Source organism: Stegodyphus dumicola, chromosome 2 (genome assembly GCF_044657685.1).
Source record: "Stegodyphus dumicola isolate Sdum_Otavi_A_Nest chromosome 2, ASM4465768v1".
Taxonomy (NCBI): Eukaryota; Metazoa; Arthropoda; class Arachnida; order Araneae; family Eresidae; genus Stegodyphus; species Stegodyphus dumicola.
The window spans coordinates 226,725,736-226,869,914 of NC_140769.1; the positions used below are offsets into that span (position 1 = coordinate 226,725,736).

Below are 144,179 nucleotides of genomic sequence, written 5' to 3' on the forward strand. Positions count from 1 at the left end.
GTAACTGTCAAATAGGAAGAAAAATATGCCAATGTACAACTTAAAATAGAGTCGTAGCTAGGGTTTTCAGCGCCCAGGGACAACTGAAGGTTTCGCACCCTCTACTGCTTGCCATGGATGGAAAACATTTAATTCTAAAATGTCGTAACATCAGTTTGGTGCCCCTTCGAATCTGCGCCCGGGGACAGATGCCCTCCTCTAGCTACGCCCCTGACTTAAAATTAGGCAACTTTATTTCAGTGTAGATTTTAAATAAAACTATCAGTTTTGAGAGCAATTAGACACAGGTCCCTCTTCTTGAAGAGAAAAAAAATTCTGCTAAAGTGACCAGTATCTATTTACAATCAGTGCCAAAATAAGATTTTGGTTAGTTTTAAATTAGTAATTTTGTTTTAAAGATTAACTAGTTCACAATTATAATGGGCTTTTATATTGTATGTAGGCTAATGTTTACCCTTCAAATTTAGATTTCTTACAATGGAAAATTGAGGAAGAACGAAGGGAAAAAATTTCTTACTTTTTGAGAAGTACAATAACTCTTAAAGAAGGTGGGAAAAAGAGTTACTTCCTTTGTAATTGATCTGGATTTTATAATTCTAAAAGTAAAGGTGTAAGAGCTATAAAATCACAAGGGGCACTGTCCATCTACTATTGAAGTTACCAGTAATGGCATTATTAAGATTTTATATTTCCAAACACACGTGGGACACACAGTAGATCTAGAACATTTGCCGTTAACAAAAGATTTGCGAGAAGTGATTGCAGGTAAGTTTCTTTATGAACTTGATTGTGAAATTCAATATAAAACAGACATTATTATACAACATTATCATATAAATGCAATATTTTCAGGTAAGTTAAAAGAAGGCATTCCACCACAGAAAATATTAGATTCCACAAGGAATAGTATTAAAGAAGACATTTACAGGGAGCATTTATTGACAAAAAAAGACATACATAACATTTCTAATTCTTACTGTATTGGTAATGATGAACAATATCATCCAACTGATGCTGTCAGTTTAAGGATCTGGATAGGAAAAAATGAAATGTTTAGATGATAATTCAGTTCTTTTTGTAAAATTCCAAGGAGAAGCAGCAGATCAGCACTTGGAAATTAGTGACTTCTGCATCATCATAATGACAAATGTTCAAAAGCATATGCTTTTAAAGTTTGGATCCGATAGCATATGCATCGATAGCACACATGGGACTAATGCTTACGATTTTCAATTATCAACAGTTTTAGTCATAGACGAGTTTAATTCAGGATTTCCTGCTGCTTTTTGCCTAAGCAATAGAGTAAATTTAGGTTCAATGCAAAAATTTTTTCAGTGTATTAGGGACAAAGTTGGACTGCTGTCTGTAAACTGCTTTATGAGTGATGATGCACCAGTATATTATACTGCATGGACATCAGTAATGTGTGATGCCAAATTTAAGATTCTATGCACCTGGCACGTTAAAAAGGCATGGCTGCAAGCAGCAAATTCAATTATCCCCTCAAAGCGAAAGGAAGTTTTGAAATTTTTAAATGTAGTATCTGAATGTCATGATATAAAAGAATTTGAAGCACTGATATCTGATTTCAGCAAACTCTTTGCTGATAGAGATACAGACAAGTTTGCTAATTATTTTGCTTCAAATTATGCAAACAGATGCGAGTTGTGGGCTAAATGTTATAGAAAAAGATGTAACATCACAACTAACAATCATCTTGAAGCACTGCATCGAGTTTTAAATTATTCTTATCTTGATGGATTGAAAAACAAGAGGGTTGATAGGTGCATTGCGAAGCTTATTAATATGGTGCAAGATAAACTGTTCCAGAGATTTATCAAAACAACAAAAGGGCCAAACACATCAAAGATCAACCAAACAAATTTACGACACAACAGAGCAATAAATTTTCCAGCTAATAATATCACAGAAATCAATGAGTTTTCTTGGCATGTGATTTCAGAAAGTGACCCTACTCTTGAATATACTGTTACTCAAATACATACACAATGCATTAATTGTAACATTGTTTGTAAATGGTGCAAAATTTGTAACGATGCATTTGTATGCACATGCACAGATGCCACGATTAAAGGAAGTGTCTGTAAACATATACATGCAATAATTTTAAAGACAAGATTACTTAATAGAGAACAGTCAGCTAAAACTAAAGAATCAAATGATGTAAAACTCTTTCTTGATCTATCAGCACAAAAATTAAAAAAATCAGGAACCAAGCACCATATTATAAATCAACTGAGTATCATATCAAAACTTGTAACATCAACAACAGTAAATAATATAACTTTGGGAGATATTGAAAACACACTGAATAAAGTGATTACAAAATTAAAGAACGAAAAGCCGAAATTGAAAATGGTGAACTATGAACCTACAAATAAAAAAGCAGGGAAACAAAAGAATTTCTTTTTTACGAGAAAGAAAAGAAAAAGTCCATGCAGTACTGAAAATATTGCAACAACTTCATACAAGAAAGCTGCTATAGATGCCATTGGAAATAATGAAACTCTTATAATTCATGATTCTTTTGATCATATATATTGATATCTCATCATGTAAATATATTGTATATAAAATAATCTCTAAATAGTTTATAAATTAAAATATGATGAATTAAAAACAGTATATAAATTTAAAATGCTCTTAATCTTGTCACTACTTCATCCTTGCTAGTTACACAAGTAATTTATTAATCAGTTTTTGATCTCATATTCTGTCGCAGTATTTCACTACTAAATTATTAGTGTAAAGTTCTCCAGTTGATGGTACACATACAGTACAGTTAGCAACATCATTTTACAAAACATCGACATATAATGTGTTTATTAGGACGTATCACAACAATATGTGCAAAAGAACTAAAAGTTTCAGCATGAAATATGCAGTTACAGATTCAGTCAAATATAGATAGTAACATCATATACAGATAGAGAACATAATAGGAATAACAATCGCACTTGATTATTACAAAGGAAAATCATAATTCAGTATCTGCTGACAAATCAGAGCATGCTGGTATTTCTTTAAATAAATGATTAAAAATGCCACAAAAATATAATAAGTGCTTTAAAATTCTTAAATTCATATAAGTGTAAATCTTAGTGTTTTTGAAAATGCTACTGTATTTTGTTATCGAGCATTTTTGAATCGCTAGTGATTACAATAACAATTTATGAATAGTGAAAACTTAAATTATTCCAAGAGAATTGATTAATAAATTTCATACAGTAAATAAATCATTGGGCTGCAAAAGTATGCAGATATATGACAACCAATAACAGAAATAAAAATAAAATCTTTAAAAATTTTATAAAGTGGCGAAGCATGCAAGAGCTATTTATTTATCTTGTAAACAATACATTTTCAGTAGAATCAGTACTTTAAAAAATTGATATACTTTGGAAACATGCTCTGCAATGTAGTTGTTTTGTGATGAAACTGTTGATAGTGATGCTTTGATAATGCTTTTGTTGATTTGCTCCACACAGTAAAACTGTAGAATTTATGTATACATAGCTCTTGCTTTTATGTATGGATGCAAATTATACAGCTTTTAATTTTTCATGAAACTTGCATACATATTAAAGTCAAGCGACTTTTCAGAATATTACAACATTATAAATCTCACACCTTGAGATTACTAAGGCTTATACACAGATTTCAAAGGAAAGAGTTTGTAAAGTTGTATAAGGGCCTTATTATTGTTGATATAGACACAAGTATATAGTTTTCATTAATTAACACATTGTTATTGATGAAGATCTCTTTAATGATTCTTACATAAAGCTATTTGGATTTTTTTCCAGAGGAAAAACAAAGTTTCATTTAACCTGCGAGCACACGCACCGATCCGACGAACACTAGAACACGCGCCGGGTATGTCATACCCGAATAAAATGTTTGTAATTAAAAATTTGCCGAATAAAATTAATCGATTTTTAAAAGAAATTAAAATGTAAAACCAAGTTAATACTTCATTTTAGACAAAATATGAAAGAATAAGGAGAGGTAAAATTATTTACTTACAATATTTTGAACATTGTTTACAAAATGAGGTCATATGTTCCATACATATACTCGTACTTTTGCTACAATTTTCACAAATGTATCTAGTCTTTCTATCTTTTTTCTTGGGGCACTCTGTACACCTCTTGTAATTTTAGGTTTTTTGGGGGGTGGTTCATTGTTAACATGTTCATCGGTGGTCAGTGTTTGTCTAGAATCAGGAACTACAGATGCTCGTCGTCGTTCATTTTGAACATTTTCTATTAACTGCATCCCTAAGGCTTTGAGAAAAGTACGCCTGGTATGGTATTCCGTTGGTAGTTCCTTCTTTGATAGTAGAATTATTCTTGCATTAATGGCAGCCACGTTTAACACTGAAAAGAAAATCACCATAGGCCATCGACGTGCTACTCTTGCTGTAGAATACGCAGCTGCCATCTCATCTACAACATCGACTGCTCCTTTTGTCATGTTATATAATGTAATGATTTCAGGCTTTTTAGATTCCCCAGTAGATTCATCGATTTGATCGCTGGAATGCATTGTGGATAACAGGATCACACTCTTATTTTTTTCGGCACATAAGATACAAGTGTTGCTTCTTTCTGAAAACCGAAAATTGAAGAATATACTTCTCTTTTCTCTGCCAGAAACTCAGGTGGGATTTCTCTCTCATTTTTACGCATTGTACCTACTATCGTAATTTTCTTCTTTAGGAGATCTTGAGATAATTCAAATCCCATATACCAATTATCAACTGTTAAATTTCGACCAGAGTTGTATAAGGGCCTTATTAAACGTTTGACAACTTCGCTTGCACCAAATTCAACTTGAAATGGCCCATCTGGTTGTTTACCAGCATAAATTTCCATACTCCAGGTATAAAATACCCTTGCGTCTACAAGAGCAAATATTTTTATGCCATACTTTGCTGGCTTGTTGGGCATATTTTGTTTGAAGGAACAACGACCTCTGAATGAATCCAACTTCTCATCAATGATCACATACTCTCCTAAAGTATAAGCCTTTTGGCAATTTGTGACAAAATTTCCAAAAAATTCTCTGATCGAAGCTAATTTATCAACGTCTCTTCTACTGGGACGATCTCTAATGTCATCAAAACGGAGGCATCGTAAAAGAAAGAGGAATCGGTTCATTGACATTTATTCCCGAACTATGTCCATTCCCGTTCTGCCTGTTGCCCACAAATCTCTTACGTTCGCATGGGATGATTTATAAACTCCACATAAATACAGCAATCCAATTAAAGCTTTGATTTCCAACTCATTTGTTGCTTTCGCATCCCGTTCATGAGTGAAATTTCCACGTACAATCAATATAAATATTTGTATTGTCGACTACATGTTTTAACATATCTTCATCGATAAGCAGTGACCAGGAATCTAAAGGTGTTGAGACGTCTTTAGAATACTTCGTATTTCTAGGGAGTTTAGTTATAATATTTTTGGCTCCAATTCTAACATTAGTCCGGAATTTATTTTTGTTCCATTTTACTCCATTTTTTCCAACATAAAACTCATTGCTACATTGCAAAATTTCCTTTTCTGTTTCTGTATCTGAATCACTACTCTCTATGGATGAATCATGATGACTATTATATTCTTCGTCATCAACATCTTCATCGTCTTCACTAAATGAATCCTCATCAGAAGAAACTGTTTTAAGAATATTTCTCAATCTTTTCATCTCTTCATCGTAAGGAATATACGGCGTCATGCTTACAACTCAAGAAAAACCTATACTTGAAAAAAAAAAGCTTGAAAACGAGAAGTGCGAAGTGACTCACTGAGAAACATGAGTACATGCGCGGGTATGAGATGCCCAAACAATGCTGTTCCTAAAAAACCGTTGCACCTGTCACCTTAGGAATTTCCCGCATTTAAGTATGTGGCCTTGAACTCAGCTACACCAAGTTTCGTCCTTTTATGAAAGAATAAGTGATAAATATACAAAAAGAAAAATGCCCATGGGTATGACAATACCCATTGCGTGTGCTCGCGGGTTAAGAAAATAAACCATAGAATATTCTTAATTTTATTATAAACTTTCATTACATCACATGAATCTGTAAACACTGAACTAATCGTTTTCAATTTAAATCACAAATGTATTCTTCATATTGATTTATTGACAGTATGAATAATGACCAAAACTTAATATTATCTGTATATAATAAGAAATCATTGATACATAGGGTAAAAATAAGCATGAAGTTAGACTATATTAGCATGCTAATGGATCAACTAATGGCAAAAGACTTAAAAAACTTTACCTAATCATTTGTACAAGATTATTTAATGAACACAAAATGTATAGGAGTTACTCCAACCCTTTTTTGACCGCAGACACATTCTAACATATATTTTGAGATCTTGTACCCTTATGACTCAACATTCAAGCAGATTTCAGGCATGATAGACTTTTAAGTGCTTCTTTGTCATGAAATTATCTTATGATCATTTCATTCAACTACTACAAATCAAGGAAAGGAGAATTAATTACCAGTGTTTTATACTTTTAGCCACTTGATAACATTACATAATATGGATTAACTCAAAGCAAATTCTACTGATTATAATCAGATAATTGCATATCTCTTCTGAGAATTTAGATTCTTCCGCATTCATTTCTTTGCAGATCTTGCTCTAAATGGATTTCAATACATATTTACCACTAATAATCGCAAATGATAATAAATAACAAATTAATTTTTATTCTAAACATGATTTGGGGTAGTTGCATAGGCGTTTTCGTGTTTTTCCTCATGTGTAATGTGTATATGAGCCAGTTTCCCTTAGAAAGTTCTCCAGGAAGCCATCCTTCCTTGTAGGCAGTTAGCTCTCGAGTGTTTTAATCAAATAAAAACATATTTTTAAACTACAATATCAAATTTTGTATTTTGTCCTTATTTATTTCACTAAATAATTAAACTCCTCTTTAGTACATACACATATCAGGCGCTATTTTATCTTCATTTACAAAATAAAACAGTTGAAGCAGTTTTAGGACTTTTCTCTCATGGGGAAAAAATATCTGCATTTAATCCATTTGCTTTATGAAAACTGAAGTTTTCATACCAAACAAACTTCTTACAATATAACCTTCCTTACGAACTCTCTTATTTACCATATAAACCTTTTCGGATCTTTGCTTTGGTAAATGGTCTAAGGCCTTTTACCAGTATATGGCTGTCATAATCCCTAAGGAAGCATATTAGAAAAACAAAACGGTCAGCTATACGCAGGGTTTAATTTCAAAAATTAGAAGTACCAGAGCCGTATAGAAGACCTTCAGGAAAGAGGAACAAGAATAAATAAGAGAATAAGATGACTAATCAAATCATTAACAATTAAAAAATTAAATAATTCATTATTAAAAAAATTAATGGTTAAAGTAATTAAATAATTAAAATTTAATAATATGCAAAGTGATAAATTAGAATTTAATAAGCAATTTTTAATATAATTTTATTATTAAAAATAAAGTTTCCAAGACCAGATTTCTACTGAAATTATTGTTCAGTTACATAAAAGAAGTGCTAAAGCCTTCTTATTTAGGGCTCCGGCTAAAATTATGAATTTTTCCTAAAACTAAGAAGTATCGGAGCCAGCCTCCGGTGGGCTCCGACGCAATTTAAGCCCTGGCTATACGGATATCTTGGTAAAGCAAGAGAAGAACCCATCTTTGGTCATGACCAAACATGGCGCATGATGTGTTTTGATTGTAAACCACATGAGAGGCGGAGTTTAAATACGTCAAAATGACGTCACCAAAGCCAACCAATCAAAATTTCCTGCCAAGTTGAAATTTAGTCTCACCCCTATACTTCATAGAGCTAGAGCAAACCGCATGTATTCGTTACTGAGTAACGGGTACATCGGTTGACTCGAAGTACCGATTCGGTACTCACAAATTCATTTCGTTACTCGCATCTCTTCGTTACTCGCATCTGTCGTACGATGCGGTTTGTTCGAGTACGAATGATGCGGTTTCTATGCGAATACGAAAGATGCGGTTGCTGTTCGAATACGAATGATACGGTTGCGTCACAATGCGCTCATATTTTTCATAGATAATTTTGAATTTTTTTTGGCATCGGGCAAACTCTTGTTTACATTATGTGTTTTAGTTGAAATACTATTTAGTTGTTGATATTTAAGAAAATGAGCAATTTTGATAGCGTGAAGCGTTATTTGGTTGATTTTTACAATATGGTAACTGGTAGTTTGGCGACATTTTGGAGGCGATAAAGGTTACTACCTCGCACTTTGGTAATAATGTGAGCAGTACTCAGTTCCGATTACGCATTATTTTGTGTGAGGGAAATGAGAGATCATGGGATATGTCATGTGATATTAATGGACGAATTACGGTTCTTTAATCGGAAAAGGGGGGAAATCGGGAAAAAATCTGGAAATTTTGTATTTGGCTTTATTCTGTGTTGTGTGAAACAGTGTTCGTGAATTTTTGGATCCCATGGCCGTAACTAAAGTGAATTCGAAATGGGTATTTATGTATGTATTAATCAAAGGCCTCATTCAATTGAAACAGCGATGATCGCTCAAACAGCGATCGTTGTATCCAGCATTAGCGATCACTTTTGAAAACGAGTGATTTTTGGTATTCATTTGAAACACTTCCCTACCAGTCGAACTCGTAGGGGTTGCCAGAGGTTACTTGATGCGCGATGCTGTTTGTCACGTGGTCGGAAGTTGCGTTTGTTTCGAAATAACCAATGAAAGAGCTACCAGATGGGCAGGTTGACTCCTCGTAACCATTCTTTAGGGTTGCAGTTCACGTTTGGTGTGCCATCTCTGGCTTTTCAGCGCTATTGTTTTAAAGTTTTTTCTATGAAAATTCTTCAAAGGTATTATTTTATTTTAATTCTTTTATGAAAACAGCTAACCTAAAAGACACATTCCATTCACATAAATCATATACATGTGAAAAATATAGGTCAAGTAATTTTTGCATACTGAAAAAAAAAAAAAAAAAAGTGATTCAAAAGACCTTTTAAAGCAAAAGAAAAGAAAAATGTACCTAGTTCTATTAACAACTCAAAAAATACAATGTAATATATTCTAAAAGGAAAATTATATAATACACAATGATGTAGATTACATATATTTAATAAATACATAAAACTCTATAATGACTCTAATGTTCATAAATATATAATAAACGCCAACACATATCACATCATGGTACATAACACTGCTATGAAAGGAAGAATTTTTAATTAGAAACATACCTTTTATATTTATTTGATAACATAGACGAATAAAATATAAAGATGACAAGAAGTTATGAAAACACGTTATGCAACTTAAGAAACAGTAAGAAGCCTTTTAAGTTATTGCAATATCATAAGGCACTGATTAGGAAGTAAATATCATTTTTTCATTCTTTTACATCAGTAATACTTTTTTCATTAAAAACTTTAGCAGTGAAAGCCAAAACAGATTTATCATTGGCGCCTCTGATGCAAGGTCACACAAAAATAAACTTGATTTAGCAAATTTCTAAAACATTAAAATCAAAAATAGTAAATTACAGTAACATATATTATTAAATTATTTTAATTACACATAAAAAATTGTCTGAATTAAATTAAGAATCACTGACTAAGCTTGTACAGCATTTTAAAACATATTTTATGTTGATACATTGGAAATAAATTGACAGCAATCGCAGTTAAATGAAAGAGGTGGAAGTACAGTCTACATGATGTATAAATACAGTCAAAATTATTCGTTAAATACCTAAATTGATGCATACCTTCTTCAAAATGAATATAAATACGATATATTAATGTTATTTAAGGGAAACATTATATAATGCATAATTTCAATCATATTATCCAATGTTTACATTTTTTTTTTTTTTACATTGGAGGCCGACTGACAGATTTGGCGACAATATAATAAGGTCAAAAAATAACATACGATTTTAAACCATGAATCTCGCATTAAAATTTAAATAAAAAGTGCACTTCGTAGTTATAATCACGCACAAAATTGAAATCAAATGTATAATATAATTATTTAAACTTTGTCCTTTCGCGATAATAACAATAAAGAAAATCACATCAGCATCTACTTATCGCCATCGGTATCTGTGTATTGACTATACACATTCTGATATTCATTTTGTACATATAAAATCAGTTTGTCATTAATTAGCAATACTTAAATGATAATACACATTCCGCTGAAACATGAACACTTATTTTTTTAACAATTATGAAAACATCTATTCCAATGGACAAGAATTAATTACCCATTTTCTTCGTATTTCTTCATTTCTCGGGGAATAGAACATACTAAAGTTATTTCTGGAACGATATGAATAATTTGATGCAGTGCATCCACGCATATTTCTCTGAATTAGGTAGCAATCCATCAACACAAATATAAACAACACAACGGTAAATCAAATGTCCACTAGCAACAAGTGCACTTAATTTGGATACAACACAGATGACGTGTCGGCTGCCCTTGCTAGGATCCTTATACACCCTATACTTTGATATAAGTTGATGCTCACTCAGCAGATCTAAAGCATTTTCTTTAGCACACTTGATTTCTGTTCTCGTGAAAGCACAAACAACACAGCCGCCATATTGATTCGATCGTTTTTCGCCGAGGAATGATGGGTTCCAAATGATAGCTATGAGAACGAGCGATCGCGAGCTCAGAGTGATCGTTGCGTTTCAATTGAATACCAAAACAGCAAAATCAATCGCAACTGATGACGTATGACGACTAACGATCACTAAATGTTTCAATTGAATGAGGTCTTTAATGTATGTGCTCATTTATATTTTAAGTAGTGTTTTTGAATTTAATTATATTTTAATTAAATGATAGTTATTTTGTGAATTTTATGTTTGTAGGAATTTGGTATACGTTTTAGTTGAAGTAAACGTGCATGGAAATAATTTAAATATCTGTATCTATTGTTACGAATTTTGTACATAGATAAATAATTTTAGTGCAATAACTGTTGTATATTTTTGTGTAATATAACATGAAAATCTGGAAAAGCAAAGTTTGCCAGAAAAGTAAGAATACATGACAAGTCTATTTAACATTGAGTAAATGGCCTATCTCGCTAGAATGGGTGAGATATCGCCAAGTTGGCAATGGTTTTTATCATTTTTTTGGTTAATTTAAAGTCATCCGGAAAGAAACTAAATTCATGGACTGTTTCAAGGACAACATCCTATATTTATATATAATAATTTTACTATTTATGATGAAGACAATACACTAGTACTTTACTTTTAGTGATTGAGTAAATAAATCTGACATGGCAATGGATGACATTAATTTTATTTTAAGCTTGTTTTTTGTAGTAGAGTTTGGGACAAAGAGTAGTACAGTAGAGCAAAGAAATTTCAAAATTGTCTTGACACTGCTCTATTACATTAATGTACTTCAGTTGAAATTACTATCCTAGGATTTCAGATATAATCACAATTGTATAAAACATTTTGATAAAAATGCGACCAATATCTGTTGTGCAGCCCACCAGCGGCGCCGAGTGGTGAAAGCCGCTGAACACTGTTAGTTCGGTCCGGGGTTCGAATCCTGGCGAACGGGCTGGCTGCATTTGTGTTTCCGTGGTTTTCCCCATGTGTAACCTGAATACTAGCAAGTTTCTCTTAAAAAGACCTCCACGGGGCATCCCTCCCTCTCTGTGTGGTGCCTAAGGGCGGAGCACGTAATAAGTAAAAAAAAAATATGTGTTGTGCAACTTTTAGAGAATAACTATCTTAATTTTTACAAGTTTTTCAACCGCATGTACACATATCTTTAAATTTCATTCAATCCTTTCTTAAAGACATTTTTGGTTTCAGAGATATAGAAAAACCTCATTCTTTTGTAGGGTTTATATTTATTTTAACTAACATTTATTTTAAGTTTAAACTATCTTTCCTGTAGTTTATTTATTTTAAGTTTAAGCCTTACTTTTCCCTGGAATTGCCAATGCCAGAGTATGTATATTTTAGTAGAACGCGCAAAGTATTCAAAAATGTCAGCGGAAGTAATCTGAGTTAAATAGAAGGGAAACGAGTTCGAAAGTGTGCTTTCTTGCTTCACGAGCGTGGAGGTGGCTAGTTAGAAATTGAAAAACCACGCGTTTCGGCCTGTGTGCTTGCCTCGGTAGATAGTTAAATCTTTCAACGTAATATTCAGAAGTTTGCTGAATTGTCAGCGGCATCTTAGAACGCGGTTAGGTTAGTTACGTTTTAGAGAGCCTCGTAGGTAGTCACTTGTTATTATTCATTTTTAGTTTCTTATTTTTATTTTACCGCCGGGTCGGCGTAGTTTGTGAGCGTCAAGAGCACGCATCTGTAATTTCTAAAGTTGAATAAAAAGGGATTTAAACCCTTCTCAAGACTTTGTGTAATTTCCAGTTCATAGCAGTCACCACTATTGTTGCGTGCAAGTTGGGAGCGCGCAACATTACACTGGCGCCCGAACACTTGTCGAACTGAAATGGACGAAAATTGGATGGAAGCTGCTGGAAAACAAGAAGAAATGGCAAGCCAATTGGAAGGATTTGGATACCTGGTCCAGACGATGAGAGCGTCAATCAAGCCAAACGTCAATTTCGACGGAAAAAATTCAGTGGCGATATTTCTAGAAGGCATCGAAAATCACTTCCAGCTCTACCCTGTGCCTGAAAGACAAAAAGTTGCCATCGCAACATCTGCACTAAGAGGACAGGCCTCGCTATGGTGGAAGAATATAGGCAAATTTTTATTAGGGGAATTCGGAGGCCAGACATATACATTTGAAAATTTCAAAAAATCTTTATTAAAGGCCTTCCCCATAGTAAAAGATCGAGCAAAGCTAGAAGCCGAACTGTATAGTTTTTATCAACGGAATATAGAAGAGTTGACGGACTTTATTCTGCGAAAAATTTAGCTGACGGATAGGCTGTATGGGAAGAAACCCGACGCGAAGATTATTGAAATAATCTTACCGAGATTACTACCTGCTGTTCAAGATTACTTCGAAATTAGAAACCCAAGCACATTGCAGGAGATCTTCGAATTGGCGGTCAAGTTCCAAAATCGCAGAATAGCGGAAAAAGCTAGAGGGGCATCGTATTCTCAAAGTATCCGAAGGCAATCTTCAAATGAGCAGACCAGAAATGCAAACCGCTCTTATGGGGGAAAGAGCTATCAAGCTAACTCATCGAAGGTCAAGACCCAAAGAGGAAATTTGAAAACAACCGTCCGCGTACCCAGAAGGCAGAAGTTGAAAGGAAAGCTTTAAACGAGTAGAGGGGCCTGTAAACGCGAGGGTCCAGACACCGGAAGTTTTGAAAAAACCCTCAAGAAGATACTTAAATACGGTCATCGTAAAAAACTCACAATTACCAATTATACAAGTCTTGGTTGGCGATGTACCAGTAGAAGCCCTCATCGATACAGGAGCAGAAGGATATTTTATGAGTGATATTTTTTAAGAAGAATTTTAATAGGTTACGATTATTTAAAAATAAAAACACAGAAATGATAGCAGCACAGGGCCAAACTTGTCAATGTATCAGAAAACTATCTTTAAAAATACAGGTTCAAAATGAAAGCCTTAAATTATTAATTTTTGTAGTAAAAAATTGCAAAGTCCACTTATTTTAGGTTTTTAAAAGCCGCGAAGGCCAAACTGAATTTTCAGGAAAGTTCTATCGTGCTGGAGATGGATCGGAGGGTGCTGGAACCAGTGGAACAACCGCAAGTCGACCTTAGCCATTTGAATGACCATGAAAGCCAAGTCATCCAGCAAGTGGTGAGTAATTTTTCTAACTTGTTTTCAGACAAGCCTGGTAGTTGTCAAATAGTTACACATCAGATACAGTTAACTGCCGGAAAACCTTGTAGGACTAAACCATATCGTTATGATAAACAAAACGATGTAATCATCGAAGAACATACTCACGAAATGTTAAAGAATAAAATAATAACACCCATAAATAGTGAGTACGCGAGTCCAGTCGTACTATTTAGGAAAAAGAACGAGTTTCCCCCTTCGGATAAAAGGGCTTGGAGGTTTGCTATCGATTACAGGAAACTTAATAGTGTTACTAAATTCCCAGTTTACCCTTTGCCGGTTATAGAGGAAATTATTAGAAAGATTAAATCTACAAGATACATGACTACGTTGGACTTAACGTCTGGCTACTATCAAACTTTCGGGCTATGAGACCCGAAGACATACATAAAACCGCATTTATAACAAAATCGGGCACTTACGTATTTTTACGCATGCCCTTTGGGTTGTGAGGGGCCCCGTCAACATTCCAGAGAGCTATGGACATTGTTCTAAAGCCTGTCCTAGGAAAATCGACTTTAATCTATCTAGATGATATAATTATAACGAGTAGTACGTTGGAACAACATATTAAAGACCTAGAAGGAGTTTTTAAATTATTAAAAGAGGCCGGTCTTACAATTAACGTCTCAAAATGCAAGTTCGCAACTAAAGAACTTAAATATCTGGGTTATAAAATTTCGCAAAAGGGTATAGAAACTCAAGATTCAAAAATAAGAGCCATCAAGAATTTCCCACCTCCCAACACCGCCAAGAAACTTTCTTCTTTCCTTGGGTTATGTTCTTATTATCGGTCATTCATAAAAGATTTTGCTAATATTGTTGAATCCTTGTTAGTAATTAAAAGAAAGAAAAGTAAATTGACGTGGACAGCGGAAGCAAATACCGCATTTGAAAGGTTAAAAGAAGCGCTCATCAATGCCCCTGTTCTGAAATTCCCGGAGGGGGACGAAAACCTGGAAATTGCAGCAGATGCGTCGGACTATGCTGTACGTGCTGTTCTCATGCAAAATGGCCATCCTTTGGCATTTTTTAGTAAAACGTTGAACCCTACACAAAGGAATTATACAGCTACAGAGAGAGAAACATTAGCCGTATTAATGGCTGTACACAAATTTCGAGTTTATTTCGGCAAAGCGCCAGTAACAGTCTTTTCGGTTCATGCGGCTGTTGGTAGACATTACTCAGGGAAAAACCTAACGCCGAGGTTAATAAGATGGGCTTTAAAACTTCAAGAATATAATCTCATAATTAAATATAAATCGGGTAAGGAAAACAATGTAGCTGACGCACTTTCTCGTATAAAACTGGACGATGAAGGAAATGAACTCAAATGCGCTGTGTTGACTTCAAAAATTTTAGATACTAGAGAAACAATTATTGCTGAATTGAAAGCTGATCCTGAATTTGGAAGTGTCTATGCATATTTGAAAGACCCCGAAAGCTTTGAGCACACAGATATCGATGCGATAAGAAATAGAGCAGAAAACTATGAAATAATAGATAATTTATTATTTTATACGAAAACAACAAACGAAAATCTCGAGTACAAACCAGTCATCCCAGCCTCGCTTCGATTAAGCATTTTGAAGGAATTACACGACGCGAAAACAGCGGGTCATTTAGCGGTCAGAAAGACTTTAAAAAGGGTACGTGAGGCGGTATATTTCCCGCAATTATACAAAATAGTAACTGCGTGTGTCAGGTCCTGCAATCAATGTCAGTTAATAAATGATATCAATTACAGCTCGGCCGGGTACTTAAAAATAGCATTCGCGCTACATTTCCGAATGAAATTTTAGGCATAGATCTTCTTGGTCCTTTCCCCCAGAGTGAGTTAAATAAAAATCGTTTTCTTTTAGTAATTGTAGATCATTTTACAAAATAGACAGAAATTGTTCCACTTAAACGCGCGTCAGCCAAAACAGTCGTAGATACACAGATACATTTTAAAATACGGTGCACCGATAAAAGTCATTAGCGATAACGGTAAACAATTCGTTAGCCAAATATTTGAAAACATTTGCATTTGACTTAACATACGCCATATCAAAATGGTTTCGTATAGACCACAGGCAAACACAGCAGAAAGAGTTAATAAAAATATTGTAAAAATAATTCGAAGTTATGTTAGCACACATCACAAGCGCTGGGATGGCTACATAAATGTGTTAGCTTATGCTTTAAGAACGGCACATCATGATACTACGGGAAAAACTCCAGCAGAATTATTTTTAGGACGGAAGTTAATTACGCCATTAGATAAATTATTCTTTGTGCAACAAAGAGAGCAAGAATTTAAACAAAAAGATGTGCAAAAACTCATTGACCAGGGGGTTAAAAGCTCGGATACGGCAAGAAATAGACAAAAATTATACTATGATAGAAAACGCCGTGAAGCAGATTTTAAAGTTGGGGATAAAGTGTTGAAGCGGAAATTTTCTTTATCAAGTGCCCCAGACAATTTTACTGCAAAGTTAGCTCCAAAATTTGAAGGCCCCTATGTAATTCAGGAAATCAAGGGAGTCGTATTGTACCTTAAGAACGAGAGAGGGGAAATCTGTAAAGAAAGTCCCGACCAGGTGAAAAAATATTATAATCAAAATGATTTTGAAATCCTTAAAAGTTTCTTGCAGGACTCAAGCGTAAAAGAAGTAGAAGGTCCAGAAGTAACGTCACCCGCTCCACCACCCAAGAAGCAGAGAAATGAAGAGAAACCTAGCCCTGCTACAAGTCATGCGACGGTACCGAAAAGAAGAAATGAAAACGTTCAGACTCCAGCATTTAAGAAATACAAGAAAGCAACGCCGCCGCGTAAAGAAGCTTTGGTAAAGAGGAAAACACTACTTACAACGTATCGCAGTAGAAATTCTGCATCGAGGAAAACGCTTCCAGGGCCAGAGTGTCAGGTGCAAACAAGGCCGCCGTTCCCGAGAACGAAAAGACAGCAGGAGGAACGAAAAGACCACCACCAACAGAAATTCAAGCATGATTCCAGACCGGAGGACGCCAAGACCAGCCGTCCAAGGGCAAAACGGAAAAGACAGCAACCCGACGACTACCACTCCAAGAGGCCAGCATGCAGAGGGCGAAAAAGAAATATCAACATGGACGACACTCGAAGGACACAAAGGAGACGACTAACGTCGATGAATTCCATATCGTGGGAGCAGTTCTGCCAGAAGAGGATGTCGGAGTTCCAATCATCGAAAACTCAAAGATAAGTTAAAATCTTCTATAAAATTTTTTTCTTTTGTTCCGAAATGTTATGCGTAAATACGAAGTTCTATGTTTTGACGGAAGTCAATTTGTCTCGGTTGAGACTTAGTTTTGTTTTACTTTATTTAGCTAAGGCAAAAGTATTATTTTCTTTAAGTATAAAATCTAAGAACAAGCAGTTTCTGTTGGTCGAAAGACTAATTCTGCTACGGTAAAGCCAAAATTTGGCCAAAGATAAAAATAACTTCGTATTCTTGTATTAATAAGAAATTTAGTTTCAGTGCCGCCAGCTTGGCGAAGAATGCGTAAAGTAAAAATTTATTTTTCTCTTATTCATTTTATGGCAAATGGTAAAAATCATATGGATTAGAATTTTGTAAATATACGTAAGTACTTGAAAGTTATGTAAAAGTAGAATTTAGTCTAGAAGCATAAAATTTTAGATGCTAAAAGTAAATGCTCAAAAGAAATGAATTCAAATTTAAGTATTAAACTGTAGATAAAATCATGCTTTAGAGCGAAAGCCTGCATGTCTAAAGATGAATGAGGAGGAATTTAGAATGAATGTGTTTTGTAGGGTTCTCCACCTACACTTGAATTTTAAGAATGTTAAAATAGCTCATCGAGTTTTACAATGTCGAGTAAGGTGTGTCTATTTGGTCGTTGAATTCTAACAAACCATTCTGGTTAGGGAAAGTGTTGCAATACTAAAACACGAATATTCCCGTTTGACACCACACATGGTGGAGAGCCAGGGTAAAGTTAAATTCATGTTTGAATACTTGAATGAATGTGAATTAAGCAGTAACTAAGGAAAATAAATCGATCAAAAACAAAAACTTATTCAGTGTCAAGAAAGTGTAAATTATAATGTATGTAGAAAGATACTGATACTTATTCCTTCCAGATGCTGGAAGGAAGCGAACAGATTGATTGCTGAAGTCCAGGAAAGGTTGCTGTAAGAAGAGAGGGTTAAATAAGTATCTACAGAAATTTATTCTACCTTTTGTGAGAAAACAGTTTTTTTTATGTAAACGAGACTCTTAAATTTTAGTTCAGAATTGTGGAAACTCTTCAACAGGTCGTTTTTAGGACCTGCTTCCAAGTTTACCAAATTCTGGCAGCGGCAAATGTAGGGTTTATATTTATTTTAACTAACATTTATTTTAAGTTTAAACTATCTTTCCTGTCAAGCCTTACTTTACCCTGGAATTGCCAATGCCAGAGTATGTAAATTTTAGTGGAGGTCCACGAGCGTGCATGTGGCTAGTTAGAAATTGAAGAACCACGCGTTTCGGTCTGTGTGCTTGCCTCGGTAGATAGTTAAATCTTTCAACGTAATATTCAGAAGTTTGCTGAATTGTCAGCGGTATCGTAGAACGCGGTTAGGTTAGTTACGTTTTAGAGAGCCTCGTAGGTAGTCACTTGTTATTATTCATTTTTAGTTTCTTATTTTTATTTTACCGCCGGGTCGGCGTAGTTAGTGAGCGTCAAGAGCACGCATCTGTAATTTCTTAAGTTGAATAAAAAGGGATTTAAACCCTTCTCAAGACTCTGTGTAATTTCCAGTTCATAGCAGTCACCACTATTGTTGCGTGCAGGTTGGGAGCACGCAACATTACACTTTATTAAACTGTTTTCTCTGTGACTTTACAGATAAATTCAGTTCTTCTTCAAGAGAATAATGGCATTACATCTAAATTATAGTAGTCAATGTTATTCAGAAAAATGTTTCTTAGATATATCGGATTTGTCCAGTTATATTTCTATTTATCAAGAAGATATAAAATCGTATTTTTGAGGAAATATCATAATAAAAACTGAATTTTTATAATGATATAGATGAGGGATGAATTAGCGCACACCTGTGTAACATTCACACTCATTCGACATGTTTGTTTAGTTACAGTCTTACAGCAGGTATAGGATGGGACTTTCGGGGAATTTCCCCAAGGCGCTGATGGTATTAATCATAATTGCGGGATTCATGCAACGAAAAGCAATAAAGTGTCTGAAAAAAAGATTTAATGAAGCTAAAATATTAAATCCAATAAATAAATCAATAAAAAAATTTTCATGTCCCGTAACCCCGATGATTTTATAAGGATGTTGACACATTTATGATAATAGACTACTATTTATTTAGATTTTCTCCTCTGAAGCATCTTGATGAAGGTTGAATTCTTCATTGTATAAACGAAATTTCAAAAAGGTGCTGAGCACACCTTGGTTTTAGCTAACAATGGGCAAGTTGCAAAAAAGCGTGCCGACACCTTTGTTCAAGACTACGACTGTTCACTTAGATCTTCACATGACTCCTGGTGTTGCATTCTTCATGGACTAAACTAAACTTCATAAGGTGACCAGGTACTCCGTGTGTTGGTGAGCAGCGGCCATCTTGCACAGAGGTGCCTACATCTTTGTGTAAATTGCACCGGTCAAACAGCTCCATCCGACCATGCCTAAGAGCCATCTTACATAGTAGGTAACAAATCATTTAATAGCAGTTTATACCCAAACTAAAAAATCTGAATCTCCTTGAAACCAGTTCGTAAAATCTGATTATGTACCCGAGAAAAACAACTGCAAAGTAAGATTAAAATACACATGAGTAAAAAAAGTAATAAAAATTTATTTACAAAATAATTCATTCATTTGAGCAAATAGCTGCTTCTCTGAAGCTAATAAACAATATTTTTCATCATACAGCAGTTTCTAGTGCAGTGGGGAAACTGCTGAAATCGTATTGGGGAGGATTCGGGATTCGGCACTTTTGACTAGGGTTGCAACGAAATCGAATATTTTGTTTCGATTTCTCATTAAGTGGGCCACAGCAGGTAAGTGCCCCACAGTTATTATTGGAAGAACATTGCAGAATACACTCCAGCTTCGTTTTTTCCGACCAGGTACTCTGGAAAAAACAAATTCTATTTAAAATTGAATTTTGAAATTGAGGAATAATATAAAAAACAATCACCAACAAGTTAACACAAAAATACAGGCGGTTGTTAAAGGTTACTCAGAAGACTGCAGTTAAAAGAGCTGGTTCTGTCAAATGAGCGGTTAAAATATTAAACCTCATTTCTAGCGAAAATTATGTAGTAAAATCTTTCCTCTTTTATGCTTGAGATATGTCTGGAATTCTGAGATTTATGTTCATCTATTTTCTAAAAGCAAGTAAGAACAAATTAATGTTAAATATACAAAAGTAATTAAATCACAGTTTAAAAGAATAGCAATGAATACAAATAGAAGTAGTATAGATTAGAAATGAATACAAACATCAATGCAATATTCAAAAAGAATAGTGTTGCGTTATTTTCTCTCTTTCGTTCGTTACGGGGTTCGTGAGGATTTGGAGTGAATAACGACGACACTACTAGATGAAGTATCGAAACACACTTTTATTTAGCCAATATTAATCAGGACAGCTCCAAAATCACGTTTACAGTCGTCGAAGAGCTACTATAAACACGCTGACACAATCAGCGACACAGCCTCCAGGTTATCAGGGTCTATAACGATGGAAACAGCTTCACTGCAAAGCATCAGAGTACAGCTCCCGACTCTGCTCGGCCGTTCTCGGAAATATACGCACTCTCGAGACTCTCCACGTTATAACTGGAGAGGCACTCGACAATACACTACAGTTCCCGACTCCTCAGTTCAGTCGTTCCCGAAGCTCAAGACACTCTCTCGATGATGCATTTACCGCAATACGCTAAGACACACTTTCGGTGCACTCGACGACCCACTCGGCACTCGCTGACCGACTGTCAACTCGATTGACTTCGCATGGACTGATTAACTCTCCACGCACCAGCAGGGTTTATATAGCTTCTGGCTTATGATCGAGAACATTCTGAGCTAAACCAGTAAGAAATTAGTTAACGATCCTAATTCCAATCCAAATTTGCCTTCGGCCTTTAAAGAAATTATGTTTTAGTTCTGGTTTTGCGAACAGATGGCGCCACTTGCTTATTCTTGTCCAGGCTTTCTTGTCTTGTCTAATCATTATTTCCTATCTTGTTCATTTGCGGTTTTGCAGCTGGGGATGGTGGTTCGGTAAAACCATCGAAACTAGTCCTGTGAAAACTTTGTAAATATAACGCTGATTTTTGTTGTTTGATTTCTGAATCAGTAAGAATTCGTTCCAGAAGATTCTCCATCCGTCTATGGCTATCGCAAATTTTGTCGCCAAATATCACCAACCGGCCGATTTATCGCCAAATGTGACAACCCTGCCTTTCCTTGCCATTTTATGGCAACCCTAACTTGCTTTGCGGGGAAGCTATCTTACTGCGCCTGGACATTTCGTAACATTGCCCCCTCCCAAGGACTGCAGGTCCCGGGCAGTACAACCCTTGGTCAGAAGCCAAATTCGATACAAACAAAAGGCAATAAAACAAACAAATAACATAACTAAAGAAACAAATATTTACACTCGGTACAAGTTATCACATAACAATTTCAAATTATGCAAGTTAAAGTTCAGAATGAATTTCAGTGTCAGTCTATTCATTAAGTTAAACCCCGGTCAAATATTTTTCCACTGCATTTCTCAGATGTATTCCGGTTGTGCATATCACAGTGTGGAGATTTAGTTCTTTCAGACTTTTTATCCACAGGAAGATCTAAAACAGTTCGTTCACCACTCTGTGGTTCATTCGCAGTATGCGTACAGTTCACCTCGGTATTTTTAGCAGATGCTACATGCTTATTTACCTATATTTCCTGAAAGTTAGTTCCGATGTTTGCACCAGGGTCATGAGTAGAATCCGTCCCTTTACAAGCAGAAGTATCCAGGTTTAGAATCAAGTCCTTGTCTGCAAAACGCCCACCAGCGGCCGAGCGGTAAAGTCGCTGAACACTGGTAGTTCGGTCCGAGGTTCGAATCCCGCGAACGGGCTGGCTGCATGGGCGTTATCGTGGTTTTCCCCATGCGTAACGTGTATACGAGCCAGTTTCCCTTAGAACGTCCTCCACAAAGGCATCCCCCTCCCTTAAGGCAGATAGCCCTCGAGTGCTTTGCCGTAATATAATAAAACCAAACCAAACCTTGTGTGCAAAACTTGCACTATGAGGCACACATCGAGTTTGTGGAAGAGGGTGAATTTTCCTGCAATACTGGAGCGAACTGCTTAAGCTGCACATCAGCTTCTCCCATCTCTGCATCACATGCACTTTCAGATGGTTCAACAGTTACTGTCTGCGACTTCGTAACTTCACTATCAGTTTCGACGAACTTAACAGTCGCATTTTAACTTTCTTCCACTTGAGGCACTTGAGAATCAAAAGCTTCTTTCCCGTCTTTTATTTCTTCATGTTTTCGTTAATTCCCGTTAGATGCTTCACCCATCATTGCTTGATATTTCTAAGGCAGTTTGTTAGCTACTTCCTTCAGTTCTTCATCCTTTGATTCTTTAGAAGCCACTTCTCTCATTTTCACATAGACTATTATGGCTCTAGTTTCTTCTGTAAGCTCCACTTTCAGCTGTTGGAGTTACTCTCACACCTTTTCTTTGGGGGACATTTATTTCTTCTGGCCGGGCTTCCTTCTCTTCCAGTCTGGCTTTCATCACTTTCAGTGCGGCTTTCATCTCAGCCGTATCTCTTCATAACCGGCTTTCATCTCTTCTCGCCAAGCTTCGATCTCGGCTAAGAAGTCCATCAATGTCTTCGTTTCCTCTACCATGGCTTTTCTCTGCAGGCGGGTCACTGGCATTCACTCGCAAATCCCACTTCTAACACCAGTTGTTGCGCTATTTTCTCTCTTTTAGTACGTTTGTTACGGGGTTCGTGAGGATTTGGAGCCGATAACGACAACACTATTTGATGAAGTATCGAAACACACTTTATTTAGCCAATATTAATCAGGACAGCTCCAAAATCATGTTTACAGTCGTCAAAGAGCTACTATAAACAGGTCGACACAATCAGCGACACAGCCTCCAGATTATTAGGCTATAACGGTGGAGACAGCTTCATCGCAAAGCTTTAGAGTACAGCTCCTGACTCTGCTCCGTCGTTTTCGGAACTCCACGTACTCTCGAGACTCTCCACGTTACAACTTGCGAGGCACTCGACAGAACACTATAGTTCCCGACTCCTCAGTTCAGTCGTTCTCGGAGCTCTACACACTTTCTTGACGATGCAATTACCGCGATACGCTAAGAGACTCTTTCAGTGCACTCAACGACCCACTCAGCACTCGCTGACCGACTGTCAACTCGATCGACTTCGCACAGACTGACTAACTCTCTGCGCGCCAGCAAAGTTTATATAGCTTCTGGCTTATGTTCGAAAACATTCTGGGCTAAACCAGTGAGAATTCGTTCCAGAAGTTTCTCCATCCGTCTATTGCATATCGCCAATTTTGTCGCCAAATATCACCAAATGGGCGATTTCTTCCCAAATGTGACAACCCTGCCTTCTCTTGACATTTTATGGCAACCCTAAACCTGCTTTGCGGGGAAGCTATCTTACTGTTCCTGGACATTTCGTAACAATAGTAATGAATACAAATAGAATTAGTATAGAATAGTAAGGAATACCAAATATCAGTACAATATAATGAAATAGAATAGTAATGAAAACAAATAGTAATAAATACAAAAGAATAGTAATGAAAATCTGAAATGTTTCAGATTTTAAATTACGTCCAAAGGGGCGTTTTTTTTAACGTTTTGTGTGTTATCTTTATTTATTAAATGTTAAGTTCTTCGCACTTAAACCATAAAATTTAGTTCATTAGCAATGTGGCAAAATAATTTTAAAATGAGCATATCTTTAGAATTTCCTATACACAGTTCCGCGCCCGCTGGAGATAAAAAGATCCCCCCCCCCTCCTCGCTGTAGAGTGTTGCTATTGGTCGCTTTTAAATCGTTGAGTTTGTTACTCAAAAATTCGTTAAAGTTTTAGAAAATATGAAATCGATAATAAAACAAGTTCCAAACTTCAAATTTGGCCTTCCACATGCCCATATTCGTAGGAGGATTACGTCATTGAAAATTCGATGGCTCTATGTACCGTTGTTTTATCACAATGCGAGAAATATACATACAATTATGTAGATTTTTCATTATTTAATTTCTTCAAATATAATGCAGGACTCCAACGTTCTGTAGCAACAGTTTGAAAAGTGAACCGACATTTATAGGAGTCCGAAGCAAAATGCCAAACAGAAAGTAATAGTCCTTCGGGACTCAAATCCCTTTAGATTAAATACAAATAAATCTCAAAATTTCATCATTTTAGAGCTACGGAGATATATGTTCAGATAAAAATTATATTATTTAGTTTTAATTGATTTAGTCTTATTAATCTGATTTTTTTTTTTTTTTTTGTATCTATCTGTTCATCATTGAGAGAATAATAATAGAAAAAAATCTGATGTGTACACCACATGACTTCCTTGTATTGGAATATTAAATTATACGCATTTTTCCTTGCATTTCGTTTAAACTTATTGGATTGAATTAAATCTACTTAGCCGGCAGCGCATAAACCACAATAGAATAAATGCATTCTTTAAAATTTACTCTAGTATTTGTTTACCATAGCGACACTCTGGCGCTAGATTCACTTAACAGTATTAATAATTATATAACAGTTAACTTAAATAATAATTATATAACGGAAACTAAGTTAACTGTTATATAATCCAATAATTATACAAAAGTTAACATATATATTTCGTTCATATTATAACTCATAATGCACAAAATTTATATCATTTAAAGAATAGAATTATCTAATCGTTGCCACATGTTCTATTCAAACACTATAATAAAGCTAGAATGATGTATAAAAGAAATTAAGCAAAGAAAACAAAAAAGAAACAGTTTTTCACAGACGATTTAGTATTTCTCATTTAATTAATTCAGTTCTCACTTCGCGAGAAGGCAAAAATACATAAAATCTCAAAATATCTATATTAAAAATTACGAAGTAAATTTCAAGAACTTATTTCGGCGAAAAAATTCCAGAAAGAATTGAGCATGATTTAATTGGCAATAATAAATGAATGCGTTATCTTTGTTGTTGCGAAGCTACGTTTCTCTAGATTGGCAACAAATTCACTACTCTGCTGTTTCAAATGTAAACAAGCAATGGCCGCCATAAAAAAAATTGTTAGGCTTAGCGGCACTTGAACAACTTTCAAATTGTTGATAATCCTAAAAATATTGTATACAGATTTAGTGAAGGCATAAAAACCTTAACCGGAAGATAAGAACAACATAATTCAATACTTTTTAAAGCAAAAAATGTACAATTTACAAACATATAAGAGTAAAGAAACTGAGATCACTGAGCCGGGTAACAGAGTGGATATATATATAAATATATTTATATACGTTTGGTGCGGCCGATTGCAACCAAAATACGAGGTGCACATCTACATGTTATAGCAGTCCTATATACAAAATTTCAAGGTTCTGAGGCTACTCGTTTTTGAGTTATGCGAGATACGTACGTACACTGCTCAAAAAAAAAAAAAAAAAAAAAAAGGACAGTGCTATATCTCCCGTTCTACTGGGGCGATTCACGAAATTCAAATTGCGTTCTTCATGTCTCAAAAGCGCGACTTAGGATATTTATTAGATTTATATATAGCACTATTCTAACATAGGTATTTTGACACAAAATCGGACTTTTTCTGAAATAACATACCAATTTTTTTACATATTTCGATTCTACGACTCAAATTATGTCAGAATACCAAGTTTTGTAAAAATCGTACGAGTAGTTTTTAAAATATTAGCTCTCAAAATTTTAGCTCCTCAATGTTAATTGAATTTGGCAAATATTTATTTATATCTCTTTTTTTATTAACCTTTTTTGATTTTTCTCTCACATTTCGAAATTTAGGTTCATTCCAAATAACATTTACCCATTTTTTGTGTTTTATTTTTTAAATTTCTATTTTTAAATAATTTTTATAAATTTTTCGAAAAAAATTTTGAATTATAACCTATAAAAGTTTTACCATCATCTTAAAGTCGGTATATTTTTAAGCATATCTGCAAAAAATTAGACTTTTTTATTCAAAATTTTCTAAGATATACACAAATTTACATATTTTCGCGTTTTGAAATTTGACATCTTTTTTTTTGAGCGATAATAACGCCACATGTGGTGTATGGATTTTTGTTACACTGTATTGAAACAGCTATTTTTAACCTTAAATTTCAAGTAAAATTTTACGGAGAATTAATTATGACATTTTTTCCCTCAATGATGCGTAATAAATATTTATTAATACTATATGAAAAGCTATTTTTTTAAATAAATTTTTTAATATATAATTTTTTTTAAATTTCTCTCTCTCTCTCTCTCTTTTTTTTTTTTTTTTTTTTTTTTTTTTAAATAATAGTAAATTTTTACCTTCGGCGTTTTATCGTCTGCTACTTTACTTCGTTTAAATCGAATTGTCTAAAACTGAGAATTTTCGTTTGATGTTTATTTGAATTTTATGACATTAACTGCACAATTTATTTCTAAACAAACTGATGCTTTTAAAATGGCTGAAAGAGCGGCTGGTACTATCATCCATATTTTTAAAGCACAGTATATCTTTATAGAAACATAAGATTTAGAATAATCATTTTTATAAAAGCCAAATTATGATATAAACATACAACACACTAGAAACTGAATTAATGGAAGTTCAATGGTTATGTAGAAATGATCTGCAGCTACTTAATCGCTGGATAAGTCAGCAGATTCTGTGGACAAGTAAGAATAATTATATAAACGACACCCAACATTCTGAATTCAATTAACAACGAGGATACGATGTTTATTAAATGAATTCAAGAAGTTTTAAAACATAAAAAATCAACTCATTTTTTTATCCTAAAATGTATTTTTTTGTGCGTAGCGTATTTTCATTATTCTAATTTAAAATTCTAATAATTCTTAAAATTCTAATTTAGAATGTAATTGTCAAGAACTAAATCTTAATCATCAGTAATATAATAAGTAATTATTACGGTTATTAATAAATCCTTCTTATAAGGTAATTGCAAATATTTCAAAAAACTTTCTGTCTGAATGCAAATATTTTTAATTTTATATTAATCAAGATTGCACACGATATTATTTATTTGCACTTCAATTCTTAACGTCAGTTCTAGTAGAAGTTACAAATTAAATATATTTAATTAAGGATTGGATTGGATTATTTAATTATGGCAAAGCACACGAGGGCTATCTGCCTAAAGGGAGGGATGCCTTCTTGGAGGACTTTCTAAGGGAAACTGACTCGTATACACGTTACACATCGGGAAAACCACGAAAACACCCATGCAACCAGCCCGTTTGCGGGATTCGAACCTCGGACCGAACTACCAGTGATCAGCGTCTTTACAGAACTACCAGTGAAATGGAAGGCGATAACTTTATTTAAAATGATTGTCAGAAATACCAAAATGTTTTGAAAAGTTGGATACTTTTTAATATACTTTCAGAATGCTTAAAGAAAAAGAGAAGAAAAATAAATTTTTTCGTAAAATTTAGTATTTGTATTTTTTTAAAAACTTTTCAATCTTATGATATTTGATTCTTGCTATTTCAAAGATAAAATATTTGACTAAAATATGAATAACATTTTAAAAAACCAAATGTAGGATAAAATTGTGTAAAGCAATGGGCACAATGATAAAACTGTTTAAAGCAGTGTATGCAAGTCATCCTAAGTTAAAATGTCGGTTATACATCTCTCTTATTTATATATATCTTTTTTGAACGGAACATTGAAAGGCGTGTTAAATTGTGCTTTACTGTATTTTCTCTTTTAATATAGTATGCAGTTTTCAAGCGCATCGTAGTCTGAGTTACAAAGTATTCTTCAGAAAGAAACGCAGTTCAAATAAATAAAATAAAATTCTAGAAAATTGATATTAATAAATATATTTAAAATGCTCAGTTCGAAGGAATAAATAGAAAATTTTAAAACAATATATCTGAGGAGACAATGCAACACAAACAATTAAAATAAAAGTATAAAAATTTAAAAATTACCTAAAATAATAAGTATGACGAAAAATATATATAAAGAAAACTATTTGAAAAAAAATAAATGCTGCACCTTTATTTACGCAGTTCGAATAGGTAAATAGAAATTTTTAAAACAGTTATTCGAAAAAAAAAAAAAAAAAAAAAACACGTGCAACTTAAACAATTAAAATGAAATTCGAAAAAGAAAAAATTACTTAAAATAATAAATCATAATTAAAAATAAAGAATATTATTTGGAAAAAAGGAACGATGGTGACTTTTTCCCCTCTCACGGGAAATGAAACTAGGTTGCCATATATTAAGAAGTTCGCCAAGTGAAGTATTCTTGGCGCAAACTGACAAAAAAGTGCCAACATGAATTTGTGAATTTCTCCATAAATTTCGCTCCAAATTTTACAAAATTTCATATTTAGGCGTAATTTGAGTGGTAGAATCGAAATATGTAAAAATATTGGTATGTTATTTCAGAAAACGTCCGATTTTGTGTCAAAATACCTATGTTAGAATAGTGCTATATATAAATCTAATATATATCCTAAGTCGCGCTTTCGAGGCATGAAGAACGCAATTTGAATTTCGTGAATCGCCCCAGTAGAACGGGAGATATAGCACTGTCCTTTTTTTTTTTTTTTTTTTTTTTTTTTAGCAGTGTACATACGTTCGTACAGACGCCACGAAAAATTCTCTTCAGAATTAATTTTAAAGCAGTTTTATAATTTTTTTGAAGGAAAAGAGTATTTTATTCTGTCCTTACGTACAGATATCACGCAAAAACATCCTTAAATTGCATTCGATAGCGGTCAAAATGGATATTTTCGTTGAAATATGCTGCCTGAAACTTTTACGATACTTCCTTTTTACTTCGTACAAGGAAGTAATAAAACTTAGTCGTGCAAATTCCTGCGTAATTGATGCCTATAAAAGCGACTGAATTTTAATGGAAGCGACGATTGTGAACTAACAAAAAAAAAAAAAAAAAAAAAAAAAGAGCAACTATAATGAAGCAAAAGCTTGGACACCAGCCCCGAAATTAAATGTTAAATTACAACATAAATAAAATAAATAATTAGTTGACAATCCTTTTCGTCTTTTTCGAGGAACAGCCAAGAGATTTCTGATTTACATCCGGATGAATTGCTCAAAAAAGCAAAAACTGAACATTGTGAAACAAAAGATTACACAAGAAATGCATATAGAATTAATTTAATTATTTACCTTGTAGGGATTTATATTTATTTTAAATAACCAATTTAATTTAAGTTTATTGTTATTTCCTATAAGCCTTCATTCCCCTAATTGTCAGTGGCAGAATGTTTAAATTTGGTAGTGCGCGTGAAGTAATGCAAATTTTTCCTTGAGGAGAAAAGGTTTATATATTGAGTTTAATAAAGGGTACTTTTAACCTTTCTTTTCTGTGTAGTTCCTACAGGTACAGTTGTCACTTAGAAAATAAGCAAGTAGATTTTACAACTTCAAGGGAAAAAAAATTAAAAATGTGAAAGAGTTTAGATTTTAACGATCACCGAAAAGCATTTGTTATTATTTTTTTTTCCCGTCCAAAGGGGCTTTGTCCCTGAAGGAGTATTGTTTTCATTTTGCGATTTTGCGTTGAATTACTACAAACGGCGAATAACTTTTCCAACTGTTGCCACCAAATGTTAGAGTCCTGCATTATATTTGAAGAAATTAAATAATGAAAAATCTGCATAAATGTATGTCTATTTCTCGCATTGTGATAAAACAACTGTACATAGAGCCATCAAATTTTGAATGACATAATCCTCCTACGAATATGGGCATGTGGAAGACCAAATTTGAAATTTGGAATTTGTTTTATTATCGATTTCGTATTTTCTAAAACTTTAACTAATTTTTGAGTAACAAACTCAACGATTTAAAAGCGAGCAATGGCAACACTCTACGGCTGGGGAAAAAATCTTTTTATCTCCAGCGGGCGCGGAACTGTGTATCGGAAATTCTAAAGATATGCTCATTTTAAAATTATTTTGCGACATTGCTATTGAACTAAATTTTATGGTTTAAGTGCGAAGAACATGACATTTAATAAATAAAGATAACACACAAAACGTTAAGAAAAAAAAAAAAAAAAAAAAAAAACTCTTTAGACTTCATTTAAAATCTGAAAATTTTCTTTTTTTTTTCTTTCTCTTTTTTCTTTTTTCCCCCCGCCGAGACGGTTGCGACCCAGAAGCTTGCCGCTCAGACGGTATAGTGGTTAGATGAGTCGACTGCGATACGAAAATGCCCGGGTTCGCATTCCGGCGAAGGAATGGCTTAAGTGTCCGTCATTTCATAGGACGCAAGGGTGGCCCACCTATTAGGTGCCTGCACAATAAAGTGACCACCACTTCTGGCCTTAGTAAAAGCCAAACCGATGTCGGCTGAGAGCCCGCCATTAGGAAAAAAAAGTTTTTTTGCGCTCTCGCTGAGCTTGCAATCTATCAGTCTGCTGTTGCACTTACTCCTGGTAGCTTTATTATTAAGCAACATTTTCTTCGCACCTAGGGCATATATGATTCAATAGCAAAATTACGAAAATTTTAACAGCAGCATAGCAGTTAATGTTTAGAATTCCCGATGCAGTGTTAAATGTTGGCACACGTTTCTCTATTTTTTTTTTTTTTTTTTTGTCTTCTCAGTTCATCATATCAATGTTCAGTTTTCTTAGTAACATGGCTTACAAAACATTTTTAGCGTCTTTTTACTGTTAACGTTTTGTGCGTTAACTTTATTTATTAGATAAACTTCGCCCTTACGGCACATACATAAACTTCAATTCAACAACAAATTTACAAAATCTTTAAAAACAGCATATCTGTAGAATTTCCGATTTACAGTATCGTTTGCTGGAGATAGAAATATTTTATTCCGCACAATGTTGTCACTGTTCGCTTTCAAATCGTCGAGTTTGTTAATCAAAAATTCATTTAAGTTTTATAAAATGGGATATATAAAATTCGAAATTTAAAATCAGGGCTTCCAGGTGCACACGTTCGGGTGGGGGACAAAGTTATTCAAAATTTATTGGTCCTAGGTACCGTCGTATTTTCACAACGCGAAGAATATATATACATATATATATGAGTGTGTAAGAAAAATAAAGAATATGTAAAAGATTAAATTAGCAGAGTAAATTAATTTCCCTTCCCTATTCTAAAAGTAGCAACATGTATTTGCACTGCGTCATTTCGAGAAAAATCTACGTCATATGACTCTTACGTAATTCTGGTATTGTAAACTTAACTAAAACTCAAGCAGCCAATAATAAATTTACAGCAATATTAACTATCCAATCAAAATGCTATGAGAACCAAAACTAACTCAGTTCGACTTAAGATTTCATCTGAACATAACGCACTTGCTTTCCACGCTTTGGCTTAGCTAGACTGCTTTCTTGCTACAAAGTTATCAAAAATGTAAGCCTTTTGGCATAGTCACATTTAATATGCCGATTTGTGTGTAGCCGCAACATGTTGCTGAAAATAAAACTGAAGATTTAATCTGCCTTTCCCTCCAATTTCCTAGTCATTATGGATCAACACTTCTACACCATCCAAATTCCTCCTCTTGCTCCTGGTCATTGTTTCTGAGTTTGAATATATTACACACACACACACACACACACACATATATATATATATACATGCAGATTGTTCATCATTTAATTTTGGTAAAGATAATACAGGGCGTAGTATTTGGTGGCAACAATTTGAAAAGTGATTCGCCGTTTATAGTGGATGACACAAAATCCCATTTCGAGACTAGTCCATCCAGGCTAACGCTCTTTTGGGCTAAAAGTACAATTCATACTGAAGAAAATCCAATTCAAATCAAAGCATTCATCAAGTTACAACTAAGAACGACGCCGTTAGTAAAAAAGATGAGTCATTTTCATATTACAATAAATTACGATTTAGTAAAGTATTGAAAAATGGGGAAATATTTGGAAAAGTAATTACGTCTAGAGGCACGTTTGCTTTAAATCAGTGAATATTCTATTAGCTTTCATTCCATATAATGGAATAAAAATTCTTAACAGTAAATTATTTTAAATAAAATTAAACAAATAAATAAAAAAAACTCTTTTAATTTCAGAAATTAACATAATAATACGAAACGCGGAAAAGCGAGGTATTTGTATTTTAACACAAAATAGCGCAACGTACCTTATGGTGCAAAGTGAGTATAAAAATTAAATCTTTAAATGCTTAATTAGAAAAAAATAATTTTTATGTTTAATAAAGTCCTTAACGATAAAAATAAAATGTTTAATAAAATAAATAATAATATGCTAATAAAATAATTAATAAAAATCCTTAATAATAAGGGACAAAGCAAAAAGACAATTTTTTGGTGAAATAGACAGTGGGAGTCTGTAAATTTATATAAACTTTTATAATAAACTTATTTGATAATAAAATTAGAAGTCTGTAAAATAAGTTTAAATAAACGTATTTTGCAGAAGGAGGCTGTAAAATAAGTTTAAAGAAAACTGTAAATGACAAAAAATATAATAAAATTGCGATTATTAATACTCTAATAAATAAAATTTTCTAATGACTTTTATTTATAAATTTTAGTTCTTGCTCTTTTTAGCAGTTCCAGAAACACCGCTAGGTTGTTAATTTTTTTGTCTACTGTTTGAAACGGACCAAATGGTTTCTCAGTTTAATTATATATACTGTTTATGCTGCAGTTTCTAGGATATCTGGAGCGGCATAGGCATTTTAGTGTATATATATATATATATATATATAAGATAAAAAATATGAAAGCAAACTTTTAAATTTAATTGGCCATAACCTCTTTTATTTTTCATTTAATTTGGGGACTTCATCTCTCTGTCTTAAACATAGCGCTATAAGTCTAAATTGCGTCATTAAAATTAATCATGCGATCTTAGGTAACCTTTAATGCAGATATCTCTTCACCAATCGAAGTAAATTGTAAAGCAAAACTTTTTTGATTCCTCCCTTTCTTCTAAACTGATGCATCACATTTGTTTGTGCTTTGCTCTTGGTCAGACGCTTTGCTGCAATCATATATATGCTGCTATGATCGTTTCTATCTCCATAGTAGCAAAATTGTAAATATTCTGGAAATAGGCACGATTGGAGTGCCAAGTGAATTGCGGCCACAAATGAGAATTTAAATAAATATGGAATTTAATAAGGCTCGACTGCTTCTTCATCAAAATGGATGGACGCTCTATGAATCACGTATCTATGCCGCTCCATGACAAGATATACGCATAATTTCATTCATTGTCAATTGCTTATTTTCATTTTTAACGTTATATACATTGTTAATAATGTTTCTGTTTCCTTCCTTGTTTTTATATGGATGTAAATTACGAAGAATATGTGGAATTTATTGGCTTGCTTTGGTGCGGTAAGCGGTTTTCGTTTCACTTTGTAAGCAATTACAATTTTCTAACAATTTCTTCTAATATGTACACACTTTTATCTTTTGCCAAACTGGTTGTGGATAAAAGGGGGAAAATATTAAATGTTTTCTTTCCCGTTTTCAGAGCAAGTTATGTGTATATTTACGCACACACACACGCATATATATAAATATATATTAGAAAGCCCGGCGGTCATACGAAATGACCGCTGTTCTAGATATTATAAATTGTAATTAAAATGATTTGTGCAAAGGTGTTTGCTTATTCAAACTGAATTATCCAGAGCAGGAGGCGAGGACGCCCCTTTGCTAACTGCCCGACGGGGTTTCTCCCTTATACTTCCTTAATTGCTTACCGCTGGCGGTACATTTCTTAAGAGCCACCACCAGATCAATCAATAAAGGTGTTTTAAATAATGAAATGTTAATTCACATGTCAAAGATCTCTTTGTACGCAACATTTCTTGTGTAGATCTTTCCATCATTTTTAAGCTCACCTTGCAGAGGACCATCTATTATTTTTAATTTTACTTCATTTCTTTTACGAATTCTTGAACAGGCAACATAAAGTTGACCGTGTCCAAACGCAGGCTCAGGTAAAAAAATGCCAACACGCTTTATCGTTTGGCCCTGAGACTTATTGATGGTCATAGCAAAGGCAAGTTTTACAGGAAATTGTCTACGTCTCAATTGAAACGGCAACCCTGTGCCGTGGCAACTTCACCCCATTGGCTAGTACAGTTACGCAAGCAACCAATAAACTATCGGCGACAAACAGACACTTAAGCCGCATATATATATATATATATATATATATATATATATATAGGGTAAGGTAACATCATCTCCTCCGAAAAGGCTGGCTCCCGGGCTTAGCGAAGCACACCGTTGGATTCCGCAGGTCCGAGGCACGCCATTTTGACCATTCGTGTCTTCGTGGAACTTTAATTAAAAACTAATTTTCCCCTACGTTTTCCCTACATTTTCCACTTTCTTTCTTGGGTTTCCCTGTTAGAGGGATTTGGGTACTTGCCAAATTCTTTTTTATCGAATATCTACGGAACGGCGCTGAGTTGAAATTCGAGACGCGTATCCTCGGATTCCAAAAAATTCTCCGAATCCATCGATACCGTTCTCATCTTCGTAAGACTTTAATCGGCCGAGATATAAATATATATAAAGATATATATATATAATTAAAAATTAATAATTAATTCAGGTAAAAGGGTAAAAATTCTAACAGGAAATACATCAAAACTGAAACGGAAAGGGAACATAAACTTCTTCATAACACCTATCGTTTGAACTGAGGATACAGGAAGCAGTTTCTTACTGTTATCTGTACGTACCAGTATTCTATATTTATATTTCTCAAATGCCTTTGCATTATAAAAGCAAGAAATAAAAGCATAGTTTAGATAATGACGAAATCGTGGAAAAATGAATCTAAATGATGGAAAAGTGTGAAACCCTCCTACATAAATATTTATTTTTAAATCAAATCATGAGATAGTGCCTAATTATTATGATCATGAAATGGTTGGTTGTTGTTGTCTTGTCCATACATATTACATGGAACAATGGTTGCCAGAGCCTACTCCAAAAAGAGGTTGGACTTTTTTTTTACCCCGATGGGGATCCGGGGGTCTTCCATTTCTCTCCCCTTTCACCAATCCACACGAGAGAACTTTCGGCTCTCCGCATATTTGGAGTGCCGCGATGCCGTAACGACACTATACACTTATGAACAACCATATCATTTCCGGGATTCGAACCCGGGCCCTTCGGTACCGTAATAGGCTCGGGCCCTTCCCTTCATACCTCTGCCACTTTGGCTTGAGAGAGAATGGTAACTGTGAATGTGGGGAGGAGGGTCATCCAGACCATTTTGTGTTCTCCTGCCCACACACAGCACTTAACAGCCTCAAGCAACCAGGAGTCAGATTCTGGCCAAATTGGTTCCAGAATCTACAAAGTAACAGAGTTGTCCAGCGGAAATTGAAAACAATAATTGACTACTGTACTAGCAATTACTCTTCTGACGCTGGAAGATAGTAGTCGCAAAAGTCTATATAAGCTAGTTCAATATGTTAGCAACAGAGTATGTGATATGTATGTTCAATATGTAATTTTGTATTTGTGCTGTGCCAGGATTTTATATATAAAGTTCGTACTGTATCTGAATGCTGTAATGTATCTGTACATGTTTATATCTTCTGTACCTTATTTATACTAAGGATCACGCGTACCTCATTGGCATGCTTCATGTAAACTTTAACTATCATGATAACATATATATATATCGATGTATATATGAATAATGAGTGAGAGTATGTATACTTTTATTTGTTTCGGAATATATATGTATGTAAGTGTGTATATATATGTATATGAGTTGGTATCTATATGTATAAACAAATATTTTGATTGTACTCTTCTTCAAGTGCCTTGTATGCACATGTATATTTCCTTGTACATTGTTGTATTCTTCTTCAAGTGCCTTGTATGCACGTGTATATTTCTTTTTTGCATTTTATAAATGTCGTCTGCTCAGCCGGGGCTGTGGCCTGGCAGCTAGTGGTTGACTCCCGCTGAGTTGGTAACCAATTCTGCAAATCTATACCTGGGTCGGAAGCCAACTCAGCGGTTTACTCCCCTAACCACTATACCGCCTGGGCGACTCATGAAATGGTGCCTAAAATCCTTAACTGTTTCTGAGATTCTAGCTTATTTTCTCTTGTCAACTACTAGTAAAATACATCCCTTGGGTTGACTTTTTTTTTTTTTTTCAAATGATTTAAATTTTGGTCTAATACAAGAATGAAACACAGCTTATTCCATTTAGAAATTGTATCAAACGGCCATAAAAACAGATAATTCTGAGACAGGAAGCAACGCCATAAAAATAATATAACAATATAATTGAAAAGCGCATTTACTTTTCAAAACCAAAGGTTATATGACTTCATTTGTTACGACAGTTCCAATTCTCTCTTCAACTTCTTAATTTTGAACACAATATTCTTAAATCCGTTTAAAATTGACAAATTTTAAAGATATTTACACATTTTTACAATATATTTTAAATGCTTTCTGCAGAATCTGATGCAATAACCAAATAAGTTACTGTTATTAAGATAATGCATATCTCAAGCTGCTTCATACAAGCATGCATTCACTGAACAATTCCCATATTGCATTCTGGTGGAATATAGCAAGCTTTGCAATCAAAGGCCCGTAATTATTTAAAGATGGGTGGGTATTCAATCACGGTGATATTTACTTGGTCTATATAGATGCTATTGAACTTTCTTGCTTGAATACCTATACCACTCTGTAATAGATAGCGAGGGCTCCAAATGGTACTAAGCGGGGTTAAAAAAAAAAAAAAAAAAAAAAAAAATAAGTTCTATATCTCCCGTTGTACTGGGCCGATTGACGAAATTCAAATTGTGGGTTTCATGTCTCGAAAGCGGGACTTAGGATATATATTAGATTTATATATGTAATTGTTCTAACATAGGTTTTTGACATAAAATCGGACTTTTTCTGAAATAACATGCCAATTTTTTTCCCATATTTCGATTCTACGATTCAAATTATGCCCAAATATTAAATTTTGTACAATTTGGAACGAAATTTAAGGAGAAATTCACAAATTTATCATGGCATATTTTTTTGAGTTTTCCGGCAAGAATAATTCATTTGGCGAACTTCTTAACCTTCCAACACGAGCGTATGTGCAAAATTTACGAAAAATTCAGTTTTTAATGCACATTTTTCGCATATCGAAGCTGAGACGTCTGAAGGTCATTTCTATTCCTCCTTTCTACCTTTCCCCACATCATGGAATGTGCCAACAGAAAGTCATTTGACTTTTTTTTTTTTTTTTTTTTTTTTTTACTGGGCTTTTGTCCTACGTGGCAGCCTTTTCGTAAAGTTTACGACACGCGCGTGCTTGTGGGTGAAAATTTGGAAAATATTTTTTTTCCTCAAATATTTTAATGTTATTAATTACCGTGTATTATTTTAATTTGAATACATTTGGATCTGTAAATTTTATATCGGTTTTCATGGCAAAAAAATATGTGCAACCAGCTGATTTTGCTAGCATTCTTCAAGAACTATCTGATGAAGAAAAGGAAGACAAGGAAACCTTTGGATGGGAAAACAATAGCGATTTCCATTCCTTATTTTCTTTTATTTTTATTTTTTAGAAATAAATAAAAATATTAAAGTTAGTTTAAAATACGTTTTTGTAACCAGTAAGAAGTAAATTTCCTTGCAAAAGTAGTAAATAATGCTAAAATTACTTTTTTTTTTTTCCTACCAAGGTGTTTTCCTTTTGTATTTGTCTATACTTACCTTTGATGAATATTAAAATTAGCTTCGATTTAAAAATATAATTATTAAATAATAAATTAAAAATTTTCTGTAATGAAATACATCATTGCATTTCCATCTCACTAACATAAGAACTTAAAAATAATTTACTTACATTTGAATGTGATATCATTTGTATTTTGCAATAATAAGATTAATATTTTATTTCTTAACAAATTTATTATCAATATTCATTCAGTTTTTCGGGCCTAAAACGGTAAAATAACGAATGTCGTAAAAAATACGACGCGCGCGTGCTCATGTAAAATTGCAAAGCGCGCATGCGGGAAGATTAGTATATGGCAACCCATTTTCTTTTCCCTTCCTTTGTGCAGCACGGGGGAAAAAAAAAAAAAAAAAACCATTCTTTACATTCTGCATAAGCGGAAACAAAAGTTACATCGAAAGAAGTTACATCCTTTCAAATAATTTTAACGAAGTGCCTAAAACACATTTGATGTTATTATCGCTTTCAACAAATATGCCAAATTTCAAAACGCGCCAATATTCACGTATATCTTCGGCAATTTTGAATAAAGAACTTAATTTTTTTGCAGGTATGCTTAGAAATACGTCTACTTTAAGATGATGGTAAAAATTGTATAGATCATAATTCAAAATGTTTTTCGAAATTTATAAAAATTATTTAAAAATACAGACTTAAAAATAAATCATAAAAAAATGGGCGAATTTTATTCGGAACGAACATAAATTTCGAAATGTGAAAGGAAGAATCAAATAAGTTTAATAAAAAAAGAGATATTACTAAATATATACCGAAATCAATTAACATTGAGGAGCTAAAATTTTGAGAGCTAATTTTTTAAAAACAACTCCTGTGATTTTTACAAAACATGACGATTTGGCGCAATTTGAGTGCTAGAATCTAAATATGGAAACAAACTGGCATGTCATATCAGAAAAAGTCCGAATTTGTGTCAAAATACCTATTTTAGAACAATGCTATGTATAAATCTAATATATATCCTAAGTCGCGCTTTCGAGATATGAAAAACGCAAGTTGAATTTCCTCAATTGGCCCAGTAGAACGGGAGATATAAAACTGTTGTTTTTAGTCCAAAGAGGCTTTGTCCCTGAAGGACTATTGTTTTCGTTTTGCGATTTTGCGCTGAATCCGAAAATGTCCGTTTCACTTTTCAAACTGTTGCGACCAAATGTTAGAGTCCTGCATTATATTTGAAGAAATTAAATAATGAAAAATCTGCATAAGTGTATGCATATTTCTCGCCTTGTGATAAAAAAACGGTACATAGAGCCATCAAATTTTGATTTGACGTAATCCTTCTACGAATATGGGCATGTGGAAGACCAAATTTGAAATTTGTTTTATTATCGATTTCATATTTTCTAAAACTTTAACAAATTTTTGAGTAACAAACTCACCGATTTGAAAGCAAGCAATGGCAACAATCTCCGGCGGGGGAAAAAAAAAAAAAAAAAAAAAAAAAAAAACTTTTTATCTCCAGCGCGCGGAAATGTGTATCGGAAATTCTAAAGATAGCCTCATTTTAAAATTATTTTGCGACATTGCTATTAAAGTGAATTTTATGGTTTAAGTGCGAAGAACATGATATTTAATCAATAAATGTAACACACTAAACGTTAAAAGAACGCCCCTTTGGACGTAATTTAAAATCTGAAACCTTTAAGATTTTTTTTTTTATTTTTTTAAATTGAATTTATGTTCATCTTTTTCCCGCAGTGTATAACATCACATCTGATAAGGAATCCATGAATACGCTTCAGCAAATGATTCCTGCTCATATAAATTTGAAAGCAAGAGAATTTCTGCGACTAGTACTGTGTCCAGACTTGTAAATACAGGCTACTTTCTCTGATATTATCTGAAAGGTCAAGACTACGTTAATAATTCTGGGAATACTGACGTACTCAGGATAACACTAAAGAAACTATTCTAGCTACGTCAATGAGCATGTTTCAAGAGCAACGGAAACTCGGTGTTAGAATACTGGAAAAAAAAGGGGGGGACAAGAACACTAGAAAAATGCTTTGTTAAAAATAAACAAATAAATAAAAATGAAAAACTGAAAGTAAGAATGACAGTTTTATAATAAACGATATAAGGTATTCTCTTAGTTTGTAAAATAAAGGTTTCATGGTGTTGGTTTCAAAATTAAAATCGTCCTATTCCAGTATCTTCCTCTCCAGTAAAAACGGTGTTTACATGAATGAGAGAAAGTTTATGAGTTTATGAGAAAAAGCTCACGTTAGGAAATTCCGGCTGTAAGGTCACCGAACAGATTCCTTCTTTTAAAAAGAAGTCTTTCAGCCTGCTTTCGATCTTTGAGTAGACATCTGGTGAGAAGAGAATCACGTGGAGAGTTGCTATTACATCGGATGTCGTCAACCGCCATATGTGCAGATCATGAACGTTAAGCACATCAGGGAACTAAAAGAGAAATGCACCTTTAGAGATTTACAAATGCGAACTATGAGAATTCAGTTAAAATTATTAATTTTAACAGAAAAAACAGTTTTCTGTTGGTTTAAATTTGTAATATTCAATTGCAATTAGGTTTTTAAGTTCTCTTTTAAATTTTAAAAATCTGCTGCAACAACAAAATGAAGTAAAATATCGGTTGAATCTACTTACAAACCTTAAAATTTAAATGAAAAAATAAATAAATAAATAAATAAAACGCACATATTTATTATCAGCAATTGTACACCAAAATCAAGGTTAGCAACTTTCTTTCCCGGTGGAATAAACTATGGAAAAATCTAATATTTTTAATCTGCTCATTAAAGGAAGATATGTGTCGACCGTTGTGACGTTCGACTAATATTGACGATATTTTGTTCTGATCCCTGCAAAACTGTAATTGGTGTGATCCTTATATGCAATTGTAACTGTATTCGGACCTATATGCAAATGTAACTATGCCTTCCAGCAGTTTTGAGAAATCAAGGGCACAGGAAATTTTTCAGCGGACAGTGGAAATATATATAAGGCCGGAGAGAAAATCAGTTATCAGTTTTTGGTTTAGAGTTGAGTTCGGAATATTGAGAGATCTCCGTACAAGCTTCGCTCATTAGATGCGCTTTGCATTCCATAGTATTTAACACTCTTAGTAGTTTGAAACTACTGATTGTGCTCCGTCATACTGAGAACAGCTGTCCGAATACTTTTGTGAAAAGTTTCAGAGCTGTACAGTATTTCTTTTGAAAAAATTTATTTGATCAAGTCATCATCTGTTCTGCGTGCATTCAATCCATTATGAGCTCGCACGCACGCAAGTACGCAATAATATTTATATTACTACGTCCGGCTGATGGTTGATAATGAACTTTCATAATTTTGAGGGTAAAAGAACAAGCTTCTTAACATAAATTAAGTTTAAACAAAATCCGCTTTAAACGCCGGCTACCCTTGACTAATTACTTCGAAAGAAAGCAAGCAAGTTTTGGCGAAAGATTAGTCCAAATAGCAGAAATACAGGGTAGAGAAAACTGTCAGCCTAAGCTGCCAGTCACTTTCCCATAAACTAATGAAACTAGATTCACATTTATATTTACGTTCAGGTGGAAGTTGACGAAAAGGAGAATTACAGGAGAGTCAATATAATAAAATAAAAGTTGAATTAAAATAAAATCTTACGTGTCTTGAGAATATTAATTTCGCGCAAATAATTATACTCGAACTGTATATAAAGTTATCCCATATGGCGCTAATTCATTATAATACCATTTATTATAACACTAATTTGTTAAATATGTTAAAGATATTTCAAAGAATTAGAATTATTTAAATTTCAAAATATAATAAAAAAATAACTCAAACCTCGCTTAGTAGCCTATTCGTCAGTCCTTCCACATCAATATGGTTAGGAATGCTTTGCAGAAGAATTAATCCTGATTCTCTAACTAAAGAAATAAATGAAAAATTTAGTTGAAAATTTTTATACAAAAATGCATATCGTATTAAAGTTTTTGTTTTTCTTTTTTGAACAGATTGATTACATTTATCATGCGCACACTGAAGAAACAACAAATTAGGTCCTTCCTTATTATAGCGACCCCCGAACTTGTTTGGTGACCTTAGGATTACGCCAAGATCATAGCTATGATTTCATTCCGCTCATGAAGGGAGAATGTAAAAATAAAAGACACAATATATATAATAACAATAATACTCCCCATATAAATTCTGAAAGGTGATGTCGAGCCTTGCTCTCCTTTTTACTGCCTTGTGCGAAGTAAAAAGGAAGTATTGTAATCGCAAAAAGTTTCAGGCAGCATATTTCAACGAAAATATCCATTTTGTCCGCTTTCGAATGCAGTTTACGATGTTTTTGCGTGATATCTGTACGTAAAGACAGAATAAAAGACTCTTTTCCTCCCAAAAAATTATAAAACTGCTTTAAAATGAATTCTGAAGAGAATTTTTCGTGGCGTCTGTACGAATGTATGTAGGTACGTACATACGTTCATACATAATTTCAAAATTATATATCTAATATAGGTATTTTGACGTATCTCGCATAACTCAAAAACCAGTAGCCTCAGAATGCTAAAAGTTTATATATAAAACTACTATAACATGTAGATGCGCATCTCGTATTTTGGTTGCAATCGGCCGCGCCAAACGTATATAAATATATTTATAAATATATCCACTCTGTTACCCGGCTCAGTGATCTCAGTTTCTTTACTCTTATATGTTTGTAAATTGTACAATTTTTGCTTTAAAAATGATTGAATTATGTTCTTATCTTCCGATTAAGGTTTTTATGCCTTTAGTAAATCTGTATGCAATATTTTTAGGATTATCAACAATTTGAAAGTTGTTCAAGTGCCGCTAATCCTAACAATTTTTTTTATGGCGGCCATTGCTTGTTTACATTTGAAACAGCAGAGTAGTGAATTTATTGCCAATCTAGAGAAACGTAGCTTCGCAACAACAAAGATACGCCTTCATTTATTATTGCGAATTAAATCATGCTTAATCCTTTCTGGAATTTTTTCGGGAAAATAAGTGTTTATGATTTACTTAATTTTTAATAATTTAATTTTTAATAATTAGTAATTTAATTTTTAATAATTAGTAATTTTTAATACAGATATTTTGAGTTTTTATGTATTTTTGCCTTGTCGCGAAGTGAGAACTGAATTAATTGAATCAGAAATACTCTGCGAAAAACTGTTTCTTTTTTGTTTTGTTTGCTTAATTTCTTTTATACATCGTTCTAGCTTTATTATAGTACTTGAATAGAACATATGGCAACGATTAGATAATTCTTTAAATGATATAAATTTTGTGCATTCTGAGTTATATTATGAACGAAATATACTGCTGTTAAGTGAACCTAGCGCCAAAGTGTCGCTATGGTAAATAAATAGAGTGAATTTTAAAGAATGCATTTATTCTATTGTGGTTTATGCGCTGCCAGCGAAGTAGATTTAAAGGAAATGCAAGAAAAAATGCGTATAATTTAATATTCCGTCTAAGGAAGTCATGTGGTGCACACATCAGATTTTTTATTAGTTTTATTTTTTGGCATGGTGCCTGAATTGCCTAAAAACTGCATTAAAAGTATGTCAGAATCTGAAAGATTTCAGAAACAACATCACTAAAATCTTATTTCAATCAGCATTCTGAACAAATTTAGATTAGAATTTACAGATCTGTATTAGACATACGAACTAAAGTGACACCGCTATGAAAGCATACGCAGTCCGTGACTAGGAATCGAATCAAGTAAGAAAGTACTGCTGTTCAAAAAATTTAATTCTTTAGCCACTACTTGTGCTTCAATAATTAAAGCTAACGGTTCATTAACTTAACGGTTCATTTACTTAACGGTTCATTTACTTAACGGTTCATTTTAAGTTCTCGGATACTTTTCACATGATATGCATGATAAGTTCGGGCCAAGAAAATGAATATTCATTAACAAAATAAGTGAATACTATAATGAAAAGAAAATGTATTTCATTTGATTAAACTTATACTACACATACCACATTTATATGATGCCTAATATGTTTTTTCACAAAAAGTCACTAAATATACTTCTTCATACTCGAATAGTGAATGTTTTTGTTCATACTCGAACAATTTACTTTTTAGCGAATAACAAAAATTCACTAAAAGGTGTTCGGCACAGGCACACTGCTAAAAAAAAGGTGGGACAGTTTTATATCTTCAGTTCTACTGAGCCGACTGACAAGATTCAGCTTGCGTTCATGTCTCGAAAGAACGACTTAGGATATGTATTATACATATATATATATAAAGCGTTGTTCTAATATAGGTATTTTGACATAAAAACGGACTTTTTCTGAAATGCCATGTCAATTTTTTTTCCATATCTCGATTCTATGACTCAAATTATGCCAAACTGCCAAGTTTTGTAAAAATCGCACGTATAGTTTTTAAAAATTAGCCGTCAAAATTTTAGCTCCTCAGTGTTAATTGAATTTGTATATTTATTAATATCTTTTTTTTTTTTTTTTTTTTTTTTTTTATTATTATTAAACTTACTTGATTCCTTTTTCCAAAATTCGAAATTTAGGCTTAATCCAAATATAATTCGGACATTTTTTATGATTTATTTTTTAAATTTGTATTTTAAATTGTTTTTTAGAAATTTTTTTAAAACGTTTTGTATTGTAACCTATAAAATTTTCACTATCATATTAAAGCAGCTGTACTTCTAAGTATGTCTGCAAAAAATTAGTGTTTTTTATTCAAAATTTCCTAAGATATACGTGAATTTATATATTGGCGCATTTTGAAATTTAGCATATTTGTTATAAGCGATAATAATGTCAAATGTGGTTTACGCACATTGTTAAAATTATTTGAAAGTATGAATGATGATGTATCGTATGATGTAAAGTATGAATGAATCGCCCCGCTCGTGTACAATGAAAAAAAAGGAAAGAAAACTAGATTGTTATAAATTGAGAAGTTCGCCAAGTGAATTATTCTTTGCACAAACCGAAAAAAATGCGCCAAGAAAGATTTTTAAATTTCTCACCAAAAATTACAAAACTTAATATTTAGGCATAATTTGACCGACAGAATCGAAATATGGAAAAAGATTGGCATGCCATTACAGAAAAAGGTCCGATTTTGTGTCACAATATCTATATTAGAACAATGCTATATATAAATCTAATTTATATGCTAAGTCGCGCTTTAGAGACATGGAAAACGTAATTTGAATTTCGTCAATCGGCCCAGTAGAACGGGAGCTATAGAACTGTCCTTCCCCCTTCCTGCAGTGCACTTTATAATCGGCCCAGGTTTCATGCTACTTGTTAGAGTACTGGTAAAATCTTCTTCAGTATTACAGATTTTTGAAGTATTATTGCCAACTTTATCTTCCATCGAATAAGCAATCTGGGGATCGCCAAGGAAATATGGAAAAAGATTTAAATAATAAGAGAAAAGCCGGGTCGAAAACAAATAAGGAGAGAGAATTAATATACGGTGGTGCTGAATATCAGAGAGGTCAGTCGTCCCAAGATACGAAGAAATTTTTCAATTGCACATGCTGAGATGTTTTGCATGTTTTCAGATGATTTTGTTTCAAAGCCGCCACGTTGTACACTTGTTGCACATGTTGATAAACAGTTGGCACAAAAGTAAAAATAACGTGAGCGGTACGTCGACTGATATTTTTTGTCGAAGAGTACTCTTTAAGGTTGCACTAAATTGTGGAACTATCGATATATTACCTCATACAGTTGCACGTATTTCAAGATGCACATATAGTCAAACATGAAAGGATGGATGTCTGCTGATAACACACTATATCGTTTACAAGCAAAGCCATGGGAGCATTTCCAAGGAATATTTTACACACAAAAGCTAAGGGGGTTATTTAAGAACTCCAGAAAAGGTGTATAATGTGTCCAAAGCGAAAAAAAAAGCATTGAAATACTTGGGAATGCAAGGAACGTCTTATGGCAATATATATTCCAGACAGCTTTGAAATATACCGTAGTTTACAAGATTATTAACAAATTCTTTGTAGTAGATTGAGTCTTCGCATTTCAAGTGATGCTTCACGGCGAGTTACAATGTAATGTTTTTTCATGCGCATTTGTGAATTAACTGCCAGCGCAAGTGGCTAAATACGATATTGTTAAAGAATGTGGAATAGCTCGCATATGTAGGTAGTGTTGCATAGAATTCATTCAGTCACCTTACTGGATAACAAGATACAGAATAATTTCTTGGAAAGTAAGTTCTTCACTACTTTTATGAGGGAAAATTCCAGGAAGCATAAGTTGTTTAAAGTTATGGGGTTGTTGTAATAAGTTGTAATGGCATAAGGTCAGTATTGTAAGTGCATGATGTTTAGTGTCAGCTAAAAGAATGAAAGGTATCCTGTTCTGTTTTACGATGTAAGGAATTTGAGGGCAAATATGGTAACTGGGTTGTATATTGGCTGCACGTATTGATTTTCAGGCAGATGATAGGATTACAGTGCAAGAGAAATCTGTATCATTACCAGCTCTAGATCTTCAAGACCTGTCGGTGGAAGAGAATGAAAACCTATGGAATCTAGCAAGCACTTTTACTAGGTTGTTTTGACATTGTGACGGTTACAATTCCCCTTGTAGAATAAAACCCTATCGATATAATGTTAAAGAGGAAATAACTGAGAATCATATTAGGAAGATGATTAAACGTAAAATTATAATTCCTACGAGTAGTTCCCATGCTAGTCCAGCGGTTTTATGATAAAAGAAGAAGAATTAAACCTCTATAGGATCATAAGCTCTAGACCTCCAAGACCTGTCAGTGTGGAAAATGGTTTGCGGCCGTAGGTTTCGCAGTTGTTCAACAGCCTTACCAAATATTCAGTTTACTTCCTACCAATTATAGAGGAAATAACCAGAAAAACTAGATCGACTTTAGCTAGATATACCACTTTAGATTTAACTTCTGAATGTTTTCAGGCAGGCATGAGATCTTAGGATATGCCAAAGACTCAACACAAAGTCAAGTCTGTATGCATTTCTAAGATTGCCGTTTATTTATGTGTTTCCATTGTATTAGTAGTAACCTCTAGCCGCTATGTCAGCCAGGCGCTCCGATGAATCGTAGTGAACCTATCTCAGGAGCGGATCGTAATTACGAATGAAGATACATTCTTAGGTCTTTTGAAGTAGTCCGAAGATTTTCCGACTGAAAAATTTTAAGTGTTTTATGATACGAACATGACAGGGCTCCAGCCAAATATAAACCCTGGCTAGCAAAATGTCGACCTTAAGGAATTGAGGTGCCTGTCTCTTTGGAAAGTCGTAATTACGGACAAAGATCCAGTTATTGTTCTGTTACGTGTTCTTTCCAAGTAGCATTAATGAAGGCAATAAAACTGCAGTGATTGGATCTTAATATTTATGCTTTGTAACTCATTTAGGTAGAGACTCATTCAAGAAAAAGAAAAGAAATTTGAGTCTTTAATAGTCCAGATAAAACTGAGGAAGGATAAAGAATTAAGTTTAAAGATATAGTTTGGCAAATTGGAGGAAATACGGCATGTTCTGCTATTAATAAAAAGAAATATTTCATTAGAAAACGAAATTAATTTTAAAAAATGAACACTAATAACACTCAACTCCTAACAACGTTTTTTTATAGGTAACTAAAAATAATAACTTATTTCCGCATCTAAAAAATTTCAATTTTGTTATCAAATTCTGATTTAATATTGCTAGAAAATAAGTACTGCATATAAAACAAGAGTTCTTTTATATTTTCAGCATAAAATATAAGTAAAAATATTTGAATAACGCTGTTTTGCGTAATTTTAAATTTGAATGGTGTTTGCCATAATGTATACGAGTATATAAAGATGAATGAAAATTTGTATCAAAAGCAGGAATAATGATCTAAAAATTAATACACCACCATATAAATGCTTACTAATAGTTATTTGTCAAAAACTAATTAGATTTTAACCTGAGTCGTGATTAATGTACAAACACATCTATGGCTGCTGTATTTATGCTCTAGGAGGAATGAAGGATATAGTAAGACAGACAATTAAAGAATTTGAACAGCATAATAAAACAGTAATGATCAATGATCTTAGAAATAATTTTTTTCCAAATGCTATTTTTTTTTCAAAATTATGATGCTACAAACTATCGCATATGGAATGACAGAAGTGCGCCACATCAAAATTTCAATTCCCGAATTTTTCATGTTCTTTTTCCTACAGATGGAAATTTTTTTGTAAAGACTGGAAGGTACACTAAAAGAAAGAAAGATGAATCTGTTAAATCACTTACTGAAAGGATATGTTGTGCAGAGAAGAACGATAACCGAAGCAAGAGCTAACATAGCGTCTGCATATTTGAGGATGAGTCCATCAAGAAGTAGGATGACACTACCGCAGGCAATGACAGTCAAGCATGAGGAAATATCTCGGGAGATATCCAATATTTGATGATCACCACACCAACGAGTCGCTGCAAGGGGTAAAAATATTCATCAGCTAGCTAAGAACTCAAAGAAAATAGCATAAAAATCATTTTCCTGGAATAATCTTAAAATGTATATTTAGAGGTGTATATCAACTAGTCTCTATCCCATTTTTCATGGCCATTTGTTCAACAACAATACATGAACATACGTATTGATAATGATGCTGTAAAAACAAAATCTAAAATGGCATTGATAAGACAGAAGTGAAGCAACTGAGAGAAGATGATGTAAATAAATAGATCGTTATTTTGGCATGATTTAATGAATGTTTCAAGATACCTTTCGCTCGTATACTTTTACGTGATCACTCCGCTAATCATACGTTGACAGTATGCTGATTTCATTAAAAATTTTAAATACTTCGATTTATCAAAAGTCCAAGCTGCTAAATTTTATCAAAAGTCCAAGCTGCTAAATTTAAGAGAACAAAATATATCGATTAAAAATTCCAGTCTGCGTTAGTTGAATATTTTAAACAAATCAAGGAGAATGTAAAAATTCTTAAATTTTTATTTCGATAAAATTGATTCAAGTTACACAGAGCAATACTCCAGTTAGATGGAGTAGAAGTGACTGCCCATTGAATCATTATTAAATGAAAAGCTTATTTAACCTTCAAATAAGAAGTAAGAGTTGCTTAATTAGAATGAAAATTAAAAATCATAATTTTAGCTCAGATTTTGATTCTTTTACTTTCGATATAGTTTGCTAGTTTGCGTACTCAAGAACACTAGTGCCTGAAAACATTATTATTATGCACTTTCTTTCTAAAGATCAAAATAATGTATTGCGAATTTCTATTCCTTATTAAGGATTAAATTAAGTAATTTAGGCTTCATATATTATGAGCAGTAGGAAGAGGAACAATATTACTTTAATTCTTATGCGAAACAGATATCTATAATCCATTTAAACCTAAAAAGAAAGGAATTCTAAATTACAAACTGCAAAGAAGGACAACTTCCATCTGAATTCCGTATTTCCATTACTTCGCACAGTATAAGGGTCGTATCGAAAAATAATGTAAAAATCGGCTTGATGTTTTTTTTTTATCAAATATGTTCGTTCAAACTCCATATTTGCTGGAGCGTCTCTTCGTCTGTACGAAGGTATTATTAAATATAATCTTCATTATAAGCAATGTTTTGTGGTGTTGTTGAATTCAATTCTAGAATTCAGGTAGGCACTAATTAACTGCTCCTCATAGCCATTTTCTTTCTTTTTCTTAGCAAATCGTTGCCCCGCTCATTGTCCTACATTAAAACAAAGAAGTCTAAGGCCACTGATAATATACGACGATTGAAAGATTACCATTCAGCTTAATTTGCTGATCGCATAAATTGTTTCCAAAAGATGTCTGATGGCATGTATTATCATGATCAATGTTGATTGTTTTCAGGTTCTTGTCTGGTCGTTTCTTCCTAATGGTTTTCCGAAACCTTTAAAATAATATCTGCATGTATCGCTTCTGGTCATAATACGATGATATTCAAAAACTTCAAGAAGAATGATGCTCCTGTTATCCTCAAAAATATTCACCACAAATCTCTTTGCTGAGTGTTGGTTCTTAAACAATTTAGGCCTTGCAGAAGAGGACTAACGCCATTCATTGCTAAGGTCAATCGTTTCTGTCTTATAAAAGTACACTTATGTTTAGTTCTTTTTAAAAAATTGGAAAAACTTCTTTATTGCCTTCAAAATTCCCAAATCAGATCAAATGACCACTCATTTCTTTTTCATATCAGCTGTAGGCAGTGCCGACGCTATTGCTTTTTGCCACCCGATACAATCACTTCAATTCCTAAAAACCATTCAGATTACAGGGAATTCACGCAGCTATATTCTTGACATCTCGCTTCTATCTTCCTCTACCCACGCATCAGCGGTGTAACCGTTTCTTTCCATCGTCGGAGTAACTCCGAATGTGCTATACGTAAGGCTCACCCTCGCTTCATCGAGAATCCTTTTCTGGAATTCTCTGTCAACTGTCATCTATGTAATGGTAGGAAAGCCATGTTTTTTTTCTCCATGCGTTACACGCAGGATGAGGCTTATTAGCCCAGGGGCCTGATTTCACGTGCTTACGCACCTGAGCCTTCGATTCCTAAAATCTGCCGCTCAGTAACTCCCTAAATTTTTAAAAATTTTGCCGCCTCTAAATTCCACCACCCGGTGCGGCTGCACCTGTTGCATATGCTTTGGCACCGGCCCTGGTTGTAAGAATCAAATTACATACTTTTACCATATCCGAAGTCTTCTCCCTCTTTCTTACTTTTGTATTGCATTGTGATCATCATTTACCCTTGTGCAAAAATTTCGTTCAGTGTCTTCCCCATCTTCCATCTTTTGAGAATTAGTGATCCTAACTGCAACTGACGGCCTCTTACTGAATGGTTTGCCTTCAAACCTGGTTCCCTCTTCTTTAAACTTCTTAATCGATCTGAGCGCATTGCTCTTGTCAGTGATACCCTTTTTATAAATATTCTGAAGCCTTCTGTGATGTTAGAATAGCTGCACCCTTCCTTTGTCAAGAACTCAATGACGGAACTTTGTTCTTATTGTATCCATTATTTACACGGAATGAAGAAAATTATGATTACATTCTTACGTAAAGTATAAGTCTCTCTATGTGTAGTTTGAACGTTCTGGGTCAATTAATAAAAGAATTAACCAATTTGTTTCATTATTTTACATATGATCCTCATATATTAAGCGTTAAATTAGAAATGAACATAATGAGATTGAAATTTAAACATCAAAAGGAAATTATATTTTTGGAGCCATTTTCTTTAGAATGCATAAAATGAATCATTTCTTTCAGAGTACAGCATTTCATTTCAATAATACCGTCTACAATTTATATCAGTAAGTTAATATTACATAGCAAAGAGCTCAAGCGCAAGAAATCTGCATTTCATAAAACAGCTTGCTGAAATACTTAAAAGAAACTCTGCTGAAAATAAACGCTTTCATGGCCTGAAAAGCTATTTAAAATCCAGCTTTCTCAAGTTAAGAACTAAATTACTTCTTTATGAGAGGCTTATAAGATCTGTCCTGACTTATGCATTGGAAGCCTGGGCGCTGACTTTGCGTGATGAGGAAGCTTTGGGGATTTTTAAAAGAAGGATTAAGTTGCATACTTAGTGGGGTCCGTGTGAATGGACTGTGAAGTATAGTATTTAATTTAGAGCTATACAAAATCTATAAACAACCTGATGTAGTAAAATTCTTCAAAATAAAGAGACTTAAAATGAGCTGGTCATCTGGCCAGAAAACATGATAACAGGTGTTGAAAGAAAATCTTTCTGGCAAAGCCCATGGGAAACAGGCCTCTGAATAGACCCCCGGTGAGACGAATTGATTGTGTTGAAAATGACCTAAGCATTCTAAAGGTCAAAAGCTAGAAAACAGTTGCCAAAAGCAGAGATGCGTGGAGACGACTTCTGGAGAAGCCAGGGTCCATCCCGGGATGTCGAACCAATGAAGAAGAAAACAGATTATTATGAAATGTGAAAAACTGAGTTATTACATACACATGAGAACATCATTTAAAATGCCCCTAAGAACGCAATGATCATTTCTCCTGGTCAGATCTCTCCTGTGACTTCAAATTAACAAGATGGAATCTAATTACCACGCGTTTGGCGCGTCATAATCCAGTGAGGCTGAGTCATCAAACCCACAATCTAACCCAATGCAATTCTATGAATGCAAATGTCTTCTCGCTAAATATCCTACATACGTTTAGCAAAGTGAATGCATTTGAAAGGGCATTAAACAGATGAAATCTGACCTATTCTCAGTTCCAAGCAATAAAGAGTATGGCACCTAGTGATGGTCATTACATAGTTCTAAAAATAAAGCGTAACATAACTTTCAGACACATCAAAGTGAAAGAGTTCTCTACAGTTATTAAAATAACTATATTTAGTAAAGCCATGTATCAGTCTGTGCTTAGTCAGTTTGGTAAAATTTATAATTTGTATGAAAGAAACTATGATTTGTATCTCTAACTTTATTTCATAAACGATAACATCTGAATTTCTGCCGAATTCATTCTTCTTGCAGCCAGAAATAATTGGTCTAATTAATAGAGAAATCTAGACTATGCTTAGAACTGATTTTCTTCATCATTTCATTCGACGGGATAAAGAAACACGTGCTAATACTTTTTATACTCAAAAATGAGTCTCTTTTGAAAGCCATGGGTAAATAATTTAGTGTAGCCTCAGCTGTCCGCTATTTCATTTCTTCTAATTTGAATATTCTGTGCTAGAGGAATGAAATCTTAATTTTAAGGAAGATCATTTAAGAACAGCCATTAGTATCCAGTTTCTTTAATTGGACAATAATGCCTAACTAACAGTGCTACCTACACCATTTCACAATTAGTTGATCAAGGTATTAAATTAACTTGATTAATCAATCAACCAATCATTCAGTTTGTTGATAAATTTTTCACAGCCATAACATAGTAAAAAGATGAACTTGATGTACAGGCAAATCTTTGGAAATAAAATATACGTTACTATATAATACTGAATATGAGCATGGGACTATAGTAGCAAACAACAGGTTGTTGAGCGAATTAAATTCGTTAAAATATATAATGTCAAGGAGAGGCTATAAGTGCAAGTGACTTGATTAAGTTTAAATATTACTTTTTTTATTTTTATATATTATTTTCACTACATTTGAGAATGTAGTGAAATTATTGTTACGTATTTGAGCCAGTATAAAATTTAATATATTTCTATCTCATAAAGTTTTATATAACGCAGAACATTACCTAAGAAAATTTAAGGACGATTAATTTTACATAAAATACGTAAAAATAAATGAACAATAGTTACTATTAGTGATGTACAGTGCAAAGGTAGATGAAAATGTAACTTATTATCATAACAATCTAATTACCAATTAACCACACGTTAATTATAATCTATTAACAATTTAATTCCATCTACCTTTGCTCTATAACTGAAATTTCTTTCGTTTCAGTGCATCAAAATAATGCATTGAAATTTGTAAACTTTTTAGTTTCCTCATATTTTGTGCTATTATTTCCTCTCAAGTTATATCTTTTTCTTACAAGTTAGTACAAGCTTTTATTAGTTTTCTCACAAGCAAAATATCAAAACTAAAGTAGCATTTCATATCTGGTTGCTTACTTTTAATTTTAAAAATATTGGTGTTCTCAGCTGGGGTTTCGAGGACACAGTTCACTTCCACTTCTGTTCCCCGGATGATCATTGAACAACCTTGATGATGAGTGTAACCTAAAAGAGAAAACACTGAAGTGAATAAACTGTCTCGGAAAAAGTTTTTAAAATCAATTTCCAGTTTTTCAGTTTTTTTGATGATGTAATTATTTGAATTTGCATACAAAATAATTTGACATCATAATCATAAATTTTATTTCATAAGTTTTTTTCACTTTTATCATAATTAAAAAAAACAAAAACAATTAAAGTTAATTAGAACTGCGTATGAAACAAGCCAAAATGGAGGTTCACAGCAATTTTTTTCATCGAAGAATTAATTATTTTTTAGCTATTCCTAAAGCTTGATTTCAATTGCCATAAAATCGCGTCCAACATAGACGTTATAACCAATAGACGGAGAATTTTTCTTTTATCATCTAAATATTTCGTTACTAAATACAGTGCTAAGCATTTAAAAAAATCCTTTTATCTGGATTTCTGACAATATTTTTGTAGCAATTTTATGTCATGACTACATTTTTCCCCCTGCTTCTTTATTGTCTGCAATGAAACCTTAAGGTTAGGATGAAACTTAAGTCTATATTCAGTAATATAGACTGCAGGCTTCTTTATACATTCATTTGTTATAATCTTGACCAAAACATATTGTTTTCATTTAACGTATAAATTTTTATCCAGGTGAAATAAAATCTGTAGCCGCAATCGTGTGTCAGGAACTGATGGAGGTTTGGTTGTTTAATGACAAAGCCTCGAGGGCTATCTGCCTAAGAGAAGGGATGCCTTCGTGGAGGACTTTCTAAGGGAAACTGGCTCGTATACATCGTACACATGGTAAAACCCACGAAAACGCCCATGCAGCCAGCCCGCTCGTGGTATTTGAACCTCGGACCGAACTACCACTGTTCGGCGATTTTACCACTCGGCCTCTGGTGGTCCTGAGCTGATGGAGGAGAAGAATGAAAAGAAACTAGAAGCAGTACTTGCATTTCATGAAACGCAAGACTTTTTTCTTCCACGCTTTCTCATACATAGTTGGTTCTCCGAGTGAGCCAAAGCATAAGATCTTTAATTCACCTCTCTATTTGAATCAATATATTATTAATAATATTAATAAGCAGACAGAGCTATTTAATATCAATAGAAATTACTTCTTAAATGTTTATCAGTTTTTTAATAATGTATCTATTTGATGTATGTTAAAATACATTTAATTTATGTTCACTAATATTTTAATAAACATTTACAGCTTTACTTGCAACTACTAAAAGATTTTTCTAATGCAACATATTACATAATGGTAAATATGTGGTATCTTTTAACTTTCATAATGTTTTACACTATTAAATTAGGAACATTTTTAATGGTAAAATCATTTTTTAAAATGCAAACAGTAAGCAACAGTTTTTCTAACGAATGGCATTAGAGCTAATATCGGAAGGTTTAGCAATGACTGCATTTTTCAGTTGGGGGGGGGAGGCGGGGAAGAATTTGCTGGGACATTAGCACTGAAAAACCCACATTAAAAAAAATAGATTTATGGATTTAATTTGCCATTTAAAATGCAGCTAAAGCAAAGTTCGGTAACCGATCAATATATAAAGTTTGTTTAGCTGATTAAATAGCAAAGCACACGACAGTTAATTGCTAGGAGGCAAATATGTTTATAGATAATGATTCTTCAAAGAAATCTGATTTGTATTTACATTGAACATCCTAAAACTAAAGCACAGTTGCCAATCTAGAGCTCACCAGCGGCCGAGAGTTAAATTTGCGAATATATTTAGTTCACAGACATTAAAAAAATAATACGACTGGGTTTGATTTCAGGCGAACGGGCTGGCTACATAGGCATTTCCATGGTCTTCCCCCTTGGGTAGCAGGAGTATGAGCCAGCCAGTGTCACTCAGAAAATTCTCCAGAAAGAAACCCTTTCCTTAGGCAGATAGGTTTCCAGTGCTTTGCTCTAAACTTATAAAGTTTAGTAATAATTTCCTTTGGTATTATAAAATGTAACTAAATTTTAAATAGACTGGCAGCGAATTATTACTAAGTCTAAAGTAACAATCGAAACTTGAGAAGGATGTAAAAGACTTTTTATTTAAAACTAAACAAGAACAGAAGGCACACTTGGTGCTTACAACTCAGCCTACCACTTGTGGAGTGATAACTTAAAGTAACAGTAAGTCAAACGTAAAATTTAATTTAAATAAGCTAGTACCCAAAGGCTACGCAGATTAATTAACGAGAAGTTGGCTCAAAATTTAATCGGCGTGGATATTTAATTATTCGCAATTATAAAGCGAGGCCAAAGATCTTATCTGATCTAGCAACCTAATAACGTGGCCTCGAGAGGCAGAATACGCTCTGTGTTACAATCTAAAATCCTCATCTTAAATAAGCTAGCTAATTTGCATTCTGGCGAAAAAAATGGAAGGAAGAATTGACGGTAAAGAACCGAAACACAAAATAACTGGTTAATGAACATAAAGCAGCCTTACAGTCTAATAAACCCAAACCATAGCTGCAACCTTAAAATATGAAAAAACAGGACATTTTCGCTCTGTTTGAAGCCATTGCAAAAGTACTCCAGTTTGACTTGAATTTATTTTATAATGAATGGTTCGGCTTATTGAACTTTTTATAATACGATTCTGAGGTAAAATATATTAATACTTAATCAGATCTTCTCAGATTAGGTAAATTCATCCTGCCCTTTTCTTACTCTTTTATTCTGAAAAAATCTTGAGTTTGGAAGAAAAGCTTTTATGTATCAAAATACTTTGAAATATGAAATAAAATATCGCACATTAGGAAACTCTCCAACTTTAATTCTATTCAGCTTTAACTAGCACAGTGCAATCCCTACCGTCTGTTTGCCAATCATCTCTAAACTCAGTCGTCTATTTTCTAAATGCTTCAAACAATATGTTTTCCTGATTTTCTTTAAACTTATCAATAAAATCAAATTCTTAGAAATAAAAGATATAAAAACAGACCTTTATTTGTGGGGAATTAAAATTCATTAAGAATGCATTTTTGCATACACATGACAAAGCTGCGCATCTTTAGAATTCAGGATTAAAGGAACACATTCGGTATGCCAAACAAAAGGAGAGAAAATGTCTTCAACAGCACCTCATTGTTGAGATAAAAATATGAAATAAAATTGATAGTTAATGTACATACATACTATTTGTGGATAAATTTAGTAATGTACCATATATTTATGTAGAGCAAAATTAAATACAGGTATTAATTGATTAAATATTTGATTACTGGTTGAATGTTATAAAATGTTCTACAGATGTCTACAGTAGATTAAGATAATTCAAATCAAATTAAAGTTAAGAAGAAAAATTATTCTGAAAATCATACGGGTGGGGGAATGTAATTAGCACAATTTAAGTTTCATTAATTGAATAAATTCCATTTACTGCTGGGAAGTATTTTCCTTAGTAGTTCTCCTATAAGTAAAAATTAAAAAGTAACTGGGAGATTCGGTGATTTACCGAAAGTTATGATGAAAAACCAGGAGAATTGGTAATTATGGGAACTTCATAATTGTGTTTTGTTGTCAGTATTGTAGACTCGCAGGTGAGATTTTTTTAGCTGCTGAGCAGATTATGTGTTCATGCTTGAAGGAAGATTATTTCCTATCTATTGAACGGTTCAAAGACCGAAATACTGTAATGATTGGGTTGATCATTTTTCAAGGATAAATGCGAAGAATTCGAAAGAAATTCTTTTTGCATCAAATAAATAAAAATTTACCCCGAATTAAAAAAAAAAAAAAAAAAAAAAAAAAAAAAAAGGTGTAAAATATTGTATTGTAATCACAAATAGATGCGAAATGGCAAGAAATTCCGCTTGTGAGAAGTGAGTAAACAAGTTATTTAAAGATTTGTCCCAGATACCGCGACTCAAATAAAACAGTAAGAAAAGAAAACTCAACACGCATAAAATAGTATAAAATATTGACCTTTAGCAGTGCCTGGCATTCATCTTATGAAAATGCTGCTTTTACAACACATTCCAAAAGATCCAGTAGTGTCAAAAATAATATCCAATTTGGTCCATTGGACCCTTCTTTAAGTTCAGTTGTCCGAAGAACATGTGATTTGTATATCGCATGTTCGAAAATATTCAATACATATCGAGTTTCATATAGAGATTTATTCGTACAATAATATGAGATCACATTAAAATGCCATAGAATCACATACCTCCAATGAGTATGAAACAGATGATATTGAGAGTGAAGTTGATGACTCCGAGAGTGACTATTAGCATGGGATATCGTGGTTCGGTGTCTTCGTGGGAGGCATGAACCATCGTTTGCACAGCTTCCACAGAAGCGGCGAAGCAAAGAGCAACCAAGAAGAGCATGTTGACCAGCAATCCTAGGACTTTAACTCGCGCCCAGCCAAAAGTATTCTTCAGAGTTTTTCCTTTCGACATCTGGAAAAATGCAGTATACGTAAAAATATAAAAATTTCACGGAAAAAAAGAAAAGAAAGAAAAATATAATAATAGAAAAAAATCTGAAAGCTTTCAGATTTTATGTTACGCCCAAAAGGGCGTTTTTTTAATGTTTTATATGCTACCTTTCTTTATTAAATATGTGTTCTTCGCACTTAAATTTTAAAACTCAGTTCAACAGCAATACCATAAAATATTTAAAAGAGCATATCTTTAGAATTTCCGATACACAGTCTCGCGCATTGGAGCTAAACGTTTTTTTCTCTTTTTTCTCTGTACACTGTTGCCATTGCTAGCTTTGAAATCGTCGAGTTTGTTAATTAAAAATTCGTTAAATTTTTATGAAATATAAAATAGATAATAAAACTAATTCCATATTCCAAATTTGGACTTCCAGATGTCAATATTCTAGTGGAGGACTACTTATTCAAAATTTAATGTCTTTAGGTACCGTTGTTTTTTCACATTTTTCACATACATTCATGCATATTTTTCATTATTTAATTTCTTTAAACATAACTCAGGGCTAATTCAGAAGTCAAACAACAAAAATCAGCGTTAATTTACAAAATTTTCACAGGACTAGTTTCGATGGTTTTACCGAACCATCATCTTCAGCTGCAAAACCGCAAATGAACAAGATAGGAAATAATGTTTAGATAAGATAAGAAAGCCTGGACAAGAATAAGCAAATGGCGCCATCTGTTGGCGAAACCAGAACTAAAACATAATTTCTCTAAAAGCCGAAGGCAGATTTGGATTGGAATTAGGATCGTTAACTAGAACAGAAAGATTTTTATGAATGTGAAATGCCTCTAGAAAATCCAGTTCTCCAATGGAAGATGTTTTTTGAATAATTTTGGCAGCAGAAAAATTGAAAGTGTGATTTTCGGACCAACAATGTTGAGCAACAGAAGACTTCTGTGTTTCCTTTTTTCTAACATATGCCTCATGTTCTTTGACGCGAAATTTTAAGGCTCTCTTAGTTTGGCCAATGTAAATTAAACCGCACTGGCAAGGAATCCTATAAATACCCCAGGAATTCATATCCGGAATGGGGTCCTTGAGTATAGAAGTTGGAATTTTATTGATGGGAGAGTAAACAACCCGAAAGTTAAATTTCTGCAAAATATGTGCAACTTTATAGCTAATTGATGGAAAGAAGGGAATGACAACAGAATTTTTATAATCTCCTAAAATAAGAGTGTGGCTTTTAGTGTGTTGAGATGAGAATTTTTTAACTGCTTGATTAATAATGTTGGGTGAAAAGCCCCTGTCAATAGCTATTGCTTTTAAATAATTTAGTTCTTCATCAAGGGCTAGTTTGGAGGAGCAAACTTGAAGAGCACGGAAGACATAGGAATAAAATGAAGCTAACTTTTGTTTAGTCGGATGACATGATTTAAAGTGTGGTGGAAGGCAAACCGATGAAGGTTTACGGTAAACTGTAGTACTGAAGTTGGATGTGTTACGTGTGACCAGAATGTCGAGAAACGGAAGAGAATTGCAAGTCTCAAGTTCAAAAGTGAACTGAATAGCAGGATCAATAGAATTCATTGTTGAAAAAACTTTATTTAAATCATCTTTATTACCTTCAAACAGGGTAAAAGTATCGTCTACGTAGCGGAACCATGCCGGGAAGTTTAAAGTTTCAAACAATTTTGATTCATAATAATGCATGTAGATATCAGCCAGGATGGGACTGAGGGGGCTTCCCATGGCTAATCCCTCAGTTTGCTTGTAATATTTATTTTGGAAAACAAAATGTGTTTGTTTCAAACAGAGTTGAGTGAGAGAAATTAGCTCATCAATTTCGATGCAAGAGAAATGAAATTCGCGAAGTCTGGTTTCTAGACATCTTAATGCACCCTCCACTGGGACATTGGTGAATAATGATTTTACATCAAAAGACACCATGAGTAAATTACGAGGAGAAATGTTTTTACCATCGAAAAAAACCATCGAAACCATCGAATGGTTTAAAACCATCGAAACTAGTCCTGTGAAAATTTTGTAAATTAACGCTGATTTTTGTTGTTTAACTTCTGAATTAGTATTTATTCGGCGTGTTATTGTGTCTTAATAACTCAGGGCTCTAATATTTGGTGGCTACAATTTGAAAACTGAAACGCCGTTTATCGTGAAACGCCTCAAAATGCCAAAATGAGATTAATAGCCCTTCTGGGCTAACGCTCTTTGAGCTAAAAATGCATACCAAAAATATTGAATAACATACCAAAAACATAAAACATATTTCAACAAGACATATTTTAAGACATAAAAAATAGGCGCTGATGTCTTGAAAAAGAGATCTCAACACTTCGTCCGGCAATGTTAATATTCATCTGTTGATGTGCATTTCGTGTGCGATCCGAAAGCCTGCTTGATTGAATAGCGTCGAACCCAAGAATTTTTTCCTATAAGTTATTTTTTTTTTGCTTATTAATTGTTAGTTGACGTTAGTTTATCAGAAAACTCTTTAACTTCGAGAAAGTCAAGCAGCATTTTTCCCAAGAAACATAAGTATTGTGCCAAAATGCATATTTCTTAAACGAGAGGGCCCACATTGTCTGACACTCTTAAAGTCAATAGAGTTTTTTCTTTCCTTCCTTGTACGAAGTAAAGTATTGTAATCGCGAAAATTTTTGGGTATCATATTTCAACGAAAATATCCATTTTGACAGCTATCGAATGCAATTTAAGGATGTTTTTGCGTGACATGTGCACGTAAGGATCTTTTTCCCAAAACGGGTTGCAAAAAGGATTTAAAACGGATTCAGAAGAGATTTTTTCGTGACGTCTGTACGCTAAGCTTATTTTTTTCCCATAAAAGCCACATTTGTTTACATTTGAAACTTAGCAGAATAGTGAATAAAGACAGTTTCTGCACCTTCAGTGCCTTTTTGCCGAATGGGACCAAAAGTAAACTTTCAGCTTTGTGCACCGAAAACTCTGCCTTTCTGTCCGCTGGCCGAATTTCTTGTTTTTGGGTAGAAACTCTAATTTTAATTGTAAAAATTAAAATTACAGCAAAAATTAAAATTAGCTTTTTTACAATTTTCATTGTAAAAAAATTAGAGTTGAAATTAAATTAATTTTTTTAATTGTTTAGTAGCTGTATTTGGTGTTTTATATTTTTCCATATTTTCCGATTTTTAGTAAAGATATTTTGAGGTTTTATGTACTTTTGCTTTACCGCGAAGTAGAACTAAATTAATTGAATGAGAAATATATCTCTAACGAAATTCGAGGAAATAAGTTTAAACGAAATGCAGGGAAAATTGCGTATAATTTAATATTCCGTATAAGGAAGTCATCGGAATTTTTTTACTACTAAATCGACTTCCAGCTGAGTTTTTGACTAATTTTACTTTTGATTTTGGATGTGTTTTTTCTTTGTATTAATAGAATAAATCTCTCATATATTAAATTTATTATATAATACTTCAATTTAATGAATGAATTAAAGCTTTTTTTTTTTAAATTTTAACTTTTCTTATAAGCATTAGTCTATGCTGGCTGTACTTTGGTATCTACTTGTATTATACATGCCTTACAATTCTAATGATAAACATTATATCAAAGATCTCCAGCTTCTCTGAAATTGTAAGCGATGAGATGCCAATAAATAAATAAAACCAGATTCTTAAGTGAGATAAATACAAAGTATAGTCCCACTGTGCATTTTGCCTTCGAGCAATGAAGTGTCTACACAGATCTCTGTTAATAATTTTCAAATCATGTGAGTTTATTGTTGAGTGTTAAACGAAGTAATTTTCTTCACGCATTTTTCCTTATTATGTGAAAAATCGCATGTTTTGCAAACTTTTCTGAAATAGTCTTAATTTCATACTGTATAGTTGTCATTATCAAGATTCAAAAAAATAATCAACAGTGCTGTCTTTAAAGGCTTGGTGTTTCAATAAATACTCAAGTAAATATATTTGGCTAGAATTTTACATCAATTTAAATCCAAAAGTTTCATTTACTAATGGAACCTGAATAGAAATTCCTTATTACATATTTACCTTATTGCATTACCTACAAGAACAGTGTTTTTAAACAGCACCCAAACTTTAGTTTTTTCAAGGCAGAAAGCACTTTCTTCATGAAGTTAAAATGGATAAGGATTTCTGATAGTGTTTAGATGATGCTTACAGATTTGAAGAATACAGATAATGTGGCTTTCAGTTGTAAACGAAGAGATTTGATAGCTAGTTTTGTACCATTTAAGTAAATATTGGGTTATCAAAACAGCAGAGATACGGCATTGCATTTTTATTAGGCGGCTAAAGCAAATAAGTATTAGTCAGCAAAGAAGGCATTTCTTGCGTTTAAACAGAAATATTTTTTTCCTTCTGAGAAAAATTATGTACGACATAAACTAATTTTTGTTTCATAATTCTGAATGTCGTTCAGATAAGCTGGCTAGATCGATATTTTTCAAGAGAAGCAACAGAAGTAATGAGCCACAGTGAAACGTTACAAAGTTCTTTACATGTAGGGCACTGCTTCTTGGAAGCACAGAAAAACAATAAAAAATCCGTAGATTTGGACTAGAAAATTTCTCTCTCGTAGCATTTAAAATGAATAACAGAAATTTTCCAGTCTTCTTTAAGAAACAATAATTATTAACTGGAAAATTGCAAGGAGAACATAAAACTTTGACACACTAGTTTCGGCCGAATTTTGTACAGTTATAGAGGTCGTAAACACAATATTTTAGTAGAGGCCTAGAGCGCTTCTGCATACACTAAGCAAGATAAACCAAGTGTAAAATTATAAATATATATATATACTATATATATATGTATGTCTATATATGAATTCTTTAAATCGATCTGCATCTCATAGAGCAATTATAATGCGCTAATGCTGCAGGTGATAAATTGTAATTCTAACCCTATAGGTGCTTAGGTTACTTTATTTCGAGGGAATATTTATTTACAATATGTACTTTTAATGAAATAAAGGAAAAAATTAAAATTACTTTCTGCATTTCTTTTTATTTTTAGATATGCCAAATTCTTTTTTAAATCAAAAATTAATTTACAGGAACTTCAAAATTTTTTATTGCTTGAAATTGAAAATCGTCTGAACAAATATAACCACCAAAATTTAATCTTTGATTCATTAACCAATCAGAATTCTTATTTGATTAAATGCTGAAATATGTGCAATTCTTATAAGGACTAGTATAACATATAAGAATGCACAACAAAAACCATTTATTTTTCCATCCTTGTATTAAAAAATTAAATAAATGAAGTTAGATTTGCAACAGGCTACTCGTATATTGTTCACAGTTATTTTTGAATTATTTTATCTGTAAAGTTTTTTCATGATAAATATTTTTCCTGTTATTATAAATAAATTTAAATATAAAGTGGAGGTCTGGAAAAAAGTAAATTAAATAGTTTACCTTCTAATAAACGTTCGGGTCTGATTTTTTTCCACGACATTCTTGTAAAAAAATGCTTATGAATTTTTGCTTTCTTAGAAGTGAAAAGGAAAATAAAATAATGTAAAAGGAATTAAAAAAGTTACAAAGCGCTCTGAACAAAACGCCGACTTAGTCTACAGTGTCCTCGCGTCATTACTGAGTCATCAGTGGCTTCGTTATTGCGACAAGTTTTCGTAAAATATACCATACTTATCGTAATAAAATATGTGTATTTAAGGTCGACTTTAGACTATACACGTCGTTTTAAGACTTTAGACTGCATTTTCTTACTTATTTCTGACAGGTATAAAGTAAGTTTTCACCGATGCCCCCCTTTTTTTTCCTTACTTCAGCTTGGAGATTGAGCAAAAATAATGATTTCAGTGTCATCTGTTTCTATTAGCAGAGAAGAAGCTAAATTTGTATCTCTTTCTAAATGAACTTATCTGCATAGCGGTAAGACTTTGTTACACCTTAAACGTTGATTTGCATTCTTTTTCCTTCATTAGTTAGCCTAAGAAATACAATTTATGTCATGTGTTTAACATTTATATGAATATTTGTTTACTTATTAGTTTAAATGAATTTTCACGAGAAGATCCTAGAGAAAATCTATATTTTACAACAATACGATAAAATTTTTAAATTACAACAACATTTTAAATTGAACTATGACAAAGCAAGTGAAAAAATGCCAGAAATTTGTTATCCGCACAAAACATAAAATAAATTAAAAAAAAAAAAAATGAAAATAAAAATTTTTCTTTTCGAGGTTCGAGTGCAGGACTGAATGTTCAAAATTAGGTGGCTCTGGATGCCACCGTTTTTTCACTATTTGACAAACTCACATATGCACTCTCAAATTCTTCATTTTATAAAGCTGAAGACAATTTTTAATCAGCATAAAAGAAAACTTGACGTTTCAAAGACTATTTATAAAGGCGATTTATAAACAGACAGATGTGACGTCGAGACCTTTTGCGCTGTTTTATTATGAATAAATTTTCGTCGAATGAAGGAACCTTCACAGAAATTTGATTACGTATTTTGCTGGAATAGATCAAAGATCAGGTGATGTGACACGCCCAGTGTAGGATTCATTAGCAAATTAAAAATGCCTATTTTTTATATTGTCTGTCACACGCCGTGTTATTCGTTAAGAATAAAATGAACTCGTTTTCTAAAAATAGGATTTCTGCAAACTATCCGTCTGTAACAGATTTTAGTAAATGTTAATTTCAGTGTTAATTTAAAATTAATTGATATGTTAATTTCTTTCTTTCTCTGTATAAAGGCGAAAATTATTCAATGTCTATATATCTACTCCAATATTTTGTAATTTCTTCTTCATGCGGGTAACCATGTTATTTCTTTACATACTTTTTAGTAGCAGAGTGGGAAACGTAACAAAGCCCTTGGAAATCTGTCAGATACGCCAATAAGATTAGACTTATCTACGTCGTATTTACATTATCCCAATCCGAAGGTCACTTTGAGCATATTTATCTTTAAATGGCATTGCAAGGCTGTTTAGAAAGCACCCGACAGACACAACATGATCGGATCGAAGTAATTAATTTACTGAATGAACAATTAACATAATCCTCGCAAGTGACGCATAAATAGCCTTACGAAATGGAGGACTTTGTGAAATCTTATTTCAGGAGAAAATTGAAACTTACGCATCTAAAGCGTTCTGTTTTCATTTGCGTTCATTGTCAGTATGTCTGTAAACGATTAGAAATAAAACTTTATAACAATGAGCTAGAATCCGTTATATTCCAATAGGGCGTTACCACAATTTAGGACTGAATGTTTTTTTACCGGTGTAAACAAAAGTGATTACACTTTTAACTTGTTAATGCACCCATAATTAGGAAATACCCAATTTTTATTCGATAGGGGTAGGGCCTGGGGCCTAGGTACTCGGATGTGTACACCATTCTCCAGTGAAGATGTCAGAACGAAAGCGAGAGAAACAATAATTGAATTGGAAGAGAAACATGCCAATGTAAAATTTAAAATTAGGCGAAAACGCTCTTAGGCTCTGAATAAAACTCTATCAGTTTCGACGGCGGTCAAACACAGGTCTCTCTTTTACAGAAATAAAAAAAAAATTTCAAAAAATATTTTTGCTCCTGCTTTGGGTCGTTCACTAGATACAACGCAAAATTGTTCCCGATGCCCAATTTATGTTGATGCTTTTTAAGTTCTTTTCAAAAAGCTCAAAGATTTTGCATGATCCATTACAACATCAACAAAATTAAATTACTCAGTCTTCCTCAAGGTAACTCCACACTGAGATTCCTCCACTACTATGCTTTCCCTCAAATAACAAGTTGTTTCAATTTAATTCTTCATTTGATGCTCGCCAGACGATAAGGTGACCATTAAAAAGTGTCAAAATTTATGTCATTCACAAGGTGACCTGATCCTAATAAGAAAAATATCTATCTGTCGTCCATTTCGCAAGTAGAAGCCAATGCTATTTATTTCTCTTGGCATGTCATCCAATTTACCTAACAGTTCTTCTGATTCTTTTAGGAGTAATTGATACATGAAATCTTTTATTAAATTCAGGAAAATGTTTCACAGTAACAGAAAAAAAGACTAGTCTCCTAAGAACTGTAATACAAATGTCCTTGTGGATGATCGTTTCTTTTCTCATTATAATTCGTTTTTCTTTTTAAAATTCTTTATAACATTGAAAAGAGTAGAGAGCGGCAAATTCAAATTTTTAGCAATGTTCCTAACAAATTCACGAATTTTTAAATACAAAATAACTATTTTTCTTATCTCATTTGATATTTATTTATTATATTAAGTTACGAGATCACAGAATATCCTTTCCTGGAATTTATTTGCATAATAAATTTAATAACTTCAAGTTAGACTATATTTAAATTACTGCCAGAATTTCAAAACAAAACTACAAGAAAACGATTTTTACAGATCCCAATTTCTTTGCAAAAATGGTGCCAAGACTGCTGCAGATTTCTGTTTTACTTTCTAAATCATTACTTGAATAAATTTCATATATAATTTTATAAGTAATAGAGTAAAGATATTATTCAAAATTACTATTAAAATTTACAGGTTAACCTGTATGTACTATTATTTTTATAGCGAAGTCGACTTCGATCGAAAATGTCTCTAAAGCCAAATTCAGCAATATGCACGAAAAAATGAGGTTAATGCAATGAACTGGAGAACGTTATTAATTAAGAGCAGATAAGCAAATTTATTTTTATAGAATTCTATTTAATTACAGAATCTTTCGGTAAAAGGATTACCTTTATAAAATTAACAACAATGGCTTAAGCCAATAATTATTTCTAATATTATTTACATTCGAAATTTCTCTCACAGGTGATATGTAGTTGCTTTACCTCATCAAAATTACTCTTTATTCTTCTTCCTGAGAAAAATCTAATAATTTAGATTATTAAAAACGGTCAGAATCATCAATGATATTATTAAATTTTCCTTATCCTTTTGTAGTAGTAAAATATTTGAATAACAGTAGAACATTTTAATATTAGAATTTTTATTTCAACTAAGCGCTGAATTTACCTTGGTTAACTAATATTGATAACTAGGTGAAGTAGCTTAGTAGTCTCAAACTGGTAACCCGCGAATACTTTACCCATAAATTAATTATTATTATTATTATGACATTAATTATTATGACAAGAATTTAAAGAAAAAGTTTACGATTTTAATCATTTGGAATCAAATTTTACATTATTTTCATTACTATTACAAACAAAAATTATAACGTCTCAGAGAAACTACTAATAGAGCTAATTAACTTACACTGTGATATAATTTTATTCCAAGATTTTTAAGATACAGATTTGATTAACTTCTTTACATGCTTGTCAAAAGATAAATACCCTCACTTACGCATTTTTGCACTATAAATAATCCCTTTACATTCATATGTGAACAGTTTTTTCCTTATTTGAAATTTAATAAGTCTGTATTGTTCTGTTACTGGACGCAATCACCATAGGTGGTACCTGTTTATATCGCGACATGAACAGCTGTGCAATGTTTAATGTGTACATTTTTAAAGCCACAAAACAAAATAAAATAAACTTACAATTTCACAGATGAATATACAAAAGAAAGAGAATTCCATTTTATCTTGAACAAATACATGAAGAAGGGGAGGAGATGTAATGCTCTCAGCATTTAACTTAAGAAATGAGTTCTTTCCGTCCTTCCGTAAGCTTTGAACAATAAAACAACAAATGTTCGACATTTTGCACTTCCACGAAGCTGCAGGAACACAAGGTCTGCATTAGATAACCCTAAATCACTTCAGATATGAGTTGAAATTAACATATCCAGTTAAAAATTTAGAAATTTCAAAATTGCAGAAAATTTTTATATTATTCAGTTTGTGAGGAATGGAAGGAAAGAAGTAATTTAGTAAAAGATGCAGTAGTAGAATTTCTTGTATAATTCGTTCCAATTTGAATGTTGTTTCATCCCTACTTTTTCTTGGAAAGTGAAGTATCATTGGAGTATTGACGTGAAGATTTGTAGCTTATTTTCGCCAACCAATTAGGCCTTTCATTGCCTAGATTGCCAGTGTGGCCACGTGTCAGTTTTTTTTTTTTTTTTTTTTTTATTATTATTATTATTATTTAAGATTGAAGTTAACACGAGCACAGTTTGTGCGTACAGTCAAAACTCCGCCAATTGCGGGTATTAAATAACACAAAATTGAATTACAATGTAAAAAGGGATGGTAGCCTGAGACTACCCAAATCTGGCTCAACTTTAATGACGCGGTTTAACTTCTGCTAGCAAATGGCTAATGCCGAAATATTAACTAGCAGAGTTCGACGATAGAAAGTAAAGCCGTTGTTGCCAAAAGCTCTATATCTAAAATATCGAAAATCCTCGCCTTGAATACTCTTCAACTAATTAGCATCCTGTTGAGGGTGGGAGGGGACTGTGGTTACGCTGCTGGGGCGACTCCATGTAAGGACTGGTAACTAACTAGTTTGCGATTTGTTTAGGTTGCGTATTACTTACCACATATAAAACTAAAACACATTTATTACAATTCTATAAGAAGCTCTGTTAACAACGCATAATGACATTAAAGGCATGTAAAAATTATTGTAAGTATTGTCCTCATTATGTGAGGTTGTAGCTAGCGGCAAAAGTCTCTATAATCGAGAGTTTAAGGACATTCTGACCTATTGCTCTGTCTGAAATAATCTTCAGACTGAATAAGTACGCCCTCTTAATTTTTTGGTTGTATTTTACGTCCTCTGATATCGTTTACGTTATAGTTTAAACGCTGTCAGAGGAGCAACAAGATCCGTCAGCCTCCCGGAAGTCGAAAGGCTTTGATGGCAGACACAGTGCAGATGGCTAAAATCTCTTGACACAGGTCGTGAAGTTTTGACTTTTGTAATATCAAATGGAGGCATTGCTTCTACAATGGCAGAGCATATCGTCTCACATCTCGTAATAGCTCGGAGACTGAGACTTATGGAGGATCGCACACATGATTTTCTTATGTTTGGGAGGTACCTACAAAAGCTAAAGAAAAGTTGTACTACAGATCCAAATCATAAAAAGTGGTTAATTAACACAAAATACTTTTTAAGGATAGATCAAGTAGAACCCGGTATATGAACAGCCTTAGTGACAGTAGATGTGACATTTTGGAACTTATCAGAAAACGCGTTTTCGAATCGTAAAAGCGATTTTTCCAGGAATCTTTCAGAACAGCCTTCACTTCCCCCCTTTCAACATATGTTAAAGTTCTTTTCTTCTTCATAATATTCGTAGTCATGAGTGTATAACTTAGTTTCTTTTCTGATTCTTCTTCGAATTTCTCGATTATTCTCATAATCTTGTTGGCTTCCATCTTTTTCTCTTTCAATTTCGATTCCTAGAAATGTTAACACTTCTCCAAGTTCTACAATGTCAAAATATTGTTTGAGAATTCGTTCAACTTCTTGAATTGACTTAAGCTTTCGCTCAAGACTAATATGTCGTCAACGTATATGATTATATAAATTCTGGTATTTTCCTTATTTAATGTGAAAGAACATTGATCAACCTTTCCTTGCACATATCATAATATGCACAGAGTTTTGGCTATTTTGTGATTCTAGTTTCTGGTTGCCTGTTTTAGTTTACAGATACTTTTGTTTAATTTATAGACTTTGTTTGCTTCTCTCTACGAAATGTAACCTTCTGGTTGCTTTATATGTATTTCTTCTCATAGCTTCTCATAGAAATGCTGTTTTTAGGTGGAAATGATTTACATACATGTTCTTTTGAGCTGCTGTTGTCAAGGTAGTTCTTGTTGTAGCGTCTATTACGACTGGTACAAATGTTTCATCGTAGTCATGCCCTGTTGGCAATATCCTTTAACTACCAGACGAGCTTTATATCTGATAACATTTCCTGCAATTTCAGATTTTATTCCCGAATGCCCATTTATTTCCAAATTTTCAATTCTTTTCTTTCCTTTTGGAAGAACAACTAGTTCCTTTTTTCTAATCATTCCATCACCTTTGTGGATTTCAACCACAGTTCCTTTTCTTTGGCTGGAAAAGTTTGTAAATCTTGGCAGTCCATAGGAATTTTGATTTCCTTTTTCTTTGCTATATATGAGAATCTATTTGGTGGGATTTCTTTAGTCGTTCTTTGGGATCTTCGCGGTACTAGGGGAATTTCTTCTGTTTCTATGCATCTGCACATGATCCTCACAATTAATTTTCTTTCCATTGTATTTCTTAATCCTGATAATTTATTTGACAAGGTATTGCTTCTTTTTTGTTTTCGTTGAATATTACAATTCTTTTGATGGCAATGTTTTTTGCATTCGACATGTAAATTCTGTACCATTTGGTACGATCATTATATCCACCGAGAATTCCCTTTTCTGTTCTTTCATTCAGTTTACTTCTTTTTTGTTTTGGAACTATGCAATGAGCTGTGCTGTTGAATGATATGGCTTAAGTTCGTTTTTTTATAATTCCAGAACTCGAACGGCCTTCTATGCCAGAGATCTACTATGCTGTTTTCACTTCTTTTTGTAACTGCACTTTTGGCTTTTTACTTTCGTGATTCGATTATCTTATATAATTTTTTTTCTGTTTTAGCAATTCCTATAGTTTTACTTTTTTTTCTTTATTGTGCATCTTCTATAAATTCAACTGTAAACCTTTTGTTTGCGATTTTTCCTTATTCGAGGTTTGGATGCTAGTCTGCGTTCAAGGTCAGGAACGCAAAAAAACATGTATGAGTTTTATTTCCAATTTCGTTATCTTCGTCGTCTACGAAGCATAAGTATCCTCCTTCGATGCCTTTGGACTTCTTGTGAGTAACATCAGCAATTGTTTTTTCGTTTCGCTTTGCTTCAACCTAGTTTAATTAAAACGTTTTTAATTATCTGTCATATGACATGTGGATTCTGAATCACTTGACCAATTTTGAGTTTAGGAAGTTTCTTTATTTCTTTGGAATTCAAACCTATATTTCTCAAGGCTTCTCAATTTTTTTTTATTTTCATATTCGTGTATATCATCGTTTACAGCACTTCCGTTTTTTTTCTTTGTTTTTGTTTATTTCCGCACTTTCCTTTATTCAATTGGAGCTTCCGTTTAATGTGACTTTTCTTTATTCTAGCGCCCATTCGTCGGTGCCTACATTCTTGTCACCATCGTGTTGTTATTTTCTTTGCCCATAGATTTTAGTCTCTGCATAAACGTTAGTGGTATTCAAGACCATGCAATCCTTAAACTTCAAAATTACGCAACCTCCGTTGAACACTGATGTAAGACTTGGAGCGTAAAAATTAATGCCAGTAAATCGCAATAGCTTGTTCTTTCCAAGACCAAAAAGAGACACACCAGTTATAGAAATTTAATCTTATTCAAAGATATTGTTCCCATTGTAGCCAAAGAAAAATATCTGGGTAATATTATTAATCAAAATCTTAAATGGCATGATCATGTACACAATATTCGTAGCAAAGCTATTGGTATCATAAATAGATTTCTTCTTGTCATTGTCAAGTACTCTAAACTGAGTCTCAAAACAAAAAGCATATTTACACTTATAAGATATTTTCTCCGTCCTTTTCTACATGCCTTCGTGGTGTAACGGTTTTAGCATACTCGACGCGTATTCGAGAGGACCAGGTTCGAGTCTCGGAGAGGTCATTTTTCATGTTTCCTGCTTCAAATAATCTAATGTCTCTACACACTGCCTATATTAGACCACTTCTGTGTTATGCGGCTCCTGCCTGGAATACTGCCCCAGATCACCAAATTCATCAATTATAAATTGCTCAAAATAAACTCCTTAGATTTAGAATAGACGTACATCACTTTGTTAAAAATGCTCTTCTCCATAAACATCTCAAAACTAAAGATCTTAAAACTTATATTCGAAGAACGAATGAACATTTCTTCAACGAAGCTATCACCAGTGACTATATTAACTACTCGCATATCTTTAATTATGAAATCTTATATAGATTTACCAGACCTCTGGTGGCTCACTGTATCATTGATAGTGATGATAATTTCAACATTTAAACATTTTACACAAGGGTTGAATTTTTGTATATAGTTATGCCTTGAATTGTACTTTTATATTCTGTGTCACTTTACGTGTTCTGTGTCACTTTACGTTTTAGTAGATACGTGCTGTTATGTATTGGATAGTCAGTGAAGGGAAATTTGTATATGACCTGCTAGTGATTATGTATATTGGTATCGACAGTTATGAAGAGGAAACTTAATTATGATTTTGGGAAACGATTCAGCTATGAATCAAGTGTATTTGCCATACAAAAATTGATATTCAATCTACCATAAAAAGGACTTCTGGCAATCAGGCTTTGACAGCTGCTTTGTGGCTACATAAATTAGTACAATATATTTATTATTTTTTATACATGTGACTCAACATTAGACGTATACATGTGACAAATTATCTTCAGATGGGCCTAGATGTACAATATTTATTGTTGAATTTGTTCGTCCTTTTTCGAATCATTATCTATACACGTGTAGTTTCCACTATTCACATGTGGCGAATGAACATCTGGAATGTAGTTGTTGAGCTAAAGGATATTTTTAATTTATTTAAAAATTACAAAATATTTTCATCATATACATTTGAAAACTTTGATGATTGCAAATTAATTTATCTTCACATCACACACAATCGTTTCTTCACGAACTAATTTCAACTTGGAGTTATGAAATCTCAAAGTTGCTTAAAAGGACTGAGGTTCTCGTCTCTTTTTTTTTCCACTTGTTTCAATAAATTACTTTCCCTTTGCGCTATTTGCAACACGAGCTTTTAATCAGCAGTGAACTCATCTACAAAACACAAGCTAAGCTCTTTGATGGGAATAAAAGATTCAACTTCCAGAAGACATCAAAACTGACAATCTGACAATCCATCTTTGTTATGGGAAGTGAGAAAAAGACATGGTCATCTTATCTTTTGTCCATAGCCATGATATTTTTAAGTTACAAATAACATGGCCACCATACTGGCCATCCCGAATTTAAAAAGATTCGTGTGTCGTAACCGAGTATTCGACCGCATGCATGAATGCATACTTTTTATCCAAAGCTTGTTTGATAATAAATTAATGGTCTTTCAATTGCTCATAAATTTATAATCAAATAAACGCTTGTGAGTCAATGAACTTTTTTTTATTGATTATTAACTTTTGTGATCATTTTAATTTTGTGGTTATTTCTTATGTAAAGTCAACCAATCTGTAAATTGCTGATGAATATTTCTATTAGAGTATGCGGATCTGTATAAAAGTTAAAATAACATTTTTTCACTTTTCGTTCCTTGAAAAATAGATTCATCAATCTAACTATATGTGCTCTAACGTGTTAGAAAACTTACCCTGTGACTGATAACAAGTAGAAGAAGAGAAAGTAGGTTGTACAGCATATGGTAGGCACTGATGAGGAGGACGAGTGACTGGGTGATATGGCTGGCGACGATCTCAGCGCCAAACACCATCCCAGACAAAGAGATCATGCCGTACAGAGATGAAGAACGCATCTTGGATAGGTACCTGTGAAGAAATGGAAAAATAAAATGTATAATATACGCAGGAGTTCAAGGACGTTATGAATTTAAATCTGAAAAGTATCTTAGAGCTCCTAGTTTTTCTTTCTCACAACATATCTCTCTCAGTATCTTCTATGTTACTCTCTCTATGAGAGATAGACTAACTGCATCCGTTAGACATACGTTCGTTAGATCTAACATAGAAGATACTGAGGAGTTCAATATACGCAGGAGTTCAAGGACGTTATGAATTTAAATCTGAAAAGTATATTAGAGCTCCTAGTTTTTCTTTCTCACAACATATCTCAAGAGAGATACGTTGTGAGAAAGAAAAACTCTTAGTATCTTCTATGTTACTCTCTCTATGAGAGATAGACTAATTGCATCCGTTGCATGCGTTCGTTAGATCTAACATAGAAGATACTGAGGAACTCTCAGTATCTTCTATGTAAACTTGCTTTCTCTACCAAATAAAAGCAAACCAAACAACAATATACTGGAGAGTCAGATTAATGAATCTTGTGAATTAATTTAGCATATACAAATCTGGAGCTTGTTGGTTGATAAAATGTGAGTGCTTTTGTGTGATTATATACAAAGCATTTTATGTATTCCTCAGTATCTTACGAAGATATGAACAGCAGAATGAATCTGCCCCTTTTGAAATCTTTTCTAATATTTTCTGACATGTTAATGTAAAGATTTGTAATGTCATACTACAACGTATTCCATCCTTCAGTTGTTTAATACCTCGAAAAAATGTTATAATTTTAATTACTGTCAATACTGTTACAAATAAAAATCAGAAAACCAAACACTCGATGAAGATGTATCAGATTCAAGTCTTTCGTTTAATAAAGCCTTGCATTTCCATTTCTTAACACGAGCGTCATAAACTAAATAGGTTTTTGAGTAAGTTTAATTAAACAGGAGAACCTATAATAGATTAAGAGAAAATTTCTTATTTATCCTACCGTTTGCATCAAAAATAAAATCGAACGGTGAAGATGAAGGTTTTAGTGATTACGAGACTAATTATATATATTTTCTTCACCCCCTTTTTACTTCCTTGTACGAAATAAAGGAAGTATTGTAATCGCGAAAAATTTTGGGTATCATATTTCAACGAAAAATATCCATTTCAACCCCTCTGCAAACCATTCGAACGATGTTTCTGCGTGATATCTGTACGTACGGACAGAATAAAGGACTGTTTTTGGCAAAAAGAATTGTAAAATGGATTCAGAAAAGATTTTTTCTTGATGTCTGTATGTACGTATGTATGTATTTCGAAGAACTCAAGAACGAGTAGCCGTAAAACATTGAAATTTTGTATATGGGACTGCTATAACATGTAATTGTGCGTCTTCCTTTTCCGTTGTAATGAACCGCACCAATCTTGTATAATTATGTATAAATATATATATTGTTACCTGGATCGGTTAGGTTCGTTTTTCATTCTTGCATGTTGGTAAATTATGCATTTTTTGCTTTAAAAGTTATTGAATTATGTTGTTCTTACATTCCGGTTAAGTTTTCACAGGTACTGTGAAAATTTTGTGAATTAACGCTGATTTTTGTTGTTTGACTTCTGAATCAGTATTTATTCGGCGTGTTATTGTGTCTTAATTATTCCGGTTAAGGTTAATATACCTTTAGTTAATCTGTATGCAATAGTTGTAGAATTATCAACAATTTAAAAAAAATGAAGTGACGAGGTAAGCCTAAAGAACAGCCATTTGTTTACATTTGAATCTCAGTACAATAGTGAATTAAGTTTTCTGCACCTTGAATGCCTTTTTGCCTAGTGGGACTAAAAGAAAATCTTCAGTTTTGAGCATCGAAAAATTCTGCCTTCTTGCCCACTGGCTGAATTGCTTGTTTTTGCGTAGAAATTCTAATTTTAATTGTAAAAATTGTTCTTTTTTTAACTGTTTTAACTGCATTTGGTGTTTTATGTTTTTCTGGAATTTGCAATTTTTAATGAATATGTTTTAAGTTTTAATGTATTTCTGCTTTACCGTGAAGTGAGAACTGAATTAATTGAATGAGAAATACATCTCTAATTAAATTCGAAGAAATAAGTCTAACGAATGCAGTAAAAAGTTGTATATAATTTAATAGGCTTTACAAGGAAGTCCTGTGGTGTTTGTATTAGATTTTTTTTAAAAATTTTATTCAATCAGAATATAATTTTTTTTACATTTTCATAGCTTCCTTTTCACGCCACTTAATATTAAAGAAAGAAATATATAATCAAATGCCGAAGTTTTAAACGGAAATTCTTCTTAAGTCGAATATTTATTATATTCAGATGTAAATATTTGTTTTTATCAGGTGTCAGTATTGATATAGTATGTATTTAAAAAATAGTAATAAATGAATATTATTTTTAATATTTTTTAATTAAATAAACTGTTTTAACTCTTCGTGGAAATGTTAGATTGTAATCTAGTGACTGCAGTTTTCTCTCACAGATATAAGAAATAATATAACCGATTTTAATCGCAGTATTACGTATCTGTGCATGTGGAACAGCAGCAGAAAGACATATATTTCTTTTATAATTACATATATATAAAAGAAATGTATGTCTTCCTGCTTCTTCAATATATATATATATAAGAATTATCTTGAACTTTTCGAAAGGACAAGAAGTCTCTTTAGAAAAGAAGATCAGTATTATTCTCAACTTCCGCATTCCTTGCCACGAAATGATCTCTTCTTCCGTTTTCTTACTTGAAATTATTTTACCATAAGACAAAAGCAATTAAAGCTCCGTCTGATTGCTAAGGCGCGTCAACGTCCAGTGAGTGAACAGACTATAATCAGTGGTGCCCAACAAGCGTGACACCTCAAGGTCCTTTTTCTTTTTGCAGACCAAGCACATCCCGTGAGTAGCTTCTTAATCATCAATCAGTGCTAAAAAGAAGTTCGGCCTTCTTATTCTCCACGCATATGGATAGCTGTGTGCTGACATATATCCTTACATTTACTTCCTATTTGTTTCTTGTATGTTAAAAAGATCTCTCATGAACGGATGCATATTAAGTCTTCTTTCACATACAAAGTTTCCTAAGAGAATTGTGAAGTTTTATGTTCATTAGCTAAGAGAATGCTTTTAGCAGCGGTCGCTCACTTTCTTCGTACTATTTTTACGCCAAGCTCTAGATTTGCCTGGATCGACTTTGGCCTTTTGCTAAGCGCATTTGCTCGCGTGATTAGAGGGTTTGAGTCAAAGCTTATGCGAATTTTACATTTTAATTGCTTAAGCTTTACGTTGACGTTTATACTCTGTGAACATCGCCGGCTGCGGTGAATTGCTCTGTTAATTACATAAGACGTATAATTTGTTAAGTACTAATAAGACGGTTTATTTTAAACCTTCCGAAATCACAGTTATCTATTTGGAAGACTAAGGCGGGGCGAAAAGTCGCTTTACTGTCTACACGGAGCCAATAAACAAGTTGAAGTATACAGATTTCGTAGAGGGTCCGTAGGTTCTTTTATTATTTAAATGGACTATCAATCTCGGGAAATTTAACATTTACCATCCTTATTATACGATTCCTTTCCTGAATACAGGCATACTCACGTACATACGTACATACGTATGTACGTCATTCAAATGCTATTCGTTTTTTACTTCTCCAAGATAATGCGTTTTCTTCATAAAGGAAAGTTTTATGGCAATCTTGCATCGATGTTGTCCCAGTGTCATTTTGACAAACGCATTTGTTCATTTTGCAAAGAACTAAAAGCATTGCCTACTAATGATCCTATTACCATTACTGCTAAAAGCGTAACAGTGATTAGTATATCTGATTAGAAACTGGAAAGTTGTAGAGATATCATTATGTTTCATTTTGAAGAAACATGAAAGTGCACTATTCCGTCTCCGGGATTGAAATCAAGGATCTCCAGATTCCTAGTCGGACGTACTACAAATTACACAATGAGAGCGCGCACGGGAGGCATATTTCATAAGTGCACATGTGTATTGCCACCGAGGGAGTGGTTTCTAGAATGGACCAATGGGCTTCCAAATAATATTTCTGTCATTTCACATGACATTTGCCGCGCTTTAAGCAAGATTGTCAATTTGCCACGCAATTTCCTGTACAAAATAATTAAAGCTTCGTCGATTTCTTGTGAAAATTTTCAGTGTGAAGTTAGGCCAAATATAAGCATAATTATATATGTAAATAGTAGAAGTCTTAGCATTTTTATTGCAGTATGTCTGAAAAAAATACCCTGTAATAGTATAAGCATAATTATAATAATATAATCCTCTAATAATATAAGCAAATATCATAATAATATAATCCTATAATAATATAGTTAAATATAAGCACAATTATATATGTAAGTAGTAGAAGTCTGAAAAAAATACCCTGTAATAGTATAAGCATAATTATAATAATATAATCCTCTAATAATATAAGCAAATATCATAATAATATAATCCTATAATAATATAGTTAAATATAAGCACAATTATATATGTAAGTAGTAGAAGTCTGAGCACTTTTTATTGTAGTCTATCTGAAAAATATATTCTATAATAATATAAGCATAATTATAATAATATGATCCTATAATAATATAAACCTATAATAATATAATTAAATATAAGCACAATTATACTTGTAGTAGAAGGTCTTAGCATTTTTTATTGCAATCTATCTGCAAAATATATCCTATAATAATAGCCAATGCACAGTTTCAAAGATTCAGCATCACAAGAGCAATAGAAGCTCATTGGTCTATTTATGAGACCCCTCCCTCAGTGGCGATATTGATGTGCACTTGTGAATTAAGCGCACAGGTGAGGGTGATAATTCCTTATATTCTCCCCCACTTCAAAGGCAACTGAGGAAAGAGGAACGACACTTAGTGGGACACCTAGTGGAACAAATTCAAGTGTCGATGAATTATCGCTCACAGTTCACTTGGACGCGACTGTTGAGCTATTAGGTTTTTACGGAACAAGAAATTCAAAAAAATCAGCTATGTCATCGGATTAGAATCATGAATATTTTACTTACTAGCTATCAGTTACGCTACAAGAGCATGCACGGGGAAATGTAATAGTTCCTTACATTCTCCCTCAGTTAAAGGACGACTCGATACCCTGTCGACTAAACCCAGGTCACAAATAATTATTCATTAAAGTTTCATATTCAAACTTTCGACAAAGATGCTGTTATTTATTACAAAAGCCTAATGAACCTGCAACTATGTGTCCCTTAGACCTTAAATTCACGAGTGGTATATCTCAATTTTTAAGAAATATTCAGCTTAAAAAATTACTTTTAAGCTATATTTTAATTGAAGTTTAAACAAGACAAGTTCTATCACTTTGCTGCACAACTGAATCGTAATGCTAGGAGGAAGTTCTATCAATACAGCATTTTTTAGCAGTTACTAAAACTGATATTACTACATTAGCCACTGAATCTACTTTATTTTCCACTAGAAGATAAAATACCCTGGAAAGTTTATTTGAGCAGCTGAAGAAGAGCACTATCCCATGTAGAAATGCAATAATTTCAGAAACAGTAATATTTGTAGGCTGTACCGATTCAATCAAAATCTTTAATGGATTAGAAGCCAAAACAAAAAATGCAGTTTTATCGGCTCGCATGCTATTGAAAATGTTTATCTTTCTTTTATATTCGATATCATGGTTTGCTATTCATTTGTTTCATTACAATGAATATTTATTATTTAAATTAAATTCATTATATTCTATTCAGCACTATTTAATATATTATTATTAGACATCATTATTAAAAACTTTTAGCTCAAAGGAGCGTTAATCCAGGAACCTTAAAACGGGATTTTCCATTGAATCCCTGTAAAAGTCTGAATCACTTTTTAAATTCCTGCCACCAAATATTATCGTCCTATATTATATTTAAAGAAATTAAATAATGAAGAATTTGCATGAATTTATGCATGATTTTCGCAATGAAAAAAAAAAAAAAAAATAGTACCTAGAACCATCAAATTTTTAATAACGTAGTCCACCGGAATATGGACACATGAAAGCCCGAACTTTGAATTTCGAGTTTGTTTTATTCTGTATTTCATATTCTGTAAAACTTAAAAGAATTTTTGATTAACAAACTAAATGATTTCAAATCGAGCAATGGCAACACTGTAGGGAAAACACATTTTCATCTCCAGCGCGCGAGGCTCTCCATCGGAAATTCTTAAGATGTGCTATTTTAAAACTGTTTATTGTGTATTTTAAATTTTGTAAAACTTGTTTTGATTAATAAACTTAACGGTTTCAAAGCGAGCAATGGCAACGCTGTACGGGAAAAAAAAATATCTTTAGTTCCAGTGCGCGAGATTGTCTATCGGAAATTCTAAAGAAAGGCTGTTTTTAGATATTTTTAGCCCAAAGGAACATAACATTAGCCTATATGCTCCCGAAAAGTGTATGTGTATGTAAATAAAAAAAAAGACCCCCTTTGCACATAGTTATAAAATCTTAAAGCTTTCAGATTTTAAAATTTAAATTAAATTTAATCGGTTATTATTTAGTATTATATTTATTATTCTGTTTGCCATTCATAATGCATTTCACAGAGCTCTAATGCTTTTAATTTTGGAAATTAAATCCGCGTCTACAAATCATTCTATGATAATTCTCGGAATATTTCAAATCCATTTTTTATCATTTTTATGTTAAATATAGGCAAAACTAGCTTCTAAATGTTTGGAGAATATTACTACATCTACATCTTGAAAATAAAATTTGCTTGATTTTGACCGTTTTTAAAGTAGTCCATCTCCCGAACTTCTAATTTTCAGCTCCGTAAATTGTATGTGAACTAAATGCAACACCGCATCATTTCCTAACGTAATAAACAAACTGTTACTTCTTGCAATTTCTGATATCTTTTCGCTGGAAGTAGTGAAAGTAGCATTAGTAGTGAAAGTAATAGTTTCTTAGGGAAAGTAGGACTATTAATAACAGAAAAATTGCTTCAAATTATTCAAATGAAAGAAAGCGTCCTATGATTTTGCTTTTAATTCAAAAGGCAAAAATGATAAATATTAGAGGGAAAGGCACATTGAATGGCGAGACAAGCCGAAAAAGTAGACATTATACAGCCAAAATGTTAAGTCAAAGAAAAAACTCTCAAATGAAATTTCTAATCGAGCAAAACCACGAATTATAATAAAGCGGAAGATCCTATTTTTAGATTATAGTGTGCGCTGTGCGCAATGTAAACATAACTGCACATGCAGCTGGGAAATTAAAAATTTAAATGACTTATTTTATTGCGACATTCATTTAGCCGCGGTGGTTTGGAATCGAAACCGCAGTTGTTTCAGATATTTAAACAAAGCCGTATTTTCGACTGGGATAACCGTCATTTATTTCTATGCACATACGATATTTTTAACACGAAAAAAAAAAAAAAAAAAAGAAAAAAGAAAAAAAAAAAGAAAAAAGAAAAGGGGAAAAAAAACTTTTACATAACTTCAAAATGGTTTATGTATTTTTGATTAACTAAAATAAACTAATTAATTTACTTTTGAAGTTAAATGTTAATTTAGTTATTTTGAAGAAATTTATCACGTCGCATTAAATGTACACACATTATTTTAACTTTTTAAAATCTAGTTTTAAATGCCATTTTATTGCAATCAACATTTCACCAATAATAACGCAATAATTTGCCTTGGCACTTATGAAGGTCGTTAAATTCAAGGTAAGCTGGACAAGTAGAGAATTTAAATAGAGTTACAAGGAATTAAGAAATAATACCACCTTAATACTGAAATGAAAGAACTGCCAGAGGAAATTAAATTTTTTCCTTAACTGATGACTACAGAAAACTTGTGCATTTTCTGAGAGTAAAGAAAATTTCCTTTTCTAATACATCCTTTAGAAGATAAGAACGGTCTGAAACCAATCATCAAATTTCTACATAACATTCAGCTGATATTTTAGAAGGCTAAGAACTAAATGTTCCTGTTTTGAAATTTAAGCAGTTTATCATAAATATCACCGCATATCAGTTAGTTTATTACCACTTTATTAATTTTCCTATTTGTTATTCTTTGAAAATGAAACCATTACACGATAAAAACAGACAGACTTTTTTACACCAGTTTGAAGTCAATGACATAATCGAAGTTTTTATAAATACTCTTCTTCCATACTATTTATAACTTAATTTTTTCCTTTCTAATGATCTTCCGTTACTTAGACATTTAGAGGACGTTCTTCTTTCTGTTCTGAATATTCATTTAATATGTATAAATAAATGAACATATACTCAAGATCAATTGATGTTTTGATTTTTTTCTGTTTGTATAATTTTATCTTCAAACAGGAAGTAAGGAAATAAACGCTGGAGCGTTTCAAATTAAAATTCTGTTTGAGTTATTCAGAAAAAAAGATTTAGTTTCATGAGTTGGCAACAGTAGGTATTATTTTTATTCAAGAAGGAAAATTAAATATGTATATAACCTTTTATGTTTTTAATTAATGAATTTTTAATGACAAAATCTTAAAAGTGCTAGAATGTAATCTGAAATTTTTAGACTGAAGTTTTTTTTTAACATTTTTATTTGGAACTGGTTTTAATCAAGTTAAAGAGCATTTCGAAATACCACGCTGTTGACGTCGACATGTTACGATAGTTACTCTTCGAATTTTAATCTACAGCCTTGAGAAGCTGAGTAGCACAGGAAGATAAATATAATTAAAATTAAATCAGTCGAATGCACACAGAGAGGGAAAAATAAACAAAATTTTGCGGCAACATCAGCAAAAGTTCCCTGAGGGAAGACATATTTAAACACGAAAATCAAAATAAAAATGCATTTCATGTAATACCCAAATGAATGTGGGTCTTTCACCTACAGTTCGATTATAGTTTTGAAATCACATAGATTTAAATCAGAGGTTTACCGAAAGAAAATCGGGGAAATTTTACTGTGGGAAAAACGAAAGAGAAGTATTGTTATCTCCTTCAGGCGTTGGATTAAGGTCACCTTCCAGAAGAGATAGAAAATAAGAGGACGGGGGAAAATGCACAACACGAATAGAAATAAATTTGCCACTAACTACCAGTTTTAATACAGGTGCTGCAATAATAATAATAAAATATACATAAAAAGGATTTTTAGGCTACATGCTTTAATTAACATTGTTCTACACACATTTTGTTACATAAGACGAAAATGCTCAATCATACATAATTTGAGGATGCTGATCACGGAAACGACATTAAAAAAATTTGATTCACTCTCGGTGAAATCAGAGAGGGTGGGGTGTTTAGTTGTCCCATTCTCACTGTGTACAAAATACTATTGAGCCTCTAGCAATGTAACACTAATAGAATACTTGTGGAAATATGCACAGGACAGAAATTAAGTGTAGGAAACACCAGGATCTTATCATATGGTGATGCAGGTATAATCCCGTGATGATACTGAACCAGCGGAGCATCCTACAGAGGCTCCTTGCTAACTTTCCAAATGATCTTTCATAAGATAATGGGGCATAAACAGCGCCTTTAGAAACTACTCAAAACCATCATTGAAACATGGAAAATTGAAGTGCAAAAGAACAAAAATATTACCTTATTCCAGGGTGGCACCTCTAGCTCATTTACGTTATTGATTTTAATCGTAGTTAAAAATAAAAACATACAAGTAACTTATCTTTATCAATGGAGTTGAAAACACCGGCTAAGGGTATGAAAGGTAAGACTAATCTACAAACTGGAAACAAAACTATAATTATGGATATTAAAATGTAACATGAGTTCTGTTGTAAGGTCTAAATAAAAGCCATTCTTAGAAATAAATTGCATATTCATGTTCAAGAAGTGAAATTTGGTAAGAAAAAGATTACTTTAGTTATGTTGAATCCTCAAAATATGAGCAGAACATTGCTAATTGGTGCTAAAAATGTTACATGAAATTTGTTGCAACTTTCAAACGAGAACCGATCTCATTAAATAAAATGTATATTCATGTTTAGAATGCGAAATTTAGTAAGTAAGATGCTATTTTTAGCTCTGTAGCAAATGAAAATACGAAGAATAGTGTAACCTTTTTACCTGTCTTAACATTCTTGATCATACGTGATTAAAAAATTGTAATACTGCTAATATTATCAGTTTTGAAACCAAATGCTTTCAGAGAGTTGAGTTAATTAATCCTATATAATCATTCTCATAAATGTCGCTTCTAGTTATCAGTTCTTTTTCAAAATTTCAAATACTATGCAGTGCTATTATAGATGCCACATGCTTTCATTGATATTTGGCCACGAAAGTTGTGGTAATTAAAAAAATTAAAGGGATAATTTTCCTCTTTGTAATGCATTAAATTAATGCCTTTCAAGTTAAAAAAGCATTTGTATATATATATTATATATATAATATATATATACATTAATTACAGACAAAAAGTATTAAATTTAAAACCAAAACAACAAAGACATGAAAGAAATGAAATATAAAACTAGTACAATTCCTAAATGTGCCCAAAAGAATTCTCTAATATTATATATATGGTTGGAACGAAAGTTTTCTGCTAAAAAATGTTTCTAATAAAGTAAGAAAAAAATAACAACATGAAAGTAGTACCTTTAGTACGGGTAGTAATCACCACACAAATCTATGATTTTTTGCCAACATTTTGGTAGTTTTTCAAAGTCTTCGGCCCAGACACTTGGTGGCCGCGAGTCCAAAAATAGGTCAACCTCATTTCGGACCGTCCTGTGCAGAATGGAAGGTAGCATCAGCAAGATGTAGCTGCAGGTGTGAGAAAAGATAGAAGTCCGAAGGAGCGATGTCGGCTCTATCTGATGGGTGTGGCAAAAAATCCCATTCGTGTCCGTACAGTGTCCAGCCGGGAAATGCAGACACTTGTGGTCTTGCATTATCTTGGAATGTTACCTTTTTGCGCCGGAACTCAGTTCGGCGTTTTTACTTCATAGTAGCGTTAGCACGGACTAGCATCTCGCTATACACCTGACTGTCCAAACTTTTTATTTCTTCCGGATACTCTTTGTGAATAATATCACGGCATTTCCACCAGCTACAAAGCTCGATCTTATTGTTAGTCAAATTGCGCTTTGCGATGCTGCCGACGAGCTCACCGGGCGCAGAATAACCTCCTTTCGGTCTCTGTTGTTGAAGTAAATTCACTTTTCGTTACAAGTAACGATTCGGTCCAGAATTTTGTTCTTGCGTTGATATTCGAGTAGATTAGTGCAGGTCCAAACTCGTTTGTCCTTATCTGCGTGAGTCGGCTCATGTGGCACCCAGCGACGTTAGCAAGCTCTCGAGTGGCTGCATACTGATCTGCCACAAGTTCTCGCAGGTGGGCCTCACCAACATCAATACGCCGGCCAGAGCGCTCTGCTTCTTGAATGTTATAGGTCTTGTTTTTGAACTTTCGGTAGCAAACCTTCACAGTGTCATGTGATACAACCTTAGTACCTAAAGCTGTGCACATGATTTAGTGACATTCTGTATCTGACTTTTTTGCAGCAGAAGTGGAAGTAAATGAGGGTTCTAATCTGGCAGTGTGATAGTTCCATTTCAGACACCTTGTACATAATGATAACGATCTTATTTTACAAATTTCACACAACACAGTTTTCTAAAGCAAGTCTCTTTCCTTCAAATGCCAAAAATCGTTTGATAAAATATGATTAAACATTTAAACGCGAACTGTTTCGCAGACAATATTTGCGGTAGGTAGCGGGAAACTTTCGTTAAAACACGATATTTAATATTTTGAGCTTCCCTCATCCAAAGACAGTTTGCCAAACATAACGAACATTGAAATACAAAAATAAAACAGTAACAAATTTTAAATAGGGAAATAAAAAGGAAAATATGTCAGAAAATGGAAAAATTTTTTATTTACTATTGTTAAAATTTTACATTTAAAAATCGTGTAAATATTCCAAATTTTCCTTGCATTTTCCTATTAAAAACTGTGAAAATATTCCCTTTTGGCTTGTATTATACGTTAAATTTTTTCCCACTTTGTCAGAATTTACTTTTTTATTCGCGTATTTAAATACTACTATTCCTTTTATTTTTATGTTTATATATTTTTAACTTCGTCAAGCTGACTATAAACAAGAGAGGCTCACATTATTAAATACTTCATTTACACTTATTTAAAACATTTTATATATCTTTGTATACATTATTTCATGCCTTTCAGTACAACGAAAAAAATTAAAAACAAAAAAAAAAAAAAAAAAAAAAAAAAAACTGAAATGTTTCAGATTTTAAATTACGTCCAAAGGGGCGTTTTTTAACATTTTGTGTGTTACCTTTCTTTATTAAATATCATGTTCCTCGCACTTAAACCATAAGATCCAGTGCAACAGCAATATCGCAAAATAGTTTTAAAACGAGCATATCTTTAGAATTTCCGATACAGAGACTCACGCGCTGGAGATAAAAATGTTTTTTCTGCACAACGTTGCCATTGCTCGCTTTGAAATCCTTGAGTTTGTTAATCAAAAATTCGTCAAAGTTTTAAAAAATAGGAAATCGATCATAAAACAAATTTCAAATTTCAAATTTGGTCTTCCACATGCTCATATTCGTTGGAGGATTACGTTATTCAAAATTCGATGACTCTATGTACCGTTGTTTTATCACAATACGAGAAATATACATACATTTATGCAGATTTTTCATTATTTAATTTCTTCAAATATAATGCAGGACTCTAACATTTTGTGGCAACAGTTTGAAAAGTGAACCGACATTTATGAGTCCGACGCAGAATGCCAAAACGAAACTAATAGTCCTTCGGGATTCAAATCCCTTTGGACTAAAAAAAACTCAAAGAAAAAAAAATTCTTTCTAATCAGCATAGCAAAAGAAGGACGTTGTAGGAATATATTCCTTCTAATCAGCATAGCAGCAAATAACGTGAAGGTACTTTTCTTACACGTGAGTGATTGGTCTTCCAATCTATTCAGTGATGTAAGATTACATTAAATATATTAAAATTTTGCTTTAATAATTATGATTTAAAATTCTGTTAGTGTAATTCATTCTGTTAGTGAATTTAGGAAAATCAATAAATTATGTTACGGATTCATATACAAATTTCATTTAAAAAATAATTTTCAGTCTAGTTGATAGCGCTAAGAGTAGTGTTCTGCGATAATTAGTTTGATCGTTAACATAGATAGAGAATATACATAAAAAAATCTTTCAACACTAAACTTCATATTGAAATTTTAAAACTTCTTTAAAAATATTGTATTACCATTATAAACAAAATTTTAGCTTCTTAAAAATGGCAAGAACTTATTTTAGAATTTGTTGACTCATAGAGAAACCTAACTTAAATAAAACTTTGTAAGAGAAAGAATTTGTATGAAATAAAAATTTTAATGTAACTGAAAGAGAAATATGCAGTGTTAAAATCTCTATAACTATTAACCTGATTACTTTTAGTCCAAAAATTATGTCGAGTATATTTCATGTTCTTGCTCAACCTAAAAATCTGATGCCTAAGCCAAGATTCAAGCCTATAAACTTAATTTCTAACTGTTCAGGCTAGTTTTAATTGCTGTCAAGTGTCGGAACTTACGTACGTTGGATATATCTATTTTAAAGTTTTCAAAAAGGAATTCTACCAGATTAACCTTTTGAGATTCTACCAGATTAACCTTTTGGAAAAAATTACATTCAACTAATATGAAATCTTCCACATATAATGTAATTACTGTAAATTATAACTTAATTTTTTTAATATATTCGAAATGGTATTAATCTAATTTCTAGAACCTTTTATTATAATGCAGATTATAACATACAGTGTCTCACAAAAGTGATGGGACACTTGTGTTTGACAAAAGGAAACTAGTAAAATAAATTAAGAAAAAATGTAAAATTTTTTGTGGGTGTGTTTCATATTTTAATTTAGTAACAATTATTACATAACATTACATTTTCTCAAAATATTAAAATATTAATTTAATAAAAATATAATTGTTTAGAACGGACCAAAAAATGGCTCACATAAGTGATGGGGCACTTACTTTTCCATCAAATATTTATCCAAAAATTTTACTTTTTAAAAGGTTTTAATATTTTGTTGAATTTCCTTTTACTTTTAAAACATGATTTAATCTTCTTGGAATGGATTTGACTAATTTGTTTTTGTGAATTCTGGAGGGATTTTACTCCATTCTTCTTGAAGCACCGATTTTAATTGTTGTTTTGAAGAATGGTGTGTTTGCGAATTCTTCATTCCAACTCTTGCCAAATATTCTCTATGGGATTTAAGTCTGGAGATTGTGGTGGTGTTTTTATTATTTCAGGATAGTTATTCAGCAGCCAGAGTCTAACGTTCAAAGCAATGTGCTTGGGGTCATTGTCCTGGTAGAATTTAAAATCGTTATGAAGGTTCAATTTTCGTGCTGAAGATTTCAAATTTTGATTTAAAATGTCAATATACTTGTACCGATCCATTATACTGTCAATAAAAACAAGATTACCAACTCCAGCGGACGACACACACCCCCATACCATAACTCCTCCTCCACCATGTTTTACTGTTGGCACCAAGTTCTGTTTACGAAATTCTTCCCTGGGTTTTCTCCACACCAAGATTCTACCGTCAGAACCAAATATATTAAATTTAATCCCATCAGCAAATATAACTTCATTCCAGTAATCAGAATTCTTATTTATGTTGGATTTTGCGAAAGCCAGTCTGAGTTTTCTATTCTTTTCACTTACGAAGAATTTTTTCTCGGCTGCTCTACCGTGATATCCAGCAGATCGAATTACTCTTCTAATAGTCTCAGGATTAACAATTACTCATTTTAATGCTTGTAAATCAGCAGCAACTTTAGCAGCCCTCATTCTTCGATTTTTTTTTTTTTTTATATTTCGAACGATAATTCGCTTTATTCCATTGATAGCTTTGATGGTCGGCCAGGTCTTCTTTTATCCTGAATCATATGATTCTTTTTACATCGTTTAATGATCTTAAAAACTGTTGAATGACTCAAGTTAACTATTTCAGCAGTTTTTCTTATAGATTTTCCACGTTCAATATGCAAATTAATAACTAATTTTCGAACTTCAGGCAAAGTTTCTTTTCGTTTAGCATTCATGGCTGCACAGAGCTAAAAAACACAAAAATTCCAAAACAAACTGGAGAGAAATACTGCAGACGATTTTATAAATTATTGCCGATTGCTTTTGAGTAAAAATAAAAACTCCCAAAAATATTTTTATTGTAGTACGTAGTAGTATCTAATGGGGTACCATCACTTATGTGAGCCATTTTTTGCTCCGTTCTAAACAATTGTATTTTTATTAAATTAATATTTTAATATTTTGAGAAAATGTATGTTATGTAATAATTGTTACTAAATTTAAGTATGAAACACACCCACAAAAAATTTTTACATGTTTTTTTAATTTATTTTATTACAGTTTCCTTTTGTAAAGCACAAGTGTCCCATCACTTTTGTGAGACACTGTAACAGTAGAAAAGAATTTAATCACAAGTAAGTACTTTTTATATTACCTGTGATATGCACAATTCTTTAAATTACGGATCGTTAGTTCCAGAAGTACACTCTGTTTTTAACTATAGTACACATTTTATATTTAGTTTGCCGATACGTTACATTGTGATAAAGAAATGGATGTTTTCCTTTACTTTTCAAATGAAATCTAAATTACGTAGGAAAGAATTATTATTTAAAAATCATTTACATTTAAAAATTATTACTCATACCAAACCAAGCTACATTTTTACAAGCCATACCATGAAGCCTTTTATTGATTTTCTTTGAAAGAGTGATTTTCTTAGCTTCGAATTTTGTGTTGCGCTGAACCATATATGAGAGAACGTTTCTTTCGCTTAAATATTTCTCTGGATTTTGATTAACATATAGAAACAATTCTTTAGTAATGAACCAATCATTAAAAGGTTCTAAGGAAAATCGCCATTACAGACAGGCAAATAAGACTGAATGATTAAGATATGATCAGTTTATGTTTAACATGCTTTAGTTATCATTCTGGAAAGTTAACCTTTAGAATCTGGTATATTAGAATAATTAAAACTCGTACTTATTAATATCTCTGAAAATATTTTTAATTTTACCATAACTATTTTCTCATATTCTCTGACTAGTGGAAATACGAGTGTAAAGCCGCTGGAAATTATAGACACAAGTAATAATAATATATTGCGTATTGTGCAATAAAACGTGATTCCAGCTAGAAAGTAGGCAACAGCCATAATAATGGCAAAAACACACTGACAATTATCGAAATTGTAATTTTTGTATTCAGAATAAACACTTTTGATCCAAATCTGAATGTCAGTGACACAGTAAACGTTTCTAAGGCCAATTTTCATGTTGAATCGTTAAAATTAAAATAAAGATACCTAAATGCAATATAAACTGCAATACGAATCAAAGCTTTTCTCGTCACTCTCATGGCTTATGCTACAAATCCTTTTTGGAATCAAAAAATATATGGAGAGATTAACGTGCTTCATCTATTAGTGTTACTATATCTATACCAAAATCATAAAACTGTTTCACGATTTCGAATATTTCGTTCTCCAGAAATTATATTTCACAGAAGAAAATTTTATCAAATTTCATTAAAACAATGAAAGTATGAAGCAGGATATTTCTTATTAAGAAATTAAAGAAATGTTAACCGTTAAGTTAAATAAAACTTCAACCCACGTTTCTGTGACTTTGAAAAAACCCTTGAGTAGTCACTACCATGACCAAGTGCATGCGTGTCGCATGTTTGGTTTCTGATAATACAACAATAAAACTAAAATGAAGCAAGAAAAACGCTCCACGACTTTCATCGTGTAGAAACAGCTGTATACGATATGAATATGAAATGAGTAACGGATAAGGACACCACAGAAGGTGACATCTACTGCAGATGAAGTAGGCCAGTAGAAACAAAATTTCGAGTGAGAATTTTCCGATTTTAGAACATTTGTGTGTGACGTTGGGTAACTGATATGGTTTTTGCAAGTTTTTATTTTAAATTAATTAAAATCGATAAAGTTATAAAGAAAAGTTCGACAATCGGTATGTTCGGGATATTAGCGATACCAGATTATCGTATAGGATTATCGCTATTAATATTACATAATACAGGAAAACGAGTTTTTTTGCGTTATAGAATGATACATACTGAAGAATGAAAAAAAAATGCAAATAGCAATTCCGTTAACATTAACGCGAAAAACATATTAGTAACTAAAATTTATTCATAGTTTAACTATAATTTAATCAGTTTTTATTTTAAGGTCATCAGTATTGCTAGTGCACAAAGGTCTTTCCAAATAAAGTTCGAAAATGTAGATTCCACTCTCTTAAGAGAAAAAAAAAAAAAAAAAACTGATAGGATTCAGATTTTAATGGTCGCCTAAAGGTTTTTTAAGGTTTTTTTATGCTCTCGCTGAACTCGTAGTCTACCCGTCTGCTGTTGCATTTACTCCAGCTAACCCTTTTCTTTTCGCATTTTTTAGTTTTATTATTAAGCATAATTTTTCTTCATCATCTTCGAAGATATGTTCCGTCCATCAAAATTTTCTCTACTGGATACAAGAGAAAAAATATAAAATTCTGAAATGGCACGCGATGACATTTATGATATTCATTAGAGAAGGAAATTAAAAATCTGAAATGGAGCAAATTTTGTTGCTAACTCCAGAAAGCATGAAGGGGAGAAAGGCAAAAATGAGACATCGTGTTCTATAAATGCTAATAACTATATCATTCTTTTCTCAATTTTATTCTAAATTAATTATGTTAAAGAAACTCATAATTTTATTAGCAATATAATTCAATATGAAAAAAAATGAAACTCCCTCCGAAAATTATAAAAAAAATCTGATATTTTTTTCCCATCTCCTTTTATTCTTTCTTTCTTTAACTGAATTTTAACACATGAAAGTGTTTTTGTTTTCATTTTTCAAAGGAAATTGCATTTGGGACAATAGAAACAGCTGCATAACATACTTCTTGTTTACAATGACACGACACTTGACATCGAAAATGGTGTCAAACATTTAAATGCCTTAAGCTGAAATCATAAAGCCCGGTTTTTTAAAATGCGTTTACCTAAACTTATTTTTTATTCTATCCAAATACTTTTTTCCAAAATAAAATATTAATCACAGAAATTAGTAACTTCTCCTTTTGAGAAGAAAATGTCTTACAGATGTTACCAGACGCTTGTTGTTGTACTAAATGAAAAAAAAATATATATATAATTCTTGAATTTTCTTCTAATATTTTGTTGGATTAGTTTTTAAAATACGAATTAATCTTTTTAACGTGGATTTAACAAGACTGTTGTTTTTTCTGAACTAATTTTTCTCAAGTCATCTTTAATCACTAATTCCAGTTGTTATTTTCAAGAATTTTTTTCGACCACCATATTCCATTTTACACTACATTTTCCACATTCTCAGTAATGTTAAATCTTGGGTATCAAAAAAGTGTTTTGAGTGCTTCAGGGAAATCAAACATCAGCGACATGACATATTCATAACAGCACGCTTAAGATCATTGCCTTTGATATGGATTTGGAACTATTATTTCTGTTAGGCTTTTGTGCTGATGATATCGAATTTTATTTTAAAGTACCAGTGTTTCCGTACTGATTAATTACACCGACAATAAATTAAAAATTAACGTTTAAAAGGGTAATATGCTATAAACGAGCATATATAATGTTTAACGCATACGTATGCTATGTTTCCGAGCATATGCTATGTTTAACGAACATGCGTAATATGTTGCCCATTTTTTCCGCCGTATAACTTAGAATTAGCTTTACCATCGATTATAGAAAAGCAAAATGAAGTTTTTTTTTTTATTTATAAGTTTTTCTTTGCCGCATGGCCCTTTATATTCAGCATAAAGAAATCCTCTCTTTGATAGCTGCTAAGGAACAGACATTTTTCGTCATAACAAATTATAGACATCGATGAAAGAAATGAGTCTTCGTTTATTCAGTAAATATGCAGATGTATCGCGAAATAGAAGAGGCATCGCTAGTATATGGCAGATCAAAAGCAAAAGAAATACTCTTTGCAACTATATTCGACAGTTAAGAAAAGTGCTCTTTCTGCTCAAAATAAGGACATATATGAGTTTGTCAATAATGTATTTTTTCAAGTGAACACTTCTCCGGCAATGGTTTGCTCGTAGCGGACTGGATGCAATAGGCTTCCTAACATACAAGCCGACATTATTTAACCGTCGAGGAATGGTTCTCGCAGGTATGCGAGCGTCGATAGCATTGTCAAATCTACGGTTATCTGACCAAGAGTGAAATTTCTATTTTCTTTTGGCCACTAGGCAGACATATCTGTTCTTATGAAGTTTGATGGCCCTTCTACGGTCTTCGCGCAGCATTTCAGCAGCTTTTTTCAATCACGAAATAATATTCTTCGAAGACCCATCATTTTGCTCGGTCTCGAAACATCCATCGGCTCAACCACAATCATAAATCCTTAGATCTCATCTTACAATATTCCCAACCGTAATATTTACAAAAATTAGCAAGTTGATTTTTCTTTCAAATGTTATTTTTTGAAATTACAAATAACGAAACAAAACCCATCGCCTTTCACATAGGTAATAGTTCTTATTTTACAACGTTGCTCTTGGGAACGAAAATTTGCATAAATCTGTTGTTCCTTACAAATTGTCAAGCAGCGTATTATTTTAACACTTTTTTAATTAGCGAATACTCTACATGATTAATAAAGTTATACGTTAAATTTGGGATATTCCAATTCCTTCTGGGTATTCTGTAGAACAGCCTTAATGGTCTTTCATTTTGAAAGTTCTTCTGTTTAACATTTTCACATGTGCTTAAAGGTAAACTAGTACGTATTTTAGCAACTTTTCTAACAGATTTTTCTTTTTATAGTAACAAATTAAGAATAAATTTCTTTTCTAACAGAAATGTATCGAATTAATGCATATTAAAAAAATAATAAAATGGGTAAAATGCATAACTTAAGCAAACAATTTTTTATTATTTTTTCGTATTGTTTCGATACAAAATAAAAACATAAATATGTACATTGTCATTTATTATAGATGATTTGGTTCGCAATGTTAATAGTGTCCGAAAACTTTTCTGGCATGATTTTCTCGCTTTAAAAAAAACAAACATATTAGTTTTCAATCTGAATTTTGTTTTTAGGAAAACTATTTAGTGCAAAAAGAAGACTAAGTAATTCCATACCTCAAAGAAAACCTCTAATTTCAATTCTACGCATTAAAAAATGTTAACGTTATTTTTGGAAACTGAAAATATCCAATCACCATTATGCTACACCGTATCTTTCAAGTCATGGTAATGCTTTGCCTTTTAGTATATAAGTATTTTTAACATTAACGAATGAAATTTATATTCCTATATATAAGTAAACAATTTATCTGTAATTCACCTTTACCGAAGCACTATATATCTCATCATTTATAAACACGAAACCATTGAATATTTCATACACTCGTGCTAAAAAAATAAGCAACAAACGCTAAAAGAAAAGGTACGAATGTAAAAGGAGAATTAAAACGTGCAATTTACATATGAGGTAGAGGTTGAAATACAAATGGGAATCAAAGTTAGCATAAAACGCAATCTTTCAGTCACACCACAACGTCTGAAAAAGGGGTATGCTGGACCTATGCGTCAGCTCGCAAGCAAACTGGATAGTTCCGTGTAATCCGAGTTAGCCAAAGCGAAACGCATGAGCCGAAGATACCATTTGCACTGAAATGAAATGCATTGGAGGACTATCGGGATGTTGCAAGTTGGTCCAAGACAAGCCGCTGCTGCAACAGAGCTGAATGTGCACCATCGTGTCATCAGCAAGCTGTGGAATCTTAATCAAAGGGATCAAAACCCCTGTAGAAAACGTGGGTCTGGACGCCGGAGGATTACCACAACAGCAGACGATCGCTTTCTATTGCTATGTGCAAGACGCCGTAGATCACTAAGAACACTACAGCTGGTGTCGGATCTCTTTACTGCTACAGGAAACTACTTCACATCGACTGCATGAAGGTAGATTGTACGTCCGACGACCTGTGATTAGTATTTCTTTGTCCCCCATCGCATGTCACAGAGCGGTTGAATTGGGTCCGTGAACATCACAGCTGGACACCAGAGCAGTGGGGCCGCGTACTGTTTACGGATGAGTTTCGATATAATACCTAGAACGATTCCCGAAGAGAATGATATGGCGAGAGCCAGGGACACGCTAATCGGGCGCCAAACATCGTCGAAAGAGATCATTACAGAGCAGGAGGTTTACTTGAATGGGTTTGGATAGCAACGAACGTGATTCCTCGTGGTTCCGTCACAGCTGTCCGATATCATGACGAAATTCTACACACTCTTGTGAGTCTTATTATAGTTGCAATGGGTACTGACGTGATATTTATGAATGATAACGCCCACACAGAACTCGAATAATGCGGAGTTATTAGTGGAATCCTTCCACATCTGCCGTGGCGTGCTAGATCACCGGTCATTGGACATGTTGGAACGACGGATAGCAGATCGCAGTATGCCACTAGGCAGCTTTCACGAGCTCCGACACTCATTGCTACAGGAATGGGTGCTACTGCCACAAGAAGTGATCAAAGACTATTGCCAACTTGCTCCGTCGTTGTCAAGCATGCATTTCAGCTGGAAGGTATCATACCCGTTATTAGCATGATGTGTCCATTGCACATTCTTTCGACCCATTTTGTCTTTCGCGATATGATGGTCGTAATAGATGTGCTTTTGTATATCTTTGCTTTATTGTTTGCTATGCGGTATAGTAATGCCACACCAACCTATTGAATCAATTAACCCATCCATTAAATAGTCTTTGTTTTATTTCGTGTCTACCTTTGTTGTGTATTTTTTTAGCAGAAGTTTAATATAAATGCCTTTCAGTTGTCAAATCAATATATTCTATCCATAATCATTTTTTTGCTTTACGAGAACTATTGTCACATGCTTGAAAACACTTATGTTATTTTATTAACCTAAAAAATTGTTTAATTGTCACTAGGATTGCACTTGATTATTTTCTTATTTGTTTAAGGAAGGAATGCTTTCATGAAGGGCTTCTAAGGAAAACGGACTTCTGCACACATTATACATAAGGAAAACCATAAAAAATGTCCGAGGTTAATTACTGTCTCAAATACTGTGGTTCACTTCATCTGAGACCACCCACAATCCACTGAATAACTTTTAATTTTTGGCAACAAATTCTGTATCTTTTGTTTTGATTGTTAAGAATGGAAAAAAAAAGACATTATTCGGAAGAAAATAGTTATGTTTGGTTTATTCCTTCCTTGTACAAAGTAAAGGAAGTATTGTAACCGCGAAAAATTTCGGGTATCATATTTCAGCGAAAATATCCTTTTTGACCACTCTCGAATCCATTTGAACGATGCTTTTCCGTGATGTCTGTAAGTACGGGCAGAATAAAGGATATTCTTTTTCAAAATGGATTGTAAAATGGGTTCAGGAGAGACTTTTTCGTGACGTCTATACGTATTTATGCATCTCGCATAACTCAAAACCCTGTACCCTCAGTTGAAATTTTGTACAGGGTGTCCCATAAGTCTGTAAATATTTTTAAAATTCATGAAACTTGAAGGAATTGGTAGAATTGTACGCGATTTGCGAAAACGTTATTCTCGTGAAGAGGGGAATTTATGGGGGTAAAAGAAAAAAATAGTTAAAATTATCATCGATAGAGGGTGCTGTACGAGAAAAAATGACACATTTATGTTCCAGTAATTTCTGCCATTTTCTCCTCTAGCTTGACAATTTTTAGTTTCTAAATGCATGTAACATTTTGTGCAATTTTTGGTGCAATATTGCTTATATAATACAAAAATTAAATTTTGCAAAAGCGTAAAATCTATTTTTACTTCCTTCTACGAAGTTCAGGTATCATGTTTCAACAGAAATATCCGATTTGACTGTTCCCGAATCCAATTGAACCATTTTCGTTCATAACATCTGTACGTACGGACAGAGTAAAGGACTCTTCTTTTTTTTTCCAGAGCGGATTGTTAAATGTATTTAAAATGTATTTAAAAGGGATTTTTTGTGACGTCTGTATATATGTATCTTGCTTAACAGCGATTAGCCGTAGAATGTTGAAATTTTATGTATGGATATATATGGATGTATATATATATATATATTTATGTATGGAAATTTTATGTATGGATATATATATATATATATATGTAATGAAACTGTGGTTAGATGACACGAGATGAAAGATTTGATTATGGATGCGGCACAAACTTGCATGAAAATCACACCATGATTCACATACCTTAGCAAACTCGTGCAGAATTTTTCATAATTAGAACTGGCCGAAGAATGTAATGGCAGAACAATTTTGGAGGCATTGAAATATGAACACTAAGACGTAAAGGCGTAGAAATACTAATTGCGTGGATACTTAATGCTTAGAGCGTCCATCCATTTTTGAAAAAGAAGCAGTCGAGCAGGATTAAATTTCTTATTTAAATTCTCATTTTGTGGCCACAAATCCCCTGGCACTCTACTCGTGCCTATTAAAGAACATTTACAATTTTGATATTATTGCCATAGAAGCGAATATAGCAGCACACACATGATTGCAGAAAGACGTCTGGCCAAGAGGAAAGCACAAGCAAAAGTATCGTATCAATTCATAGAAAGAAGGGAGGAAGTCAAAAGTTTCAATTTTCAATTTTGGTTTACAATTCGGTGATTGTTCAAGAGGCATCTGCATTAAGAGTTACGTAAGATCGCATGATTAATTTTAATGACGCAGTGCTATTTTAAGGCATTTATTATTTGACTTAAGTGCTATTTTTAAGGTAGATAGATGAAGTTTCCAAATGAAATAAAAAATACAAGAGGTTATAGTGAATTAAATTTAGAAAAAGGCTTTCATATTTTTTATCTTACACACACACACACATATATATATATATATATATATATATATATATATATTATGTATTACATTATATACATAATTTTCCGCAGCTTAAAGAGCAAAAATACATAAAATACTATTTGTTTAAAAAAATTGTTTTGTAATTATATATATATACACCCTATATAATCACCCGCTTACCTGCCTTAAATGTCCTTACTCGACCTTTATTTTTCGAATAGTTCGTCGTAGTCACATATTTCCTGCAACATAAGTGTTTTAAATGATAAATTTAATCTTTTGGCAATGTCAGATTTTCGAGAAATAATGAATACAGATAACAATTTAATAGCAGTTTATATGTAATTATTCTAAAATAAATATCAAGCAATACATAAAATTAGTTTATTGTTGTTCTAAAAAGAATAATTATTAGCCGTAAAAGGAAGTCACGTATCATTCATATCAGATTTTTAATTTCATATCAGATTTAATTTTTAATTGAATTTTTTCTATAGACTGTTTTGTAAAAACAGTTTCTATAGAATGTTTTTACAAAACATTCTATAGAAACTGTTGAAACAGGAAACAGTTTGAAATTCTTCAGAATTACGGCCGCATTTTCTATAACCTGGGTTTATTTTCAGTAGAATTCAACGTTGTATATAAAATTCTATACGTGCCGGAACTTTAGAAAATGTAAAAATTTTATAGAATCTCTCTCTGCACAAATCTTTATATATCTGTAGAATCTATATACACAACTCTAGAGAAGCTGTAACTATGTCAGATTCAATAGTAAATTTTCTGACTTAATTTATAGAAAACTGAGCTATAATTCTAAAGGATTCTACAGAAGTTTAACTCTGGATTTTTTTATAGAATTCTATACTAAATCTTCTTGAGGGTATACCGCATTAATGTGATTGATAAAAGATATTTATGACGCTGTAATTCATAAAAAATAACATTATGTATAATGTGTATACGATGCAGACATTTTTATTTTTTCCCAATGAAATATTTATTTATTTAATTAATGTTATTAAAGTCCAGTTAATTATTCTAGATAAATTTAAACGTGAGTTAAATCCTTTGTAGGAAATTGGTATTTCTATGACAGTTACATTTATCTTCTAATTGATTTCCCCCCAAAAAAATAAATAAAAAAAGAAGAAGAAGGAAAGTTATTCTTAAAAAAAATGCAGCAAAATTTTAACATAACCGAATTTGTTTGGAATTTATTTGCGCTGAAATAACTTTCAAGTAACTTATTATTTCATAGATGTCTTTTGTATTATGAATACTCTTTTTGTGATTTTTTACTAATTAGATAAAGAGCTAAAGTTTGAAAAGAAACCAACGAATTTAAAACAATAATTTCGTGTGATACGAATGATTATGAAAAACCCACTGAAGCGTAAATATTTACTTTTGTTTCAGTTGTTAACTTTGTGTTCCTAAGATAGAGAAGGAAGAAAAAGAAAAAGAATTAATAAAAGTAAAGAAGGAAATAAATTCGTCTAAAAAGTGTTATACTAGACAAAAAAAAGGGGGGGGGAAACCGTTTTGAGAAATCTACCGCAAAATTTCTCAGCACTCTTTTTGGATGACCATAGTTTTTGTTTAATACCACTAAGTATCAGGAAAATTTTAAAAAATTACATGTTTCTTCCACTATCTTAAATCACAGAGCAGAACGTTGCTATGAAACTTTTACAAACCAAAATGCTTAAAACGAAGAAACAATTACCATTAATATATATGGGAAAAAGTGAGCGTATGTAGGCTGGCAGTATAACTTATCAAATTTAACAAGCAAAGTGTAACACTTAAAATAGTAGTAACATATAACAAAAGCAAAGATGGTACAGTAAAAATATTTTGTAAAATGGGCCAGTAAAGTCTGATGGTTTTGAGACTGAAACAAATGTCATGAAATGTAGTTCAAATATTTATTTATTTTTCATAACAATACCATATATAATGTTATACTACGATAACAGTGTTTTTGTGCACTCAGCCCCCCCCCGGTTTTAATAGAAAGACTCTTCTAAATTCTAAATTGGAAAGCCCCAATCTGCAAGTAACATACAAATTATAATTTTCTATATATATATTTCTCTTTTTACTTTCATTAAAAGTCATTTACTTTTATAACATTTTGATATTTTTTCCTTCTGTTATTTTATGTTTAGAAACGCAATGCAATAAAAAAGGCCCAGCTTTTAAAATTAAAATTCTTTTTGAATTTTCTTTTTCTTTTTAAATTTGAAAATTCTTTTAAAATTTAGAATCTAAATTTCAGTTTTGTTGTTTTGGCAACAGTAGATGTTATTTGCATTTAAGGTAGAGCCAACCGTAAGAATGTTTTTTAAACCTTTTAAAAATGTTAACGTTAAGTTGTTCTAAGTGTTAAGAATATAACCTTAAATTTTCAAATTTCAGATTTTTTTTGGGGGGGAAGGGAGCCGAAATGATTCCGTGCAAGTTACTTAATACATGGCATTAGAAATATATTTTATGAATTGCAATAATGCTAGAAATACTCATAAAAATTATCAGTTACATATATTACAAGCTTTTAATTTATATCAGTTATGTATATTATTAAGAATATTTAATTATTATTTTATGTAATAATTAAATATTCTTAATAATATACGTAGTTGATAGAAACTATATCCTATACAAACTAGGTATACTATTAAGAATAAAATAAAAGTGTAAATTATTAAAAAAATGAGTTTCCTGTTTTTAAAATGCTCAATTAAGAAATTATGGATTAATTAAATTTTAAAGTTAATTTAAAGATTTTATGTGTTATCGGATCCGGACAACGACAATTTTTTTAATTGAATTTTCATGTTTAAAAAGGTTTCATAAATTCTACTAATTATCCAAGGTAAGTAGATTATGTGTACTTGGTAGGTAACATAACAGTTCAAAAATTTTAAAAACGCTATGTTAAAGCTCTGTTGTGAAGCCAACAAGAATTATTACAGTTGCAAAATATGATTCGATGTATTCATATCCGGTTACGTCATATCCGATGCAAGAGAAAAAAAAATTCGTTGGAAACATGAACATCAGTTTTGCATTTGTTTACACAGGAAGGTTTTCAAAATGTCCCTCGTGTATCGAGGCTTGCATGCGCGCGCCGCGGAATTATGTCAAGCCTTGGTTTGAATCATATTTGAAACTAAGGCTTAACAGCCTATCTCGTAGCTACAGCGCTTCCAAAAAATCCACTCGAGATCCGGATGTTGCAGAAATTTCTCAAAACAAAAAATTTTCGCCTTTAAACGGCAATAATAACATAGATACCACAAATGTCGACAATGACTCAGATTATAACCTAACAAAGTAGAGGGGAAGATCTCTCCCTATGTGATTACAGAACGCAAAGTAAAATAGTATACGCATAAAGAATAATTGCAAGGGCATGGAGAAGGTAAAATAGAAGACCAGCTCACAGCTAGCGAATTAAAAAATGAGCATTTGACTTAAACGACTATCGCAAAATCCAAAGCTTCTTTCTTGATAAAGGTGTTCCTTTTCATATGTATACGCTACAAAAGATAGAGGTGGTTGTGCCACTGATTTTATTATGGTGATTAAAAATCTCCCCATCGATACATCTATGAACGAGATAAAGCTGGAGCTGAGTGAAAAAGAAATTCCTGTAATCAAAGTTCGTCAAGTAACAAAACATGAAGAAGGCGAACTACCTTTTAACACTTTTCTTATTGAAACTAAACGAAATGATAAAAGCAAAGAAATCTACATGATTACTGATATTCAGTGGATCAAAATTAATGTGGAGCTGTATAAATAAAATAAATAGAAAATTGAAAATAAATAAATAAATAAATAAAATCTGAAAGGTTTCAGATTTTAAATTACATCCAAAGGGGCGGTTTTTTTTAACATTTTGTGTGTTACCTTTATTTATTAAATATCATGTTCTTCGCACTTTAAACCATAAAATTCAGTTCAAGAGCAATACGCAAAATAATTTTAAATTGAGCTTATCTTTAGAATTTCCGATACAGTCTCACGCGCTGAAGATAAAAATGTTTTTTTGTACAACGTTGCCATTGCTCACTTTGAAATCTTTGAGTTTGTTAATAAAAAATTCGTAAAGTTTTACAAAATATGAAATCGATAATAAAACAAATTCCAAATTTCAAATTTGGGCTTCCACATGCCCATATTCGCAGTAGGATTATGCCATTCAAAATTTGATGATTCTAGGTACAAGAGATCCAATATATCATTCTGATCAACGAGATAAAATAATAAGCAATATGGGAATTCAACCAGCTACAGTCTAGAAAATAGCTAAATCTCTTCACTCTGACAAAATGAATTTCATTGGACAGATACTACATAACAATTCGCTTGCCCACTCAGAATCCGAGTTTGCTAAAATTTTTGCAGATTCACTGACCTGTAACCAGGAGTAAAATGTTTAATTATTAATGTGGAATGTTTATGTACGTGCAACAACCTACGCATGTGCAAAACAAATATTATTGTAATAATTTTTTCACAGCGATTAAACCTAGGTGCACATAAAATTCACCACGGTAATGTTTAATTATTAATGTATAATATTTATGTAAAAGTTGCAGTGTGTGCGTCAGTATACAATAATTGTATTATAAATTATAATTATTGTAAAATGTTTAAATACCAGTTTAAAATGCTCAAATTTCAATATACAGCACCAACAAAAGTTTCTATTGAGCTCCTGACGCCGCGCTTCTGGGGCGCCAAAGAATTATCGCGTTGCACAGTTGCGGATTCCGGACGATACCCGAATAGTCCTAGTAAGTCGCCCGGGTATCCGGATACGAACTCACCTGTCACCTGTCAATTTCCAGGTATCGATTTATAAGCCTTTTACATTGTATTAACAAAGTATTTAAAACAGTTATTAAAAAATAATCGCAGAACGTTTAAAAATATGATATTATACAGAAGAACCAACTCGGCTTCCGTAAAGGGTACATGTCATCAAATTTTGAATCTTACTGAACTCCTCACAACATCTTTTTACAGAAAGGAGTATGTTGCGGCATACTTTCTCAACTTTGAGAAGACATTTGACCGCGTTTGGCGTCAAGATCTCATTTACAAGCTTGCAAAAGTTCATCTATCGCCCCATTTTGTAAAAAAATGATCCGTAGTTGTTTAAAACATCGGAATTTTCTAGTTCGTATTGGCGATACTCATTCCTCTAAAAACGTCATCACGGCTTGAGTTTCACAAGGCGCCGTGTTAGTTCCTCTACTTTTTAATATCTATATTAATGACATTCCGGAACCACTTGGTGCAAAAGTTCTTAATTCTGCAGATACACTGTAGTGTTTTCGAAAACTTTGAATATTCAAAATGTCATATTAAACTTACGACTTTTTGCTAACATTATTTCTCCTTAGTGTTCGGTTTAAAAAGTCAAGTTAAATGCAGCCAAATGTAGTGCCCTTATGTTCAGAATAAATTATAAAAATCGATTGATTGAGCCAAGAATTATTATTCATAGATTTGTTCTTCCAATCGTTCAGTTATATAAATATTTATGTGTTATATTTGATGGAAAACTTACCTTAAAAGACTAAGTAATTTATGCTGACAATAAAGCCAATACGCCTTTATGGCTATATACTGCCTAACAGGAAGAAAATCCAAACTGCATCTTTCTGTCAAGCGTAATCTTTAACTAATTCTCACTCGGCCAATTCTTACTCATGCAATTCATGCATGGGCAATTGCCCCCAAAACTCATGGGAAAAAAGCAGAAATTCTACAGAATAAAATCCTAACCACCATGGTCAGTATTCCTTGGTTTGTTAGAAATTCTTTAAAAATATCGACATACCAAAAATATTAGTTATTCTATTTATATGCATTCTCGCTACTTCTTTAATAATACGTCCGCTTTCATCTGTCCTAAAATCGTTGCAATTACTAATTATGATCCTACATTTGGTTCTAAAGCTAAGAGACCAAAAATGATACATTATGACGCCGATGGTAATTCTCCTTGTACTGATATCTGACATTTTCCAGACTCTTACTTTATTTATTTTATTTGCAAAGAAAGAACTTTGTTTCCTTTATTTTAGGATCTTGTTTTTAATTTTCGGTGAATATCTACACTCACTCAGCTTTCAACTCTTCCCTCTACGCCTATGGGCTGCGCGTCTTGCACTTCACTGTTAATATACCAATGGCCTTCGGCACTATTTCCAGACAAACGAGTGAAAACGCTCAGTGCGCTATAGGCTCGTTTTACCAACATGATCCAAGATCCATAATAGCTCCGAAGCATTTCAGCGCTCAATGTACGTGATTGGCTGGATATGGAATACACAAGCCACTGGATTGGACGTTGGGATCTGGTTTTATGGTCATCATAATCGCCAGATCTGAAACTTTTGGATTTCTTCCTATGAAGTTATCTGAAGGAATTGTTCTATCGAGATTTAGTTATTACATAAAGTGACTTAGCTGCTCATCGTCATGCTGTACGTACTTTGGTGGCAACCACGCTTCTGCAAAGTGTGCAGTCAGCCATTCCATGGCGTGCAAATGCATGCCTGTATGCGCAGTAGACATTTCGTAAATCTTCCTATGTAAATGTATGCAGATACAGATGTTAATATTTCCAATAAAGTTTTTTTCTTGAATCGGATATAATGTCATATCCGGTGCGTACCATAGTCGCTTTGGGTACTTTTTATCTATTCCAAGCAAAGAATCTGTCTGTGCAGACTTTCTCCCTGTATAATTAGTCTTCTAGCAGTAAGAATTAACTTAACGTGTGTACTAGCTTAGTCGTAGTTTTCTTGTTTCAACAATTCTATGAAGAACTAGGTCTAAAATAAAGAATTGATCAAATGGTGACATTACGCCAGACTCAAAGAGAAGGCAGAATAAAGTATTTAAAATACGGAGAATTTCGAAAGCAGCAGACAATTACCTATTCTTGTTCAAGAAAAAATCAGCAGCTATAATATCATGACCATCATTTATCTATGATAAAACTTCTAAAAATTTATTATTACTTGTAAGCAAAATTGTTAATAACTAACACCGTCTGATTCATAAAAACATGTGGAAAAAGGAAAACAAATAAAATACACCCAAATTCGACTAATATTTTACCAAAAGAAGTTATCATAATTAGATAAATACCGAGAGAAATAATGAAGATAAATTTACTAATAAAGCTAATGCGAAAAGTAATGAAGATAAATTTACTTCTGGATTCATTTGTTAGTTTTTTTAGATTTGAAATTCCAAAACAGGAAGTGCAGACATTCTAAAAATATTCGTAACGGTCTCCTGCAGTACGAAAGCTAGTTGAAAAATTTGTGTTTATTAAGAGTACCGAAAAAGCAGCTGTAAAAACATGAGTGTAATTATAATCTAAAAAAGAATTTCCCTGCTGTCGTTTTCAAAGAATATCCCCTCCACTTCCTCAAGAGGTTCATTTTCGTAAACAAATATTCTTTTCCTCAGTAATTCTAAAATAAAGAGTTTCAGTTTTTCATTCGGTCAAAATAGATCTCGTTACAACGAGATTTTCTTTCCTCTCCTCCCCCGCGAAGTAAGTTTATTGCATTCATATGATAAATGAACGGTAGTGTAATGTAACAACAGAAATATTTTGTAAAGTTTCTGCTAAAGATGTTTCTTATCTCACATATAAAATAAAGATTAAAATTATTAAGTATTGCGTTAATTGTTTTTTAACCATTCAAGCAATTATAGTTTTAAAAAAATCTTGCTTCACATTGAACTGAGAAACTTTGAAAACAGACTATTTCCTAAGCTGCGCGGAAGATAAATTTATTAGTAATTAAATCAATAAAGCATTAAATTAATAATTTAATCAAGGTCTGCCAGACACGAATAGCAGTATGAATCTATTTCTGATGTAGATAATGATTATGAAATAGCGACTGCTCCTGTGTCTACGGAAATTTGAATCTGCTTCGTTTGATGCTATTTACTAGCAGAATTCTCAGCCCAAGTTTTAAAAAAGGAATCTGGTTTCATGTCTTTAATATCTTCTTGAGCAGGAAATGTGTCAGCTGAATCTGGATAGCTATGAATCACAATGAAACTGCACTAAGCGATACATAACTGATATCTGCAAGACCATGTGCAAAATACTCGTAAAGGTCTTATGTTTCGCACAATAGCAATTCTTGTCAAGGCGAGTAGATGTAGATAGTTAATGCATGATAGTGTAACGTAACGAACATAATAGTACAAAAATTTCGAAAACTTCTTTAAGGCCATTTCTATTTTTAAAATTATTTAGATACATAAGAGAGAGGAAAACGTAGTTAAAATCAAGCAATCTAATGGCATGATATTGTATATAGCTCTAAAAAAACTTGATGGCATTTTTCATGAAAATAGTCATGAAAATAATGCAAATCAATAAAATATTTGCGTTTTGTCTGACAATACTTTTCTTTTATCATGAAAAGTATTTATTACCTAAAAACATTAATACAAAAAGCGGAATCTGAAATGACAAAATATTGCTAAGAAACTCATGAAAAGACTTTTCTAATTTCTTAAAAAAATTGTAATGAATGTTTTAGAATGTAAAATAATAGCGTAAAATAAGAAACAATTCAGATATGTTTCATCCGAAAAGAAAATATATTGATCGAAGAAAGAAAGGAACAGAACATATTCTCTCTTCATCGGAAGTAAACAGGTAAATGAATGTTTTTTATGGTTTAATTAAACGGTTACTTAGAGAAAACATAGCAAATGACGTAAAAGAAAACAGAAAAATGGAAACAAAATCTAAACTGAAAATTTATGCGGAAAAATCCTGATTTCGATTTAAATTTCTGTTTTTCTCTTTTATATTTTAAAGTTCTGATAAAGTAAAATAAATGATCGAAATTAGCTGCAACGTTGACATACAGTCAAAAAGGATAACAGATATCAACAGAAAATAATGAATAATTATAATCGATTAAAAAAAAGTAGCAAATAGGCTGTTAAATAGCATACAAATGATTATTTGCTAGCCGATATACGTTATATTGGCTTTTATAAGTTGCACTTAAACGTGCAAATGTTCACAAGTTAGATTTATTCTAAGATACATCACTTAAAATATAATCCCTTTAGCATATACAAATAATATCAATTATGTATTGTAAAGTTTTTTCCGTTTAGCATGTTGTTTTTTATATTAAATATTTCCCTCATTTCTACGGTTTTGTCCTTTTCACCAAAGTATACAAATTATGGAAGTTTTAAACAAGAAGAAAAAGTCTAAAATAAGCGGGATTCTCAACATTAACTTGTCGAGTTGATAATCCTCTATAATCTCCTCTCTTCTTTTATGTTGTTGCCATCACTGGGTAAATTTGTCTGTAACTGAAAATTAAATTAGTAAACGTAGGAAAGTGGAGCCAAGTTGTTAAGAGTTAAATTTTAAGTTCCATCTTCATGTCTGTTCAGCCACAAATAGTGAAAGAAATATTTTTTTTAATTATCTTAATTTCTGTATCTGGAAGCTGAGGTTCAAGTACATTCTTCGGTTGTTTTACGCTTTTATATTTTCTTAATATTTTAATGAAAAATGCTAGAAAGTTAAACTACAGTTTATATTAGGTCAAACTGTGATGTGATGATTTAAGCCGATTCAATATATCTTTATTCTTTTTGGTAAACATCTTAAAGCAAATGAATTGGCGAAATAAGCACCTGTTCTTCAAGAAGTACATCGGTACTAAAGTACATGCGAAGACAGACGACAGACCAGTAGATGTTAATAAGTTGGCAGAAACGAAACGAGATAGAGAATGTGACGTGTTCGAGATGAAAGCTGGGTTCGGAGTGATTTAGTTTTAGTTCATAATTCCCCCATTTCGAATAAAAATTTCAGTTTTCAAATTTAAATCATTATTGGCTGAAGCTTATTTTTGCACATGGATGCATCATTAGTATCATGCATGAATTATATGGCTTGCTAATTTTGAAATGACGTAGTTTAGGGTTAATACCTTAATTAAAGTAGAGAGTTAAAGTACTATTGCAAATATGAAAATAAATTATTAAGAAGTACAAACATTGTTTTCAAATCTGTCAGTCTGGAAGTTTGTAAACAATGTAGTCTTTTAATTTGAGTGATAAATTAAAAGAATACATGCAGCATAGAATAACAATAGCTCAAAGTGACCATTTGCAGGCCACATAGATGACTCATGCCTTGAAACATGAAAAGAATAAACTAGAAAACAAAAAGATACTGAAAAAAGCATTTTTATGAAACTTCAAAACGATAAAAGGTATTTCTACAAAATTATGAGCATACGATTGCGTCCTACTTTTTTTTTTTTTTTTTTATAATAGAGTTTAAAGGTCCACATTGCGCAGTATTATATATTCGCCACACTCCTCTTTCCACAAGATTTGTTAATCAATTAATATTATCCTTCCCTGCAGCCCTCTTGATTAAGACACTCACAAAGAATATTCCTTTTTAGGAAATCTAAGTTCCAGTAATGCGAACAAAACCTGAAATCCTGAAAATATAACCTAAGAAAAAAACGTTAATAAATTTCGTTAATTCAAAATGAGTGTGTTATGATCTCGAAGAATTCGAGGAAGCTTGGGAGTAAATTTTTTTTTTAGTCCAAAGGGGCTTTGTCCCTGAAAGACTATTGTTTTCGTTTTGCGATTTTGCGTTGAATCACTATAAATGTCCGTTTCATTTTTCAAACTGTTGCCACCAAATATTACAGTCCTGCATTATACTTAAAGAAATTAAATAATAAAGAATCTCCATAAATGTATGTATGTTTCTCGCACTGTGAAAAAACAACTATTCCTAGAGACATCCAGTTTTGAATAACTTAATCTTCCACCAAATATGGGCATGGGGGAGCCCTAATTTGGAATTTGGAATTCGTTTTATTATCGATTTCATATTTTGTAACTTTTTAGCAAATTTTTGACTCACCGATTTCGAAACGAGCAATGGCAACACTGTACAGAAAATGTATATATATATATATTTATCTCCAGCAACATAACTAACATAACTGTTGCCACCAAATGTTAGAGCCCTGCATTATATTTGAAGAAATTAAATAATGAGAAATCTGCATAAATGTATGTATATTTCTTGCATTGTGATAAAACAACGGAGCATAGAGACATCGAATTTTTAATGACGTAATCCTCCTACGAATATGGGCATGTGGAAGACCAAATTTGACATTTGGAATTTGTTTTATTATCGATTTCATATTTTGTAAAACTTTAATGAATTTTTGATTAACAAACTCAAGGATTTCAAAGCGAGCAATGGCAAAACTCTACAATGGGGGGGGGGGAACCCTTTTTATTTCCAGCACGTGAGACTGTGTATCGGAAATTCTAAAGATATGCGCATTTAAAAATTATTTTGCGACATTGCTATTGAACTGAAATTTATGGTTAAGTGCGAAGAACATGAAATTTAGTAAATAAAGGTAACACACAAAACGTTAAAAAAACGCCCCTTTAAAATTTGAAAACTTTCATATTTTTTTTAAATATTATCTCGAAGAGAAATGCTGAGGTTGTCATATATTTCCCGCCGAAACAAAACCATTGTCTCTCGAGAAGTTTGTCACAAGTTTTCTCATGCAAGTGATTTAATTTTAAAAAAATATAGTTATATCTTGAATAACTAAGGCTTTTCTCTGTTAAACAATTGCAAATGCCCTTGTGTATAGTTATGTTAGGGTGGAATAATTCACCTACAGTTTGTCATCGTTGTTTTGAACATACACTTTGTTTTGAACACTTTGTTTGAACTTTGTTTGTTTGTTTTGAACGTTGTTCTGAACATACACTGAACTTCCAGTCTATCAGTTTTTAAATTTCTTAGGTCTATAGTAGCTGTTTAATTTGAAAGTTTCAAATGTTAAACTAATAAACCTAACTGAATATGAAGGTCATATTGCAAACCCCCTCCTCTAAGATAAAAATGCTATAACCATTCAGTACAAAATTTCACGGTAGAATCTGCATGAAGTATCCTACAAAAATCTTCTATCCAGAGCATATGGGAGGGACACACTAGTTGTTTTCAAACAACCATAATACTGTATAATTACCCGCTAGCAAGAGTGCAGGCCTAGCAAAGTGACCTTGAACTATATAATTATGGTTTTGGGACAACAAGGGGCTTTCTTTACACCAATCACATTTGACTCAAAAAGATGAGCTTTGTGTGCTTTGTAAAGCATAGCGTTCTTTGACCTCTGGAAGAAGTTATCAACAATTTTATATTGAAGTTAGCAAAAGTTTTCTATGCCAGCTACTGTATTTTCTGTAACAAGATGTAAACCTAAATTCGTCGAAGATAGTTCTTGCAGACAAACTGTCAGAGAAAATTGAATGAAAGAGTATTTAGAAGAGGCAGGGGATAACTTATTATAGAAAATACTTACAAAAGCTTAATTTTTAATTACTCTAATTTGCATCAACAGCATTTAGTTTTACTTTCACTATTAATACATCTCTTACTATTACTTATATCTGTGTATAAACAATGTTGTCACTGATAGCACAAACTAGAGTAGAAGAGAAACACGCTAATGGGACAAACAAAATCGTAAAAACAACCTTGTATTTAGCATAAATATATTGAAACACTCGATCGATTTCGAGGGCAGCTAAAGGTCTTTCCTCATCAGGAGAAAGAAATATGATGATGAATATGAAAGAAGAATGATGAGGAATGACCTTTAGCTGCCCTCGAAATCGATTGAGTGTTTCAATATATTTACGCTAAATACAAGGTTGTTTTTACGATTTTGACTGTCGCATTAATGTTGTCACTCTTTAAACATTGAATAATCTTTCAGTAAGTATACACGATACGCAAATTCTATAATTTTTTGTTAAAAGGCAAAGATTAAAAATCCTTAAAATTTCATTTGATATGGAGAAGCGGACTATTCATTAATTTAACGCACACATCCAAGCGGTTTCCAAGGAATTTTCTGGAAACTCAGACAAGAAGTGTTCTGCGAGTTCTCCCATCCCCTACCCCAAAAACAGTTTACGTTCTTTACATAATTTTTAATTTATCGAAAAGACTCAGACATTAGATTAAAAATAAATTGGTTTAATATAAAATTGTTTAAAAATAGCTTGAAAGGTCCTGTAACTAACTGCTAAATAGTAAAACTTCAGGACTCATATTTTAGATCTTGTACTAAATTTTGAAATATAAGTTTCAATTTCTATCCAATATGATATTCTTTATCTCTTTGTTTGTTTGTTACAAAATAAATATCATCAAAAAAGTCCTTGCAATAAGGTATTTTATTCAATAGGCGTTAATCAGTAACTTACATCGAAAATTTTGTTGAGATATTTTGGCAAACGATGCTTTCTTGTCATAACCTTTAGTTTTAAGTGAAAATACATCCCAAGAATCAACGTCTTAGAAATTATTACTAGTTTAGAAAAATATATTAACAGTTTCGTAAATGAAGTGTGCATAGCAAAATGCTACTAGTTAACAAGTTCTGTTAGAAGTTCACTTATTCATAATTTAAAAGTAGGTAAAAATATTCGAAATATGCAAAACCTTCTTTGATATAAATTGTTCAACTATCTTTGTATTAAAACGATGGAAATTAATGTGGAACCTTTGGAAACGCTGTGTTGTCTAGAGCATATTCCAAGCTAAAACCAAGAAATCGAAAATTTATTCTGCGAAAAATTAAACAACACCCAAAAATTAGTGCCATATACTTGAAGCGAATTTAGGGGAACAGCTTGCAATAAAATTTAACACTGAAGCTGCTAGAAAATTCGTTATGGCATATGGATACAATGGGCAATCAGCAAGAAGTAAATTCATTGCCGACAAGAAAGAAGGAAAATACGTTTGTTAGTTCGAAAAATCCATGGTAAGCAAAGATTTATCACATTAGAACAATGTTATAATAACATACGAATCAAAATTTAATATACTCGTACATAAGTCTCGATGGTCGGCAAAGTTATATAGATTGAGTTGGAGGAAAGAATAAGAACATATGATATTTCTTTCGAAGTTCTTTTAAAAGTAATTCCTACGGGGGAATGGAATAAAACAGTACATTCTTACACGAAACAAATTAGTTAATTCCACGCCAAAGCGCATGAAAAATGTAATTTTAAAGGATATCCAAAGCAATATTGAACGTCTCGCTGTTAGCACTTTTTTACTGAATATAAACTCTTTATTCAAAGTGTCTGAATATATATATATATATATATATTCACTTTCAGAATATTTTGAATATATATTTTGCCAAAATTGTTTTGAATAGCTTTTAAAAAAGTATTAGTAGTATACGTGAAAAAAAATAAAGTCATTTAGTTAACACTAAACAAAGGATATTTGCAAATGAAACAGAAAAACACGAGTCCGAAAACAAATATGAGCCACAGCATTTGCGATATCTATAACCCATTTTTAGATTCTTGGGAAAATCATGACCACGTGCTATCGAACCGCATTCGTTATCTCTTCAGCTCGCTTTATCAATCAAAGTGCAAATGTCAAGAATGTAAATGAATTAGAGAGCAAAATTTTGAAGATAGTGTTTCTACTGTAAAATGTTTCGCTTAGAGTAAATCTGCAATAATTAGCTTGGAATAAACGCAGAATGAATATACGTACATCGTAATGTAGAACTTTGGTGTACAAAGTCTGACTTAATTTACTAGTCTACTAAGAGTTTCAAATGTAAACAAATGGCGGCTTCATTAGGCTTAGTAGCACTTAAGCAACTTTTAAATTGCTGATAATTCTATAACTATAGTATGCAGATTAGCTAACAGTATAAACCCTTAACCGGCACATAAGAACAACATAATTCAATCACTTTTAAAGCAACAAATACTCAGTTGACCAATATATAAGAATGAAAAACTGAGCTCCCCGAGCCGCATTCCAGTGTGGATGTTTATAGATAGATAGATAGATAGAAATACTTTTGGTGCAGCTGATTGCAACTAAAACGGAAGGTGCACAATTATATGTTATAGTAATCCCATATACACAATTTCAACGTTCTCAGGCTACACGTTTTTGAGTTATGCCAGATACATACATACGTAGGTACAGAATTTACAAAAAAAAAAAAAAAAAAAAAAAAAAAAAAAAAAAAAAAAAACTCTTTTAACCCATGTTAAATAAATTTTTCAATCCGTTTTTGGAAAAAGACTCTTCTATTCTGCCCGTACGTAGAGATGTTCCTCAAAAACATCGTTCAAATGGATTCGAGAGCGATCAAACTGGGTATTTTCTTTGAAATATAATACCCGAAATTTTTCGCGATTTCAGTACTTCTTTTACTTCTTACAAGAAAGTCATTAGAGCGGGTTCAGATTTTAACGTTCGCCCAAAAGGACTCGTTTAAAGTTTAATATAATTTATCAGCATGCATAATCAATAGAAACGGCTCACGTAGAATTGCGAAACATCTTATAGGATACCAGATATATAAATATACATTTAGACTAATATGAGAATATTATATATCTTCTGTACATTTAAAAAGTGAAAAATATATAACGTAATTGTATAAAAAATGTTTAATGTTTCTGATTAGCTATGTCATGAATTAAATGCATTTTTATTTAACTAAATTTAAAGTTAAAAATAATAATAATAATGTTCTTTAGAACTGCATCTATTGCTTTTAAATAGCTTAATTTGTTCATCAGTAGCAGACACATCAAATTTGAAAAATAAATATCTTGCATTTTGCTGAATGGAAACAGAGTCGAAGAAAAAATGAAACAACGCAAAATCGCGTTTCAAGGCAAACAACCTTTTTGGGGCTAAAAAGAATACTGTTATTTCTATTTTTCATCAGTTGAGTAGGGAATTTCACTTATTGCATGCAAACGAACACATTAAAAAAAAAAAAAAAAAAAAATTAAAAAAAGCCATAAATAAAAAATGCCTTCTAGACCAAAAAAAAAAAAAATCAATAGCTCTCCTTTGATAAATCTATGTCTCATTTCACATCCTAAACAATTTAATGAACATAACTACTTCTGCATCCTTTCAGTTGCAGATGAAGTAATATAATACCACGAACGAGTACTTAAGTAGCATTAAAATAAGCGTAAAGCGGCAAAACCCACTCACCTTAAATCGATTAGAATTCCAAACTGATTTTCGAACACATAATTAGAAGCACTTCTCTAAACAGTCACTTTTTCAAACACACTTTAAAACTGAGACCTGCAGAACAATTTCTCCTTTGATCGCAGCACAGCGTATTAGTAATCCAGTGATGTACTACGATCATCTGTCAATAGAACTACTCAGCCACTGTAGTTAAGTGGACATCCTTATCAAAGCGCAGTCCTCGAGAACTAACATCCCGTATCGCTTTTGAAACGATAAGCGCGCGAGAGTGTAAACATAGTCGGTCTATTGACTACTTTCGAAACTTCTGTTTTCCTCCCGAGTAGCATCGCTTTAAAAATTAAGTGCAGCCTTGCACTTTCTTGCCTTTTACAGGTAGGAACCAGTTCCGCTCGGTTGAGTTTCGAGTGGATTCTGTACGTTGAGTGGAGTTTCGGAAGCGCGTTTGCTTCGAATTGCTTTGGAGTGATTTAAGAGTTTGTTCTTCCTCATAACGGTTATTTTTTGAAATCACTTTTCTGCTTACTTTCAGAATAGCAGTCGAACATGACTTTCGCGTACGTATGATTTATACAAATAAAACTAAATGTTTTTATCCATTTTGCAACATATTATGTGTAAGAGAGGCATTAAAATACCTGAAAAGTACTTTAATAAGTAAACAACAGTCTAATCTTATCTAATTTACGATTTCATTAATACAAGTGAACCCCTTTGAAAGCTGTTATTGCTGTTTCAAATGGCCGGACACTTATAGCTTAATGCATCCATGAGGAATGGCCAATATTCTCCAGTTATTTATCCGTCTCATTACCAAGAACGTTACCGAAAGCGCGCCATGAGGGCCAACCGACTTTAGTTCCGCAAGGACGGAAAATTTCCGTCCCTATTTTGACAGAATCCGAGAATCTCCCACCTCTCTTCCCCTACCACCAAGCCTTTGAGAGGGCGTTTTGTTCGCGGGTATTTAAAGTACCCCATGCCGCACAGATAGTACAAACATCTGAGCTTCTGCTAGATTCGAACCTGGGCCTAACGATACAGCACCCAACAGCACTAACCACTATACCGACGAGGGTGACCCTTTGAATATGATCTAGTATTTCTCAGAGCATATAAATAAACATTAGTCATTTCTGTAAGACGACCATCTTCACAAAATATGTAAAGCGGCTGAAATCATGGATGGTCATCTTAGGGAGGTTCCATTATAATTATTTTTTGTCTTTAGTGTTTATATGATTCATTTCAAAAGATTCTTGAATGTTTAAAATTTTTTACTGTACTTACATATATAAATTGATTAGTTGCGTTCTTTGCGTGATATTATGCGGTTAACTCCGAATTTTTCATTTCCTCATCAAGTAATTTATTATTTTTAATTTTTATCCATATTGTCCCAATTATTTCTTTTTTTCATTATGTGCAAATATGGCGACTCTTTCCGCTACCCGTCTGTAAACTTCCATGGTAGAATTTTTTCAGCTCTAATTTTTATCTTTGTTTCTGTCATAGTTACAAGCGAATAGGGCTTCGAAATCGTTCGCTTTCCAGTAATGCATTTTTTAAATTGCCTAACGTAGAGATAATCAACTTGGTCCCTACGGCCCACTAGTGGGAGATTTGGGCTGTTGGACGATAGAGGCTTTTGTCCATCCGATGATGAAAGTCCGTTGTCTTACGCGCAGCTCTCTCCTATTTCCATATATTTATAAGGCTTTGCCACTGCTCTTAGGTTTTGTTCTGTGACTAAAGCGCGCATAATAGGATCATCATATCTTAACAAAGTGTGAGGCTAGGAGAAATTTTTTCGAGTAACGGACTTCTCCTTTTCCTACCACTGAAGGTTTCTTAGCCGGAACAGGTACGCTGGAACTGATGTCCTAGGTAACTAGGCGGGACATTAATTTTCTGTCTCTTATAAATATAAGCAAAGTATAAATAATATAGTTTATAAGTATAAGCAATAATATAGTAATAATAAGCACCCGGCGTTATATAGAAGCAAAGTATAAATAACTGGATATATTTAGCAATATGTATTTTTAGCTATATATATTTTATATATTTTTTATATTTATATATAACACGGAGACATCTCAGTACTCCGAACTCACAACAGCAACAACTGAGAACAGATGCTCTCTCCGGCGTTAAATAGTTTTCACCCGAGTGCCAAAATATCTCTAATACTTTCTGCTTCTCGAACTTACTGGAAGGCAATATGAGGGTCGAATTACGATTACAGCTAATATAGTGATCAATTACAGTAACTATTACGGCGATAATGGGACTGGACCAAAATGTCTCCAAATGGTCACCAAATTTGGCGACAACAATTAGTCGCAAAGCTGGTTGGCTGCCAATCTGCCAAAATTAGTTGCCAAGCTGGCAACGGTTTTGTAAGAATGCAGAGCAAGTCCAACCCTGTATTCTTACTTTTCCGGCATAAGTCTTTCCCTCTAAATTTTTTGCATGTAGCTTTAAATTCCAACCACCTTATGTTTCGGCTAGGAGAGACTGGACATCGAGAGGGACAATTCTCATAACCTGCACATTTCCAGGAAACCCACGTAGCTAGGTTACTACAAAGACTACAAACACTTACAACAAAGACTTCAACTTCAATCAGTAATCGATTATCGCTCAGACAGGAATCACGTGATCCTTCAGAAGGAGAACTTTCGTCTGATTAGTTGATCTCTACACGGAACAGAGCTCCAGGTGAAACATTTTCGGCGAGGTGCAAAAATATCCTGCATAGTAGGTGCATCGTTTCCGTATCTAGGCGGGACTTCGCTTCCAGTGGAGTTGTTTTTTTCTAGGAATCCTCCCGTTTAAATCAGTGCTACCAGAATCTCGTTTCTCAGAAAAGTCCCGTCTAGCAGGGACCATAGCTAGATGTGATAACTCTTTACGCAGAGAAATACAACAATTTCCCATATAATTACATTAAAATCATCTATATAAGCACAATATTGTAGCTGCCAAGGCCTGCGCCAGAGACGGTGCGACTGCAGCGGGCGACAAAACTTAGCGGCGGCAAAATTTTAAAATTTAGAGAAGCACTAAGAAGCAAAATTTAGGATGGCAAAATTTTTGCAATTTAGAGGAGAAACTGGAAGTAGTATTTAGAATCGGCAAATTTTTTAGAATTTACAGAAACAGCAAAAGAAGAATTTAGTACTCGCAGAGATAGCACCGCTTACAGAATACCTAACGCTAGTCCTGATATCAGTTTATGTATTAATTTTCCATTGTAAAATCAGTATAAAATTCTATTTTCTAGTTAGCCTTGCCATCTTTAAAACTCAAATTGTCTATAATATGTACATGTATTTATATTGCTACAATTTATGTAAATATATGTGTTTATTTGATTATATGGCTGCATTTAGGTTTTATATTAATTTCGGAATATTTTGTATTATTGTGATTGATTTCGTTTGGTTTATTAGATTATGATGCAAAAGACTAGTACTATCCGCTTAAGAAGAGGAGGAATGCTTTCGTGGAGGATTTTCTTAGATACACTGGCTCATATCTGTATTATACATGGGGAAAAACACGAAAACACCGATGTAGCCATCCCATTCGCCTGAAAGCGAAGCCAGGTTGAATTACATATGTTTAACGACTTTACCACTCTGTCGCTCGTGTGCTTGTATTATTGTGTAATCAGTTTTAAGATTTATTTATTTATTTTCTAACCAGAGGTATGTTATTTTAATTAACATTTTTAATTCTATGTACACAGTCGGTATAGGGGTTAGGGGAACCGAAGGGCTCCGGGTTCGAATCCCGGAGAAGACATGAATGTTTGTAAATGTATAGCATCGATGCTGCATGGCGGCACTCTAAATATGCGACGAGCCGAAAGCCCTCTCGTGTTGATTGGTGGAAGGGAAAAGGAATGAGAGACACCCAGATCCCCCGGGGTGCTCTTCCTCAAAATTGGGACGGAAAATAGAAGTCCAACCTCTCTTTGGCGTAGGCTTTGGCAGCCATTGTTTCGTGTAATAGGGACAAGACAACAACAGCAATTCTATGTACAGGTATACATCGGTATTGTGTAAATAAATTAGGTAAATGGAGATCACGCAGCCTAGGCCTTCGTATCAATTTTTTGACCCCCCCCCCAGTTTTTTACATCTGACGATTTTTCTTAAAAATAGTAGCATTTTGGAAGTTTTTAAGAAATACATTTTCGAAAGTCTAGCACCGACTTTTGCAGAATGTTCTGGCAAGGCCATTCGTTTTCTTGTGGCTATTGTGTAAATAGGAGGCTGCGAGAAGCATTCATTTAATTGAAATTTTAGTGTAGCATGTTTTTTTATAGTGAAGAGTGTTTGAGTTTATTATTTCGTAATTTTAATCTTCATTCTTCATTTCATTTAAATCTGAGCTTGTAATGCTGATAATGCAATGCATAGCGAATTGACTCGGAAAATGGAAGCATGTATCTTAAGCTCAAAATGGCAGAGATAAAAATTATTATTATTATTATTATGCTAAAAGTAAAATTTTTTATACCTTTTTAAATAGTTGAAAGTACATCGGGATCGCAAGGGGTGAACTAAAATGCTTTATGAGTTCCGAAGTTTTCTTTTAAATTGAAAGTTCTATTATGATTATGCAAGGAAAAAGAAAGATGTTTTAGTTTTTGAGGGTTTTAAGTGAATTAATAAGTTATCTTATTCCTTCTGCATTTTCACTACTACTTTCATCGTTTGACACCTATATGCAAATGAGTTTATGTACTCACTCGCAGAATTCTTGAATCCGAGAGAGAGTTTTCAGCAGCTATCGTTTACTAACTGGCTTCAGCTTTTCTAATCATAAGTACTCGCGAAAAGCGAAAATCTGGAAACCTGAGACAAAGCCTGCAGGTTTGCTTTACCTTGTAATTTCATATAGCATTTGTTTCAGAATTTTCACAAGCTAAGGAGTTTTGATTTTATGTGACTGCATAGGTTGTGTCCGTCAGGCAGGTGAGTAAATAAAAGATTTAGTTAGAATTCTTCATCTGAGTTGGCGTTATTCTACTTAGAGGTTAAGACAGGGCGAAAACTCGTCTGACTGTATGGTCCAGAAATTAACATTTAGTGTATTTTGAATCTGTAGAAATTGTGTAGAATTTCGAAGGACCGAAGAAATTGATTTTTTCAGTCTTTTTACTGTTACTTTATTATTTCATACAGGGTGTTTCAACAATATGTGGCAAAAATGTAAAGGCTAAGTAAAGAGGACCGAAATGAGCAGATTTTATCATAGACTTTGTATTCTCAAATAGCGCTTTGAGGTGGTATAGGGTGCCATTGAGTGGTGGGTGAAAGCGTTCTGCTGGCGTAAATCGTCGTTGCGCGAGCGGAAGTCGAGTGATGTTCATCGTTCAATGAAAGCGGAGCTCACCGATATGCATTTCATCTATGAAAACGAAAAGGGCTGCTTGAAGAAGGAGTGAGGGAATCATTCTCTGAAACTCATTTAAGAAACTGCCCGTTGCTTTCGTATAACGATCGAAATTCACAAGAGGAATGACGACGATTTACGTCAGTAGAAAACTTGCATCTACTGCTCAACAACATTCTATATGATTTGAAAGTTCCAATTCGGCACACACATTCCATTATAAAATTCGCTTACTTCAGTCTTATGTAATTAGCCTTTATATTTTTGCCAAATATTTCTTAATTACCCTGTGTATTTTGCAAATTAAGCCGAAGGGCCTTTGTTTTTATAAAGACGCCGCAGCTTTTATTTGAAAATCGAAACAGACTCTGAAAAGCAACTTTATTTATAGTCCCCTCTTCATAGCAAACTTACGTCTAAAAGCTAAGCACTCGCTTCATCTTTGAGAATACTTTCAAAAATCAGAAGAGAATGGAATTTAGTAGTACACTTGCTTAAACTGCCGAAGAAAATGCGATAAAATAAATAAACAGCAAAATCTGGTAAGTAATAATCTTTAAAAATCCAAATAGAAAACAAAAAATTTTGGGAAAGGTGTGAAAATACGCTACTTGCATTAAAAATGAATAACTACGAGGTCACATTAAGGAAAATCCTCTGCGGTGAAATGCAAGCGAAATTAGGAAATCAATAAAGAGAGATTAACTAACCTTCCCTTTCTTTGCTGTAAAACTGGAGAATAATCAAACAAATTTAAAGATTGTTACTGATGTTAGAATAAATGATGTGTAAAGGAACTGCTGAATTCCTCTCTGCACACTTTTGGGATGTAAGTAGTGAGTACTTTCAACTAGCATTCGGAAGATTAAATCCCAAATAAAGAATACTTGATTTTCCAGCTTACATTCAGAAAATCGACATTAGCCAGACCCAATACTGTACGGATCGGGACGACATAAAATTTACATGATACCTTTCTTTCTTTTCAATTGTAACAGCGGTTCGGCTATCTCTGCGAAGTCCTTTATAAATGTTGAACGCAAGCCTAAGAAAAATGAGATTTTTTTTCGCAGTATTGGGGCGGTGGATAATTCTTTATTGCAATTACTTTCTAGTCCTCAGTTTCAATTTCCCTTTTCGAAATCTTATAGCCCAAGTACCTGAGTTCTTCTGCCGCGAATTTACACTTACTAGCATTTATTTTTAGGCCTGCGTGTCTTATAATGTAAAAAGTTCGTTTAAATCTTTTATGTGTTCCTCAATATTTTCGCTTGAGACAATGGTGTCATCGAAATAAATAAACATGGATTTACCGAGGACAGGTTTTAATATAATGTCCATAGTTCGTTGGAAAGTCGCCGGGGCTCCACATAAGTCGAAAGGCATTCTAAGAAAAGCATAAGTGCCTGATTTCGTGATGAATCCTGTTTTTGGCACATCTTCCGGTTTCATCGATATCTGAAAATACCCTGAAATGAGGTCTATCGTGATTATGTTTTTGGTTCACCTAATGTTTCGTATAACTTCTTCAATGATAGCCGGGGGTAAACGGAATACTTAGTTAAACTGTTTAATTTTCTGTTGTTGATCGCTAGCCTCCAGAATTTAAAATTTGAGGGAGGTATATATATATATATTTTTTTTTCTGCAAAGCACTACTGGGCTAGCATACGGGCTGCTTATAGGTTTGATAATTTTATTTTTCAGCATGTGCTGAATATGATCTTCTATATTTTTTTTCTTTAACGCGATCATAGCGATATGGCCTGGTTTTCAAACGCTCCTCATTTTTAAAATTAATTTCATGATGTGCAATCACGGTGAGGCCTGGTGTTTCGGAAAATAAATCAGAATACTTTCTTACCAGCTCTTGCAATTTTCTTCGGTGTTCTCATGTGCCAAATTCAAGTCGGGTGGTTCCACAGCTTCCGCTTCCATCGGTTTCATATGCAATTGTAAGGTCTCTTCCTGAAAATTAATTTGGGCTCCCGCTGTTTTTAAGAAATCGGTACCTAATTACTGAAGCTTGTAAATTTCGAACTTAAAAAAATATAGATTTTTGCGCCTCGTTCATTATCTCCAGATTAAGTATTAGCTTTACCTATACATGAACAATGTTTGCCCTAACTCTAGTGTATTGAACTTTGAATAATCTATAATTTTTAAAATTGTTTCGGAAAAAATTTTCCGAAAGGAAATTTGCTTGCCTTCTTGTATCCACTACGGCCTTTGTTGGGATCTTATTTAGTCGAATGTGTACAACAGGTAGCGAGAATTGTTTTTAATTATCATCGTGCTCAACTGTACTTTTGAGGGATTTTTATTCGAGTGGGGTGACTGTACCCTCCTTTCAGCCACTCGTCCTAGTTTAACTCCTTTTTTACTGCCCCTTTTTAGAATCTTGCGGCCTATTTTGGCGATCGCCTTTCTTTTTATTTTGAAATTTATTCCCGGTATTAAATTTCTTTGATTGTTCCGCATACGGCCTAGAAAAATGTCCGCTTGGTCTCTGGACAAAACTTTTCATACGCGTACTTTCTGCTACCCTTCTACTCTCGAATTTCACCGACAGCTCAAACAATTGTTTAAGTGCTGGGGTTTTTCACCTCCATATAATCCTGGATTTGCGGCAGTAGCAGAGGCAAGATAATTTGAATTAACTCTGCATCGGGCTTTTCCCCATATAACTAATGAACAACTTGGACCTTGCGTAAAATGGAGTCTGACAACTCTTAAACTTTAAATTGGTACTTGCCGTACAATTCGACTTCAAGATTTGCTCTATCTTTGACCACAGGGAAGGCTTTTACCAGAGCAGCTTTAAAATTTTCAAATGTATCTCTGAAGCTGCCTATCTCCCTGCCTTACAAAATTTTCCGATGTCTTTGAACCAACTTAAAGCCTGTCCTGTAAGGCGGTGGTTGCTATCGCAATGTTGTGAGCTTCGGGAACGGGATAAAGCAAAAAAATGATTATCTAACTTTTCTAGAAAGCTAGTGACCGACGTTCTTCCGTCGAATGTCACTGCGGGTTTCATGGAGGCCCGCATTGTTTAAATGAGGTAGCCAAAACCTTCCATTATGTTACCAAGAGCCGATGGAGTTTGCGATGTCGATGGGGTTAGCTCAACTGAGCGTCGTTATCACTCATGAGTTCGGAAAAATTCGGGCGCAACTGGTAAGATCTTTGTCTTCTATTCCACATAAACTAAGATATTTCCTACAATGAACCTGGCGAATTCTCGCACTGGAGTAAATGAATTAACAACACAGCTATTGCGAAAGGTGGTTCTAATTCTAAATGAAGTGAAATATTTCAACAATCTATAAAAATAATCATTTTATTTACAAAGCAACTTTCGTTGCATCGAAGGTTCACTGCTAACTACGTCGCAAACTAAAAACTAACATTCCTTTTCAGAAGCGAAGCGCCCTCTAACGGCGATACATAAATCATTTAGGGGATTTTTCCACACTCCCCACCTGATAATTTCTGCAAAAATTATCACTATTTCAGCATACAAATAATAAAATATAAGAAAGCAACTTACATATCAAATACATTCAACTGATGTAAATATAAACTGCAAAAGGAAATTCTATAAAATAAACAAATATAGTTAACTGCATCAACTCAAATGTTACTCAATACGTAAATATTAATTCAAATTACAAACAGTAAATTATTAGTAATAACTAAACTAATTATCTAAAATTAATGTTAGTGAATATGAAATACAAGAAGTAAAATTAAAAGGTTACAAATTTAGTTCATTTTCAGTCTGATAGTTCAAGGGGGTATATCAATTGTACAGGTCTCTTAAAGTCCCCTTTTTTAGTTTTTACCGCACATGATCGTACAAGACCATCACGTCCTTTGAAGACTTGAATTACTCGACCTAAATCCCAGAGGAACTTAGATTTAGTTGTTCCTTCAAGTAAAACTATATCACCAATTTTAAGATTTTTCTTGGCTTCTGGTGTACCGAAGAAGTGAGCATTTCTCAACTCAAGGAGATACTGATTTTTCCATTTTTTCCAGAACTGTTTTATAAGTGTTGTCTGATATTCTTTTCGTTTTATTAGACTCTTTCTTGTTGGAGAGTTATTCAGGATCTCAGCAAAGTTGTATGGATATTCATCCTTATGTCCGATCAATAGAAAATCAGCCGGTGCAAGCGGTTCAGGTTCATGTAAATCGTTGTAAACGTAGGTCAAAGGACGTCTATTCACAATATTTTCGACCTCTGTCAACACAGTCATAAATTCTTCAAAATTCAGTTGAGCTCTGCCTAATATCTTTTTCAATGGTTCCTTTATGGTTTTCATAAGGCGTTCATAAAAAGCTCCCCACCATGGAGCAAGCTTGACGATAAATTTCCAAGTCAAGCCTTCATTTGCTAGAAATTTTTGAAAGTCTGTACCTTTAATTATGCTGTAAAAATACTGTAAATCTTTGGCAGCATATTTGAAAGTTTTCGCGTTATCTGAATAAAAGGTGCGACAGTTTCCTCTTCTCGAAATGAAACGTCTGAGAGCCAAAATGAATTTGTTTGCAGACATGTTGGAAATGAGTTCTAGATGTAACGCTCGTGTAACAGCGCACGTAAACAATACGATGTATGATTTCTGAATGTCGTTTCCAGACCTGATGTAAACTGGACCTGTGAAATCCACGCCTGTAACATAGAAAGGTGGAGTTTCAACAATTCGATCTTTAGGTAACTGAGCTGTCATTTGTTTCGCTGGTTTTACTGCGTATTTCCGACAAATTAAACAGTTCCCTAAAACTTTCTTTACCAACTGACGGCCTTTAGGAATCCAAAATTTCTGTCTTAATTTGGCTAAAGTTGCTGCAACTCCCGCATGCAGAACGTTATTATGTTCCCTTTTTACAATTAATTCAGTAAATTTGGAATCTTTAGGAAGAAGAACTGGATGCTTCTCGTCAACTGTATATTCGGTTTCTTCTAATCTTCCCTTAATTCGAAGAATTTTATTTTCATCAAGAAACGGTGCCAAGCTGAATATATCAGAGCTTGGAGAAATTGACTTGTTAGATTGAAGAGCCTTAATTTCAGGTGTGAAGAAATCCATCTGGGCTTTACGAACACAAAAAATTTCAGTGTCCTGAATTTCAGAAGCACTTAATGTTCCACTATTAGCAGGCAGTTTTCTTGCCTTAGCAACGAAACGTCTAACCCATGCCATAATTCTGAGATATTTCAGCACATTACTGAATTTTGTTATATCCAATAGTTGATCATCTCTTTTCACAACAACGTCATAAACAGATATCTTACTACGGAGTTCTAGTTGCTTATCGTTTCCCACGTCAAACTTCGGTTGAACTGGCCAGTCTATATGTTTGTTTTGCAACCATTCTGGTCCAAACCACCAAAGTGAACAATTTCTTAAATTAGCAACAGTAGTTCCTCGTGATATGATGTCGGAGGGGTTATCTTTCCCACGGCAATAATGCCAATTATTGCTTTCAGTTAGTTTCTGAATTTCATAAACTCTGTTTTTGATGAAAGATTTAAATCTTTCGGGAGATCCCTGAATCCAAAAATACGTTATTTGAGAATCAGTCCAGTGGAAGGGGTTTACTTCGTATTTTAAAGATTTTGCTATTTTATCACTCAATCTAGCGGATAAAAGCGCACCTAAAAGCTCCAATCTAGGAAGTGTTAGGGATTTCAGAGGTGCAACTCTACTCTTGGAAGCAACAAAAACTGTTTGAAAAGTTCCATTGTTCAAAACTATTCTCAGATATACCACGCATCCATAAGCTTTCAAACTAGCATCAGAAAAGCTATGGAGTTCTATTTGTTTCACATCTGCATCTAATATTCCTTCTAAATAGTAGCGGGGAATTCTGAGGTGGTTCAGTTCTTCAATTTCTTCGTACCAAGCTTTCCATTTATAACTAAGATCACGTGGCAGTTCATCGTCCCAATCAATTTTGGCAGACCAAATTTCCTGAATCAGACACTTTATTCTTATAGTGAAAGGGCCATAAAATCCGACAGGATCAAAAATACGGCCTGCGGTTTGCAATAGAAAACGTTTTGAGTTGATTGACGAGGAAATGAAATTTGTCAAGTGCTGAGTGTCAAAATAAAAATTATCATTATCCGTATCCCAGTTAATTCCTAACACTTTGATCGGGACAACTTCAGGAGATTCTTGCATCGAAAATTCTTTGCGATGCCAAATATCTTTGAGTTCTTTGGAATTAGTATGCCACTTATGTAGTGACATGCTAGCTTCATTAAAAATGTTCACAATTTCTAAACTTGTTTTCAGGGCTTGTTCTAAATTTTGGTGACCACCAATAATGTCATCAACATACAGGTAGTTGTTTAAGAGTTCTACTGTTTCAGGATATATTTCTGAATATTTTTTAAGGTGATGCTTAATAGTAGCAGCTAGGAGAAAGGGAGTAGATTTTACTCCAAACAAAACTCTTGTAAATCTAAAGATTTTCAAACTTTCATTGTTATCATTAGGATCATCTTTCCAAAAGAATCGTGTAACGTCCCTGTCTTCTTCATTTAACTCTATCTGTAAGAATGCTTGTGTAATGTCCGCTGTAAAGGCTACCGAATTTTGTCTAAATTTTATCAATAAATCAAAAATATCAGGATATAGGTTCGGACCAGTGTATAAACAGTCATTTAGAGAGAGTGTTTTTGGTTTATGGGCTGAAGCATCATAAACTATTCTTAGTTTGCTTGTTGCTCTATCATTTCTGATGACTGCTCTATGAGGTAAATAAAATAGGGTTTTATCATTTTGATTGTCTTCTTGAACTGGTTCAATAATATGTTTTAACTCGTAATCCTTTAAAACCTCTGTGTATTGAACAAACAAAGAGTTATCAATTTTAAATTTGTTACTCAATTTCTTAAATCTTTCAAGTGCTATATCCCTATTATCTTCCATTAAATGTTTTGAATTCGGTTTCCAAGGTAATTTTACTTGGTATCTGTAGTTCTTATACCTGATATCAGATTCGAAAGATTTCATAATTTCTAAATCAACAGTTTTGTCGTTTTGAGTATCACTTTCCAAACCCAAGTTTTCTAGCTTCCAAAACTGTTGTAAGTGGTCTGATATCAAGTTTTCATTTACAATTACTTTCATAGTTAATAATTCACTATGATCATTATTTACTTTACCCTGCAAACACCACCCAAATAAAGATTCTGTGGCTACTACATTTCTTGAAATTCTTTTAATTTTACCAGTAATTATAGAATAGTAGAAATCTACCCCTATGAGAATATCAATTTTGTCACTTTTTCTACAACAATCTGCTAATTGTAGATTTTGTAAAATTTTATTTTTCTTAGCAAAGTTCAAATCTGGAGGAGAGATAACAGTATTGGATATATTTTCGGTTTCAAGAAGCTCAATATATATATTAAGATTAGGATCGTTTACATTTTCTAGTTTTGCTCTAACAACATTAAAGGTTTTTTCTAACGCACTTTTATCACCAAAGGAATAAATAGAAAGTGATTCTTTTCTAACAATCGGAAGTTCCATTTTAGTAGATACATCTTTGGTTATGAAAGATCTCATTGAGCCATTATCAAAAAGAATTCTGACATTTTCAGATTTATCATTATTTCGAATCAATGCAGAAGCCGTTTGTAATAATATTTTATTAGATCTATTTTCATCGGAATTATATGACGAAACAGCGGAAATAACGCTCGAATCCGACGTTTTCTTTTTAGGTTTTTCATTATCTTTTTTCTGATGGAATGAATAACAAATGGCTTTCGAGTGTTTATTAAAGCAGAAGGCACAGTTTATTTTTTGTTTACAATTTTGGATCCGGTGATACCGACCTAAACATAAAAAACACCGCGATTCACTTTTTAAGATCTCCTTTTTCTTTTCTACACTTAAAACTTCGCAATCCGCAGATTAATGATTTGTGTTCCCGCAGAACAGACACTGCGATTCGGATGACGCCGCTAATAACTCAACTGTAGACGGCTTGCTCGTTATGGCTGGAGAATGTTTATGTTTGAAGGGCAAATGCTTTTCCAATCGCGAATATTTTTCTCTAGAATTATAATTAACAGAAGCCGCGCGTTCTCTACTGAATACTTCGTTCCTCAAAAAGGCTAACAAACCTTTTAAATCCCAATTTTCGTCTTTAATTTTTCGGCTATAATCAAGAACGAATTCATTAGGAAGTAATTTCAAAGTTAAAGGCGTTAAGAGATTTCCGTAGGTATCAGAGTCTATTTTTAATGCTTCAAGATTTCTTATCTGTACTTCGGCGTGATCTAAAAGTTTTCTTAATCCGTTTATATCATTAGGATTTCTAACAGGTGAAGTACTTAAGAGTTGTCCTAAATGCAAATTAATTAAGATGTTCTTTTGACCAAATCTGGAACGTAACAGTTCAAGAGCAGCTTCGTAATTATTTTCGATGAGAGCGAAACCAGAAATAGCTTTGGCGGCTGAGCCACCAAGAAAGCTTTTTAAGTAAATTAATTTTTCTATTTTTGATAAATTCGGATTTTTCTCAATCGCATTTTCGAACTGACCTATGAATTCTAACCAATCCGAAGAATCACCATAAAATTTAGAGATCGTTAATTTTGGAAGACGAGTGAATTTGTTACTTTCGTTTTGGGATTCTGTAACGGTTTCATTAGAAATGTCTCTATTTGCATTGTCCGAATTTTCCAACTTATTCAACTCTTTCAACTTTTTCTTTCCTCTAAACTGCCACACTTGAATTTTCTCTTCATATTCCAAAGCGGATGAGATTTCAAGTTCAAATTCGTCTTCTTCGACTTTTAATTCTCGTTCTATTTCAGCGTCTAAATTACTCAAGGATTTTGATTTTTCGTTTAACTGGTCTAAAATTTCTTCTAATACATTTACATTTATACTACTATCATCTTTATTCAGTTCGGTTTCAATTTTCTTTAATATCTTGGACACTCCGGTCCTCAATACCTTTCGTTTCGATTTCAGTTTAGCAATAAGATCTTCCATATTATATAAAAATAGAAAATACAGGCTTACCTTGGCTGTCTTCGCATAAAATGATATCCAAAATTAAAAAACACAAACTTCTAAATTGGCCAAAGGTTCTCGGCACCGATGCGCCATATTGCGAAAGGTGGTTCTAATTCTAAATGAAGTGAAATATTTCAACAATCTATAAAAATAATCATTTTATTTACAAAGCAACTTTCGTTGCATCGAAGGTTCACTGCTAACTAACTACGTCGCAAACTAAAAACTAACATTCCTTTTCAGAAGCGAAGCGCCCTCTAACGGCCATACATAAATCATTTGGGGGATTTTTCCACAACAGCAGAAGGTTGAAAATAACCCTTTATTAATTCAAATGAGAACAGAAAGGCACAATCTTCGTGCTTTACAAAAACACCGTCAACTAGCGGTGAAACTTAAACGTGGAATATAAACCAATTCAAGCCTAAGATAGAATAGTGCTGGATTAGCAAGTTAAGTGACATATAACAGGTTGACTCAACAAAAACCTAACAGGCATAACGATAATCCGAAATGGCCAAGAAGCGTACAAGCGTAACAGCGAGATAGCAACGAAACGTGCGCTGGCTAGCAAAAACACTCCCTGATTAAACTCAGAGATTCACCTATTTAAATACTCACTTCACTTAACTTTAAATTTACATCCTGGCGAGAAAATACGAGGGAAAGTTGAGGAGTTCAGGAAAGGTATCAAGTTTAAAATAAATTTGTTATGCAAAATAAGGGAAACCCTACAAGATTTATTCTTTGTCTTCTAGTTAGTACTGCATCTGTTGAAAGAATACTTTCTGTTGTGCAGAATACGATAGAATAAATCTAGGCTACAAGCTGAGGCAACAGAATAATGTGTTAGTAAGGAGACAAAACTACGTTATGGAATATGACAGGTTAAAAGACCGAAACTTGCCATTAAGATAACTTCACCAGAAAACCATTTAGAGTATGATTCTGGAGAAATACAGTTTTTTGACTGCAAGTTCTGTACTTAAAGAATAATCCTTAAGTTCAATATGATTATGAAAAAAAAAAAAAAAAAAAAATTCTGTCATCTTTGTTTTTCAAAATTTATCTCTGCTCCGTTTCCGTTTGAGCGAGCTGGATATATTGTTATTATTCACGCTAATATTTTCCACCTGTATGTAACAGTATGATTTTACATCGAATTTATTTGTAGACTAATGCAGCAAGATATTACAATCCTATTTTTTTATGATGCTCATTGTATAAAAAGACACTCTCAAAATATTGTTAAGAAGTCCAGATAAAATAACTTTGCATAGGATTTTCTCTTTCTTCTCAAACTTTGTAAATGATTCTTTGCAATGATTGGAATTGGGGAAATGCACTTTTAAAATACCGAAACTAAATTAAAAATTATACTTATCGTCGATCGCAATAATGTCTATTTTGAATGGGCAGGGTTTTATTATTGACCACTTCTAGGTATTATAAGAAATGGAATAGAAATTCAGTTTCAATCATATTGTTACGAATTTTTTATATATGTTAATAATTCTAAGGAAATTATATCTGGAATTGTAGTCTCTTTTGTATAATGTAGAGGAAAATCTGAAGAAACGAAACGCTGCAGAAAAATAAGGTTACAGAGGCCAGTCTATTTAACATTAAAGATAAATGGCCATCTCGTTAAACTGGTGAGATATCACCAAGCTAGCTATGGTTTCGGCGACTAATTTTATCGCCAAAAGTTGCCAACCTTGGAGACCACTTCGCGATATATTGGTCCAATCTCTGTATAACTGTAACTGGTTTGGTGCTGTAACTGAATAATTGCAATTGATCCCTATATGTAACTGTAAACGTATCCGGCCCTTATCTTAAACGTATCCTTATCTAATGTTTCGAGTAATTTCGTAATTTCGAGAAAGGGAAGGTACTAGAGATTTTTGGCCGCCCGAGGTTAAACAGTATGAGACCGGAGAGATCAACAGCTCATAATTGTTTCAGTTCAGTTCAGAGTCAACTTCAGAGTATTGAGATATCTTCTTGTGAGCTTCGCTCTTTAGATGCCCTTTGCATTGCGTTGTGTTTAACGTTCTTGGTAGTTTTACGTATAACTACTGATTGGGCTCTGTGATACTGAGAAGGGCTGCGCGAGTATTTTTTGTAGAAAGTTTCAGAACTGTAAAGTGTTTCTTTTGGTAAAAATAAATTTTATCAAGATGTCATCGGTTCTGTGTTCATTCAATTTGTTAACGAACCCGTACGCATGCAACAGTATTTTTTAATATAATAAGTAGTACGCTTTAGATCACTTTTATATACTTTTGTACGTGCGCATCGTTGTATATACGATAATTTTTCAAAATAATAAACAGTCCGCTTTAGATTATTTTGTATTTTCAAGCTCGTGCTTCTTATAGCGATTAGCTGAAAAAAAATAATTAGCTGCTTATCATATTGTTTTTTCATAAACTTGTTGACATATTTTCATTTTATTACTTAATAATATTATAGCTCGATATCTAAAATTTGTATAGTTTTTCATTCTCAAAATCATTGCAGGAAAAAATATACATTTAGAAATAGGCAATAAACATAACAATAGACAAGCAGACATGTGGCCTTCAGCAGTCGGAACACTCTCTGATCAAACAATCTAAAACTTCTCTTTAAATACTATCTCTTTCTACCTCATTTGAATATGCGCGAACTAAAATTAGTATTTTGGCAGGAAAAAGAAAAGGGAGAATAAATAAATCCTTAGAAAGTCATATGACAAAGAATTTTCCCCTTATTACCAAGAATATTATTACAGTTAATGTTTTTTCCTACTTCTTAGTACATATAACTAAAACCTACTTAGGCTATAAAATGCCGAAAAAAAATAACAAAGAAAGAAAATCATTCGCTTTGCTTGCGGAAAATTAATCAGCGTATCAAACGTCCTCAAAAGACTAAAAAAGAATATACATATCTGACTAAAAATAAAGCGAAATTTTTTTTAATAAGAGCCATATGTTTTGCGTAAATTTTTTTAGAAATTCCAAATGTTTTTCGCTTGGAAGATTATTTTTTGAGCTACCCTTAAAACTGGCATTAAATCATAGATGTGCGAGTATAATTCAACTCTAAATAAATAAATGAAATTTTAAATTATAAAAAATTCTATTGTATATCACATTGTAATCGCAAATACGTATGTGTGAAAAATTCAAGAAAAATGAGGTCGGTGAAAGGGTGTCAAAAATTTATTTAAGGAATTGATCCGTATAAGTAAACAGAGAAACCAAATTAAACAAAAAAAGTTTACAAAGTTTCTGACAGTACCACATTTGAACAAGTTATTTAAAAAAAAATTCTCTCTCTACAGAAGTAATATATATTACTTTTACTTGGAAAGCGGTTATCATAAGTTCCGTTAAAGAGTATGCAAGTATTTTAAGTTTTACTAACGTTTATTTTATTTTAAAACTTTACTATCCTCTCTTATTTGACATTTCCGGCCAGAACAAACGCGAACATACGAGTTATGCAAATTGAGCTTGCAAACTGCTAAGCATTTAAGTTGTGGGTTTTAGCCAAGAAAGAGAGACAGACTTCTCGCTGCCATACCTCGCGCGTGCTTTTCAGTCAGTTCTTGTCTGCCTTTGAGGCCAGAACTTAGTTCTCTTCGATACTTGCAGAGGTATTGTAGTTTCCGCATTCTGCTTACTACATACGTAAAGTTTAAAGGGCCAGTCTTCGCGTTACTGGTTTCGTAAAGTATTTGAGTTTAGTTCTTATTTAATTTAGTTAGTTTGTAGTTCTTATTTTTACGTTTCAGACGATAAGTACTGGTCTTTCTTTGTATGCCGAAGTGCGAGAACAGCTGTAAAACTGTGTAGAAGTACTGGTCTTTGTATGCCGAAGTGTGAGAACAGCTGTAAAACTGTGTAGAAGTACTGGTCTTTGTATGCCGAAGTGTGAGAACAGCTGTAAAACTGTGTAGAAGTACTGATCTTTGTATGCCGAAGTGCGAGAACAGCTGTAAACTGTGTAGAATAAAAGTTAATTAAACCCTTCCCATTTGTGTCGTATCTTCTACACTTGCACGAACATAGTTTAAAGTAAACTCCCTGTTCCTACTCAGGACTCCAGTATGTTTGAAAAAGCAATTAAAAAAAATAGTAGTCCTGATAAGTAACATTTCAAAAGTTTCGGATTTCTGACTTAAACAGCATTGACATTTGCGATATTTTTTGAGCGATATTTCTTGACTTGAAACTTCTGAAATAGACGTATAGTTGTGTCTCCTTAATCTCATATAGTACGAATAACTTACTGTTCAACATATTTTTCTTCAACAAGATAATATACAGTAATTAGAACAGTAATGTAAAATATAATGAAAGATAACAAAATAATATTGAAAAACATAGTGTTTCCAAGAAATGCTGGTTATATCATCAACAGAGTCGTTAAATTCAGTACAAGAAAGATATTGTTGAACATTTTCTATTATTAGTATTTTTCAAAGAAATTAATCATAAAAAATTTAAATTTAAGGTAAATTTTTTAGAGATAAGGTTAATTGATTTAAAGACAAAATTAATTGGTTAAGTGATTTTAGAAAACCACGTTTAAGGTAGGCATATCAAACTCAGTATCTCGAGGGAGCTAATTAGTCAACAGTGCGCAAAAGTACGAGCCGCACGATTCCATCTTCGTATTTGATGATGCAATTATTAAATGGAAACGGCATAAAGGAATCCTAGTAGTAGATAGGTAGTCCTCATTATTTATTTCCAGATATTTAACATCGTTTTCCTGCAATCAGTTTTCGAATGCCTGGGGACAAACACCTTGCACTAACGATTTCAGAAAAAGATCAGATGAATGTCTGTTAACCTGATCTCTGGGTGGAGACTTATTCCTTAAGTGAAAAAAATCTCTTCACATTGATACGTGCTACTGAATATGAAAATTACATGCAAATTTGCGGCTTTCTCTGAACCACACTCTCAAGTACTTGTAAAATTCAAGGATACTCACTTCACTGAAATTTGCTTTAGAGCTGACTCGCAATGGATTTCTTTGCGCAATGAAAAATTGTTAAAATTGAAATGGAAAATTGTTAATTTCACTTTTGAAAGTGTAAGGAATTTCGCCCTCTTACTTACGGATCACTTTCCAGAAGAGATTTCCGGCTGATAGTAGGAAGATCAGTAGTTCAAATCCAAGCGATGGCAGTGGTGACTTTTTTTTCTTACTTCGAAACAAACCTAATGACTCTACAAATGGGCTAGCACTGTCTTAATATCGGTTGAGAAAACACTTTTTGTAAAGAGACCGTTCTGAGTGTCAGCCGAGGTAGTACATACTCCTCGATATTCGATAGAATTCCATATTGTATTAATATTTATTACTATACATCCCCCCTTTGAGTAAAACGAAGGCCGCAGAGAAATGAGTCAGCTACATGATGCTTGCGGGCAACGAGTTTGAAGCGCCTGAATATAAAACAGGTATCACATCTACTTACCTACCCTCAACAGCGCATTGAAAGTAACATTTTCCAGAATTTTCATCTGATTGGTTTTACTCACGCTAAAATCAGTTCTTGGGGGGGGGGGATTACGAGGACACAGTTTTAAACGAAATATTTTTATCTCGATTGTAAAATGTCCTACTACGTAACCAGGACATCGGTTCTAGTGAAATATGTTTTGGGCTAGGGATCTTTCAGTGGTAAAAAAAGGAGAAGCTCATTTCTCGAAAAACTTATTTCTGCTAGCCTCACGCGTCGTTAGATATGATAACCTTATAAAGTACATATGTCTTAGGAGGAATGCCATCATGGAAAAATGTTGCCATCATGGAAAATCAGTTAGTTTTTATCCCAAAAATCAGTTAATAATCCCACTTAAAAAGTGTGTGTGTATTGAGAATACGGCAAAGCACACTAGGGCTATCTGCCTAAGGGGAGGGATGCCTTCGTGGAGGACTTTCTAAGGTAAACTGGCTCGTATACACGTTACACATGGTGAAAACCACGAAAACACCCATGCAGCCAGCCCGTTCGCGGGATTCGAACCTCAGACCGAACTACCAGTGTTTAGCGATTTTACCGCTCGGCCGCCGGTGGGCCCCACTTAAAAAGAAGAGGTATTTTTATTTTATTTTATTTTTAGCCTTGTAGGCGTTTTGGTGACAATCAGAATAGATTCAAAGTAATTGTTCCTTTTAACGGTTTTGCGGTAAAAAACTGGTACCACAAGTTCTTCGATTTAAGTAAATCTCACATGTATATATTTCAAAAATAATTTTAAGACAAAAGAAGTGTTCACGATTTGTCGATGAAAATCTTTGGAACTTGAAATATAGAAAAGTAAACGATTGCAGAATATAGAATAGTAAACATTGCTTTTAAACCTAAAGAACTCTTATGTGCGTGGTCGCCAGAGTTTGGATAAGTCTGAAAATTTGGTGACCTAGGTTGTTGGCCTAATAAGTACCGACTTAAGTAAGTACCATTAACTTTGTATTCTTGTCATACACGAGCAAAATCAACCGATTTGCCAACCAGCAAGTTCTGAGTGAACTACCAGGGCTCAGTTGTATAATTCATCCTGAATCACTGGAGCCTGCCCATTAAATGGAATTTTTTCATTAAGTATTAATAATGTACTTTAATTTTTGAAAAGTTGCGCAAGTATGTTAATATTTTTTTTTCTATTTTTGTACACAACTACACGGTACATCATATGTTTTTAAAAATTAAACATTTCATTTGTATGTATCCTTATTTCACCAATCCAAATGTTATAGTCTACTTTTACAATCAAATTATTATTTTTTATTTTATATATACATTTCTTTATTTTAGATACATTTCCAAGATGTATTTTATTTGCAAAAATTAGTTTTTATCTCACACTTCTGAGTTGCATTGTATACCAATCAGATGAAATAAGAGAAGAATAATGACACTACCTTTAATGTGAAAGATTTCAGTTATTAGAAGCTTTTCATTGCTATGAACTTTAAATAAACGTTAATATATTGTTACTTGCGTACAAGCTCGTAATAGATAGGGCCCACCAGCGGCCGAGCGGTAACGTCGCTGAACACTGGTAGTTCGGTCCGAAGTTCGAATCCCGCGAATGGGCTGGCTGAGAATACGGCAAAGCACACTAGGGCTATCTGCCTAAGGGGAGGGATGCCTTCGTGGAGGACTTTCTAAGGTAAACTGGCTCGTATACACGTTACACATGGCGAAAACCACGAAAACACCCATGCAGCCAGCCCGTTCGCGGGATTCGAACCTCAGACCGAACTACCAGTGTTTAGCGATTTTACCGCTCGGCCGCTGGTGGGCCCCACTTAAAAAGAAGAGGTATTTTTATTTTATTTTATTTTTAGCCTTGTAGGCGTTTTGGTGACAATCAGAATAGATTCAAAGTAATTGTTCCTTTTAACGATTTTGCGGTAAAAAACTGGTACCACAAGTTCTTCGATTTAAGTTTTCGTGGTTTTCCCCATGTGTAACGTGTATACGAGCCAGTTTCCCTTAAAAAGTCCTCCACGAAGGCATCCCTTCCTTAAGGCAGATAGCCCTCGAGTGCTTTGCCGTAATCTAATAAACCAACCAACCGTAATAGATAGAATGCCCACAGGTCCGATGATAGGTTAATAAAATTTATTTTTATCAAATGAAACTCAACAAAGTTCTGGAATTTTCCACAGAAATGCTCGTGCGGTGTTCACAGTATCACAGAGTACAATCAGTAGTTACTCTTTAAACTATTAAAAACGTTAAACATAACGCAATGCAAAGCACATCTAAAGAGGGATATCTTAGTCCACGCTGAACTAACAACTCGCAGTAAAAATAACTAACTGAGAGCTGATGCTCTCTCCGTCTTTATAAAGCTTTCAACCGGCCGCCGAGATATTTCTAGTATTTTCTGCTTTTCGAAATTACTGGAAAGCAATAGTTCGCAGCTTTTTCGGATGGCACAGACTGTTCTTTCACCATCGATGAGGGCACAGCTGATATACTTTGCACTTCGTAAACGATTACGAAGTTTCAATGCTTTGTTTACGTTTTATGCGGAATGGTGGTAAGGATGTATACAGAAAATTTTGCAGGAAGGAAAAAGGTCTACCTTAATATTTAATTTTTTTTCTTGTTATGTATAAGACTGAACGCAATGGGAATAAATCTCTATGATACAGTAAATCGTTTCCATTGTGCTAATTAATTTATCGCGAGACCTTAATAAACATAAGCTAGCTTAAACTGCTGATACGATCAAAAATATTGATATGCTTAATTTAGTTTTCTTGTTAATAAAAAGCAGCAGTTGTGCATCTAATGAGTCTAAAAAATAATGAAAATTAATAAATGTCTGAACTGTCGCCTAAGCAGGAATAATGCATGATTTTAAAATAAATATTAGAATCTAGTGATTATATATGCAGAATTTAAAATAATAATTACGTATGGTAGAGGACATGAGGAAAAGAATAATTTAATTTTATTTATTTGAAAACATTGTAATCGATAAACAAAGCCCACTTGCTTATCGATGATACAAGTCTGTCTATCGATAGGGAAGGACAGTTTGTGTCATCCGAAAAAGCGGTGAGCAAAACTATATGAGGGTCGAATTACGGTTACAGCTAATAAAATGATCAATTACATTTATTCAATTAAAATACCTATTATGGTGATTCAGGGACTGGACCAAAATGTTGCCAAGTTTGGCGGCTTAGGGAGCTTTCTCGCCAAAACCGTTATTAGTTTGGCGATTTCTTGCCAAATAATCGAGATACCCATTTATTCAATGCTAAATGGACTTGTTCCTATATTTTTACTTTTCCGGCATAGCTTCTTTAGAGTTTTGGAGTTACATTACACAGACAAATACAACAGTTTCACATATAATTGCACTAAGATGATCTATCTATGTACAAAATTCGTAACATTATATTTATGGAACACTCAGCAACTGTAATCATCCTCTTCGGAAAAAAATTGTATTGCATTGAAAATATGCAATCTCATCCCAACACATACATGACGCACTTCATTAGTATTAATAATCTTTTTAATGACAAAACTCTCTAGCGTAAACAATTTTAAGACTTTCTCTAGAAGAGGAAGAAAAGTGTCATCAAAAAACGTAACCAATCACCAGGATGGATTTTTTTTTTCGTTCGCTCTGCAGTACGGATTGTGTGTGTGTGTGTGATTATGACAAAGCCTCGAGGGCTATCTGCCTAAGGGGAGGAATGCCTTCGTGGAGGACTTTCTAAGGGAAACTGGCTCGTATACACGTTACACATGGGGAAAACCACGAAAACGCCCATGCAGCCAGCCCGTTCGCGGGATTCGAACCTCGGACCGAACTACCAGTGTTCAGCGACTTTACCGCTCGGCCGCTGGTGGGCGCAGTACGGATTGTTTAAAAGCATCCGCGGAGAGTATAGGGCATAGAAATGTATTAAATAGTGCTGGATAACCGGAGTCGTACGCAGTATTATTGACATTATCTATCTTGCAGGAATATAGCTCTTCGAAGCCCAATCCGTGGTATAAGCTCAGAATGCTTTGCATCCACATATCCTAATGTTCCACATACAGTGGCACGTCGTCAATAAACTAGAGGGACTGGCTAAACCCCTAACATTTTGCGCATTAACATTTTCAAGTGCATTTTTGAGTAACATTTAAAAGCTGTAATGTGGGGAATGTTATGTCATGATATTCCCTAATCCCCTACTGTGTGACGTATGCATTGCGTCAGCATGTGTTTCCCGCCTTCGAGAGAAGACGAGGATTAACTGGCGAGCGGAGCAGACGTCGCTCGATCGCTCGTATACCATTTTCATTAATTGTAATCCTAATGTAATCTATATTTGTAAATAGTAATAAATGTGTGTTATCAACTATGGTCGTTGCCTTTCCCCACATTTTGGGGGCTCGACCGTGTCTTTTGTGCATGCGTTATAATCGAACCCTAGACACCAGCAATCACTAAAGATGTTCAGAAAGCTAACAAAGGCAAGACGTGCCTTTATGACGATTTAATATTCTTCAACCTGGACGACATATGTGAATGATGTTACATGCTACTTGTCCATTCTTCTGATTTTGGACGTTAAATCGAAATTCGATTTTGGATTACATTGGATTGGCCAAGATATAGTATATTGGATTATAAGGACTGCCCCGAAGTTAGGTAGGCCCATTTTTCCCTAATTAGTTCATAATTTATTATTATTACGATTTTAAGCTGTGTTTATACTGTTTAATTCTCATTCATACATACCCTATTTCATATTCATATTGACCTATTTTACTGTTTAAAGAACTATGGCCCTAAAATTAGGTGATATCCCATTGATAGCGAATTCTCTTAAATATGGCACAACAGGAGTTATTAAATTATTTAATACCGTGCTCGGATATTCCGATTTTGATCATTCTTCGCGAAAGAGAATGCGAAATTTTGCCGCGTTCCCGGACAGTTTCGATTTGGCAAAACATAAAGGACTTCTATTAAAAGATTTTTCTTTATCAGATTTTATTTCAGTGGCGAATTTATTACATTTGGAAGCTTCCACTAATAACGATGTTTTATGTGAAAAAATTTTTCATGCCCTCACTAATCTGACGGATTTTCACAGTTCCCTAGATGTTAGTTTTTTATCCGATGACGATCATTCAATTTCAAACACCGACAGTGCACCGAGGCCTGTAGGTCTAAGTTCTTCTGTTCCCCCTTCCTCTCCCTCCACGGCGCCAAGCTCAAATCGCGTTGTTTCTTCTGACGCGGAAGTAATAAATTTGAATTCGAGTCGCTCCGGTGTTTATATGACGGCGAACACCGAGATTCGCGAGATGAGTCATGACTTATGGTTTATTTTGAGAGATCTTTCAAACACTTGCAGAAACTTTTCAGGCAATGATTCCTATTCAGTCCGTGCTTTTTTAAACGATATAGAGGATAATTTTCAATTATTCCCAAATCTTACCGACCAGCAAAAATTAGTTTTTGCGAAAAGACTTGTTGTGGGTAAAACTTTTTTGTTTTCACAACGGAATCTCAATTCATACGACATGTTTAAAACAGTATTACTGAATGAGTTCTCCGATAAAATTACTTCTATTGAAATTCATAATCAACTCGAAAGAAGAAAAATGCGCTCGAATGAAAGCTCTTTGCAATATTTTATCGCAATGCGCGAAATTGCGAATCGTGGTGACGGTGTTATCGACGAGGCTTCTGTCATTCAGTATACCATTCAAGGAATACTAGGTACCCCATCCGATAAAATTATTCTCTACGGTGCAAAATCATATTCTGAATTCAAGGAAAAGCTACGCACTTATGAATCTGTAGTTACGACTAGACATACAAATATCTCTCATCCATCAAATTTTAAAAATACGAATAATGGCCCCAGACGTAGTACTGGACGAAAAAATTCAGACCAACAACACGACACGAAATTTAATAATACTGGTCCATCTAAAACTAAACCACAAACTTGTTTTAACTGCGATGAGGTCGGACACCTCTCACGGTCCTGTCCTAATCGTTCTCTTGGCCCAAAGTGTCTAACTTGTTGTCGTTTTGGACATAAATCTATGGATTGCCGCCCCACTACATCAAATGAGACTTCCACTCCACCTGCCGAAGTTAATACAGTACAAACCTCTCACGGTAATATGTGTAAAACTGTTGTTATACTCAATGGCACAGTTTCTGGATTAATTGACACTGGAAGTGAGGTCACATTACTGAACGAAAACACATGGATTCAACTTGGTTCCCCACCACTTTCAAATAATTCTGGAGTGTTAACTGGTTTCGGATTCTCGAAAATTCCTATTATTGGCTATTTTCAAACCATTATCAACATTGATAATCAGGACTTTCCGGCTAATATTAGAGTTGTTCCAAATCATTCTATGCAATTTTCTCTTATTGTAGGATGTGACGTAATTAAAAATGCTAAATTAACTATTACACCAGACGGTATATATTTTTCAAAACCTTCCGAGCAATGCTTTGAAACTGCTCCTGAATCTTTCATTTTTGCAATAAATGACGATGTTCCAGCTTTTGATATTGGTTCAAATGTTTCCAAAGAAACTCGTGCTGCGGCAGAACGTTTGCTGAATTCGTATGTCCCAAATAAAACAAAGACGACAGATATTAAACTTAATATCACTCTATCCGATGATAAACCGATTTTTCACCCTCCTAGACGCCTTCCTTTTGTTGAACGGGAAATTGTTGACAAACAAATAAATGAATGGTTGAAACTTAAAATTATTGAACCTTGTTCATCTCCATATGCCAGTCAAGTTCTCGTGGTGCGTAAAAAAGACGGTACACCCCGTGTTTGCATCGATTATAGGAAACTTAATCGACTTTTAATTAAGGATCATTTTCCTCTTCCTCTTATTGATGACATTTTAGATAAACTTCAAGACGCGCCAATTTTTAGTACTCTTGACCTACGTAACGGCTTTTTTCATGTGCCAGTAGCGGACGAAAGTAAACCATATACAGCTTTTGTAACTCACAACGGACAATTCCAGTTTTTTCGAATGCCATTTGGTCTTTCAAATTGCCCTTCAGTATTCCAGCGCTTTATAAATTATGTTTTTCGTGATTTAATTGTCAAAGGTTATGTTTTACCTTACATGGACGATGAGTTACTCCCGCCAAAAATGCAAATGAGGCCATTCATCGTCTGAACCAAGTACTCAAAGTTGCTAGTGAATATGGTCTAGAAGTTAATTTTTGTAAATGTCAATTTCTTCACAAAAAAAATCGAATTTCTTGGACATATCGTCGAAGGTGGTAAACTTTTTCCTTCCCCTTCGAAAACAAAATCTGTAATTAACTACCCCGAACCTAAGAGTACGAAAGACGTCCAACGCTTTCTCGGTCTCACGGGATATTTTAGGAAATTCATCCCCTCATATTCTAGCATTGCAAAACCCCTTAGTGATCTCCTTCGTAAGGACACCCCCTTTCAATTTCATGCTGATCAGAAAGCCGCATTTCACAGATTAAAATATTTGCTTTCTCAACAACCAGGTTTAAGTATTTTTAATCAAAGAGTCGAAATTCATACCGACGCATCCATTGATGGCTTGGGGGCAGTCCTATTACAAAAATCAATGAACGATAACAGCTTTCACCCTGTCTACTACATGTCAAATAAAACATCGGACAACGAGCGTAAATACACCAGTTATGAACTCGAAGTCCTTGCAATTGTTGAAGCTTTTAAAAAAGTTCCGTATTTACGTCCTTGGTTCACATTTTAAAATTATCAATGACTGCAACGCTTTTGTGCAAACTTTAAATAAAAAGGAACTCAATTCGAGTATAGCCCGATGGGTTTTATATCTCCAGGATTTTGACTACGAAATTGAGCACCGTACCGGATCAAAGATGGCTCACGTGGATGCCCTCAGTCGCAGTCCATGTTGCATGACTATCCAAGACAGTGTCCTTCTTCAATTTCGCAAAGCACAAGAAACCGACGAGCATATTACGACTATTAAAGCACTCCTTCAAACAACGCCTTCGTATGATAACTTTCTCGTTAAGAACAATCTCCTGTACAAAAACGTCAATGGCATTGACTTACTTGTGGTGCCTGAGAATATGCATGCAAATGTCATTAAAACAGCTCACGAACGAGGCCACTTCGCCGTAATCCGCACTCAAGAAGTTTTAAACAACGAATATTTTATCCTAAATCTGAAAGAAAAAATTGAGCGGTATATCCATAACTGCATCCCATGCATCCTCAATAATCGAAAGCGTGGCAAACAAGACGGACTTCTGCACCCCATTGACAAAGACGACGCACCCTTGCACACGTACCATATCGACCACCTAGGTCCCCTTGCCACCACATCAAAGAAATACAAACATATTTTGGCAGTTATAGACTCGTTTACTAAATTCGTGTGGCTTTATCCGACAAAGTCTACAGACGCAGATGAAGTTATCAGTCGGCTGGAATCTCAATGATCAGTCTTCGGAAATCCTTCACGGATTACTCTGATCGAGGCCCTGCATTCAAATCCACTGCATTTGCAAACTATTGTGACACACAGAGAATAAAGCACGTTCTTATAACAGCTGGCCTCTCACGATCGAACGGTCAAGGTGAGCGTTTGAACTCCATTATTATTGCTGTCCTTTCTAAACTCTCCATAACCAACCCTGAGCAATGGTACCGCCATGTTCCCGCCGTGCAACAAATTATTAATTCAACTTTTCAACGTAGCATCAATTCTACTCCCTTTGAACTTCTCTTTGGGACTAAAATGAAATCGCAAAACGACATAAACATCGCTGCTCTAATCGACGAGGAGATCAAATCTGCATTCATTCAGCAACATGACGATCTCCGTAAGGACGCAAAACAGCAAATCTCTAAAGTGCAAGACGAAAATCGCCGTACTTATAATTTGCGACGAAAACAGGCACAAAAATTTCAACTGCATGACCTCGTGGCTATCAAACGAACTCAGTTTTGCCCTGGTCTAAAACTCAAACAGAAATTTCTCGGACCTTCTAAAGTCACCAGGCTCAAACAAAATGACACATATGATGTGGAAAAGTGTGCATTTTTCGACGGACCATCCAAAACATCTACTTGTGCTGAATACATGAAACCCTGGTCCAACAATATTGAACGTATCACTTGATTTTTATACAACTGTCAGCATTATAGGTCCTCCTGTGTTTGGACAGATGACACCTGAGAACTTTCTAATAATTTTTTTTCCTCATATCAACTTTTTAATTCATTTTATCATACTAATGTTCTTTTTATTTTTAGTTAACTGCTGTGGTATGTTTAATCTATTTTTTTGCTTCATTTGTGTAAGTATCCTCAGCTTTGTATCTACAGATTATTTTTTCTCATACCTATGTTACTATATTATAATAATTTTTTTAATTTGATGATATACTATGTTGCTTCAGGCGAGGTCGCCTGTCCGGTCATGATGGCCGAATGTGGGAAATGTTATGTCATGATATTCCCTAATCCCCTACTGTGTGACGTATGCATTGCGTGAGCATGTGTTTCCCGCCTTCGAGAGAAGACGAGGATTAACTGGCGAGCGGAGCAGACGTCGCTCGATCGCTCGTATACCATTTTCATTAATTGTAATCCTAATGTAATCTATATTTGTAAATAGTAATAAATGTGTGTTATCAACTATGGTCGTTGCTTTTCCCCACAGTAAAAAGAAATCATTTTGCCTCTCTTAAATTCGGGCACCATTGGCGTGTTGTCGGCTTTTCACGCTGATTGGAAGACCTCGAGATGCGTCAGGTCTAAATACCTCGCTTACACTTGTTCCCATTAGCTGCCGTAGACATGCTATTAACTACTGATATTAGGTCATAAGAAACTTTAATTTTCTCGTGATTCTTATAAGCGAAAATTTAACTTTTAGAACTATATTTTAGTTTATGTTTATGAAAGTGTTATAGTATGTGAAAAAATTCGAAATAAAATATATTGACGTAGCAACACCAAGTTTAAATTATACCGAATGAAGCTGTACGAAACGTTACTCCTCAGGCAAGAGATCGCTATGGGGCATAAAATTTTGAAGTTATTTTATGACAACGAGATTGCTGATCAATGTCTAATGGACTCTATAATTTATCTATCATGCTTTGGGAGATCATATTTTTAAAAGAGGAAAAACTAATGATAGAATTTAGATCTATTGGACATATTCTCATTTGCAAAAACATGAGATATTATATCTGTTATTACAAAATGGAATTATATAATTTCAAAATAATTAATGATTTGA

The 144,179-nt window shown here is 33.3% G+C and overlaps 1 protein-coding gene across 2 annotated transcripts; it reads right to left on the bottom strand.

Annotated features, from left to right (window-relative positions):
* Positions 1–19,723: 19,723 nt before the first annotated feature.
* Positions 19,724–114,198, bottom strand: LOC118198478 (proton-coupled zinc antiporter SLC30A1-like). 2 transcript variants are annotated; one of them, XM_085811834.1, is made up of 9 exons: positions 113,886–114,198; positions 97,883–97,944; positions 73,505–73,679; positions 57,885–58,119; positions 53,608–53,715; positions 48,241–48,420; positions 41,768–41,850; positions 40,193–40,375; positions 19,724–20,022 (listed from the first exon to the last, which is right to left on the bottom strand). In XM_085811834.1, the coding sequence occupies exons 3-9, from the start codon at positions 73,664–73,666 to the stop codon at positions 19,813–19,815; spliced, it is 1,161 nt and encodes a 386-aa protein (XP_085667960.1). In that variant the 5' UTR covers positions 73,667–73,679; positions 97,883–97,944; positions 113,886–114,198; the 3' UTR covers positions 19,724–19,812. The 2 variants fall into 2 exon arrangements, with proteins under 2 accessions (XP_085667960.1, XP_085667959.1); XM_085811833.1 differs by lacking the exon at positions 97,883–97,944.
* Positions 114,199–144,179: the final 29,981 nt, after the last annotated feature.

Bases quoted from the DNA above. Each gene is read 5' to 3' on its own strand.
- LOC118198478 (XM_085811833.1), bottom strand. From the start codon at position 73,666: ATGCGTTCTTCATCTCTGTACGGCATGATCTCTTTGTCTGGGATGGTG. The intron at 48,421-53,607 runs GTAAGCAACCAG...TACCCCTTGCAG, and splicing joins CAATATTTTTAAAATTAAAA to CGACTCGTTGGTGTGGTGAT. The intron at 20,023-40,192 runs GTGAGCTTTTTC...TGTTTTTTCCAG, and splicing joins TACAGCCGGAATTTCCTAAC to AGTACCTGGTCGGAAAAAAC.